The 132,790-nt window shown below is 28.8% G+C and overlaps 9 protein-coding genes and 2 long non-coding RNA genes across 23 annotated transcripts; 4 read left to right on the plus strand and 7 right to left on the minus strand.

Annotated features, from left to right (window-relative positions):
* Positions 1–6,712: 6,712 nt before the first annotated feature.
* Positions 6,713–11,822, plus strand: LOC132941772 (tuftelin-interacting protein 11). The gene is made up of 12 exons (XM_061009930.1): positions 6,713–7,027; positions 7,683–7,902; positions 7,971–8,124; positions 8,185–8,278; positions 8,342–8,534; positions 8,651–8,840; positions 8,922–9,137; positions 9,196–9,446; positions 9,773–9,969; positions 10,049–10,270; positions 10,340–10,632; positions 11,469–11,822. Exons 1-12 carry the CDS (start codon positions 6,919–6,921, stop codon positions 11,718–11,720), a joined length of 2,391 nt encoding a protein of 796 aa, XP_060865913.1. The 5' UTR covers positions 6,713–6,918; the 3' UTR covers positions 11,721–11,822.
* A 5,553-nt stretch (positions 11,823–17,375) lies between these two features.
* On the plus strand, positions 17,376–21,449 carry LOC132940795 (clathrin light chain-like). 5 transcript variants are annotated; one of them, XM_061008540.1, is made up of 9 exons: positions 17,382–17,711; positions 17,937–18,095; positions 18,224–18,286; positions 19,198–19,242; positions 20,360–20,389; positions 20,495–20,593; positions 20,662–20,773; positions 20,858–20,869; positions 20,982–21,449. In XM_061008540.1, the coding sequence occupies exons 2-9, from the start codon at positions 17,948–17,950 to the stop codon at positions 21,169–21,171; spliced, it is 699 nt and encodes a 232-aa protein (XP_060864523.1). In that variant the 5' UTR covers positions 17,382–17,711; positions 17,937–17,947; the 3' UTR covers positions 21,172–21,449. The 5 variants fall into 5 exon arrangements, with proteins under 5 accessions (XP_060864526.1, XP_060864523.1, XP_060864527.1 ...); XM_061008541.1 differs by lacking the exon at positions 20,858–20,869 and having other exon boundaries at positions 17,400–17,711; XM_061008542.1 differs by lacking the exon at positions 20,360–20,389 and having other exon boundaries at positions 17,401–17,711.
* A 1,494-nt stretch (positions 21,450–22,943) lies between these two features.
* LOC132940794 (helicase POLQ-like) lies at positions 22,944–28,161 on the minus strand. Of its 2 annotated transcripts, XM_061008539.1 has the most exons (15): positions 27,970–28,158; positions 27,684–27,844; positions 27,437–27,615; positions 27,087–27,378; positions 26,818–27,020; positions 26,609–26,757; positions 26,399–26,526; positions 26,211–26,323; positions 25,558–25,698; positions 24,884–25,339; positions 24,558–24,653; positions 24,262–24,435; positions 23,732–23,860; positions 23,378–23,512; positions 22,944–23,312 (listed from the first exon to the last, which is right to left on the minus strand). In XM_061008539.1, the coding sequence occupies exons 3-15, from the start codon at positions 27,509–27,511 to the stop codon at positions 23,205–23,207; spliced, it is 2,199 nt and encodes a 732-aa protein (XP_060864522.1). In that variant the 5' UTR covers positions 27,512–27,615; positions 27,684–27,844; positions 27,970–28,158; the 3' UTR covers positions 22,944–23,204. The 2 variants fall into 2 exon arrangements, with proteins under 2 accessions (XP_060864522.1, XP_060864521.1); XM_061008538.1 differs by having other exon boundaries at positions 27,684–28,161.
* Positions 28,162–33,222: 5,061 nt separating this feature from the next.
* Positions 33,223–35,964, minus strand: LOC132941971 (uncharacterized). Of its 2 annotated transcripts, none has more exons than XM_061010240.1 (2): positions 35,854–35,964; positions 33,223–34,120 (listed from the first exon to the last, which is right to left on the minus strand). In XM_061010240.1, exons 1-2 carry the CDS (start codon positions 35,918–35,920, stop codon positions 33,282–33,284), a joined length of 906 nt encoding a protein of 301 aa, XP_060866223.1. In that variant the 5' UTR covers positions 35,921–35,964; the 3' UTR covers positions 33,223–33,281. The 2 variants fall into 2 exon arrangements, with proteins under 2 accessions (XP_060866223.1, XP_060866224.1); XM_061010241.1 differs by having other exon boundaries at positions 35,841–35,930.
* A 4,087-nt stretch (positions 35,965–40,051) lies between these two features.
* Positions 40,052–46,572, minus strand: LOC132940436 (N-acetyltransferase ESCO2-like). The gene is made up of 10 exons (XM_061008049.1): positions 46,437–46,572; positions 45,880–46,345; positions 45,311–45,723; positions 44,988–45,232; positions 44,656–44,809; positions 42,007–42,156; positions 41,740–41,926; positions 41,512–41,679; positions 41,222–41,430; positions 40,052–40,189 (listed from the first exon to the last, which is right to left on the minus strand). The coding sequence occupies exons 2-10, from the start codon at positions 46,339–46,341 to the stop codon at positions 40,060–40,062; spliced, it is 2,118 nt and encodes a 705-aa protein (XP_060864032.1). The 5' UTR covers positions 46,342–46,345; positions 46,437–46,572; the 3' UTR covers positions 40,052–40,059.
* An 808-nt stretch (positions 46,573–47,380) lies between these two features.
* LOC132940440 (uncharacterized) lies at positions 47,381–62,423 on the plus strand. The gene is made up of 2 exons (XR_009664083.1): positions 47,381–48,508; positions 61,624–62,423. It is a non-coding gene; the product is annotated as an uncharacterized LOC132940440 (long non-coding RNA).
* On the minus strand, positions 51,236–53,437 carry LOC132940437 (uncharacterized). Of its 2 annotated transcripts, none has more exons than XM_061008050.1 (3): positions 53,345–53,437; positions 53,157–53,263; positions 51,236–53,080 (listed from the first exon to the last, which is right to left on the minus strand). In XM_061008050.1, the coding sequence occupies exons 2-3, from the start codon at positions 53,248–53,250 to the stop codon at positions 51,246–51,248; spliced, it is 1,929 nt and encodes a 642-aa protein (XP_060864033.1). In that variant the 5' UTR covers positions 53,251–53,263; positions 53,345–53,437; the 3' UTR covers positions 51,236–51,245. The 2 variants fall into 2 exon arrangements, with proteins under 2 accessions (XP_060864033.1, XP_060864034.1); XM_061008051.1 differs by having other exon boundaries at positions 53,386–53,424.
* On the minus strand, positions 56,394–59,497 carry LOC132940439 (THAP domain-containing protein 1-like). 6 transcript variants are annotated; one of them, XR_009664082.1, is made up of 5 exons: positions 58,927–59,067; positions 58,735–58,864; positions 58,402–58,615; positions 56,673–58,313; positions 56,394–56,523 (listed from the first exon to the last, which is right to left on the minus strand). XR_009664082.1 is itself a non-coding variant. In XM_061008057.1 (4 exons), exons 1-4 carry the CDS (start codon positions 59,406–59,408, stop codon positions 58,603–58,605), a joined length of 459 nt encoding a protein of 152 aa, XP_060864040.1. In that variant the 5' UTR covers positions 59,409–59,497; the 3' UTR covers positions 58,467–58,602. The 6 variants fall into 6 exon arrangements, 4 of the variants coding, with proteins under 4 accessions (XP_060864036.1, XP_060864040.1, XP_060864039.1 ...); XR_009664081.1 differs by having other exon boundaries at positions 58,735–59,026; XM_061008057.1 differs by lacking the exons at positions 56,394–56,523; positions 56,673–58,313 and adding an exon at positions 59,359–59,497 and having other exon boundaries at positions 58,467–58,615; positions 58,735–58,852; positions 58,927–59,204.
* A 4,439-nt stretch (positions 62,424–66,862) lies between the features above and the next one.
* On the minus strand, positions 66,863–80,343 carry LOC132940435 (nuclear pore complex protein Nup214-like). Its single transcript, XM_061008048.1, has 19 exons — positions 80,035–80,343; positions 79,846–79,978; positions 78,585–78,793; positions 78,321–78,511; positions 78,045–78,256; positions 77,868–77,991; positions 77,625–77,806; positions 77,373–77,557; positions 74,059–74,117; positions 73,226–73,317; positions 72,920–73,146; positions 72,664–72,851; positions 72,445–72,597; positions 72,194–72,382; positions 69,519–72,116; positions 69,226–69,359; positions 69,060–69,155; positions 67,219–67,411; positions 66,863–67,040 (listed from the first exon to the last, which is right to left on the minus strand). Exons 1-19 carry the CDS (start codon positions 80,071–80,073, stop codon positions 67,013–67,015), a joined length of 5,232 nt encoding a protein of 1,743 aa, XP_060864031.1. The 5' UTR covers positions 80,074–80,343; the 3' UTR covers positions 66,863–67,012.
* Positions 80,344–80,565: 222 nt separating this feature from the next.
* Positions 80,566–84,056, plus strand: LOC132940438 (dnaJ homolog subfamily C member 9-like). Its single transcript, XM_061008052.1, has 5 exons — positions 80,566–80,917; positions 81,191–81,343; positions 83,380–83,505; positions 83,567–83,778; positions 83,841–84,056. Exons 1-5 carry the CDS (start codon positions 80,824–80,826, stop codon positions 84,027–84,029), a joined length of 774 nt encoding a protein of 257 aa, XP_060864035.1. The 5' UTR covers positions 80,566–80,823; the 3' UTR covers positions 84,030–84,056.
* Positions 84,057–86,718: 2,662 nt separating this feature from the next.
* Positions 86,719–88,143, minus strand: LOC132940441 (uncharacterized). Its single transcript, XR_009664084.1, has 3 exons — positions 88,022–88,143; positions 87,863–87,968; positions 86,719–87,777 (listed from the first exon to the last, which is right to left on the minus strand). It is a non-coding gene; the product is annotated as an uncharacterized LOC132940441 (long non-coding RNA).
* Positions 88,144–132,790: the final 44,647 nt, after the last annotated feature.

Consider the following 132,790-nt stretch of genomic DNA (forward strand, 5'->3'; position numbering starts at 1 on the left):
AAACTAATATTAATTTTTATTCATATTGTCTTTATTATTAATTTGAGCCGTCATATCATATTGCCAATGTAAATATTAGGTGAAATTGAGATTCTACTATTAAAAGTATTATACTAGGTATGTGACAATTGCTGGTATTATGACAACATTTTATATTGAAATTGGCATTTATAGCTAATTCTATACATTAATTTTGAAACACACACACACACGTAAGTTGAAGTAAAATAAAGTTTAAATTTATCAAAATTATTAAAAGAAATTTTAAAATAAGTCAATGGAGAATAAATATTAACTTAATATAATAATTATACATTTTTACTTAAAACTAGTAGGGGTTCGACAAAATAGTTTGGTTTTTTTTATGTACCTACCTAACTCAAAACCCGAAATTAAATACCTAACTTTAGATAAGTACTTGAGATTTTCAAAAAAAATGAATTATAATAGGCAATAGCATTTTCTATGCTTAATAACATTGGCAAAAACTAATTTTAGATGTCGTTCTTAATGTGCCAGGAGAATAGATACACTAAGTACCTACCTATGTACTACGTAGTTAGGTTACAAACTTACATTTTAAATCAATTAAAGAAAAATTATTAAATAATACACTAATCACATTATAACAAATTTATTTAAGCTTAAACAGCATAATATTTAACTAGTTAATATAAAACACATATCAATGAATAAATTATTATTGTTCTGAAATAATACATAAAAAATGTGTCTTGACGGAGATGAAGAATTTTTTCTAATTTACTGCCACAGGAGACTAGAAATTAATATTTCATAAAAATTATTATTAATATTATTGAACATAAAATACAATATTTTGATTACTAATAAAATAAAATATAAAAAAATGATCTAATTAATAATTTTAAAAAAATATTACCTTAAAAGTCCAAATGCAGGGCCACCAACCTCTGGTCCTTTTTGGAAACCTTTAAAATGTCATAATAAAAAGTACCTAAGTTATATATTTATTTCCATAACATTAATTTATTTCTATTAATTTATAGATGTGATAGGTAGTAACTAACATAATATTATATTAATGAAAATATATTATAATATTAAGGAAGGTAGGAATCCATTAGCCATTTACCTAAGAATAGTACGCAACTCAAATTTGTTACATGATTTTGAAAAAAAAAATAACTATGTTTTAACCCTAACATCAAATCCAATATTTTTATTTTTATTTTTATTCTCCTTAACATCAAACAATAAGGGGTACCATAAAGCTTAATGAAACATCAAGACAATAGTTGAATGCATATTATAGTTAAAAATGTAATTATTTGTACTATAAAAACAACATACCCATATATATAACAAATGGAATAAAGGCGATATGGTAAGAAGTTTTTACAAACTCGGTGACTGACTCCATTCGAGATTTTATTCCTGGTTTTAATAATCCCATTTTCGTTTATTTTGAAATATTTCGGATTTTACTATTAGTATTCAAAATGTTACTGTAAAAATATAAGCACTGATACCTAGAAGGCTAGAAGCAATGTAGATTGTAGAACGAAGTAACGAAGATTCAATTATTGATTTATGACTTCAGTCTTCAAGACTCGAGTAAGTTGTAAGTGTAACCACGATTAAAATATAACAATATGATGTTCGTTACTATATTATCGTTCCTTACTTCCACTCGTGGTCACAATCTAAAGCCGCGGTTAAAAATGATAAGCATATTATAATAACTGATAATAGATCACGATTTAAGATAGTACCACAGAATATATGAAATCAGAACGATCACGTCATATTCTCAAACATTATTCTTAGCCCCCCATACACTACGATGAAACACGATGGTTTTCATCGTTGCGATAAAAACCGTCGGTCAAAACGGAAGTGTGTGGACGAAATCCGACGATGAAACCCGACGGTTTTTATTTTTGTCGAGTCTTGATTTTAAACACGATGGGAAGCTGATAAGAAGGTCCGCCATATTGAATGCATACGTCAGTGTTGCCCAAAAAAAAATCTTAAATTTACCTCTTACTATACGTTTTATTTTTATTTATTCATATTTGTAATTATGAATACTGTTATTATGTTGTAAGACGGGCTGAATAGAAACACTTTTAACTCAGCAATATCATAAATTTAACGGTTCCATTATGGGTTTTGTTCTAAAAAGCTGATCAATGCATCAAAATACTGATCTTTTTTAGAATGTATAATTCAAATTTCAAGATATTTGTATTTATATTTAACAGATTATTTAATATTCTTCTTTTCTTTTTAAATACCATATTTGGTAATTTGGTAACGTTATTGAGATTTAGATTAACTCATAAATATCCAACAAGATGTTAAAATGTATTACACATAAATATATAATATTCAAAATAAATTCAATAGTTTATGTGGTAAAATACTGGTTTTTTCTGTACTATATTTTATATAGTTATAATATTGGTGTAAACCAAATGTAACTATAAATCAATAATAGATTTTAATAAATTAAAAAAATATACACTTATTTGATAAAATTAAAGAATATAGGTGACACACTTCTAGGATACAAATAAAACATAATTCATCATTGAGTAATTATATATTTTATAAACAAGCAATAAAAAGAGTTACTTAGTAGTAATAATAATAATAATAATAGATTATTTTTTATTTCAAAATTGAATACAATTAATAAAATCAGATATTTTAAAAATGCAATTGTTTGTCATCTTAATATCTTCTTTAACATCTATAAAAATACTTTTACAATTTTTTATCATTCTGAGTATTTTTCTATTTTACAAGTCAACATACATTTTTAATATCATATTGTGAAAAATAATATTTTACATGACTTTTTATATTCCAATAATACCGAGTGATCCATAAATTGTATTAACACTCATTATTTGGAAAAGTTTAAACTTACCTTAAATTAACCTTATATAATTTGATGTAATTTTATAACATTTTAGAACAAAATATTATTTTTATGTACATGCTATTTACATAATAATTTGTAAACTTTTTACATTTTTGATTGTTAATAGCAGGTACATAAAAATAATATTTTGTTCAGAAATGTTATAAAATTACAACAAATTATATAAGGTTAATTTAAGGTAAGATTAAACTTTTTCAAATAATGAGTGTTAACACAATTTATGGATCACTCGGTATTATTGGAATAAAAAAAAAAATCATCTAAAATAATGTGTGTGTGATTACAAATGTTTCAAAATGGTCAATTTTCTATCTTTTAATTTTTTTTCAGAAACTAAAGCTCTATTTAAAAATTTAATTGCTGAAAAAATTCTAAAGCGTGTAAATAAATTAATCAAAAACATTTTATTAAAAGATTCACAAGGATGATTAAAAGGTACATTACTCATTTGTTGCTTTAGTTTTAAACCCACACCGTCTTCATAGGAAATGGAAGGGAAGTTATCAATAAAAATATTTTCTAGTTCGGATACAAAATTATAAAAGTCATCATGAGGCATCATCAGATTTCCAAATGTTGAGTTGTCTCCAGTAGGGTATGCTTTATAGAAACTCAAGAGAAATGACTGGTTCAACTCTTTTTGATAGTACGCATAGTCTGTACAAACCTGACAAATATGATTTTCTAAGCATTTTCTCATTAAATAACCACTAATGTAAGTTAATGCATTCTGTTCTGGAATGTCAAGTTGTCTATAGTCAACTGTACCAATGCTAATACATTTAAATTTAAAAAGATTTTTATCTGATCCTTCAAATTGAAGTATTTTTTCAGGTTGTGGTAGTTCTGCACCTAAAATTTCATCTAAATCTTCAATGCAATTTGCACCTGGAGAATGTTTAAAATAATTAGCACAAAAAATTTTTTTAAATGACCTACAAAAATCGATTGGTGTAGGATTTAAATTGTTTCCATGCTGTTGGCGGAAATAACAAAATAAATTTTCTACACGATCTTGGTTTAGGCATCTAGTATATAGAACATAATTTGGATTCTTATTTGGATTTAAGGAATGCCACAGCATTTTTAATGCAGATATTGAAATTAACCAACCATTTATAAAATTCATCCTATTAGTAATATTTGATCCATTAAATTTATTAACAACTTTCATGTTCCTAAAAACTTCAGCCATTTTGTTTAAAAAATTAATTTGTAATTCAGTATTTTTAAATGGTCTATTGAATTCTTTAAGATTGGGTGCTTTATAAGAATTGAATATGTCAAATAATTTGTCCATATCACTGATGAAATCAATAGTGTATTGAGCGCTAGGTGGCAAAATACCAGACTTTAAAGTCGTAGACATACCAGAAGCAACACTATTACTGAAAATTTGGGCAGCTAAATAAACTCTCATTTTTTCAAATGGTCCTGGATGAATATGTGCATGTTTTAATTTTGGAGCCAAGCGAAGATTATTTTCAGAATCATAATTGTAAAAAGAATCAATATGTGATTTAGTTACTATTGAATCATTAATTATAAAGTTGTGTTTAAACAACATGTTCCGAGTAGATTTCAAAAGATGAGGTGGGTCAAAAATGTAAAAAATTTGTTTTCCATCTACTTCAAAATATGGCTTGTTAGGAGAAACATAAAAGCTTTTAGAAAAACTTACAAAATTTGTGCCTTGATCTGTAATAAAAGCTTTGATATTAAGTTTAATATTTTGTAGGCGACAAATTGTTGACATAATTATGTCTTTCAGATCAGTACCGGTACAACTACTTGACACAAGAAAATAAGCAATTGGTTGTTTCCAATTTTTGTTTATTCCTCCAAGCATAAGGACTAAAGCATATTTGGCAGGTTCATACTTTTTACGATAATTTGATTCATGAAAACCTATAATTTTGTCTTTAGAGACATTATAAAATAAATTTGTTTTTAAAGCCATTTCATCGGCATAAAGTACGCAATCTAGCGCCTCAGGTTTAAAACTACTGATTTTAAATGATAGAAAATTAAAAAGAAAATCATTTAGACCAGGATTTATTTCGTATTTTGAAGTTACTCTTCTAAGTGTTCGACTAACAGGAAGGGATAGATGATTTTGCAATAAATTGTAAACTCTTGGACCTAGAAAATAAATACTTAAGGCAAGTTGCTTAATTTCATTAGAATACCTGAATCCTTGATAATTTCTTTCCTTATTCTTGATTTGCGATTTGACAATCATAAAGAGGGTAGGTGACAAGTATTCTTTACACGTTTCCAAGCAATTCTCCAATTTATTGTTAGGTTTATTTGCTATTTGCCAATTCAAATTTATAATAATTTGTTTCAACTCGGCCTGAACCCGTTCACTTTCTTTTAGTTTTTCCTGAAGAGTAACTTTTCGGGGAGTTTTGGATGATAAATAACTCTGTGTTTGTATACCAATAACACTTGTTTCAATATCCATTGATGTTGATGCATCAGATAAACTTTGTGAGTTTATCGATAAACGAGCAGAAGAACCTGTAAAAATTAAAATATAAAATTCCATACAAGTCAATCATCTCTAACATTTAGGCAAAATATAACAAAATTTTAACAAATAGAAATTAATTAAAATAATAAAGATTTTAAGAAAAACTAGAATACAATATTCTTATCCGCGGAATAGGTTATTGCGGCTACCAACGATAAGTGAGAATTCTATTGTGTTTACAATAATATATTTTATGTTCATACCAGGTGTTGAACATGATAATGGCACAAAATCTGAAGTGCTACATTCAGGGTCATCATTATTCTTTGGTTCATCCACACGATCAACTCCCATGGCATCAAACAAAGTAGGTATAGCTTCTAGCTTTAGTCTATTTTTCTGAAAATTGGAAAACATGTTAGTTTCAAAATGTAAAGAACAAACACGATACTTAGTGTTAGCAGCCAAATTATTGATTGATTTCAGGTGATCACTTTTGCAATTTTCAATCCAAACAGCACATCTAAAATATTATTGTAAATATAATTAATAACAAAAAAATAATAAGACATTTTAAAAAAGAATAACAGTTTAGTCAGTTGCAATACCAAAAAAAATAGGTGTAATATGCATTGTTTGGACTAGAATTAATGCTCACAATACAAGTATTAAGTAGGTACCTGGTATGTGTAATTTATTATTTTAACAACCAGCTTAAAATCAAATTTATGGTAGGTTAGGTTAGATTATGAAAGAAAAGTAAGTATTAATGAACTATTAGGCTATTCAAAACCGGAACAAATAAACAAAGATAACAAAGATTTTTCTTACCTGGCAGGTTCTTTTGGGAAAGTAAAAAAACTTATGGTTTCCTTATTTAAAATATGACTTTTACAATTGATCAAACAACATTTTGAATACTGTTTGGCCCGTTTATTAACAATAAACTCCATTGTGAAAAACTAAAAAAGTTACACAGCAATGCAAGTGAACAATTCAGTAAACTTGAAAATTACAGTCAAAAATTTTCAAAACCATATAATAAGGTACAAAAAACCGGGACATCCAAACAACAACGGCGGTAAAATGTAAAATGTTTGGTTAGGAGATTGGAAACTAAATTGTAAACATCGTTACAACAGTGTCACCGTAAGCAACATAAAATTGAAAAAACATTAATATTGAGTTTGTGGTCAATCTGGTGCTTGCATTCAATATGGCGGACTGTTTTTCAGGCGGCAGAAGTGTCCATTTTGATTTCATATATTCTGTGATAGTACTATCTAATCGTGATACGACCGACGATCAGACTGATTGACGAGTGCTGAGTGCCTGAGTCCGAATGCCGTCTATGCTCATTATGCTGAAACAGCGAAAACTTGAAAAAAAGATATAATTATAATAATATTCAATTTACCTATTGTAAATTATCATTTGAAATAGTAACGTCAATATTTGTTTATTACACTTAAAAGTTAAATCTATAAAGTGAAAACTTGTTCTATTCAAAATGTCTGACGATGAAATGGAAAAATTTGAAATTACTGATTTTGATTTGGACAATGAATTTAATATGAACAGACCCCAAAGACGACTAACTAAAAATCAAGCAATTTACGGTATAATATCCTATTAATTATCTTTAGTTATAACACTTATAACTAATAAGTAACAATAAATATCTAGCGTATACCTAGTTAAATAATTAATTTAATTTAGTAAATGATTAGTGTAAATAAATATTTCTTAAAAATGATTATTTTTGTTAAATATGTATTATAAATTATAATATTATATCCATTAAATTTGCAAATTACCTTCTCTGATATACAATCTAAAACTTTGCTTGCTCAAACCGGAGGAAAAAAACGCACTGGGGTGCTTACACCGTATCATTAAACAGTGTGATTTAATGGTTTATTATCCCTGAACTAACTACAAACTTTCTACAATCTATACCCTCTGAATAGCAGACACCTCCAAATAATAGACATATTTTCAGCAACCAAGAGTATCCGGTATATAGAGCTACCTACTAGAAGACAAATACATAAGTAATTGTTCAATGAAATTATACAATATACTTATATAAAAACTGCATTGTTTCTAATATTATTTAGGTATATTATTCATAATTTTTGTACATAAAATTTTTTCAAACAACGCAACTAAAATTTTAAAAAAATTTGTTGTAAAATTACATCATTTCACAGATAAATACCTATAAACCCCGTAGAAATTATTTTTCTAATAAATTGTATATTTATTTTTTAGGAATTTGGGCCGATGAAGAAGGTAATGATAGTGATGATGAACCTTCAGGTTTTGGGGGCCGTAGAAACAAAGATAAGAAATATAAACAAAACTACACTGCTCCTGTTTCATTTGTTGCTGGAGGAGTTCAACAGGCTGGCAAAGATAAAAAAGAAATTAAAACTGAAGAAAAAAAAGGCAACGAGTTGCACAATTTGGAAGATAATATTTCTGCATCTAGGTTTGATAGATAAACATTAAGTATATATTCCTGTATACTCAATATTTTTTATGAACATATTATTACAGTGATGATGAAAAACCAGCATTTAGTTTTGATATTGATCAAGAAGTGGCAGGATTACGAAAGAAACGATCTCAAGTAAACTCAAGACTAATAGACAAAGGATTAGGAGATTGGGAAAAACATACAAAAGGAATTGGCGCAAAACTGTTGCTCGGAGTAATTTATAAATATTTTATTTATAAATCAAAATGTAACTTATCATTTCATATTTTATAGATGGGTTACCAACCAGGTCAAGGTTTAGGAAAAAAACTTCAAGGTATTCTGGCTCCAATTGAAGCAAATTTAAGAAAAGGAAGAGGAGCAATTGGTAATAAATACTTATAAATTAATATGTGTATTTTAGGCTAACTGTCAAACATCTTATTTTTAGGTGCATATGGTCCAGAATCTAAAACTAAACCAATGAAAATAGAAAAAATAGCAGAGAAATCAAAAGATAACAAAGTTCTTGTCAGTGGTTGGAGAAAAGCACGTAAAGCCGAAAAACTTCAATATAATTATAAAACCGCTGAAGAAGTAATTGAAGAAAGCAAACAACCAGGACAAAGAAAACGAGAATTCAAGTACAATTAATGCATTATTAAGTCAACCTAATTATATATTTATATATATTGATATCAATTATTAACGAATCATAATAGGTACATCATAAGTTATAAAATGTTATTTCATTTTTCAGTGAACTAAGTAGAGTAAAAGTAATTGATATGACTGGCCCAGAACAAAGAATTTTATCTGGATATCATGCTATATCAGGTGTTAAAAAGCCAATAGATCAGTGGGAAATTCGAAAAGATAAAAAATACTCAAATTTTGATCTACCCGAATTATTACATAATCTCAACCTATTAGTTGAAATAGCTGAACAAGTATACACAATTTCATAATTTCATATGATAATTTATTTGATTTTAATATAATAGAAACATTTAATTTTGGTATTATTATAGAATATTGTTACTAATAATCAAGAACTTTGTAATTCGGAGGATCGGCTTATTGTCATTGAACAAGAATCCAAAAAATTAGGTGAAAATATAAATGAAAAAAATAATTCAATTGAATCTCTTGAAAAAATGATAACTATCATGGAATCTATAAATGATGAATTAAAAAAAAAAATGTTGGATAGTAGCCGAGCTATACAACTTTGCACAGAAATGAAAGTATGTTATGCAATTATTATCTTTAAGATGATACTTAGTTGAATCTATTACGGTTTAGGAAAATTACTACCCAGATTATCGGTTGAATGGTGGATCAGTTTTCGCTTTATCAATTTCTCAAATATTGATTAAAGAAATGGTATCTACATGGGACCCATTACAAGATCCAACTATGCCTTTCAAAGAACTCAAAAAATGGAAAGAATTATTAACTTTAAATGAGCCAAGTGCTGTTGGTTTTCAGTCAAGTGATGAATTTCAAACATTAATTTGGCAAGAATGGGTGCCTCAAGTTCAAAAAGCATGCAGGTAATTATAATATTGGCTAAAAAATAAATTATTTTTTTCTCAATATTTTAAACTGATTAATGATTATATCAAAGGTCACCAAATGAGGGCCCGCATTAAATTTTTATTTTAATTTTAAGTTTTATTTTTTAATGCTCCCTTTCCTTCCTTTTTTTATTAACATGTACAATATTATATGTACATTCAACTTGTACAACTCCCAAAAACTTCTTGAATTCCTAAAGTGGCCCTCTAAAAATGTTAATTGGTGAACTCACTATTATATTAAAGTCAAAGTTATCTTCTATGTTTTATGTAATGTGATGGTTTCTGAATTTTTTATTTAGGCAATGGAATTGTCGAGATTGTAACAGTATGTTGAAACTTATTGAACAATCATCTGAAATGATACCATCTGACATAATTAATCATGTTCTTGAAAATATGATTTTACCACAAATACAGTTGGAAGTTGAACAATGGGATCCATTGACTGATCTTGTACCAATCCATTTGTGGATTCACCCTTGGCTGCCGTATTTAAGTGAGTCAAGTTCAATATTAATGATAACCTAGATTAAGAATTTCAAACAAAATTATTATTTAATTATTAACATAAATAGGTAAACATTTTGAAACAATTGTTTATCCTACACTGAGACAAAAATTAAGTGTAGCATTAAATGCTTGGCATCCATCTGACAACTCTGCTAAGTTGATGCTTCAACCATGGTTAAAGGTTTTCCAGCAAGGCTACATGGACGCTTTTCTAATTAAAAATATTGTTCCTAAATTACAAGCTGCTCTGCATACTTTTGTTATCAACCCACATCATCAACAATTGGGTAACTTTTATCATTTTAAAAATAATCATTGAAATATTAAAATTTTAAAAAATATTTTTTTTTATTTAGACAATTGGAATTGGGTCAATGCATGGTCAGATGTATTACCATTACCCACATTAGTAGAATTGTTGGACCAACATTTTTTTCCAAATTGGCTTAAAACTCTTACTATGTGGATAAATATGAATCCCAACCATGAACAAATAAGTAACTGGTATACAGGATGGAAGTCTTTAATGCCTGCTATTATTGTTGAACATCCAACTATTAAAGGGAGGTTTCATTCTGCTTTAGATATAATGAGCCGAGCAGTTGGAGGACCTTCTATGCCACAACCACCTCCACCACCTACAATTCACGTAAATAGTTTATATTATTAGATAGGCAAACATCAAAAAATTATTTAGTTATTACTTATTTTTAGAGCCGGGAATTATATGCATTTGCATATTTGTACTAAGTGTATGCACATCAAAGGGTTCTAAAATGTCCACGTTTCTTCTCACACTGAATTTAAACACCAAATTTTAATGGGTTTTTAATAAATAAATAATTTTAATTTAAGATAAATATATTTTCAATTTTGGTAATTTTAAATGAGAAAAAAATCGTTGACAGGGTCTCCTACAAGAATATTGTTAAAATATTGTCATTTTTGCAACACTTCATGAGATCGGAACACGTTTAGATAATATTATATAAACAAAAATAAATCACATACACCCGCATTTCGGCATACTATGATGTTACTTCAACGAATAAGGCAGTAACTCAATTTTACAAATTTTTTTTTATAACTTATAATATTTATGGATTTTATTTTTTTATTTTGATTCTTTTTTTTAAGTTTTTTGAGTTTTAGACATTGTATTTCAAACAATCTAAAATATGAGAAAAAATAAGATTATAATATATTGCATTTTGGTTTTTAAAGTATTAAATGTTTAACTATTTAAATATTTTTTTGTTTCTGAAAAAATATCTAGTAAGTACCTTCCCTTGGTATAAAAATTTGTTTTTTTTTAAAAAAAATCACATTTTATAATGAATAACTTATGGAATATGTTGCACAATTGCATATTTAGCCACTTTTCCCTTGCATGTTTGCATCATATTTGACACTTTTTAAATGCATATAAATCTAAGCTCTACTAATTATCAATATAAATTTAAGAATTTTGATATTTATTTTTAGGGTGGTCTAGCTGAAGCTGTACGTACTGCATCACAAATGCCGCATGGCTTTAAAGAATTAGTACAAAAGCGTTGCGAGGAACGGGGTATTTTATGGATGCCTATTTCTGGTCGTTTTAGAGAAGCTAAACAAGTATATAGATGTGGAGCAAGACTTCAAGCATTTATTGACCGTGGAGTTTTATTTGTTTGCCAAGACGGAATAAATTTTGCTCCAATGTCTGTACAATCCATGTTAGAACTATGCGAATAAAATATTATTAGTATTATTGTTTATATTAATGATAATTTACTGAAAAAATGATATATTTGTAATTAAGTAAATAAGTATAAAATGTGAAATTATTTAAAGTGATTTATTTTTAAAAAAAATTTTAGATTTAATATTAATTTTTATTAACAAATTCTCATACAACGGTTTTCTTATTTTGCTGTTATTAAAAAACTAATAGCTGTAAATAGTTTAAATTTACACCAAATGTTTATTTTATTATTTCATATACTTGATAAAATTTTCAAAATATTTTGACTCGTTTTGAGATATTTATATACATTTGAAATTTAAGATTCTTGAGGTTTTGACTAACTTTTCAAAGGAGCATTTAGAGGACTTTTAATTATTCATTCGTTAAGAAACTAATTATTGTGATGAATTTTTTAGGTTTAAGAACTATGAGATTATATAGAGTATTAGAGTCTATATAGTATCGACTGTAGTTTTCAATATACTCTCCTAGTACCTATAACTATATCATTTTTTTAACCCATTTTCCCGAGGGTGATCAAATTCCCTTTCCAATTTTTTTTTTTTGTTTTTTTATTATATCATTTTTAAATTTTAAGTTTTAACCAACAATCACACGGTGACCTCTCCAAAATAATAATTTATTATTGAACTTAAAATTGATATTAATACTCTTTTGGTTTATTAAAATATAGACCATTTGGTGTCATCTGAACTAACATTATTTAATGAATTAATAATTATAGGTTAATCATTTGCAGGATTTATATTACTGGTGGTTATAGACAGCAGTCTTCAGTGTTTGTTCCTACTATACCTATATATAGTTTAAGCTGAATTTTTTTTTTTGCTTCTTAAAATGCATTTGCCAGTTTTAGGCATCCATGTTCCACTTTCAATTAATTTTTTGATTATTTAACTATTTAAGTAGGGTTTAGTAGTTGGATACATATACCTATTGTGTTTCATGCTTATACTCATACTTATACTTACACTGAATGTGGTTACTTTGCGTATACAACTGCAGGTATCCAAGAGTGTAGAATTCAGTGGTGGAGGCGGGGTACAACCTGTTTTGGTTTGTATGCAACCACTTTCTGTCGGTGAACAGAGAATAGAACAGAGTGTATTGTATAAGGGCGATAAGCTAAAATGTTACTACGAACAATATTGAATACTTCAATAATGTACCTATTTTGCCTATACAATACGCCGGACAACACATGCGTTTGCAAGAAGTACGTGTAACAATATATATACAGAGTGTCCTGTAAGGATACACCCATTAGCCGTAGAGCGGGAGCTTATACGGATGCTATACAATTCTAATTGTATTTGAAAAACGTTTCTGAATGAAGACCGCGGTCTGTCAGCCCCTAATATTACTAATTATATTTGATAACATGATTGTGATTAAAGTAAATTATTTTACTATTATTTACTAGACATTAGTACAATTGTATGTAAAATTCATTTTTGCTAAAAAAAAATATTATTTTAAAATGTCATTGCGTGTGTATAAGATATAATAATATACTCTAAAAGTTTCATATACCCACGAACTGTATTTATTAATTACAACAAAGATAAGGATTAAGGAGATTCCCCCCCCCCCCACAAGTTTGATATACAATTATTAATTACGTGTCCGTAGATGCACTTGATATTTTCATCAAATATATATATTATCATTATCTAAATATAATAAAATTATCAAAATATTTTGACTCGTTTTGAGTTATTTATAAAAATTTGAAATTTTTTAGTTTTTTTATTTAATAAAAGTCAATAACATTATTCTTTGGGTCAAAAAGCTTGAAAATGTAATATAATTTATAAAGTTCCTCATAATTTTATATAATAGCAGTTAAAAATATTAAAAATACATATGTGTATATATGTCGTAGCCACTTCGTGTAATCGATCTTTTCATGAAAAGATTACCATTTCATGAAATGGTCACTCCAATTTAACATCGTGTAATTTATTTCACAATCTGGTCGTTCACTTTGTGTACTGGAATACAAAATTCATTGCACACGTCAAGTTTGATTACCTATAGGTATCCATTATTATTTATTTAATGTATTTATTAAGTATACTTATTTATGACTTCTACAATACCATAGGTATAGATATTTTAAAGATAAATTTAAGTTATTTTATCTAAATTGAATTTATATTATTATTTATTACCTTACATAGTATATTAATTATAACTATTTATATCATATTAATATATTGTTCATATTATAATCATTTTTTTATTTATTAGAACATTTATTAGAACACAAATTAAATAATTATAGTTCTTGTATAAGGATTAACATAATATGATAGCCGATGGGTACACTAAACACTTGGTATAGAACGAGCGCAATAATAAATTCACGCGATTGTAATGAAAGGTATTAGGTAACATACCTATAGTTATTATAATTTATAAGTATTATTTTCCACGTTCTTAAAATATAAATTACCTATGATTTATGAATGTACAAAAACAAGGGGCTAGGAAATTTACAAAATCAATCAAATTTATTTACGATTCCGAAAGTTTTAGATAATATAATAAATAATAATCAACAATATTATTTAAGATACCAGGAATTAATACTTATACATTTTGTCCATGTATAACATTAAGGCATTAACAATGTACCTATTGTCAGGGCCGGATCTAGGGGGGGGGGGGGAGTCAGGGATTTATCCCCGGGCGTATAATTTTCGTGGGCGTATTTTTAAGGTTTGAAATTTGTAAATTGAAATTTTAAAATTGACTTTAAAACAAAAGTCAAAACTTGGTTCAAATAATATTTTACAGAAAATGTGTAATATTGGGTATGCGAATAAAATAAAATAATTTTATTTTTTATCGAGATAAGTTATATCTAATAACATTGATTTAAAAATTAAAAAGGACAAATATGAAATAGGTATACGTAGTGTCGTGGAAATACCCGTCCGCCACTGTCAGCGCGCGAGAGTGTACACGCCTTAGTCTATCATAGATTACACTTAGTTAAACTCTCCGATTAGTGACATAATAAAGTATGGTAAATTACATCGTTTTCTTGCATATAATATATTATGTAGATACTAGATACCCCCCACCCAAAAAAAAAAAAAAAAATAGTCGTGTTATTGTATAAACCTTAAATAATAAAAGGCTGCAGAGAAAAAACCATGATATTTTAGGAAACTTTTAATGAAACATTTTTCCTATTCTTATTATTAATTATCAGGATTGGGATTTTATAGCACTTAAAATTGCATAAATATGCGCTAAAAATATGCAATAAAAACAACAAAATATGCAAAAAAATGAAATTTATTAATTAATAATTTTAAAATGTATAGAAATACATATTGAATAATAAACATTACTTTGATATGTAATTTATCTTTTATTAAAAATCTTTTAAATCTAACATTTTTTTAATATAAAAAAAATATATATTTTACAAACATTATTTTTGAAATGTTTTAATATTTATTAAACGTGTAAAAAACATTTCATTGTTACTTGGGCCGATTTCAAAAATATTATTTACTCGAATTGCCTCCTAAGTACCTACTCTTGTACTCTAATCGCCTGCAATAGCTATAATTAATCGATTTATAAAAAAATATATCAAACATAATTTAGATGAAATATCATTCTGTTATACAGTCAAAAACTTAAGTTTGTATAAAATAAATGTTGTAATAAATAGACAGACACAGCAGTAATAATTGATAATATTAAAAATAATTTTGCTGGTCGTTCAGAGAACTGTTCTAAAGCTTTTCGTTTCAATTAGTTGCTGAGTATCTGTCTGTTAATGTTTTGCTCTGAGTCTTTCGCACAATCGTGATTATAAGTTTACTATTTTCGAACTGGATTTTATTGCGGTTTTCAAATAGGCTGTACATATTTTTTTCGTACATGTCCACCGTTTAATATCAATAGCTAATTATTTTTTGTATCCAAACTTAATACCATCACATATTATTATAATGGTTAGGTTAGGTATATCAGGCACATATTACAATGGTTTTACCCTTTTCGCTGATCTCGCTTATTACGTTCATTTTTATAAAAATGTATGTATACTATAAAATAACGTGTTATTTATCGTGGTTGCGAAAACGAAACTGATTGTGTTGAACTGGTGATGATAGACTAATCACTAATCGCGGATAAGATTATTGCATTCGAAAAATTAATCTGTCTGGTAAATTATACTGTCTAAAACATTTTATTTTTGACCATTACGGAATAATATAATAATCGATAGTACACGTACAACTATCGATATATTAATTAATATTCCAGGTGTGTCATGTGAGGCAATCCGAGTAGACCATTTGGGTATACTCGAATTGCCTCCTAAAACGCCCGGAGGCAATTCAAGTAAAAAAATGTCACCTACCTAAGTTTGGGAGACAATTCGAGTGTCACAGATACATTTAATCGATGTGTTATAATCCATGATAAAGTAAATTTCATGTTATAATCATTATATTACAATTTACAGTACATCACATTTTTGTTTCATTGTATTTTTCCCGTATTTGGGTACATAATATTAAGTTTTGATTGTAACAAATATTAAAAATGAAAAATGTATAATACTGTTATGTTGCAAATTAAATATTGTTCTTTCACATAAAGTTTTTTATATTAAAAGTAAGCAATGGATACCTAATTTAGATTTGTTAATAAATAATTCATACATGTTATTATTATCAATATTATTTATTCTAAGCCTGAAACTTGGAAATATTGACCACAGACTTTAGCTTTAAATACACCATTAAGAAGTGCTTCTAAACTATTACTTGAATAGTTTAAAATCGTTTAAATTATTTGTGGTAAATAAATTATTGGTCCAGTATATTGCAAAAGGTTTTGTAAGTGTTGGTCCTCACAATACTGTGCGAGTGTGCTTGATTTTCCGTAAAAAAAAAATACTAATTCTGGTAATCTCCCTGAGATTGGCGTATTTTTTTAATTTCCCCGGGTGTTAAAAAGCTAAGATCCGGCCCTGCCCATTGTACATACATACTACTTATTAGTCGTTATGGACTGATTTTGTAATTATTTTTAAAAAAAAGTAACGTTATTTGTAACTCTCAACTTTTTGAATAAATAAATTATTACTTAAAATAATACGATAATACATAGTAATAAAGTAATTGTAAAGTAACTTAGCAACATATTAAAATATATTACTACATTATATTGTTTTTAATATTTTTTAGCAACATTCGAAAAAAAATTTATATCAGTAGAAAAATATCATGGACAAATAAGAATTTGGAAATGGTTAGTATACAGTAACATCATAGAACAATAGTGGTACACTGGTACCGTGGTATTAATACCTACTATGAATACAATTTATATTCATCCGTATCGTTCTGTGGCATGACGTACAATTATATCATGATCGAATAACATGGTATAATGGCAATTTAATGATACGCATGTCCATTACCCCGCCGGCCGTCAGTACCCAGTTTGCCGCTTTTCATTGGTTGTCGTGATTAATTTATGTACGTAGTGTATTATGAGACGAATTTATATACAATGGTACAATAATAATAATACAATAATATGCGCAACACCCGACGATATTTCAGTCCGTAGTCATCATACCTGTCACGTAATTTTATCATGACGTATTATATTGTTCGGCAATATCAGCAATCGCCAATCAGCTACTCGTCTAATCTTGCTAGGTGCTACCTCCTGCCCACTAACCAGTGCTCACTGATCAGTGTCCAGTGCCCTATGCCCGTGCCACTCTCCGTAGTCTGTTGTCACTTGTCTGCCACCCGACACTCACATTTAATTTTGTCATCGAACCATTAGACTCACGACCTCAATTATAGTCGTCTAACCCGCTCTCTGTTATTTTTCCTGCTGTTTGTCAAAAGGCTCTCCATACACGGAACTGCAAACAGTTTCTCAGCTTTAAATCTCTAATTCTAACGAAGGACGAATTTCGGAACGTAAGTCTGCAACTATTTTTACACGTCATCGTTGACTCGACAGGGGAATTCAATATCAAAATACGCCTTTATTCGCGATTTTATTATGATACATTTGTCGTCGTTATCTTATCTCTAAATACTATGACAGTTCTGTCGGTTCAGCCCTTGCATCATTTTTCTAACAACTATTTATTGTTACTAAACGTTACGTACATAACTAATAATACATTTTTTTGAGTACAGCTACAGAAGTGATGGACAACTTTGGTGACAATTTTGATGATGGCGACGTCGATCCAGCTGCAGAATTTTTAGCTCGCGAACAGACTCAATTGGCAGGCTTGGAAGACGATCTCAGCACACCCAACGTACCGATCGGTGTCACCCAAACATTATCAAACGGTAACAGCTAGTAATTTTTACTAGCAGAATACAGTTATTATAGTTATCACTTGCCTGTTTTGTGAAGCTTTTTATTCATACCTTTTTATTTTTTTTTTCTGCATGTCATGAATTGTATGTACAATTAGGTTCAGGAAGCAGCTTTGAAATAATTGATAGCGCAGAAAACCAGTTAACTAACCCCGTGATTGGTGAGTCATCAGATTTAAAGTTCATTCAAATAAAACACCACAGTTTAAGCAAATTTTGTATTTTGAGCTATTTTTTTAAACTATTAATATTTACATTTCTTTGGTTATAACTTGTAACAACTTTTATGAAATTAAAATATGATAGTTTCTTTATAGTATAGATTAAAAAAAATTAAAACCCTTGAAATTAAATCAAAAAATAAAACTTTCAGCACATTATATTAATAGCGATAAAAGGTCATGCATATCTAGTAAAAACTAATTGTCTGTTATAATGTGACTATAATCTCATAAGTTATATGGTTTTAAATTGAATATTAATAAAAAGATTAATAATATTAAAGTATTTAAAAACTATATTTTTAATTAAATATTTGATATCTATTGATCTATTTATATGTATATGTAATAAATCATATTTGTGTATTAGGAAAACATACATTAAACATAATTGGTTAAAATGGTTGAACAATTTTAACTATTAAAATGCTTGACATTTTTTAAATGTATATTTTTAATTTTCTTTTTAATAATCATTGTCGTAGATGTAAAATATAAACTACATATTTGAGCATATTGATTTAAAAAAAAAAATTTTTTGAAGATAATAAAGAATAAAAATGTATATCAAATAATTTATATATATATATATATATATATATATCATTGGTAAAACTATGTAGCTTTTGGTTAATAGAACGCCATAGTTATAAAATATCCTTTAAGATTAATCTAAATTGATATACCTATGCATTTATTATATTTTATTTTTAATTAACAATTTGTATTATTTAATAAAACCCTAAGCACCTTTTTAAGTTGAAGTCTAGTTAGGTCAATTTCTGTAATGCTTTTCTACCAATATTATTTGCAGTGTTGTTTTATTATTGTTTTTTTTTCCTTTGACCTAGAAAATGGATTAACAAATGGTTTTACAGCTACAAATAGTGATGATGGTAAGTAAAATTAATTTTACACATTAACATGTATGGATATAAATTAATATTGGTTTACTGCATTAAATTGAAATTATTGTTTTGAATATTTATAATTTGATTTAAAAGAAGCCTATTATTCTAATGAATATATTTGTATTATTATGTAATTTAAATTAATATGTAATTGAGTAGCTTAATCACATTAAAAATAAATTAATCAAAAACAAATTACAAACATTAAATGGAGAGAATATATTATTACGTTTTAAAAGAACGTTTTATTTTAAAGAACTGTCAATTATAAATTTTCTTTTAGTTAAGAGTTAATCTCTAATATATTTATTTGTTAATCATTCCAATTCAATAATACTCGTGTGATTTTGAATTCAAGATACTTATTGCTTATGATTAGGGGGTTGGATTTGTATGCATTTGTATATTTTTAATAGTTGATCGTATTGTTTGAGAAGTAAGAACAAAATATATTTTATGAATGTGTGATTAAAAATATTAATTTTTCAAAATTTATTTTGAACACATTTTACTATTTTGTAACTAAAATAAAAACTATGTACAATTACAAAAAAAATAAAAATGTAGCAATTCATAATTATATAATAATAAACATGTATCGTATTATACTAACAACAAATCAAATTAATATTTTTTAAAATAATGTATTATATTTGGCCATTTTTGGTACTTAAATGCGTATTTTTTAAAAAAGTGTATATTGCATAATATACTTAAGAGCCCTACTAATGAATTCTGATGATATATTTTACATTCAAAAAGTAGGCAAGGTGTTGATTGTACCTAGTCATTAATTTGGTCACTGTTATTGACGTTTCTGATCGGAGACTATCTAACTTTGTGGTAACTGTAGTTAGCAAACAACTAAAACTTATTTTTTTTCTTAAAAAATACTGAGAAATTTCTATTTTCGACCCATCATGATACCAGCTAGATCAAATTTTCTGCCTACAATATATAGTTAAATTTGATCATATGAGCATTTTTTCTACTATAAAAAGTGTCTTTAGACACTAAAATAAAAAAATACTCATCATTATAAAATAAATGATCAGTAGAATTTAAAAAACAGTTTTTCTATATTTTGTACATGTCTGTGCAGAAAAAAAATTGGTTTCACCTAAAAAAGTTTGTGAGTAAATTATTATTTTTAGGCTATGATAATAAATGTTAAAAATATTATATGTTTTAATAGTTTACGTGACTTTTAACTATCTGTTTTTCTTTTTTTCTTCAGACACATCATCGCCAATAATTGCTCCCAAAATTGAGAGAGAAGAACCTGAAAAGATTAAGAAATGGCGGGAAGAACAGAAGACTCGATTAGAAGAAAAAGGTATTATATTATATTGATTAATAATTATGTGGCTTTTTACTTAATTTATTTTGTGAATATGTGATTAGATGCTGATGAAGAAAAAAAAAAAGAAGAATTACGGCTGGTCGCTAAAAGTGAATTGGAAGAATGGTACAAGATTCACAAGGAACAAATTGCAAAAACTAAAGATGTTAATCGGTAATATAAACTAATATTTTAAAATATACTATTATGTTAAATTATATTATAAATATATTTTCTTTAAATGCTTCATTGGAATAGGGAATCTGCAATGTAAGTAGTACAATTTAGACTTAATAGATTGATGACTATTTCTTCCAATTATAAAATGTATTTAATTTTTATTATCTATAGTAATATTATAATTTGTTTAATTTTTATCTAGAAATGCAGAGAAACAATTTGTTGCTGAATCTGATGAAATTGAGCCAGGCACTGAATGGGACCGCATCTCAAAACTCTGCGATTTTAACCCTAAATCGAGTCGTGCTAGTAAAGATGTAACACGTATGAGATCTATCATTCTTCAACTTAAACAGACTCCACTGAAAAAACCGGTATCACCTGCAAAATAATTTGTAATTATAATTTCCTTTCTGTCATTCCTATACAGTAAAATATTTATTCTATTGAGTTTTTTATTTTATAACATTGCTACATAGTAAATATTATATTAATTTCAGAGATAATAGGTATATAATAATATTTGTTGCATGTTTATGCTCATTATATTGTATTATTAATTTGTTATTTATAAAGTATTATTCATAAAATTCAATTATTTAAAAACTTTTCTGTTACTTGTAATATATATAACATATTGCAATAAAAATCAAATATTTATACTTATAAATGGGTTAGTATGTTTTCATTTATTAGGTTATGTGGTTCTGGTATATTATTATGATTGGTAGGTATGTGCAGTTCTATTTAATTATTTATTTGTGTAAGGAAAAGATTAATGATTTAATTTATTTGCTATTTGCATACAAATATTTACTAAAACTATAAACTTGTTTAAATTAAACAATGCTAGTGTTAAGCGGTCCATAACCTGGCAGCTTTGAAAGCAACAGCATATCTATTTTATAATTTATAGTATGTATATTAGTTATCTTCATTAAGTATTTTAACTGAGTGATACTGATATCAAAAAAAAAAAAAAAAAAAACATAAATAAATAAAACTTGTACAAAAATATTAGCTTTATTATTCTTAGATAATTTTAAGAACAAAATTTATTATAGAACTTGAGACATTTCTATTAAAGTTACTGCTTGATATCTGCAAAAATAAGGAACTGGCAATATGATAATATTAAGGACATCATTGCAAATAGAAGAGGTTACAAATTACAAGTGGCCAAGGGTTAATTATTTAATAAAAAAAAAAATTACAACATTGTAAAACTTTAAAGGGGGCATGGAAAAAATCAGGTTGAAGTGGTTGTACACCATTAAAGTTAATACAATTTTCTTCCATTTAGTTGGAAACAAAATCATGTTTGTAGATTTAACTGACTTGTAATGAACAAGCATATTATGATACACACAATCAGATACAAATATTACTTAAGATATGTCAGCACACTATTTGTTTTCACTTTTCACTCTCTGGCCCATGCGCAACAAAGACTAAACACATTCACGCAAAATCATTTTTTTATGTTTTTAAGTAACCTTAGAGTAAAATTGCTCATTACAAAAACAACAGAGAATAATATTTTTTGAGGGTGACATATTGATTTATTTAATATTGTCTCAAAACAATTTAAACATAATTTAAATGTACAACATTTTATTGTTTATTTTGAAAGTCTAATAACAATTAAATATAAAATCGATACATTATCCTCTATATTTTTTATAATAGTTGATTTTTTTTCTAAGATAACTCAAAAATTATAAAAAAAAATAATACGATTTTAGGTGAAAATTTCTATCTCATTTCTATCTCGTGGGTCTGAGATAGAAAACAAATATTGCGCTGACATCCTCTTAACGTAATAACATTAACCCGAGAATGATAACTTAAGCCTTAAGTTAGTTGTTCATCGTAGGTAGTTATCCACAAATATCTGTTTTTATACATACAAATTGACGGATTAAGGCATTCCCAATGTTACTAATAACCATAGATGCAATTTTTTTTGGGGGGTAGAGGGGGGTGCTTGAATGTGATTAGCACTCATTTTTTATGCTATTTATTATTTATTAATATGTATAGCTTTCATTAAATATGTGTGGGGGTGAATTGCTTAATTTGGAGTCCATAACTCATTTAACTGAAAAAATTGTATTTTCATAAGTTAGTAATAAAGTTACAACTCGTTTGGTAAAAACTAAAAATCATTAATAAAAACTTTAATTAAACAATAAACATAGAAATATTTAAAAGAGAATTTATCTCTTTGAATAAATAAATAATTGTTAAATCTGACAACTAAAATTAAACAAAAATAAACATACAAAAATAAGTTTTCTTTAAAATTCACTGTGACTTAATCAGTATCATTAGTATCATTGTAGATTTTAATATGTGGACTAGAGAAAACTAGTCTACTTGATGGAATACTTGATGGTTTAGCAATTAAAGCAGGATAAACTTTTTAGAACCATAAAGAATTTTCTTTTTTTTTTGACATGGATTGGTTTAGATCTGCACGCAAACTTTCAGCCAACTCTTCTAGTGCTTCTGCTTCCGATAACAACATAAGCTATGTAACAAAAAATAAATATAAAAAAGTAAATAAAATAATAAAATTATAGTTAAAATATTCACTTTAGCAGAAGCTATCATCTCACGAGATACTTTTAATGGTAAATGATTAATAACATTGCATAATTCTTTCTTATTTGCTTTAGCTACATCATTCAATGTTTTATAGCCCGCTTTATACAGTTGAGTTGCTCTACCCTACAATAAATATTAAATTAATTTGATTAAGTGAAAAAAATGTCCATAGTACAGTCGAAAGTGGTTAACTCAAATTGAAGGGACCAGCCTGAAGGTTCAAGTTATCCAACGATAATACAATTATAGGAAATTCTAGGGAAAAAATCGGGAAAAAAGATCGAGGTATAGACAATTTCAAGTTAACCACGTTCGACCGTAATAAAAAGATCATATACTTACAAATCTCACTGATGGCAAACTCATTAATGATTCAAGATCTGATGAACTTCCTAATATTCCTATGTTAAGTTTAGGAATAATATTTTGAAATAACATTGGGAAATGATCCAATTTTTTATCTTTTAGTGCCTAAAATTTATAACTGATTTAATTTCAATCACATTAAATATTTTAGTTGAGCGGCGCCCAACCCTATTTATAGCTATAGTTTGGAAATAACAATACCAGTAGGCATTGGGGGCAGGCATGTCAAACAATCTGCTAATTTTTTTATGGACCGCGGTTACCAATATTTATGGATAGTTAATTGTAAAAATGTATAAAACAAAGATTATACAACCTTCATTTTGTGTCACACAATTATAATTCAAAAGATTCTTATCAAATTTAATTATTGTTGCAATAAAATTAACTGAAAAATAAAAGGCTGAAAGACCTAGATTTTAGGGAGTAGGTGGGTAAAATCATATCTTACTAAACCTGAAAAAAATGTCCTGGGCACCATAGTTATAGTTAAATGTAGTATTTACCTCAGTAAATCTTAATATGGAAGAAGCATGTGATGCAGTCCTTGATAAGAATGAATGTATTGTTCCCCTTGGCAAGTTGTATGTTTTAGACACTGTCCAAATAGATTCTTTATTCCACAAATCGTTCAAAATCAAACTCATGAGAAATTTATTCCAAATATTTTCAGATACATTCTATTAGTTTTAACATAAAATTTAACTTAATAAAAATAGTAATAATAAAAAGTTACAAATATTTATCACTGAACTATTTGGAATGTCGTTTTTTTATTTTTTAATTAAAGAAACCTTCTTACTTTGACTTTTCCATAACTAAAGAATTGTGATATACATAATTCATTTAATCCCAATCGGTTAGCTAATGCTTGTTGGTCTCCTTGTAAATTTGTCATCTATAAGAAAATATAAGTTAAAAATCTTTATTACACTCACTCAACACTTTGCTCCGTTCAAGTCAAAAAGATGAATAGGCGGTCGACATGAGCGCAAGGGCGTTTTAAATCAAGATGATAATACAGATGGTTGTAGACTCATTGAGGGTAATGTAAGGGTGTCGCCTTCAACGAATATAATTCTCAGCTTGAATATAATATAATATAATATGTTCTATTGCTATACTTACTATATCTAAAACATTTTGACGTTCTAGTGTGATGCATTCTGTGTAAGGAACAGCTAAGTATAATAAATGAAGTTTGTTAGTCAATATTAATGCACTTGAGGCTTCCAATAATTCCGTATATAACTTTTGAGCTTCTAATATGTCCAAGTTGGCAGCCACTGCAGCTTTTGCAATTGATGTTAGTTTTAATTTATCTTCGATTGGCTTATCAAATGCATTTATTGATTTTAATTTATCTAAACATGATTCTACTAGATCTGATGCAACTGTACATTCAACATTACGTTTCTCAGCTTGTTGAATAAAAAGTGTACGCTTCATCAGGTCTACCAGTTGTTGTTGACTAGACGTACACCCTGTACTTACAGAGCTTAATATCATTGAATAAACTACATTTTCTTCTGTGCCAAGGCAGCTGTCAATATGTTCAACACCACTTTCTAGTAATATTTTAATCTAAAAAATAAAATATTAATGGTCATATAAAATTAAGAGAATGTATTTATTCAATACTAAAATTTAACTCAATTATAAATGTATACTTATACATTTTATCATCAATTCCATAAAAAATATGCACAGGTGTGCCATTGTATTTGTCAACTAGACCTATTATTATGAAAATTACAAAATAAAAAAACCCATTTGTAAAATTATAATGTATTCATAATAACCTTTTCTTTATCGTTTTCTTGAAACAACAGTACACTGTCACCACTTTCTGTCAGACCAGCTCTACCAGCACGTCCTACCATTTGTCTGTATGTGCTTTGTTTCATAAAGTCTCGTCCAACATATGGTGATGTGATTATGACCTAACAAATTAAAATTTTAATTTCAATAAAGCTGAGCAGTATTACATGTTGGGTGGGCCCAGTATCGTCCTAGCTATGGCCGCTGGACTGCAAACAAGGCCAGGGCCACTCCGTTTTTTTTTTTTTAGGGTATTGTAATTTTTTTTTGTTTGCTTTGTTCTTAGTCCATATAGAGAGTAGGGACTCCGCAAAGTATTCATCGAAATATTTAACCATTTTTAGGCACAATTTTTGGTGGGGCATTATGGGGCCCCTTAAAAAAACTCATCCATGGGCCTTTGGTGTGCCAGGCCCACACTGAGTGGACCAAAGAACTGGAATTTTACACCTCTTTTAACAACTATAATTATTGAATCTCGATGAAAAAAAAATCTATTATGAGTACATTTTTCAAATCATTTTCAGAGGTGCTATGTTAAAGTTAGTGGCATAAATGGGGTTAAGAATAAAATTGTACCCTTTTGTTTTCACTTATGGTCTAAAGTTCTAAAATATAAATTGTTTTATTTTACTCTTTGAGCTGGAAGATTTACACCAGCTGCCAATGTTGATGTACAACAAATACATTTAAGAATACCATCTAGAAAAGCTTCTTCTATCAGTTTTCTTTCAGCATTCGTCAACCCTAAACATTTATTACTTAAAGCATATTTCATATGTAATATTATAGTATAATAAGATAATGTACTTTGGGTCTTACCTGAATTATGATATGCGACTCCAAAGAGAATACTTCTGGATAATAAAGGACACACTTTACCGTCACCTTCTTCTTTCAATGCTTTATACAATTCTTCTTTTTGTTTAAGTTTAACTTTTGTTTCTTCACTATTAGATTTATAAAATATTACTATAGGTACATTTTGTAAGTTTTCAATGATAGCAATATCTTACTATAAATAATGCTTACCGTCCAATAGTCTTATAAATAATTTTGGCAATACTCTGACAACTGCTCTTAGTAGGACAAAAAATCAAACAGCTACCATCCGGTAATATTTCACGAACAAGAAGCCCAAGACCACTGGGGTCTAATAGTTTCATATCAGTTGAATAAGCCTATATAAAGTAATTATTAATTTTAATCAAAAAGGTATTTTCAAAAGTTTATAAACTTACGTCAAAATCTAATTTTCTATCAAGTTTACTTTTTAAAGAACCATCAATATCTTTATTTATCACAAATATTTGGTCGTTTAATTTTATAGTTTCGGTGAGCTTTACAGGTCTAAAATCTCTTGTGTATACGTGAGCATTTAAAAAGTCACCTATTTCTTGCATATTTCCAATTGTAGCTGACATACCAATTATCTGAATATTATCTGTTAATAGCTATGGTAAGTATTTAAAAAACAATAATATAAAGTTATAGTTTAAATATTACTTACGCTTAGACTGCTTGGAGTCTAAAACTTTTGTAAGAGTTGCTTCTAACAAAGCTCCCCTTTTTTGTTCGCCGAGAAGATGCAATTCATCAACAACAATCATTCCAACACTCCGTCCACCTAACTGACCATTATCAGCCAGCATACAATCAACCAGTCCAGCTCCTCTCTCTAGAGTGCATACATATATAGATGATTTACGTTTTCGATGAAGTGGAGGATGTTTCCCTTTGCCACCAACATATTCTTCAACATTGAATTCCAAGTTAAGTCCAAATGGACATAAAGATTGCACCTACTCAAAAATTGTGATAAAAATCAATTTTCAAGATTTATCATAATTTACTTCCTACCTTTTCTTGGACTAGTGCAACATATGGCAAAATAAATAGAACATTACGTTCATAAACTATGAGTTCTTTAAGCATAAGAATTTCTGCTACAAGTGTTTTTCCGCCACTTGTAGGCAATGCATAAATCAAGTTTTTTCTTCTTTTTATCGCTTCTAAATTCAAACATTCAATTTGCCAATCTACGTGTAAAATTTTGTGTTATAAAAAGTTGTATGTCTAAAACGCTCAGATTTCAAAAAATTCTAACCATAAAGCTGTGTAATTCTTTTGTGCTTTTTGAACAAATGTTTTACTTTGTATGGCAAACCAAAAAATTCACTATCATCGTCCACGTGCAGACGTTTTTGAGAGTTTCCATCGAACGTTGTTTCTAAATGTCGTTTCTGGTTCGAAACATCTGAAATTACACTAATATTTTTCATTTTAAAGATGTAATTATATAATACTTATATGGGATGTTATTATATCACGAAAACGAACGATTTTTAACGATCTCATTCTAAATAATAATACGTTGAGAGGGTAATAGTTACATTTAATTTTTAGTATAAAAATGATTGGGCTTGTAAGTTGTAGGTTGTAACCACTAGGCAGTGACAAGTTACAAACTAACAAAGTAAGAAAGTAACAACTGTCAAGTGTCGACTGAACGTAATATTTAAAAATATATTTAAGGAGGAATCATGGTTCATCGGTTCATGATAATCATTAATCACGGACTAAGATATCTGATAATTGATAATAAAAACATAATATTATGTTATGCCACGGACCGTGGTTATGCTCTTATGGGGGTGCCAATAATAAGATCTTTATGGGAATGACATGTCATTTAAATATTTTATCGATGAATTTTCATATAAACGGTCTTCATATGTCTTAGGTTGTAAGTGAATAAAAAGTAGCCATAATTATTTGAATATTAATGATGTAATAACCGGGGCTTGAAACCGTTATCAATTTAAACGAACATTTTTTGGATACCGGTTACCGATTTTATACCGGTCCTGTTGTTAGCGGTAACCAATTACTGGTACTATATTCAAAATTACAGGTTACCGATAAGTATGTTATTACAAAACAATAAATAAATAAACAAAATAAATTATATAATAATATATAATAATTTATATTTAGTTTCATATTCCAAAGCAGCTGAATATGTTTTTGAATAATACAATTATTTGAATGTGAAATAAAAAAGTGATACTTCCTCCTAAGGTTTTTTTTTATTATTATCAATGCTATTCCAATTACAATACATTTAACTATTGTACCTACGACCTAAGTAAAAATATTTTTTTGATATTAATAAATAAAACGATATTAAAAAAATGAATACATTTTAAGTTTAGTTGAGCAGATTAGTGAACCAACATTTTGAAGGGACTACGTATTATATGAAGTAAAAATACTATTATAATAATATGTATGCAAATATTCAGAATTATACTCCGAAATATGCGTAATCGCATAAATAATGTTAAAATATGCACAACAAATTGAAATGAAAAAAGAATGGTTTTGAAATTTGATTATGAATGATGTGTTTATGTGTGGAATTCATTTTATGTAGAAAAAGGCGATTAACCACGGTTTACGACTTAAAACTAATATTATTACTAATTCAATTTTAATTTTTAATACATCGAAATACTCAAAAAATATTTTGTTTGGAATATGACATTCTACATATTATATGCCATTAAACTGCAAAAAATTGAAAAACAATTAAGATATAGGTAAATTATTATATTATACCTATTAATATAATTATATTATACAGATATAATAGTAAAAAATATAATTTTATTTCAAAATATTGTTGTTTTAAAATAACTTGAAATTATGTATGAAATTTATATTAAAAAATCTGTAATAGTTTTTGAAATAATAGATATTCTTCGATTAAAAAATCAGCCATGTAACTTTAGGTTGCAGGTCAAGTGACCTTTCTATTGCATTTCTGTATCGCGTGTACAAAACGGCCTATAGGTTATATCTTTCTACCTAACCATAGCGATTATTTCTCTTTAATATTGCAGGCTAAAATAAAGATAAAAATTAAAACCTTGTATTTTCTTCTATACATATTAATTTTGAATTACTGTAAGAACAGCATAATATGAAAAATCATGTGTTGAGTGCAACAGCATGTTCAATAGTTTTAATAGTTTTATATTGATATAACTTATAATTTATAATTATATTATTATTTATTACTTATATTATTTATAAACTTTTAAGTAATATTATTAAGGTATAATGTATAAACAATGTATTAACAGTACATAATTCAGGACTTCAGGTTTCAGGTGAATAATTATAAGATTGTAAGTTGATTCATCAGATTTTTTTTCCGATGGTACTTTTAATTATGCGCCAAAATATTATATTCAGCTTTATACAATCAATTGTTTACAAAATGGATTTTATACGTATTATTATTTATTACTTATAGGTAGGTAGCGGTTTATCTAGTTAATTAATAAAACTTCATATTGTGATCATTTTCAGATAACACTTCATCCAGTCGATCGGTTCAGATGATATAATATTCAATTACATATCGAGAAATGAATTACCAGCAGAGGTAGGAGGGTCAGGAAAATCACACAGTTTTTTCAACGGTAATGATCCGCTACCACGCACTCGATAGTACCTACAAAAGTTAAGAACTTATGTAATTATTATTTTTATTATTTTCTTCACTAGATGAACTTTACAATGACTTGGTCGATATCCGTGATGATTTTCTTGAGCAGAATGAAATATTGAACAACCAAATGATGTATGTGAATCACCGAATTGAACGAGACGACGAATAAACTATACCAATATAATATTTTAAGAAAAACGTATTTTATGAAACACATTAAGTTTACATTTTAAAACAATTTACAACACTATAGGTATAAAAAAATGCCAATTTATCGTTGTTAAGTGAAATTGTTTTATAATTAATTTATTGTAGGTTGTGATAATTATTTTTAGATTACTGTGTTTTATCTTTTATCGATAGGCAACTTGACATAGTTTAAAGTGAATTGGGTACACAAATTACAATAATTTAATTTAAGAGTTGTATTTGTCATATTATGATTGTATACTTGATTACAAGTTACAAGTTTACTACGTTATTGATTTATGTAATATTTTGAAATTACCATTTTATAGCTCAAGCAATTTTTGAAAACGAGAATCATTTTGTAAATTTTAAATTTTTTTTTACTTAGATAAAGTTGAACTATTTTAAAAATTAATCGTTTTTATCGTTAAACTTTTCCTACGTAGCTCATAGCAGGCGTCTAATCAAACAGCGATTCAAAACAGATTGATTAGTGAGAATTGTTTTCTAAAATTGATACAAGCGGGGCTCCCTCAAAAAAGTTAAAATAAAACTCAAAGGCTGTTCTTATTAGTGGAAATTAAAAAAAAAGTTGAGCGTAAATCCACAATATGTTTTCAGGAGTGAAAAAATTCGTCAAAATTATGAAAATTTGCAATCTGTAGTTAGATATAAATAAAAATTATTTTATTTATATCTAAGATTTTAAAATTTAATACAAGGTTCTCCATAAGTAGTTATTTTAATAATAGAAGAAAAATATTAAAAATATGTTTGTATGATTTTTTTTCATAAGTGTAGGTAGTTAAAATGTTGATAAAATTAGATATTTAAATGAGGAATAATGATTTTAGTTATTTTGTTATAATTAAAACATTTTACTGTAGGTGCCAATTGAAACTATTAATGTATATATGTATTATTTTGATGTATACACACAAGGACATTTTCAAATTCAATTATTTTGGAAAAAATTACTGTAATCTACTTTACGTACTATTGTCTAATAGTAAAATAAATTATCTTAACAGCAGTAATATTATCATAAAATATACCTGGTAATATTGTCATTAAAGTTGCTAAAAATCTACCAAAAAGGGCCATTGTACATCTAACTCATATATACAATTCAATACTCAGACTTTCATACTTTCCACTGCTTTGGAAATTTTCAAATATAATCATGATCCAAAAACCAAATAAACCTCCTGATTCTACCTCTTCCTACAGACCAATAAGCCTTCTACCTTTCTTTGCAAAAATCCTAGAAAGACTACTGCTCAAACGTATCGCTCCAATCATCGCTGAAAAACAAATCCTCCCAGATTATCAATTTGGTTTTCGTACCTCACATTCTACTATACACCAAGTCCACCGATTGGTAGATGCAATTTCCTACTCTCTTGAAAAAAAGTTGTACTGCACATGTGCTTTCTTAGATATCTCGCAGGCATTTGACCGTGTTTGGCATCAAGGTCTGTTATACAAACTGAAATCCTTCCTACCTACATCCTACTTCCTACTTTTCAAATCTTATCTTTCTGATCGCTCTTTTAAAATTTGCTATGGAACTGCCACGTCTGAAATAGCAAGTATAAATGCTGGAGTTCCTCAAGGTGGCATTTTATCCCCATTACTCTACAATATCTTTGTATCTGATCAACCCACGTCTCCAAATACCTTAGTCGCGGACTACGCGGATGATAAAGTGATTATCTCGATTAACGATGACCCATATTTGGCCTCCGCATATTTGCAAACCCATCTAGGTATGATGGAAAGATGGTATACCAAATGGAAATTTAAAGTAAATCAAAATAAATCAATACACACTACTTTTACACTAAGACAAGTACCTTGCCCAAGGGTACTACTTTATGACATCCCCATTCCTTCATCACCTTCAGTAAAATACCTCGGTCCAACCCTCGATCAACGCTTAACCTGGGCTCAACACATACGTGAAAAAAGACTCTCCCTAAACAATCGTCTACGTATGCTTAAGAATTTAATTGGCAACAAAGCCACCCCGATTAATATCAAACTTCTCTTGTATAAAACCTTATTAAAACCCATTTGGACATACGGATTGCAGCTATGTGGAAATGCTAAAAAGTCAAACCTGAATAAGATTCGAGCTTTCCAAAATATGACCTTAAGGAAAGTATTAAACGCACCTCCATATGTATCAAATCATACTCTACATTTAGATTGTAACTTAAATACTATTCATGACGAAGCTAAACGTTTTTATAAAAAATTTCATAACTGTCTATCCTCTCATTCAAATCCACTCATTAAAAACTTATCTTCCCTCACAATCCCAGGTAGCCCTCCAAGGCGACTTAAACGTAAATGGTGCAGAGATTTACTACTTTAAATAATTATACAAGTTATAACTAAATATATAATATATTATATATTATATAAATACTAATATTTAACTAAACTCGCATTTAATTAAATCAAGACGAAAGTGTCATCAGTGGGTGGCTTCTTTCCTCAAACTTAAGTATCACCCTATTGTTTCTCTCCCTATCGCACATATACTTATTATGTCTACGATATAGATTGTATATATTCTTCTAAAAATAAAAAAAAAAAATAAAAAAATATTGTCATTAGGATGGCAAATCGTCTTCGTTTAGAAGTCAGAACCGATTTTCGCATTCAATGTTTTTATAGAATTGAATTAAAATTGAACACACCAGTCACAAAGACTGGGTCACTTGCCCACCTTTTTTTCAATTGTATTTTGGTGTTCATTATTTATATAATACATAAAATTGAAGCTGATATTGAATTATACAACATAAACACATATTATTTGTAATTAATGCAATTTCGTGCAGGTATATTACATAAAAATAATACACAGGTAATCAAATTTTTATACAAATTTACAATTTACATTTTAATTATTAATAATACATGAACATAATACATACAGGTAAATAGGTAATATAATTTTTAATAATTACAATTTACAATAATTATTTAATCTGCAATAGTTGTACTACAGCACAACATACGGCTTAAAAATTTTTTTGTGCGAGACCAAATCGTTCGGCGTTTTTGTTTCATGTTTTTCCCGGTGACCTGCACCGAATCCAGACTCCTCGAACCGGACGGCACATCGTTTTCAAATTCGATTGCGGCAATATTCGGCATAGAATGATATGTCGCGACGCCGTTAAATTCTGCACGGCCCATGCAGCCCTCATCGAAAGAATCCACGGATCGACTGGCCGAAGTCGAAGTCATTGATCGGGGTCCATTTTGTGCCATTTTATCGGTGATTACCGGGTCCACTATTCCGAAAGGCGAATTCTGCAGCGGCAAGTCTTGTGTACAACCGGCCAGCGGCAAGTCCTGCACGCAAGACGCGACCAGCTTCCGCATTATCGACACCGTAAATTGTTTCACCAAATCGGTCGGCACTTTATTTTCCTCCACGATCGCCGCTCTAACGTTGGCATAATACGTTGTCTGTAATCTTTTTGCGGCCATGGCACCGTAATATTTGGCTCGGCTCGAGAATCCCCCGTGGAAATCCATTGGCCGGTTCAACGACATCAAAGGCGGCATTATGTACGCTCGGCGTTTCCGACGAACCGTTTTTCCGACGACCAGCGGCAAGTGCTGCAGACAAGCCGCGACCAGCTTCCGGAATATCGATTCCGTTATTTGGTCTGTTAAATCGGTCGGCGTGTTCTTTTTTGCCTCGATCGCCACTTCAATGTTGGCATAATACGTGGTCTGCAGTCTTTTTGCGGCCATGGCACCATAATATTTAGCACGGCTCGAGAACTGGTTTAGCATATTTGAAGACATTTCTATTTTAAAGAGAAAAAGGCGAGTAACTGTAAGCGCAATCTTTAAGCAATAAATTATGAAGTGAAAGACAAATGTTATTTTAATAGTATAGTTGACCGTTCTCATGGAAACTATATATATTTAAATATTATGGTTACTATTACTATGTATGGAATACATTTTAATTCAAATATTGCAAGTAAATAAAACTGGAAAAAAAATTAAATACAAGGTGATTTACCAAGCATACTCACCCCCATATTTTTTCTTTTTAATGGCAATTTACGTTTATATATTTTATGACATATTGACATTAGCCTTTGGTTTTGGGAGCAAAAAATCAGATTTACAAATTGGCTATTTTGGATATTTTGGAAATTTTTTTTATCAGTTTTTAAGTTTTTTATTTTCAGTATTAAAAAATAAAAAATAAAAAATGTATACTAAAAATGTACCGCAATAGTCTATGAATTATATTTAAAAGAAATTTTTTAAAAATATTAATTAGAACAAAAGTTATTTCATCTGTCAGATCTCAGTGGGACACCCACCTGTATATTAATGTTTAACAACATTTTAAATTAGAGTAAAAAATTAAAAATATACTTGGTTGGTTAAATATTTTAACTGTAGTTGTAAAAAATAAAAATACCATATTAAAATAATGAGAATTTATGTTTCTATCTTTTTAATAAATGTCACACGTCATGTTATAATAATATAGTAAAATTGAAAGAAAGCAACACAATGTTACTATAAATCTAGATATATGTTTTTTGAAATTATTTTATATAGTTATATTTTATTTATTAAATATACTATTTAATGAAATATGTAGGTAGTGAACATTTAAAGCCCATAATTAATTGTATTTTAGTTATATTTTTACTAACTATATATTATTTTTGGTTGACATATATTTCATAACCTTAACTTTTTCTCATCTGCTTATGAGGGCCACAGTTAAAATAAAATGACTTACAATTAATGAAGTACTACTCTTACTAGAAAAAAAAATAGCGAATTAAACTGAAAGTAAGTATGAAAAAAAGGATTATAATTTATAGATTATTATTGAAATTAGCTAATGAGATGTACAAATGTACAATATAGTAAGACGTGGTGGTTTGAGAAAAAGTTACTTCGGTGATTACTAAATTCACCCAGGTTAGGTTAGGTTGCGTAGGAATGAAAGTATTGGTTTTACAATGATGTCGTGAATTGCTATTTTTTTTTAATTTTGTGTGTGTACACGTTTTATAGCAGAGAAATGCGTCGATATTTTACTTCGAGGGTGGTTTCTGGTAAAACTCAGTTACTTCCAAATAATTGGGAAAAACAATGGGAAAACAAGAATTTTAACGCTAAACAATTTTTTGACAAAATCAAAATTCAAAACTGTTTATTTGTATAATAATTCAAAAATAAATAACTGTAGAGACTTCACATTTTTACTAAGGATTCATATTAAGCATTTACTAGACACGTTATAACTTTAAAAACGTTTATGACTTTTTGTGCTATTTTTACATGTTTGAAATTTGCTTTTTTTAGTTTATTTTTGATATATTCTATTAAAATATATAAAAAAAATGTTGTCTGGGTGTAAAAAGCTTGACAATTTAATACAATGGTTCTCGTAAAATATTTATATAGAATTTGAAAAATATCGACAATACTTAGTGATGATTTTATTATAAGCATTTAAAGTTAAATTTTTTATGAAATAAGAAACGTTACATTATGTACAAACCGTCTCTGCTTAGAATTGTTTTTCGTATATAATGATTTATCATTGAATTCAAATTGAACACACCCATCACTGTAATCTAACTATTCAATGACGAGGTACACTCGACAGTCGTAACTAACTATAGTGTCGTAAATAAACATTATCTGTTCTTCATCTATATACTTCTTAAAATAAATTCGATTAGTCATCTCGGTGTGATTCATTATGGCTTTAATTAATGAGAGTTATTTGTTCGGACTTCGAGGTGGCATATTACAACACGATAGTTGATAATGAACTTCAATTGGTCGTTAACCGTGTGCTGGATATGCGATGATGGCCAATATATTATTGTGCTTAATAGATAACTATTATAGGGGACGTACACATTTTGTTGTGACACAAACATTTATAAACGTTGCTGGTCATGAAATACTAAGTACATATAATTATATCATATAGGGTTATGGTCAAATTGTTATATTATACATGTAAGATACAATTTTTACTGTAAAGTATCAAAGTCTGACTTTGCACGGGTATAGTATATATCTCGATGATCGAATTTGAGCCACTGTTTGATTTGAACAATAAATCATCAATTGTTGGTAGTACCTATTAAAAATGTGCATTGATCCAATTACAATTATTATAATTATTATTATTACCTATATTATCATATATTATGATGACGTTATGGCGTTACGCAAATATTTATCAAGATTATTAGTATATGCCTAAAATATTATAATATATACTATGTGTAATGTGTATATATAGTGTATATATATAAATAATATTTATTTAAATAAATTAACTGGATTAATAGTTTTTTTTTTATTTATTTAAAGGAAAAGGCTTCAACAACTAAGGTTATTAGCCTGACATTAGATTATTACATGATATTTTTCTTAAAATTAGTTGTTACATAATATATACATGTTTTATTGTTACAATTTTTTTATAATATTTGTAATGTTTAAATAGGTTAGTATTTTGTCTGTTTGATTTTCGCCAAGTGCTTCTGCTATGGTGCGGATTTGGGAGTATTGAGGGCACTCTTCCATTATATGCTTGATGGTTAATGCGGTGTGACAGAGTTCACATATTGGTTGGAGTTCTTTACTGATTAGGTTAGTATTAGGATTAATAGTTTTTTATTTTTACTCTATGCTGTATGACGTGCTATATTATGTGGATATAGTGCACGGAATACGTATCAATACTTAAAAATTTATCTTATATGTAATAAAATAAGTCACGACATGTACTTGTCCAACAAAATATGCAGGGAATATAATATATTACGGGCATACGTTCTAAATTTGACTTTTAATACACATAAAATGTTATGTCACAAAAGGTAAACTATGTAGAACATAATATATAGGTTGCTAGTAAATTATAAAAAAAAGATTATTATCGGATACCCTTCCCAAAAGCTGTCCGTCATATATCAATTACGATACGACCTAAATATATATACCTTTTTATATTTAACATCTACTGTAGATGTCAACTAATAGATCATAATTTATTTACTGGTAGCTATAAAAAAATTGATTATGATTTATGGGTTTTTTATTTTTTGTACAGTTAGCTATGCATTTACCATTTAATACATAATATTATATTGACTGTTAATTGGCGTTCACAAACGAATTGTATACAAACATACCTTAGATCATATACTTACAAAAAAATTATATGCTTACCTACTCATTAGTTATCTACCCTTGCTACCAGTGGCGTCATTTTGGGGGGGGGGGCAGGGTGGGCTTTTGCCTATGTCGTTGTCTAGATAATAGTCTTAAACATTTAACCTTTAAATTTTATAAGAGCTCAATTCGCTCTACTTTTTAAACTAACGGAGATAAATGTGTTGTGCTGAGCGTAAAAGTTGCTATGTTACGCACTTATAAGGCAGAGACAACAAATGTCACTGTAACGTCCCATTAAGAGAACGTCGCACGCGCATGTGTTGTCTCAGTCTTACACACTACGGGATAGCAAAAACGTTTTGGCGCAAGAAAGAACAGAGCAGAGAAGGCTACAGTCATAACTAATAAACAACCTTTTACCACATATTAAGGACACCTTTGGTTGTGCAATATCGTTTTTATTTTTTTGATATCACTTATACGAAAAAAGTTCTTATTGTTTCAAAATCCATTATTATTTGTGTTTTCAAACTTTAATAACTTTTTTTGAAGTTCTAATAACGAAAAAATAAAAACGATAATATTGCACAGCCGAAGTTCTCCTTTTAATGTGGTGAAAATTTCGTTTCTTAGTTATGCCTGTAGCGTTCTCGGTTCTTTCCTACGGAAAACAGTTTTTGCTATGTTGTAAATTTGTAAGACGGAGAGACACATGCAGGTGCAATGTCTTCTTAAGCCATAGCTGGTTTTTACTCCAATCTATCCTTGTATCGTTTTAACCCGGTCTTATTTTATAATTTGAATGTATTTAATAAAAAATGTATTCATGTTCTAACTATAGTTAGATTAGGTATTTGGTTTGATAAATATAATTATAATCAATTAATTTCTGAAAATAACTCTAATTTTTACTTTCTTGATTTTTAATGGTAATTGAAATGAAAAAAGTCTGAATTTTGAAAACTTCAAGAATTTGTGTTAAATAGGAAAATGTAACTCAGTAATGATGAGTAGGTGAGTAATTTAGCAAGCTTTAATATAAAATATTAATGAGAGAGATTTGATATCACGCCCAAGCAGTATAACCACTTGAATCCATAAAAACGTCGGCGTGAACAGTCAAAATTTCTATTTTTTAACTATCCTCCTAAACTATGATAGCTAGAAAGTTGGTTGATAACTCTTTAAAAAGGGATTATCAAGTAGATACTAAATGTGGAATTAAATTTTTTTTTTTAAATTATTTAAATTTTGACAGATAAAAAAAAAGTTATTTTTTGCTAGATTTTCATATAGCGAGGTAGATTTCTGAAACTGGAGAACGGATTTTGTTGTTTGGGGTCTTGTTAGATTCACATTGGCTAGGAGAAGTGCAGTGAAGATTTTCAAAACTTTATCTCCAATCGTTAATTCACTACAGAGCTGTAAAGCTGAAAATCATCAAAAAAAGCCCAATAAAATTTGTTTTAATTTTTTTAATGTTCTGTAGTGAATTAACTATTAAAGATAAAGTTCTGAAAATCTTCACTGCACTTCTCCTCACCAATGTGAATCCAACAATTTGTGAACACCTTTACTATGAATTAATAAAATTATAATAACTGTTTTATCAATTTGCTATTAAGTGGAAGTATTGTTCCGACTTCCATAACTATTTAAAAAAACAATCTAAATAATATACTATTTGATTTATTTACATACTCATTTAGTTGTATTTTCAATTATTATTTTAAATAATTTATCACTTAAATGTTTGGCATATATTACAAAAAAAAATGCAATGCAGTCCTTGGTTTATCAGTTCATAATGAGTGCAGTTAATCAGTTCTTGGTTAAAAAATATTCGTAAAGGTTTACCAATATCTCAATATTATTTTTTTTAACAAATTTGTTTTAATCGTCTTAATTACACAAATGTATTTAAGTCAGCCTAAGCTTATGAACATAATGTTATTTTTTGTTTTCTAAATTCAAAATAATATCAAATAAATGAAACAACGATTTATTATAAAAAACAATACATATTATTATATTATGACAAAATTAGTAAAAATAAATATTAAGCATAAGACAGAAAATACATAAATATTACTATTCCTAGTTAAGTAAGTATAGTATACAAATTGCTCACATAAGAACTACCTTAGCATATTTACAATTCAAAAATTAATATTAAACTCTTTTATGAATCTGAATGTAGAAACTTAAATATAACTTATTTGATTCAAATAGTTTAATGTAATAATAATTTAATACAATTCTTAAATATTTTGAAATTATCTTGATTATGAGATGCATTAATGAGCATTTTTTATAATATTATAATTAGATAAGTATAAAAATAGAATTTTAATTGTCATTAAGCTATGAAAACATGAAACTTGTGAATTTGATAAGAATCTAATGATCTGGTAATTAAATAAGTTGCAAGTGTCAAAAACTTGGTCAATATTAAATATTAAAATTTCATAAGAACTAGAACTTAATCTAATCATAACAATAAAAAAAAATTATAAATAGTAAAAATTACTTTTTAAATATTATTGTTAGGAATGAAAACTCATAATTACCATCCAGTATAGACAAAATAATCACTTTGGTTAGTGTATTTTTTAATGAATTGTTTTCCGGCACGTGTGGGTACTGTAAATGCTATTTCATGAATTGTCAATATATGACCATACGCATAGTTTTTACTGTAATAATTAATATTACTTATTAGTATTAAATAATTAATCAACACAAAACCACATGTTATATCATTTAAAGACAATTTTGTAATCTAGAGACAAATAATACAAGTATGTCTTTCCTTTACAAAACTTTGCATAATAAAGCTATACATAAGCTATACAAACAAAAAACCAATTCCATGCAACACGCATACGTACCTATTTTTTTTTTCTTATAATATTTCAGAAGTATAATAAAATTTAGATTTATGACCAAAATGAGTACATGACTAATCTCTTCGATTATATAGTATGGTCAATACTTTGGAAAAGTCACATAAATTTATCTTCACATGGTAAATACCAGATTTTTAAGAAAAAATGCACGTTTTAAAGCAGCGGTTATCAAAGTGTGCGTGGGGGTATCTTTACAGGTGTATTGTGCGTTGCCGTAGAATTTTTTACGGTACAAAAATAAATTTTAAAACCCAACGATGGATAGAAGGAAACAATTACAATTATGTAAATAAAAATGTATAAATTATGACTTATCATTTAAATTAAATAAATATTTTCATTATAAATTTTACTGATATTTATTTAATTTTTCTATGGTTTGGGGAAGGGCACCCAGAGAAAACATTGGTTCAAATAGGGCGTAGCGAGCCAAAAAAGTTTGGGAACCCAAGTTTTAGGGAATTGGTTTAATGGCAGTCGTACATCGCTATTATATACTTGATGATTTAAGTTTTGATGGGCAGACCTACGTTTATATTATTTTACCAACAAAATTGTCTTAAAATAATATAACACAGTGTTAACTTGTGGCAGTCACAATAAAATAGTTGAGTTTACTGGAAAATCATGGCATATAGTGCCATATACACTGTTCAAAATAAGATTGTACCTCGGCGACCAATTTTTGCGCACGGGCACGGCTCCGTTCCAAAGCACTGGACTTGATGGGAGAGTGAATGACTATGTGTTTGTCCGACGATAATCTCATTTTGAACAGTGTAGGTAGTCGCAATAAATTATAAGTAATATAAATCTTACCGGAAACAGTCTAGGAGTTTTGAAGCAATTCCATTTTTACGACAGTCCCATTTTGTCCATATACGGTTAACACCGACTTTTACAGGATATGATTCTTCAGAAACAATAACCATGTCTTCTGTTTCAGTTTCTAGATTACGATAAGCTTCAGATATCAGTTCTACTACTAGGCATCCAATTACTTGTTTGTCTTTTATATACAAATAAACCTGAAATATTAAATGTCAACCTTATAAAAATGTCATTTATTAATGCAAACTAATGTATTACAAGAAAAAACTAAGAAATACCTTTTTAGTCGTAGGTAAAATAGAATTTTGTGTGTTAAAGCCAAGTTCTACATCAACAAATGATATAACTTCTAAAGCTTTCGTGCATACTTTTAAAGGATCTGAGCCAGATATAACAACAATACGTTCATTAGTGTCCTGATAAAGTACTTTTTCATTTTTAAAGCTCTAAAATATAAATATTAAGTTAGAATTATAAAAGGAAACAATTTATTTTAATCCACATACATTATACTTAAAGATATCTTTAGCTACATGGTATTTATCATGTTCCGCTTCATCTTCTGGTTCACCTCTTGAATAATAAAGGCCACATTGTTTGCACAAAAAACCACCAAATTTCTTTTGACCTGCATCAATTTGATATTGAGTAGCATCAATAATTCTTTTTATTCTTCGTGCTGTAGGTTTTTCACTAGAGTAAATAATTTTAAAATTTATTTTTAAAGATAATAATTAATAATTAATGTTAAAAAAATGAATAACAATTTTTACCATGTTACATGACTAGGTGAAGGTGTTTGATTGGTAAAAATAGGGAACAACTTTGTTTGCGGTGATTCATTTAAAATTATAGAAGCATCATTTGAAGTATCTATTAATTCATCTAAGACCATATTATTGAATTCAAATGTGCTTGACACCCTAAAAAATAATTTTATATATTTAATTTAATAGTTTACATCAGGCACCAGCAACCCGCGGCCCGCGGAACTTTTTGCTGAGGCCCTCCAAATATAATTCATGGTGTTTAAAATTTTAATTTTGTAGCTTAAATTGTTATAAATATATAAATAATATTTAATCAATGCGAGATAAGCTATGATCGAAAACGTAATCTAATCTTATGTAATGTATATATCGTCGATTATGACAAATACGTATTGGTTATGGCCTTAGTGGCTTAGTGCAGTTCGTTTCGAAACATTCCAACGTGAAGTTTAAATTTCAACTGTTTTATAATAACCTATCAATTCAATGTCAAAAAAACGTAAAATTAGTGATGAACATCGTACATTCAACGAATCATAGACGAATTTATATTTTTTATCGAAAATAAAGGTAAACTATTATGTTTAATTTGCAAAAAAACCATTTTAACTGTAAAAGAGTATAATGTTAAACGTCACTATGAAACAGAGCATAAATTAAAATTTGACACTCTCACTGGTGATCTTAGACAGATTAAAATAAACAATTTTAAAAGTTCATTAACTAATCAACAAAATAGTTTTAAATTACAACATAATCAAAACGAATCAGGAGTACGAGCTAGTTTCGTAGTTGCTGAAATGATAGCCAAGTGTAATCGTCCATTCAACGACTCTGAGTTTATAAAAAAATGTACGTTAGCTGTTGTAAATGAAATATGCCCTGAGAAAAAAAACAATTTGAAGACATCAGTCTCTCAGCTAGGACCTGTGTTAGACGTACCGAAGAGTTAGGAACAAATTTAATATTCAAACTGAAAGAAAAAGTTTCTAAATTTGATTGTTTTTCTATCGCAACTGACGAAAGTACTGATGTTTGTGATACTGCTCAGTTATTAATATTTATTTGAGGAATTGATTTTAATTTCAATATTTCTGAAGAATTAGCTGAATTATGTAGTTTGAAGGGAACTACAACGGGAGAAGACTTATTTATCGAAATTGACAAAACATTTAAAAAACTTGGATTAAGTTGGAACAAACTAGTTAGTGTTACTACAGACGGTGGTAGAAATATGAGTGGAATTAATAAAGGATTAATTGGGAGAATAAATGCGAAAATGGTGGAAGAAAGACATGAAGCACCTATGATATTTCATTGCATCATACATCAAGAGGCATTATGTTGCAAAGTTTTAGCATGGAAAGATGTAATGAATATTGTAGTATCGACGGTTAACTACATACGCAAAAATGCTTTGGCACATCGTCAATTCAAAATATTTTTGGAAGAATGCGATGCTGAATATGGGGATGTAATATATTTTTCCGAAGTAAGGTGGTTGAGTAGAGGTGTGGTTTTGAAACGGTTTTTTATTTTACGAAAAATATTTTTATGTCAGAAAAAGGAAAAATTGTACCAGAATTATCAAATGAAAAGTGGGTTCTTAATCTGGCATTTTTAACTGATATAACAACTTTATTAAATGAGCTGAATACAAAACTGCAAGGTAAAGACAAATTGTTGTCAGATATGTATTCAAATATAAAATCATTTCAAGTGAAATTAAAATTATTACACAAACATATTAATGAACAGCACTCGGATCATTTCGTATGCTGTAAAACTGTATTAGAATCAACCGAATCAACTTTAAATTGGGAAACTACAAAAATTAATTTTTTAAATATAATAGAAAACCTACAAAATGAATTTTCAATACGATTTTCTGATTTTTACGTACAAGAGAATAAAATCAAATTGTTTCAAAACCCTTTTTCTGTCGACATTGACGATGTTGAATCTAATTTACAGATGGAAGTCATAGAATTGCAAAACAACGATATTCTTAAAAATGCTTTTAAAGAAAGTAATGACCTAAAAATATTTTATTCAAGTCTTTCTGAAATAGATTTTAAAGGCATTAAAAGTTTTGCTCAAAAAATGATTACTGCTTTTGGTAGCACATATATTTGTGAGCAGACATTCTCAATACTTAAATTCCGAAAAAATAAATATTGTTCACGGTTAAGCGATGAACACTTGAACGCTGTTTTAAGGATATCAACATCCAATTTAAAAGCGGATATAAATGAATTGGCGGGAAAAATTCAACCTCAAAAATCACACTAGTAACTTAATATTTGTATACTAAATTGCATTCAAGAATTAATTAATAATTATTTTTAAACTTTTAAATTGTCTCTACTAATGTATTTAATTAAAAATTAGTTAATAAGCACAACTGCAATGTTAAATTCATAATATGTTTGTTGCTATCTGTAAATATATTAGTATTATTTGTTAAAATTATATTTTTTAATATTTTAATTTTGTATGCGGCCCTCCATTAAAAACTGAAACAAATTATGGCCCGTGTAGGTAAAAAGGTTGCCGACCCCTGGTTTACATGAATAGATGTGACCTTCCTTATATTATATATTTCATAAAAAAAAAAAATTGTTAATTAATTATAATTAATTTTTGACTTACTCTTTTTGTGATGAATAATCTGAATGATAAGTTTCATCAATAGCATAAGCATCTCTAATCAAATCTGGCATTTGACTTCTTAAAATAATATGGTTGTGGCTTTGTGCATCCGACTTTGAACGTTTTGAATTCAGCCCTATACTTGAATCTTCATCTAAACAATAATTTATAATTATTAAAATTATTTTTGAATGAGATATAAATGTTAAATTTGTATTCTATAAAAAAAATTATCTCAAGTTGCATACACATTTTTTTTAAGTATTTTTATATTCTAATGAATGCATTGAATTACAATTTAAGTTTGATATTTATTATGAATAATTTTATACCATCCCGATCTTCATGATTTCGTTTTGTAGAATTTGTTGCAAGACCAGGATAACGTACAGCTGTTGAATTGTCATCGTCATCTTCATCATCTAACAATTCTATTAGTTCATTAACTTCTTGTCCAATTTGTTCGATTGCACCATCATCAAGTATTTCTGTGTTATTAAAATCAGATTGATCATCAGTGCTCATCCTATTTTCATCACCCCAGTTTACAACTTTAAAGTTAAAACTATTATCTTTTCTGCAAGATAAATTAAAAATATTAAAAATGAAACTATTTTATTTAATAAATAGTTTTATGTAAAAAAAAAGTCCTTACCTGTTTGGTGTATCATTATGAATTACTTTTGATTTGAAAAATTTTCTGTTATCAGAGTCCTCAATTTTTATACGTTCGGGTTTTTCCTGCTTAATATATTCTATCCAGATATTTTTTGAGGAAGATGGTTTGGAAAAATCAAAATTGTTTTTCTTAACTACTTCATTGTTTTCAATTAAATCATCTTTTTCTTCACATATTTCAGTTTTGATTAATGGTTTTTTATTTGTGGTTTTCTTTTTAAATGGCAACGTAATACCAGGAAACAAAATTATCTTGGATTTTTGTTCTTGACTGGTTGATCTTGGTCTTTTCTTACTCGTTGATTTTGAATCTTTAAACAGTTTAGCTTTTACCTTTGGATTATAATTTAAGCGAGTAAATCTTTTAACACGGAGATCTTCTAATGATATCTATCAATAAACAAGTAGAAAAATGATAAAAGATTAGTTTATGAATAATGCAAATAATATCGCATCAAATGTATAGTTATAACATATAGGTATATATAATATATTAAATAATACATGGATCTATTAAATTATTAGCAATTAATTTAAATTTCTTACTTGATTACTTCCATAAAAGGTTAACGTTTTTACTCCTAATACAGCCTTATTATTTAAACTAAAGCTTTTCTTTGAAGGAGTTTTAACTGCTTTGTTAGTCTCTGATTCAAACGGTGTTGTGTTAACATTTTTAATTCGTCTGGAATTTGGAGTTTCCTCGATAACAATTGTTGCTGAGCATTCATGTCCATTCTTTGATCCCGACATAAGTCTTTCAAATTTATCACTCATAGAGGGACTTAATTCAGTGATTGGAGTGCAATTCATGTTAAACGATGAATCTGGAGAATCAAGTCCAGGATCATACACTTCTGGAGATGATTGTAGAGGAATAATGTCATGGCTGTCTTCATCCCAATTATCTACTGGGAATAATTCACGTTTTCGATTTATTAAAAACGGAGACGGTTCATTTTTACGTAACCGAAGAGACTTGCGAGGAGTTGTAAAAGCAGACATCATTATCCTAAAGCAATATGAATGAAAAATATGTATTATACTACCTATTGTATTATATAAAAAAGGATATTATTAATTATGTTTAGAGACAAACTTACACGAGGACAAGACCGGGCGGTTAACTTATACTGATATCTTAATGATTATCATTCGGCATCCGTTTTGGCTGAGTTTGGCTACTGGCTGTCTACTGTCTAGTGTCAAATGTCAATAGAGACCCGGTGGCCGGTGCATCGGCTTCTAAATAATATCCATGTAAAATGTACCCCGTTTGCGCATGCGTCGAGAATATTTTGGCGCGAAATCACTCGAAGGCATAGAGTAATACCACACTCCACAGAATAATTCTGTGGTAATACTCTACGCTCGGTCGCTCGGAGGATCACTTTTATCAGTTAAGTCAGGTTTTATCGTTTTATCAAATCCCGATTCCCGGGTAAATTAAGCTTTGTCCATAGATATTATATAAACTTACATATACATAAACCGTTTATTTCCCAGAACCTCAAAAAACGTGGACAAATTGGAGAATATTAAAATAATACATTTCCGAAAAATTTAAAAAAAAAAACGAATTTTTGAAAATTAAAAAAATGTATTTACGCTTGAAAATTAAAATAATCTATGTAAAAAAAAAAATTAATAAATAAGGAAACCTAGAATTGTCATTTCACATTTCTCAATACGGTTCTCAATGTATTAAAATACATGTTTATATATTATTGTATTAAAATTTAAAATTAAACTGTTAAAAATATTAATACTTTATATATTTTTTCAATGATAACGACAACCAGCGAATGATAAGATTTTTAAATCATTCTTAGCGTTTACAGCATTTTGTTTATTTTGTTAATAACTTGTTTGAATTAATAAAATTAAAATGGTTCTTATGTGCTCTGTGAGAAGCTGTAAAACTAAACACTCCAAGAATTATGATACAAAGTTCCACAAGTAAGTACTACCTGTAATATAAGTAAGAGCTAAAGGAGGCTTCAATAATAATCCGACAGTAACTCAGTTTGAAGCTGCATATAAAGCACTTCTAGTACACGCTGAAATCAAATCAAACACAAGTGCTAATTGTGAGTACTATCTTGTACTATCTTGTGTTACAAGATAGTACAAGTATACTAAAAATATCTAGTTTAAAAAAAAAGTCACCAACCGAAGACCAAGATGTGGTACTTGATTGATTATGTGCAGCTGGGAGTCAACATATTGTAGAAGATGAAGATGAACTATGAACAGTATTCCAAAATTCCGATTGTATTAAAGATGTAGTGGGATATATCGGTGGATTTTTGGTGAGATCCATTTTAAAGCGTATTCGGTGTGAAGTTTGTGCTAAAGAAATAAAATCACATGAAACAAATTCACTATTACTGAATAAAAAAAAATATTGGCGGGCTTACAATGGCCAATGCTGATGTAGTTAGTATATGTCAGGTAGCAAAACGTACTGTAAAGGAATAGCTTTACGTACTATATAATATAATGTATATGTAGGTAACCGGTTCACATATTAGTGTATAAGTGTTATTCTACTCGCAGAGGCAGTTCTCCTCGAGTTGTTATGGTCTCTTAGACGTAACCTCATAGTTAGAACCACATTCTATTTTGGCAAGCTAATCAAGAGGAGCGGGCAACAACAAGTTATCATTACGAGGCGGCGGTTGCGAGAATAACAACTTATTGAACCAGCTACATCCACTTCAAGGACATCCTGTCCACGCGCAGGATCCATCAAAGGAACCGACATCATATATAGGAGGGCTGGGAACACAGTAAAGACAGATGTACCTGGACCAGCAACACAGAAGCGACTTCATGCCACTAGCCATATACAGGACTACTACTACTACTACTATTACCACGACGATATTATACATTTCATTCTGTTATAATAAAAACATTGCATTTATAAATCTAATTTGACTACTATTATTTTCAAATCATCTACATAGTGAATCCCTGAAGGGGCAGCACGTAACACTGGCGCAGTCGGTAGGATATTCATTCAAAGGAGGCAACCGTCAAAGGCTACAGTCAACAAGGAGGAATTGATCACTCTTTCAAGGCGACAACTCTGCAGAAGAACCCACACAAAACAAATAAGTCACATTGCAGCACCATCAAATTCATCAGCATCAAGGAACACCGCTTTATTGTGAGTGAATAACTATTTTAAATTTGTTACATAGACGTATGCAACATTATTAAAACAAAAGTATTGTTAAGTATTCGAGCATAGGTATATTGGTGTAAAACGTAATATTATATTGAATTTATTGAGGGCATATTATTGAAGTTTTATTAAATTAAAGGGTATTATTGAAGTTTTATTGAATCAAAAGGGTATTCAGGAATAAACCAAACTTGACCACACCATTGTTGGAACAATTATACAAAAGTATGAACCATCAGGGGGAATCAACTTTGTCAACGGTATACCTACAGAAATATTTGCACATTGATAACAGGGAGCCAATAATAGTTTTTTGGAATGGAACGACAGATCTAACAATTATAAAAAGATTAAGGTTAAGGGGTATTTTAGCATTTTTAAATATAACAGCATATAGTGATAGGAATAATGACAAATTCAATTTAAAACTAACTAATATAGAAACAAGGAAAACTTTATATTCAGGGTACATAGGAAAACTTAATAAAAACGGCAGAATGTTAAACTTATTGGAAGCACATGGATTGGTGTGCAATGCGAATCATCATATCACGAATTGTCACGATCCAATTGCTGATGTAATTTTAACCAAATGCGTTTTTGACTATGTAGTCGCGAAAATAAGGCCGATATATTTGTATAGACTAGGTAATAGATATAGAAAAAAATAAAAATATATGTATATAGATTTTTTAGGATAATTTCACGGTGAAGGTAATTACGTAAACTTAACACTATTAAATAAAACCCATAAAAGGAACAACAAACACTCTTTTATCTTTCTATTACTATTTATTTACACAACTTAAATCACAACATAGTCTCAATTCATTTCCAAAAGCACAACGGTTACTGACTAGCAAATAACAGTGTATTTAGTGTTGTTGTGTCGGTGCAAATCATAGTCTTCTTTCATCTATGCTTTTGACCTCTCTGAAGCTTCCCTGGCCTCCTTCCACAGCTCATTTGGACACGTCCAAGTGTCTACTGTTTCTGATAGTTCTCTTGTCTTCCCCAGTCTAAACCGAGGTCGGTAGCCATGTAACAGTTCGAAACAGTAGCGCAACCAGAAATATCCCTTAGGGGGGGGGGGGTCCAAAATTATATTACAACAGATATAAACATAAATAATTGTGTTAATAATAAATGTATTTTTTATTTGTGTTACCATATTAATAATAAAATGTATATATAAAAAAAAATATAATGAAAATATATCAAATAAAATTATAAAATAAAGTCTAAACGACGCTTTAAATTCGATAAACGCTGTATTACTTCTTCGGACTTGACGTCAATATCGTAGTGAATATTGAGAGCAGCTAGTTCATTCAATCTCGATTCGGACGTAGAGTTTCTTAAGTAAGTTTTAATGCGTTTGAGTGTAGAAAATGATCTTTCAGCTTCGCAAGATGTGACAGGAAGTGTGACCAGTATTTGCAAAAGCTTAAAAACATTTGGAAATAAATCTGAATTGCAATTATTCAATATGTTGATGGCATTTTTTGTTTTAATGTTACTATCATCTAGATAACAATTCCATAGTAAAATTTCTGATTTCACAAGATCAAAACTATTAATGTCGTTACTGTAAAATTCAACAAGTTCTTTAAGTCTTTCTTCATTGAATGTTGAACTGTTCATTAACATTTGGAATCCACTAATAATGTTTTTATGATTTATAAAACGATCATTCAGTTGTTGAGTACGAATCAAGAAAAGGAATAAATAAAGCTATTTGAAATATTCTTCAGAATCATTTGTTGAAATATTTATGCGGTGTTTTTGGCGCTTAGCTAATCTAGGAATTTCAATTTTAATTTCAAAATCATTTAATCTTTCATTAAGATCATTATATAGTTTGTTAAATTCAAGACTAACATTTTCTCTTATGGACATTAATTGTTTTTTCACTAAACTTATATGTTCAATAGCGTCAACTAAATCAATATTTGTGGTTTGTAAATACTTACATAGCGAATGAGTATACTGAAAAATATAATTAAGAATAGTCAGGGCTACATTAAATTCCGATGCTTGTAGTGCTAATAGAACGGCTGAACAAAACTAAAACACAGTAACTACAGTTTGTGAAATTGTTCAGGAGAGCCAATATTCTAAACATTAACAGGCCGCTGAAAAATTTTAATAACACAATATTGTAACCCTGTATTATAGATAACATATGAACCTCCGAATTTTATGTGTGCTGAATTATAATATCATTTTTTTTATTGGCTCCAAAGTTATAGCAGATACTTGGTTTTAATCTGGGATTTGTGAGTTGAATTAAACGAAATAACTAATATAAAACACAGTATCGTAGTATTTAAAAATTGTAAATTCTTTTAAGTAGTTTATATTTACAAATATAAATTTATAAATAACAATTAATGAAGTGAGGTGTTCCTAACTACTTATAAAACAAATAAAAAAACAATAAAAATAAATTGCAGTCCTTTCTGTTCACATTTGGTAAAATGATAATAAAATATATAAAAGTATTTACTTTTATATTAACAAATATAAATTTATAAATAACAATTAATGAAGTTAGGTGTTCTTACCTACTTATAAAACAAATAAAAATAAAATAAAAATAAATTGCAGTCCTTTCTGTTCACATTTGGTAAAATGATAAAATATAATATAAAAATATAATTAACCAAGTTAAGAATACTTACTAGAGTAATAATTCACAAATAAGTTAAAAAATACATCATTCTGCACATTCAATAATAAAAGTATCTGATAGTCCAATTTCACTAACTAGGTTTTCAGAAGTTAAAGAAACTGGTAAGGTAGTCCAAAATTTTTTTCTATTATTTGGCATTAATGGAAGTAATTTATTTACTATTTCATTTTTTTTTTCAAAGTTTATCCCTCGTTGTTCCATAATTTTGTCTGGTTCATAATCAATGATGGTTTTTAAAATTTTTTTTTGTAAAAAGTCTAATTCTTTTGGTGCCTCATCAAAGTTAGTATAATATACCATTTTGGTAGATCCTTTAAAAAATGTTACCATCACTAGACTCGACAATTTAAAACCTTTTAGTGGGTCATTCTTTATGGTAGTAGATCGTTTCTTGCTTGACCAATTAAAAAAATGTGTTTGATCGATAATGTTTAAATTTGTTCTACTTTCCTTAATTTTATTTTTGAGATCATCATAATCATATATATTCCTTACTTGCTTAAATTTTTTCTCTATGTTTCCATGAACTCCATCTGCTGACATATGTGTATGGCCTTTTGTCAAGTATTTAATAGTGACACTTTCTATACAATTATTGTGCTTAGAGTTCAAAGTGCTGATTAATGCTGTGAATAATACCCAATTTTTGTTTTGACCCGTGCAGTTGTCAGCCCAAAAAATAAAATTTTTAGCATCTCTTTCTTCTCTCATTATGGATAGTATTGAATCTGCAATGTTTTCTGCTTTTCTACCAGCTACAGCTTCATGCCACAGTACACAATAAGATTTGCCTTTTGGTCTTAAGGAAGCAAATGTTTCATTAAACACTATTAAACGACTAGTGAAAAAACAAGTTTTCGAATCTGGTATCATGGATAATAGAAGAATTTTTTGGAGGTCCATGGAAAATATTTTGGTTGTGCTGCTAGTGTTTATATTGGCATCCTTTTTGTACATAGTGTTTGCTTGAAATGCTTTGATTTTATGTTTTTCTAATTTAATTTTAGGTTCCTCAATTTCATCTTCATCAATTGAATTTTCTATTTCATTAGCATAATTGGTACAATCTTCACATTTATCAGAAATAGGACTTTTTAATGAGATATTCAACTCTTTTAGAACCCCTCTGTAAGTTTCTTGTGAAAACAATTTTCCATGTCTCAAACAAAAATCTTCATACATTGATTTTACAGTCAATTCTCTAGGCAAAAACATGATATTGGGACTATTATGTCTACGATAATGACTAGAACGTGGATTATACATTTTTATATGGTTAATTATTGAGGTCTTGTCAATGTTTAAATTACTCACACCAGTTTTGTTACCTCTATTTTCTTTTACAGTTGATAGACATGGACTGTCACAATTTTTGAAATTTTTATAAAGAGCTGTTAATATAGAGTCATTTGAATATCCGAATGTGTTGAGAAACATTGATTTACATACTCTGATTTTATCTTTCTTAGGTCCAGCTGGTAGATAAAAATAACGAGATTCATTCCTTTTAAAATTATTTATTAAATCTGTTGTTGTTCGACGCTCAACTGAAGACACTACAATACTATTTCCTAAGTACCTTCTTCTTGAAGTATAATCCATTGCCCAGAAATCACTCCAAATTTGTTGTCGTTGATCAACCAACATATTAATATTACAATTATTTCTACATATTTTTGGACAGGGAATGTTTCTAAATGGGTGTTTTATTTTAGCATTTTCTATTTTACTTTTCCTCTTTTCCTGCCAAACTGCATGTTGATCTTTCTTACTGAATTTTTTTTTCTTATTACAACCATCATTATGTAAAACAGTTTCATCATGATCAGAATGTGTTGCACTTAATAAAATATTTTCATCTAACATATAAAAAACATAATTCATTAAATTAAGGTAGATTTAAACTAAAATATACTCAGATGTAAGTTGTAGTACCTGGTCTTGGTGTTTCAGTCACACAACTTGAATTTAATTCAGTAGTAATAGTGAAATAATCATGATCATGTAAGACAGTCGGTAAATCCGCCATTGCATCAACTAATCTAACAAGCCATAATGTTAAAACAAATTAATATTAGATTACTTATATTTTACATTCAGACAATAAATAATATGTAACTTACCTATTTACTTATTAGCTATTAAATTATAATTTATAACTTACTTTATAACTTAGAAAATATCGAGGAAAATCATAATTGTTAGTTACTGTGTTTCTGTTTTGTAAAATTCTTATCATATAATAAACTCTTGTAGTTACTTGTTTGTAAATTGATAAATAATCATCCGAATCCAAAGAAAATAATATCGTTTAATTCAGCGTAACAAGATGACAATGAGGATACAAAAAAGTCGATTTTGATAAGAACGTTAGTTACTGTGTTTTAGTTTTGTTCAGCCGAGAAGTTGATTTGCTTTACTTGATGTATCACTGTCATTCCACATAATTATTTCTTCTAAACAATTTAAAATTGCAGGGAAAAATTCATAAAATGTTTCAATTGAGTTGTAACGCTCAATCCACCTAGTTGGACATAATCTTTTTAGTTTTTGTTTTTGAGATGAAGATTCGTTTTGTTTTAGTTTGTCTAAATGTGTTGAAAAAAACTGTTGTCTCTTCGGTGTGTTAAAAAAATTATAACATGTTTCTATTGTGTTCATAGTATTCCGTATTCCTTGAATAGTACATCGCCTGCCGCAGCGAAAAAGGTCGTAACTCTATTTTCTCAACTTTTCAGGAGGAGCAAAACTATGATGGTTATATAAATTCTAATTCTGTTTTAATTTCTAAAATTTTGGTATGCATAATTTTACATCACCAATTAGCTGACTCTAAATACTATATTATTGTTTTTTTTTAAATATCATATGATCGTGTTTTTTAACTAGATACGACCTTTAGAACGAAGTTGTACCTAGTCGTATCTATACTTACGACTTTTTTCCTTGGAAATTTATATGTCTTTATAATCGTATCTATACTTACGACTTTTTTCGTTGGAAATTTATAAGACCTTATAATTGTATCTATACTTACGACTTTTTACTTTGGAACTTAATATAACTTTATAATCGTATCTATACTTACGACTTTTTTCGTTGGAAATTTATATGGATAATTTATGATAGTAATAATATTATAATTTATTATATAATTATTTTATAATAAGTCATAACTTTTACTATTTCCTACATTATTTTAAAATTAAATTCAGGGGGACTATATCGGCCCAGACCCCACCACCCAAAGACTTATGACATGGCATATTACTGTAAACTACCATTGACTATAAATACTGTATTAAAACTGTACCAATTTTATAATCAATATACAATAATATTATCATTTTTTATTGTATTAGTGTTGACAATATTGTTTTATACAAAATAATATAAAACAATGTAGAAAAAACAACAAAATATATAACAATAAAAAGTTATAATAAATATAAACAGAAAACTTAAAAAAACTTTTTTTTAAATATTTTACTATAAACTGAAGTGTAAATATTAAATATTATTAAACAGTTAAGGCTAGCAGTAGGTAGTCTTAATTTTTTATAAAAATAAAATAAAAGTAATAGCAGCATTATAATATTTATAATAACAACAAACATTATAACAATACAAAGTTATAATAAAATTCAGAATAAAATTAAAACAAAAAAACTTAAAAAAACCTTTTTTTCAAAATATAATATAAACAAAAGTATAAAATATTATTAATCGTTTAATATTAACTAGTCTTTTTTGTATACAGAATATTATCTTTATTTTGATGGAAGAGACTTATAAAAATCATGGTATGTGGCTGGGATAAGCCCCATAGAACATAGTGATAGTAAATCTTTGTGTTTGGTTTTTTCAATTGGCAATTTGCCAGCATACACTTTTTCAGGTATACTATGATTTTGAAATCTTCCCCTTTGTTTTTGTTTTATGAAATTTATCTTTATAAAGTCTGGAGAATTGAAATCATATTTAATGTTTAGTTCAAATGGAGTTTCAAATGACACTTTGATTTGTTTTATGTTATTCCACCTTATTAAGTCACCATCACAGGTTGTTTTAAAATTAAATCTATTTTCTTCGACAAGAGGCTTAAAATCCAAGAACTCAGTATTGTCCATCTCAAATACTATATAAGGATTGCCTGTAACTTTAGCACACCTTACTAGAGTAATCCATTGGGCAGGAACATAGATTGATTTCCCTTTTTTTTAACGTTCAATACATGAGTGCATACTGTCACCTTCATTTTGAGTGTGGCCTCTTTCTAAAAATGTATGACTAATTTTTATTTTAAGCGTAAAGGCCGCATACTCCCACATTGCATAGATATAACGATTGCGATTCTGGCCACCACAGTTGTCTGAGTAAAAACTAAACTCTTTGAAACCCTTCTCCTTCATCATTTTTAAAAATTTTAACAAGCAAGTTCCAATTTCATTGGAACCTCTTTTTGCATCAGATTCATCCCACATATAACAGTAACCAACTTTGTTAACAATATCATACACCGTAAAATTGTAAACGGCAAACTTTCTTTTGTAATAAAAATTACTGGCCTTACCTTGTGGTGTGGTCAATACTTTTTCTAAGTCAAATACCTCAACACACAATTCTGGATCATTAGCTGCTCGCTTTTTATCTACAGTTTTATTATCTCTGGCTATATTTTTGTTTGTCAAATGTTCGTTGTGGCTTGGTTGTAGTTTCAATTTTTCTTCCTCAGTAGCAAGTTTAAATTCTTCACATTTGTCACATAAGTCTTTTTTTGGTCTAAAAAAACTTAAGTTAAAAGTATTAAATATGTCTGTATATTGCCTGACTGTAGCATTTTGAGCCTTGACACAAAGAGTTTTGTCTTTAACCCAATCCAAATAAAGGCGATGCATTCCCTACTACAATAATGATTACATCTTGGAGATGCAAATGTCTTTCCCATATTATGCTGATTATTATTACTGTTTGTTAGAAAGACCTTTTTTGATCGAGGTTTATTAGTAACGTTGGTTTTATTTGCGTCGTCAGAACAGGATATCATTGCTATGTCACCAGCTTCATATGCTGTTATCCGATTAGACAAAAAGAGTTCTAAGTCTTTATATTTTGGTAGCTCTTTGGTGTCCTGTTTGAGCTGCCACTCCGCAACGGTTACACTATCTAAGTGAGTGCACATAAGGGTTACTAGCCAAGCATCCCATTGGTCTACTGGCTGCTGAAGGGCTGTTAGCGCATTGATGTTTGACGATATGTGATAATGCAGTCGTTGCAACTCACTAGCAGAGGCTGACATCACCTTTGGCGTATTGAGTAGTGAACGCATATGAGATTGTATTATTGCACTTTTATTTTCGTATCTCAATTTTAAGACATCATAAGCTACCTGATAATTTTCTTCAGTTGTCTTAAAATTTTGAATAACTTCTCTTGCTGGGCCTTCAACACAGGTTTTCAAATAGTGAAATTTTAAGATAATGGGTACATCTTCATTATTGTGAAACATTGTATTGAACTCATCAATGAAGGCTGTCCATTGTTGCCAATCACCATTGAAGGAGGGTGTTTTTAGTGTTGGAAGCCTCAACATGTTGAACTTTTTACTTCTAGAAATTTCACTATACGATGGAGTGGTCACAGAATTACTAGTTGCTTCATATTTTTCTATAAGCTCCAATAATGACACCTTTACTCCACGTAGGAGTTTTCGAAAAAAACTTCTTTCTTCAATCCATTCCTCTTGAGATTTTGTTTGATCATCTTCTTCTACTATTGCTTGACAATCCAATTGACAATTGATTTTGATAAGAACGTTAGTTACCGTGTTTTAGTTTTGTTCAGCCGAATATTTAACATACGAATTATACAATATTATGCCAACCGAAAACATGGAGCGGTGAAGCCCAGCAGCTGTTGAGCGCTTATCACACATCCGCTATTTTGTTGGTTGGCAAAAAAGTCATATTCACTATAATATTATTATAACACAAAATACTAATAAATAATAAATAAAATGTTTTAATTTTACTAATCTACACAAGTTGGTAACTTTTTTCAACTTGGTAATCGTACTTGAATAAAGTAACATTAGTTTTATTTTATTTTAGAAGTTTTAAAGTAAAAAGTAGGTATTATTCACGTAGGTTTGATTTATCAATAAAATCGATTTTATGATTTTCAAGAAGATTCATACAATTTTGATATTGTGTTAAATTATAATATATAGCGATAAAATAAGATAATAAAATAATACAAGTTTACAAGCAATATAAGTGTTTAATAAGTAACTACTGGTGATTAAAAATAATTAATTTAGTAAGTAAACGTCGTTTACTGACATTACAAATTGTTTTTAAATTAGACAAGTGATGTAATCTAATTTTTAAATATTGTTTAGAAATTAAGGTTACCAAATTTAATCTATGGTTTTCTAAAAAACCATCATTGTCACAATTTAGATCTTTAAAAATATTACTACTAATTAACCTAAAGTTAATTGAATTAAGGTATTTTCAATAACTCTAACTATTTTAATTACATTAATTGAACTTTTAATCAACCCTCCTCTATTTTTGACATTAACTAATATATAGTGAGAATATTTATGGTTATAATTGTGTTCAGATAATGTTTCTAACATACTATTAGCACATGTTTGACAATCAACTTTTTTCAACAAACATCTAACAATAAACCCAGAAATATAATACAAAATGTTGTCTTTAACAATATCAAATGTATTGTTCATACTGGGGAATAAATCTGGTATTTCTTCCTCTTCTTCCAAACTTTCAACTTTTTTCTTTGCCCAACGTATTTCAAACACGCTTTCTGTGCCTGTGTTGTCCAAAGCTATACAATTAGCAGCATATGATGATGTTATGGAGTTCTTCAGCAGGATTTGTTTCATAGCAGTTTTTAATTCAAGGGCATTTGGATTGTTATTATTTCCAAAACGTTGTCTGATTTTTGAAAAAAACATTTCCAGATGGTCTTGTGAAAATTTGTAAGTTAAAATGTATTTATACTGGGTAATTTGAAAAATTTCATCTGCTAAGCTGAACATTGCTTTAACTGCTATTGCAAACCCTAAAAATGTAAATTATAGTATCATATTTTGGAGATTTCCGGAGCATTATGGAATTTAAAATACATACATTTTTAATATATTACTTACCAATAATAAAGGTTTTGCGTGGAGTCAGATAAATTGGTACTCCCTTGATATCTGTGAGGTTGAGTAAATACTCCACTAAAGGTATCATTATACACTGCATTCTTTTCACATCATCTTTATATAATGGTTTTTTAAAACCTTTTCCATAAGGATTACGAGAATTTAAAAAATCAAATATTTGATCAATGACTTATAAAATGTTCAGTTTCTTCGCCTTAAAATATAAATGAGAAATAAATATTTGAGAAATGTGGCACTTATATAAAAAATATAAATGTATCATTGAAAATCATCTTATATTATTAATTAATAACTTTAACTTAACAGTTTTACATTTTGCTTTTTAAGAAAAGTTCATCTGCATAATTTTCTAATGTTTGAACTGCTTTATCAGCAACAGAATTTATTTTTAGGATATCATCACTTTTTTCAACCAATATTTTAGTGTCATCTACTTCAAGATCTAAAGCTTAATAATTTTAAATATTTATTAATTAAAGATATAGATCAAATTTAAATACAAACCGGTATCAATTATTGGAACTTCCATTGGTGTATAGTTTCTTTTTGCAGGTTCTTTTCGAGGACATTTGGCAGGTTTTTGAAGGTAGGAAGGAAAAGATGGGAAATTTGATGGTACAGCATCAATTTTTAAACATGGTTTAGTGGTACCAGGTCTTATTTCATAATCACTGTCAATAAAATGAATACTGCATATACGACTCCATTGGGATGGTATAAAAATTTTTCGTCTCAATGCAATAATCCACTTTTGGTTTACATTTTCATTATTCAAAGGAAATCTGTAAAATAATGAAATACAGAAGAATTTTATAAAATTAGTATAATATAACAGATATCAATGATTCATAGAAACTATAGCATTTATGTATTACAAATTATGATTATAGGTACCAAATCGTTTATTTAATTTTAAATACATATAATTGAACTTACCGAAAAAAAATGAATATTTTGACCGGATTTATACCTATTGGTACATCCATATGCCACACAAGATACTGGCATAATTACTATAATTAATGTAACATAAAAATCAGCTTAAATGTAATGCATTTACATTTACAAAATACTTAAATAATGAACCATCAGATACACTTTACTGTGCATAATACGAAAATTATTATAATGTTTTGCCAACCAACAAAATGGCGACCATGCGTTGATAATGCTTCAACCGATAACGCGAGTACCTTATCTATAGTATAGAAGTCTGTGAGTATAATATAGACATATTATTCTGTGACTACGATCCATTGATATCACTGACTAAGATAAGAGAAAATGACAATATGTCATAACTGATAAGGTTTGTTATCAAAATTATTTAGTTGGTTAACAAAATTTATTATACTTACAATATATTATTATATTCCCAAATTAATTAAAAAATGTTCCATTTTATAAATACTCAAGGGGGGGGGGGGGTCTGGACCCGGGGACCTCCCCTTTGGTTGCGCCACTGGTTCGAAAGGTGTTCTCTGAGTTACCTTACTCTCACTGTTATTGATCTGCATCTGTACTACAGGTAGCCACGTCTGGTCCCATTCGTCTTCTTTTGTAACTTGTGCAACCAATATTGATAGCACAATACTATTTGCATGTTCCACTTGCCCTTTTGCTTGTGCTCTTCGTGTTGAGGTTAACGTGTGTTGTACCCCTTTCTCTTCGCAAAACTCTTCAAACTTTCTGGCCGTAAAGTATGTCCCTCTGTCGGTAACCAAACGGTTGGGCAGTCCAAACATTTGCACTAATGTTGTCAAATTGTCGAACGCACCATTAGCACTTGTATCTTTTGCTGCAAACAAACATGTAAACTTTGTGAGATTGTCAACAATGACTAGAATGTACTTATTCCCTGTTGGAGTAGTCACAAATGGTCCTATTTGATCCATGTGAACAGTATCGAATGGACGTCGTCCTACCGGAATAGGATGTAGTGGTCCTGGTTGTTTTCCTCTTGGTTTCTTCGACATTAAACATTCAATGCACATCTTCACATGTCTCCTCACATAACGTCTCAACTTTGCGAACCAATAATCTTGCATGATTTGACTCACTGTCTTCTCTACTGATAAATGACCACACAGATCATGTGCCCCAACCGTTATGCTCTTCTGAATACTCTTTGGCATAACTAATAGTTTCTTCCCGTTGTGTAATCGGTACAGTAGTTGCCCTTGTAGTTCAAATCCGTTTGCCTGAGCTTTTTCCGACCTAGTTCTTTCTCCTTCTGGTTTCTTCAGTATCATAATTATCTCCTTGATGTCTTCATCTGCAGTCTGTGCCATCAGCACTCTTTCCTCCTGACTAATGGTCACATAAACGTCAAGTCTCTCCGCGAGTACATCATTCAGAGTTGTGCCGTCGCTCTCCGTCACTGGCGCTCTTGACAATGCATCCACGTGTGCCATCTTAGTACCCGGCCGATGTTGGATATCATATTCATACTCTTGCAGCAGATCATGCCATCTAGCGATTTGAGGTCTCAGAGCTCGGTGAGCCCTCAGATAAACCAAAGCTTGACAATCTGTAATTATGGTAAATTTAATGCCTAGTAAGAAATTACGCCACTTATTCACCGCCCATATCACAGCCATTAATTCCAATTTTCCTGAGTGGTATTTTGACTCTGCTTCTGTTAACTTTTTACTGATACAGTACAACAACTTTGGTGCTTCACCGTCTTTGTCCCGTTGCAACAACATTGCTCCTATTCCCACCGAACTGGCATCTGTGTGTACTTCTGTTGAAAGAGCATTTTGATTAAACATTGCCATCACAAAAATATTAAGCACCGAAGTACATATTTATAAATTTAAGAAAAATAAGATGGAACATTATGCTTTAACTGGCACATATTAAAAGCAAACAAAAGATTAAACGAACGTTATGATTTCAAAAAATTAAATAAGATAACCAAAAATATTGAACTTTTTATGAATGACCATTGTAACAGAGAATGTAATGAATTACTTAAATTAATAGAAAAAACAAGAGACCCAAGCTATATACTCGATTATCCTAAGTAAATAAAATTATGTTGACATATGTGTGTAACAGTTTATTATATTATTCACATAACTTATCAATTGGTGGAAGATTTATTATCACTAAAAAATATTGTATTCAAAAGGGGAAATATAAACTTAAATTATATAATTAACTAACATTTTAACATTTCTAATATTATAATTTCAGGTAATCAAAATTGTATATTGTTATGTATTCTAAAAAAAAACAAATGCAACAAAATGTAATTAAATAAGTATTGTAAATTACATTATAATTGTAAAATGTCATAAAATATGTATAAAAAATTGTAACCTATTATAACAGAATTGTAAATGTAAAACATATATATATCAATTATTGTAACTTGTTATAAACAAGATTGTAATGAAATGTAAATATTATAACAAATTGTAAATGTAAATGTATATCAAAATTGTAAAATCGACTACTGTTGACTTAAATATCATTGTTAAAGATTCTTAGCCTTACAGGCTAATAATCTTTTTTTTGGCAGGGAGGTGTAAAGGAATAGCTTTACGTACTAATATAATGTATATGTAGGTAACCGGTTCACGTATTAGTGTATAAGTGTTATTCTACTCGCAGAGGCAGTTCTCCTTGAGTTGTTATGGTCTCTTAGACGTAACCTCATAGTTAGAAACCACATTCTATTTTGGCAAGCTAATCAAGAGGAGCGGGCAACAAAAAGTTATCATTACGAGGCGGCGGTTGCGAGAATAACAACTTATTGAACCAGCTACATCCACTTCAAGGACACCCTGTCCACGTGCAGGATCCATCAAAGGAACCGACATCATATATAGGAGGGCTGGGAACACAGTAAAGACAGATGTACCTGGACCAGCAACGCAGAAGTGACTTCATGCCACTAGCCATATACAGGACTACTACTATTACTACTATTACCTCGACGATATTATACATTTCATTCTGTTATAATAAAAACATTGCATTTATAAATCTAATTTGACTACTATTATTTTCAAATCATCTACATAGTGAATCCCTGAAGGGGCAGCACGTAACAGTACAGTCAGAGAGTATTCCAAAAAATCTAACCACATAAGTATTGACTATTTGGTATTGAAATCAATATCAATGTTAAGTATAGATAAATATTTTTTAAATTTAACAAAGCACTTTATGGATCAAGAACCGCTCAATAACCATTTGATACAGATGATTAGGTTAATACTTAAAACATTTATAACTAGGGAACGGATTTTAATTTAGTATAAAATTAAAAATATTTAAATATATTTGTTTATTACTTAATAAATATTTATTTATAAATGTATAATATTTAAATATTTAAATTGAAAATAACATAGAATTATTAAATAATTAATTATAAAAAATTAAAAATCTATTCTGAATCATCATAGTATTCATCTGGGAAACAGTTAGAAACAACATATAGCTTGAAATTTTCAAATGTAAATTGGCGGCGGTTTGGTCTTAACATTGCTTTGTAACGGCTGAATGACCTCTCCACATCAACGGACGTGACAGGTGCATATTTCATACACATTATTTCTTTTGGAGTGTATTCAATTTCTGAATAATTGTTATTTGGAGTTTTGTTTAATAGTATGTCTCTTATTGACATTACAGTATTAAAACCTGTGTTTTTTTCCAATACATTTTTTAATTTTTAATTGGTCAAAACTCCAATTTCTCCAGGGACCTGTTCTAATTGCTTTGTGGCATTATCAACTATTTCTAAGCTCTCCGTTAGTGGCATTTTAGAAGTTTCTAATTTTGAAATAGTATCAACCAAAAATCCAAAATTAGTCGAAATAAATGCTAAATTGTTTTGCAAATTTTTACTGTCTATGAGCTCAACAGTTTTAGATTCTGAGCGAAGCGATGAATGTATTGATTCTACAATGATGTGTGTTTTTTTTTTTATTTTTTTTTTTATTTTTTTTTATTTTTGTGTCTGTCATCACCTTTTAGGACAGTAAAAGTGCTTAGATTTTCTTCAATAGTAACTTTTCTGATAGGAAAGTGAATCTAGTTGGTACTTTGGGGGGTCAAAAGTAAAAATTTCCCAGTAGTTTTCAAAAGCGACGTGAAAAACAAAAGAAAAATCAAGGAAAAACGTGAATTTTTACGCAAAATCTGTTTTCGAGAAAATCGATTTTGGTGTTTGGTGTAAGTCTAAAAAAAATGACCGTAGGGACATGACATTTTGACTGAATGTTTATATTAGTATTTTCTATACACCATACAATTTCGAAAATATTTTGACTCTTTTTGAGCTGTTTACGGACATTGTCAGTTTTCAATTTTTTTAGTTTTTTTTTTCTATAAATATCAATAAAATTTTATCTGTTGAGTAAAAAAGCTTGAATATTTAATAGAAGGCTCCTAGGTTATTGTTTCAAAGGCAGACGAAAAATCCTCAGTCACAGTTTTTATTTATGAGCATTTTAAGTTCAAATTTTGACAAAATACGGAAAAATCTCGAAAATTAGCAAATTATTTTGAGTTGAGAATTCATAAATATTTTTCTTTTTAAATCTAAGATTTGAAAATGTAATATAAGATTATTCATAAGTTTTTCTACCTTTATCAAAAAAAAAAAATGTCTACAAGAAACTTAAATTAAATTTTTATGAGCGTCTGAAATTTATATTTTTACAACATTTGATATTCACTCGATTTCTCATGTAACAATAAACTTATTTTATTGTAATTAAAAAACGAATGACTGTAGATACTTGAAAATTTCACTGAATGTTTATATTAGCATTTTCTATACACCATAATGTTTTCAAAATATTTTGACTCTTTTTGAGCTGTTTACAGACATTAGGGACCTTCTGATATATCGTTCTAATAGCAGTTGAAAAATATTACAAATACATAGGCAACATTTTTTTTTATAAGCATTTAAAGTTCAAATTTTGAAAACATTTATTAAATTTATAATTTATAAATTATTTTGTAGTTAAAAATGTATAAAATGTTTAACTTTTATGGCTAAGGATTGAAAATTTAAAACAAGGCTCCACGTAAATAGGTTATATATAAATTACTTTATTCACAATAATATCATCAAATTTACTTGGTAATATCATAGGCTGACTGACCGTTTTCGCTCAGAATCGTTTTTCTTATACAATGATTTTAAATCATTGAATTCAAATTTAACACCATCCATTACAGTGACCCACTTGTAACCTACTGTACAGCAGAGTGACATCCACTTATCCACTTTTTTTTTTATTGCCATTGCAGCTTCGGGATCTAAATTTAAGACGTTTCTAATCTTTTCAAAGTTATTTGAATAATTTAATACAGCTGATAACCACGTGGCACGTACCCCATCGAGTTATAATAGGCTCGGGAGGTAGAGTTAAATCCGGGTACATATCTTTAAATGTTTGTACACGACTTGGCGCTTTTAAAAATATTTTTTTTTACGTTGGAAATTAACGAATCAACTTCTGAAAATTGAAATCTAATTGTTTCAGCTATACGATGAAAACCATGTACTATAGACAAGTTAAATGTATTATTCTTGGATAAAATGTGTCCAACATTTTTCCCGCCTTACACATATACGGCGCGGCGTCCGTTAAAAGTAAAAGTACATTATTGTGTATTATACCATTCGGCCACATAACACTCATTGCATTATTAAATAATTGACGTATAGTTTTGTGGTTGCATTTATCTAATTCTTCACAGCACAATGAAAATAGTTTAGATGGTTCAGTGCTCAATTTTCCTACAATAACATTTGCGGTATATCGACCTTCGGCGTCTGTTGTTTCATCTACTCAAACCCAAATAGGGCCATCTCCAATGATATTTTGAATTTTCGAAATAGTTTCTTCATACACCCCACTAACATATTTTTTTTTAAGTGTACTCTCGTCGGGAATTTTATGACCAGTATATTTTTCCATAAAATTTTTAAATGCAACATTTTTCAATTTATAAAGAGGAATGTCTGAACGTATTAGTGCATGACACAAATCATCATTAAAAACTGACTTACTATTGGTAGATGCGGATGATATAGAAATAAAATTTTGTTGAAATAGGTATAAGCTTTCTGTCTTTATTGCCTCTATGTTTACTGGTATTGATGTGCTGAATAACTTGACCACGTTGGTCGATAGATACTGATTTATCACAAGACTGACAGTATAAAACTTGTTCATCACTCCTAAAAGTTTCATTCGGAAATTCTTCCAAATAAATACTAACTTTTGATCTTTTTGTGCGAGCTACTTTGGGCATATTTAAACAGTTAACCATATTATATTATACAAACTACACACACGGACACAATACGAAAATAACGTGATCGAATAATTTGTAAAATAATTAAAATATACACGGAAATTCTACAATATTACATAATTTATGTATTTATTTGTAAAAAAATTTAATTATTCTAAAATATTTAAAATAAAATTAGCATCAGATAACTTGAAATTAAATGAAACGTATACATGTATCGTAAACTTTCCGATGCTATTATTACGTAAAAATATTTATTTAAATTAAAATCCGTTCCCTATTTATAACCATAAGAATCCATCATATTAACAACTTCAAACGAAATAGACAAAAGAGTAAGAAGGTTATTTACAAAACTAATCCACTTTCAACACCAGTGAAAAAATCCGCTGTAAAGGAATACTTAGTTTTAAAATATTATTGTAATTAGTTTTATTTTTAAACATTTGTCACCATTGTAAAATAAATTAGTTGTTACACTTAGTTATTTGTTATGAAACTAAAAAATATATTGATTAGTCAATAAAATGTTAATTTTTAAATAAACTATTATTAATAACTAAATTTAATAATAGAGCACTATTTTTACTTACTTTTGTGATAATATACATTAAAATAATATAATATTATAGTATATAATATTAGTAATATTTAGTATAGAGCATCAAGAGTAGGCTTTGGAAAAACATGCAGTTCATTGAAATACCAGCCCTACAATAACATTAACTATCGAGCTACAGTAATTCTTTATTAGAAGCTAAGAAAAAAAGAGTAATATATCAAACCCCTATATTATAGTAAAAGTTTTTTTTTTATTAGCTCTTAGAATTACTAATTAATAATCAATATTTTTATTATCTTATAGAACATAGGGTCACCAAAGCTCATACTATACCACTGATATATTTATATGCAGAAATGGTAAATAACCAAAAGTTGAAAATACAGACTCCGGTCACAATCTAAAAAGCATCCTAAATAGTAAGTACCTTTATTAAATTTTAACTACTTTTATTAATTAAGTATTCAATATTTCAATATTAATGAAATTAATTAAATATCTATATACAAAATAATTACAAAACAATACTGCAAGTTATGAAAAATAATATTAATAATACAATAATTTAGTAATGTATTATATAAATAAACATTAATTTTATTTTTCAACAAATGTGTACAGAATAATTACAACTTTGGATATAATAAATTTAACATATACGTGTTATTAGAATATATATATAATAATTGAAAAGTCAGGATATCGTTCATTGTAGGTGTTAGATTTTTATCCTTAGCGCCAAGAACTAAATGAAGTTCCCCTAAAACAAATTAAACATTAATATAATATTTATTATTTATGTATATTTGTTTATATTTTGTAACAGATGAACCAGTTTATAAATTTATTTTTACAATATCATTAAAAAAATTAATATTTATTTTATTAACTTCGTTGGTATTTTTAAATGGTAAGATGGTAAGAAAATATTTATTTACCCAAATGTAGCTCCTTGGGGTTTAAATGGGCTTGTTTGTTGTGGTTGACCAAATCCTGGAGTGGTTGGAGACACAAAACCAGTGTTTTGATTTTGCGCTATATTACCAAAGCTTGGAGAAGTGTTTTGAGTCGCAAGAGAAGCAAATGCAGTCGATGGCTGTTGAGAAGCTGAACCAAATCCAAAATTCCCAGCTATTATAACAATTTATTACAAAGGTAATGAAAATGAAAAATTCTCAATAAACTAAAATAAATTCTGGATCTGTAGTTAGTTGTTTAACAATAATAATAACAACAATAACAAGAACAATTTTACAATCCATCATAATCAAATTCAATAGTTATCTATTGCCTTGAAAATAAAATCCAAATAAAATCATTAATTGATTCTGATTAAACCAAATGGCCTAATACTAAATTAATTATTATACTTTATATATATATATATATATATATACATAAAATGAATTACTTTATTAGTATATTGTACAATGTATATCAAATAAATCTAAATTACAGCTATTAGCACTATAAAATATTGACATGGTATCAACAAAACTCAACCGTTGTGACCAAAATAACAAATACTAATAACTTTTATTTTTTTTATTTTACATAGAAAGCCTCCATTACAAAGGAATAACTAATAAGTGATAATACCTATAATAAACTAATCTCTGTATAGCATTATTTGCCAACCAACTTCTCAAGCGATATTATTATAGTTTAGTACCGAATATAATAATTTGTGGCTATATTACCAGTTTTGTGGAAAACGCAAAATCATAATTTATATTTTAATTTATTCAGAATTTATTTACAGAATTCAACAAAACATCCATTAGGAAAGTAAATGCATTAAATCCTTTGGTAAAATCTGTATTTTACAACAACCTATGAACAATTTTTAATACATAATTGGAAAAAACAAGGTTGCAAGTCTTTGTTGACTATCCAGGGGGGGAGGGGGTGGAACGATACTGTTCATTAATTAACATTGAATTGACCGTTGGCTTGATTGAATTTAAGAATAATGAATTAAATAATTTATCTATATGACATAATATTAAAATTGGTCGATAGTTGAGAACATTAAAACTATTCACAGATTTAAAGAAAGGTTTAACTATGCTAACCTAATATTTCAGGATATACACCTTCATGCAACGATTTACAAAATAAAAGCCATAATGTGTAGGATTATGCTGAATATATAATAATAATAATAATAATAGCATTCACCAGATAGTCCATCGATACCAATTGACTTATCACCACACAATTTATATAGATCAGAATCAATTACTTATATAAAAAAAAAAACAATTACTAGACAGATCATACAACACAAGTGGGTCACGCAGTTGACTACAACTCATACAGTCATCGGTTCAATTCATAGCAAAGTGCAAACAATTTGTGTGGTTCTACACAATCACCAAGTTCCCGTGCTGTCGTCTGATTACATCATCCGGTTTCCAACTAGGTCCCACTCCACCGCACATGTCTCCTCTTGGAGAAGGGGGGGGGGGGGGGGGTAGTATCATGCATATAATGATATATTTATAGATAAATAAATCACATGATCTCCCTACTACTCACTTGTGATAAGCATTGACAAAGACATTGAAGTAGTTTCAATTAACAAATACAGAAAATAAAAATAAAATGCTATAAATAATATTCAATAAATTATGCCACATGGGGAGGATAAAGACGCAAAAAGTTTGCCACTATGCTGCGATACCACGTAAAACATTACCATGTATATAATATTATGTTCACCAAAGATATTGATTAGTACACTATAATGTAAGTTATAAGTTTGAATATATAGTACCGTTTTGTCCAAATGTTGGAGCTGTTGATCCAAAGGTTGCAGCTCCTCCAAACACAGGTGTTTGATTAAAACCCGATGATTTTTCATAAGTAGTTCCTAAAAATTAAATTGATATAATAATTGAATAGCAGAATAAAATATTAAAAAATCAATATTATATACATACCCATACTACCAAACATGGGTGGAGATCCAAAACCTAAATTATTTGATTGACCAACCATAGCGGGACTACCAAATCCGGTACTGGCAGTAGCACCAAATCCAGAATTTGGTACTCCGAAACCTGTATTGGGTGTACTAGAACAAATAAAATTATTAAGTTGGCTAACAGGTAAATGTTAACATTTAAAGCTATGTAACTGCATCATAAATTATAAAATATATTGGTCTGGATTCAAGTTTAAAAAAAAGTAAATAACATTTAATAAATGTATAAGTCCTGTAACTTGTATTTACCTTGCAGCTGGTTGGCCAAATACTGATTTTTGGTTAGAAAACAACGATGGTGTACTTGAAGGAGTTTTATTAACAGCAAAAGGATTGGCAGCTGGGGCAAAGCTATTTGCTGGTTGAGATGGATTACATGCTGGTTGGCCAAAAAGAGACATATTGCCAAATGCTGATCCAGGAGAACTAAATCCTAATGAAGGTTGACCAAATGATGATTGGTTAGCAGCAGCAGCTACTGATCCGAATAATCCACTAGATGCAGCTGTTGTTGAAGGAGACCCAAAAAGAGACGATGTTGTACTAGTTGTAACTGGCGCTCCAAAAACAGATGACGTGTTTGTGGATGCTGAACCGAATATTGAACCGGATGATGCAGGAGCAGTTGGATTACCAAATATTGAAGAACTTGTTGTAGCAGGATTGGCGGAACTACCAAATATTGAAGAACTTGTTGTTGCAGGAGCAGCTGGATTACCAAATATTGAAGAACTTGTTGTTGCAGGAGCAGCTGGATTACCAAATATTGAAGAAGTTGTTGTAACAGGATTGGCGGGATTACCAAATATTGAAGAACTTGTTGTAGCAGGATTGGCGGGATTACCAAATATTGAAGAGCTTGTTGTTGCAGGAGCAGCTGGATTACCAAATATTGAAGAAGTTGTTGTAACAGGAGCACCAAACGCTGTCGTCTGAGCTGGAGATCCAAAACCACTAGTAGTATTTGTTGTTGTAACCGATCCAAACATAGAAGACACGGTAGTTGTAGATGGTGTGCCAAATATAGACGGAGTACTTTTAATCGGGTTTCCAAAGATTGATGATGAGGTTGTAGTAGATGAGGCACCAAAAATTGAAGGTGCCATACTTGTATTGCTTGGTGATCCAAATATTGAAGAAACATTGGTTGTACTTGTAGTAGCACCAAAAATGGAAGGGGCAATAGTTGTACTCGTAGGTGTACTGAAAATCGAAGGGGCACTAGTTTTGTTAGTAGGAGTGCTAAAAATTGATGCTTGGCTTGTTGTGATAGTTGAATTTCCAAAAATACTTGTAGTACTTGTTGAGTTGATAGGCGTACCAAACATTGAAATATTTGTTGTTGGGATTTCAAAAATTTGTGAACTGCTCGCAGTAACCGGAAATTTTGGAGACTCTTCATTTTCTGGAGTAATTGGTTCAGATATAATTGGAGTTGGACTTTCAGAAACTTGGGAAGTGGTTTCAGTAACACTGTTTTCTACAGTTGTTGATATAGTACTAAAATCAAGGGCAGTTTTAACAGTTCCAAAGCTGGACGATACTGTGGAGGAATCTACTGGCTCACTAACTATAGGAACTGTTTTTTGTGGATGTGAAAAATTAAACGACGCTGTCACTGTGGTAGTTGGTATGGAAGTAAAAGAGGATTTGGTTTCTGATTCTGTAGTTTTTAAAACACTATCTTTGGATGCGTTAAAACTGAATGTTGAAAATGAAGTTGTATCTGGGTTTGTTGGTTTTGAACTAAACTTGAATGTAGTTAATGTTGCATCTTTTTCTGAAACTGTTTCTTGTTTATTCTTTGATTTATTTTCAGTACCAAATCCAGAAAATATACTTGAAGATTCTGAGGGTTTTGGTGTTTCAAAACTTAATGGTATATCATTTGGATTGTCCATTTTATTTTTAATAGAACCAGCAAAATCAAAGTTCACTGTACCGGTAGATTTTTGTACAGTTGTTTCTGATTTTGCTGTAGATACTTGGGAAAAATTAAATGGCATTTTTTCTTTTGCTTCTGTTGTTCCTGAAATAATATCTAAAGTAGAATTATTGGACACCATATTACTAGAACTACTGAAATTTATAGGTGTAGCCGTTAATGATTTTAAACTAAAATCTACAGGATCTCTAGTAGAAACTGCAGTACTAGTCACATTATTAGCAAACAATGGATTAACAGAACTAAAAACAATTGGGTCTTTAGTGAAAGCCTTATAATCAAATTTATTTGAGAAATCATTTGGTGCAACTGGCTTAGGAGTTGATGAATTATCCATTGGATTCCAGACAGTATTTGTAAGCAAAGGTTTAGACCCCAATGCAAATCCTGGAGTAAAAGTAGCTACAGATATTGGGGTTACTCCATTTATTTGTTGTGTGGTTGGTATTATTAAAGGCTTTTGGAATTGTGTCAAATCAAGCTGCGATGTTGATTGTAAATTATTATCTGTGACATTCTGTTCATTAGCATTATAGTTTTTGCTCAATAATGTAGACGGTTGTGGTAAAGTAGACACAAAACTATCTTTTGTCACAAAAGGCATGTAATCAATTTTTTTTTCATGCATTTTTGGTTTTGATACCGGTTTTAAAGGTGTGCTACACACAGGTCTGCTGAGATCTATATTTGCATATTGGGATCTGGTTATTTTTGTGCGCCTTGTTTTAAAATCTTTCAACCATTCTTGAAGTTTATTAACTTTGGAATCTGAAAGTGCTCTTTGATTGGCCGATAATACAGAGTACTTTTTTGCAACATTATATGAATTAATAGCAGACACTCCGTCTTTGTCTAAAGTAATTTTTAATAACTGTTCTGAAAGTTTTGATAAGCCAACATCACTATGGAATAAATGTATAAAATAAAAATATCATATTATATTAGATTATGAAAATTAAAAAAATAAACATTTACTAACCGAGACTCATTTAATTTAGAAGTATTTTGCACAACATCAGGTGCTAACGACAATTTTTTAAATGTTCTATATTTCATTTCTTCTACAGTATTATATAGAAAATTAATCTTCTCCTTTAGTTTGTTCACTATATTTGTATTTACGACCAATGATTTATATATAGTTTCCAAACAAGGTATTTTCAACTCCCTAAAATTATAAAATAATAAAGGATGTTTAAATAATCCAAGTTAATAAAAGCTACAACTTACTTATTATTTGGATTATAACTATCATATCTAGCTTTCAATTGATCGTCAACATGTGTCAATTGAGTTTCGATGTAGTATAATGTACGTTCTATATTGTCAAAAAGTGTTTTACTAAATGGTTCATCACTATCATTTCTCAATAGACATTTAAATCTTAACAGAAAATTAATAATATTAATTTAACTTAAAAAGCGCAATTTTTTTTTTTAAATTCATTACTTTGGATTTTTTAAAAAGAATATACGAGATTTTGAGTCCTCGACCCAAGCAATAGAATCTAATACCGCTTTTTGAAGAGCTTTACTTTCCACCCACTGTGAGCGATTGGTTTCATTCAATTCTTTAAAAAACGAGTCCAATGATGTCCATTTTTTCATAAGTATTTCTTTATCTTTTTCATTGCCAATCTATTAATATTAATGAAAAATGGACACTTCAATAAATATAATATTACATTAGATGAGATTTTTCTTACCTTAAGCTTACTAGTATTTAATGATAATTTCAAGATATCCTCTAATTGTAATTGGAATATTTGTACATCTTCCAACACTTCTTTTAACATAACTTGACTTACAGTTTCATCTGTTGATGTATTTTTATCAGGATTTGTTTGATTTAGAGTATTTTGTACAGGTGTAACAGTTTCAGTATACACTTCGGGAATGTTTGGTTTGACTACTGAAATTGTTGGTGTATCCACTAATATTAAATTATAAAATTAATGATTATCATTAATCACATATACAGGTATAGAATAATCATGATAAAAAAAGATTACATATTTGTGGTTGTTCAACTTGAGAAGTAGTTGATGTTTCTAAATAGCTGGCAAGCACCGATTCATTATGATCTCCTCTGGCTTTTTCATCACTGCATAAAAAACATTATCGATTAATGTGAAATTATAGGAGACCAATACAAATAATAGTAAAAGCTGAAGTAAAACAAATAAAAAACCAGAGAAGGCACAATGCCATATGGTAGGTTTCAAATGTATTTCATAATAAAACAAAAAAATGAATCTACTTTGTTTTTAGTTTAGAAAAATTGTCATTACATGATAATATCGACGTCCCAGATCAAAACTGCAACAACTCGAGATATAACAAATCCGAGTTTTGTACACCATCTTATAAACTGATGATATCTTATAGATTTCAGTTCAAGAACGCAATAAAATATAGTTAAATTATTGATTGTGAGAGAGCATTTTCAATATTATAATTTACAATATGTTACATAGAGAAACAATATAGAAAACACATTATACCAATATTTTGAGTTGTTACAATTTTGAACTGGGGCGTCGATATATCATATTTTTCTTTGAATTCATTTCATATTTTAGACTGAAGTTTCAACTTTTGTCATAAGTCTGTGCATATTTTATTATTATCTCAAATTTCCTTTAAAGGTCCCTCCGTTTCACTCATACATCATCATATTATTTTGAAGTTCAGATTAATTATGAAATTTCAAACTTTGAAGTGTGTTAGACAAAAACAGAAAATCACAGTATCGAATCCCCTTAACAGTATAAACTAAACTATTTTATTAAAATAAATCTTAACAAAATTAAAATATTATAATTATAGTTAGCTATTTACTTACACAACATCTATTATTTCTACTATTTCAGCCACATTTTGTTCAATTTCTTCAATATTATTCTACAAAAAAAAATTAATAATTTATTTCATAACATTTTGAAACCATTTATAAGTAAACAACTAAAACAAATTTCATGCAATTAACATGTAATATTCTTAACACAAATTCAAGTTTGTTTCAAATTGTATACATTTGAATTAGCATACAGTTTACAAAAGTTTAAATAATAATAAAAAAAAATCTATCAATTGAATAATATATCTTAAATATAAATTATAATATAATATGTTAAGAGGACGCTACCCGTGCATTTGTTGTTTCCGTTTTATACACGTACGACAGCAAGTTTTCATTCACTAGTTTGATTGTGTGCTGTTATTAGTTTTGATGTTAGAGTGAATTGAACGATTATCAAACTTTTAGGTAAGAACATTATCTATGCTTAAGCTTAAGTTCAATATTTCAATTTTCAAGCAAGATATGTGAATTTATAATTTGTAATATTTCACATACCCATTTTTCGATTGAAAATTAAAAATTGAAAAATCTCCGAATCTTAAGCACAAATAATGTTTTTACCTAAAACTTTGATAATAGGTAAAATTCACTCTAATATCAAAACTAAAAGCACACAATTGAAACTAGTGAATGAAAATGTGCTATGTCGTACGTGTGTAAGACGGAGACAACAAATACATGGGAAGCTTATACACAATTTTTTTTTTTTAAATAGGCACTTTACTAATATTTTAACATATTATACTGCAACCAATACACCAAACAGTTTTTATAAAATAAATTACAAAGTATATAATGATAATACTTAATTGCAGAACATAATATTATATATTATGTAGGTATGTTAATGTATACTTTGATTACTATTTAATAATTTAAATTCACACAAGTCTGATATTATATAATTAAAAAATAATTAAACAAGTAGGAATCAATATTCACAGTTATTACTAATTGATATTATAATTAATTTGGAAATTTGTTCTTTTATGTCAATAGCAAAAAATTTGGAAATCAAATGTTAATCAATAGTTTTCTCTCCTCATGAAAAGTAAAACTAGTAAAATAAACATTATTTGAACAAAGAGATGATGTCAGCACAATATTTTTTTTCTATGTCAGACCTTACACTAATAGACTGGCCTTGCCTAAAATAGAGTAGCTGTAGTAGCCGGTCTGACACAGCAGTGATATGCAGTATAATCACATCAGTGTTGTCATTCTCCGTCGAGTACATATATAATAATTATTATGGTGCAGTCACAAGCCACACATGAAGAGCGCGCTCTATCGATGACCGTTCTACGTGTATAAATGGCCAGTCTATTAGTATAAGGTCTATGATCTCAGACCTACAGACCACATAAATGAAACACGTTCACGAAAAAAACATTAGTTATGATTTTTGAATTGTCTTTGAGTAAGAACACATATTAAACAATTATAGAAAATAATATTTTTGAAGTTTTGATGTATAAGCTTAATATTTTAGATTCTGAGCGAAGCGATGAATGTATTGATTTTACAATGATGTTTTTTTTTTTATTATTTTATTATTACTTTTTGTCTGTCATCACCTTTTAGGACAGTAAAAGTGCTTGGATTTTCTTCAACAGTAACTTTTCTGATAGGAAAGTGAATCTAGTTAGTACTTAGGGGGGTCACAAGTAAAAATTTCCCAGTAGTTTTCAAAAGCAACATGAAAAACAAAACAAAAATTAAGGAAAAACGGGAATTATTATGCAAAATCTGTTTTAGAAAATCGATTTTGGTTTTTGATGCAACTCTAAAACAAATAACCATAGGTATATGAAATTTTGACTGAATGTTTATATTAGCATTTTCTATACACCATAACATTTTCCAAATATTTTGAACTGTTTACGGACATTTTTCAGTTTCCATTTTTTTTAGTTTTTTTTTCTATAAATATCAATACAATTTTATTTGTTGTGTAAAAAAGCTTGAAAATTTAATAGAAGGCTCCTAGATTATCATTTAAAAGGCAGATGACAAAACTTAAAAATGATTAGTCCCAGTTTTTAATTATAAGCATTTGAAGTTCAAATATTGATAAAATATAGAAAAATCACCAAATTATTTTGAGTTGAGAATTCATAAAAAATTTTCTTTTTAAATCTAAGATTTGAAAATGTAATACAAGATTATCCATAAGTTTGTCTACCTTTATCAAAAAAAAAAAAAATGTCTACAAGAAAATCAAATTAAATTTTTATGGGCATTTGAAATTTATATTTTTACATTTGATATTCTCTCGATTTCTCATGTAACAATTTTGCTATTTTGTTGTTATTCAAAAATAAATAACTGTAGATACATGAACATTTCACTGAATGTTTATATTTTCATTTTCTATACACGATATAATTTTGAAAATATTTTGACTCTTTTTGAGCTGTTTACAGACATTGTCAGTTTTCAATTTTTTTAATTTTTCTTTCTATAAACATCAATAATTATTATAGGTTCCTGATATATTGTTACAATAGCAATTAAGAAATATTAAAAATACATAGGGACAATTTTTTTTTATAAGCATTTAAAGTTCAATTTTTAACAAAATTGATCAAATTTAAAATTTAATAATTATTTTGTTGTTAAAAATTTATAAAATGTTCAACTTTTATAAGTAAGGATTGAAAATTGAAAACAAGGCTCCATGTAAATAGCTTATTTATAAATTACTTTATTCACAATAATATCATCAAATATACTTGGTAATATCATAGGCTGACTGACCGTTTTCGCTCAGAATCGTTTATCTTATACAATGATATTATATCTTTGAATTCAAATTTAACACCATTCATTACAGTGACCCACTTGTAACCTACTGAATAGCAGAGCGACATCCACTTATCCACCTTTTTATTATTTTACTTAAAATTTTTTTTTGTAAAATTAATAAAATTATAAATTGGTTGTAGACAATATTTAGACAAATCAATATGTCAAACACTCACCAATATATATCTCAATATTTTTTTTAATGGGTAATTTTACTCAAGATTATTTAAAAATATGAATGATTTTGTGTGAACGCAGTCTGTTTGTATTAGACATGACCCAGAGAGAAAAAATAGTAATATCCCCTTAATGATTAACTTGATGTTAAAATGCTTATACCTAAATTCTAAAGGCAAAATATTTAAATTATGGATTGTGTGAGGGACAATTAAGACGTCACTCGATTTCAAAATTAAAGTAGTTATAACTAAGTAATTTAAAAAAATTATAAAATATTAAAATATTTAATTAACATAATTTATGCTTACTATTTTAGAATTGGTAGTAAATAACTGAGAGACTATATTATCTGATATTTCTGTTGGTGGTTTACATATATTTTTGTAGTCAGTTAACTGATTTTCAATATGATACATAAATAATATACCATCACTTGATAATACACATAATACTGGCATTGGTTCAAGAAATATTTCTTCATTTGATTTAGATACTGTAACAATTTTCATTTTAATAAGATTATTTAAAAATAAAATAGAAAAAATATAAAATATATTTACATTGTTTTATTTGCATTTGAGAAGAAAGATCTAATGACATTCCTAAAGGATACATCTGTTTATCAAGTCTGTATGGTAACTCTGGTCTTGTTTCTAACACCCAACATTGCCATTGGTTTTCATTATTTATTCCCATAACACCAATTTCTGTACAATTTGAAGAAGCGACAAATAGAAGATTCCTAAAAAGCAAATTAATAAATTATGTCAAGATATAGAACTACATTATCAAGTCTAATTTACCAATTTTGTTGAAATATTGTATAATATTGATTTAATCTATACTGTTCAGAATTCATCACAACATATTGTTCAAAGTTAATAAATTCCACTGGTGCATTTTTTGGTGTGTTGAGAATATAAAGATCTATAGAATATAAATAAGGATTAAAACATTTTAAACAAGATATAATAACTTACTTAATTGATTATCTGTGTTATCCACAAAATCATAAACAACTGCAAATTGAAAATTTGATATCCATTTTATTTTAATAGGTTTTACATTTCCCGTTACATCGGTTGGTGGTAAATACTGCTTCATAGCTTTGAGTTCAGGTTTATACTGTGTTAAAGACCCATTAGAACTACCAATTATTATTTGTTTTCCTTTAGGGCTCCAACTCAAACATCTAAAAAATATATTTTAATAATGAAATAAATAAAATAAGCCTAATACCGTGTCAATTTACATACAGTGTACTTGATTGTGGTGGTAAACTGACAACATTATACATTCCACCATCTTTCAACTCTATAATATGCAAGGATCCATCAGACAAACAGCATGCCAAAGAATTTTGAACACCTGGATTCCATGACATGTCTATTACATGTGATTCCTGGATAGCTGTAAGCTCAACAAATGCTAACGGAGAAACGCAATTCTGAAATGAAGTGTTGGGTTATGATTATGATTATAATAGTAATAATAATATAATAACTATTATTATATTTTACTTTTGAAATTAAATCCTCAACATTGTAAATAGTTATTGAGGTTTTTGAATTTGAAATTCCCGCAACTGCTATATATGCTTCATCACAATTAAGGTCTAAAAAGTTTGGGGTATAATCTAATTCTATTTCACGTCTTAAAAAATCTGTCAATGTATTTTTTTCAACGCCAAAATCGCCAACTAGATGACGAACATGTTTCATTGAAATAACTAAACAAAATTTAAATATTCATTAAAGTAATACAACTCTTATGCCGAGTTTCTTAAACAAACACTAAACAATTAATGAAACAATAGTTAGTCCTTTGAAAATGATTGATCCATTAAATTTTAGTAAACCAATAAATAAATTAACTTAAACTTTAACTTGGTGTTAATATTAAATTTAATTTAAGTATTTTGACAGTTGAAAAATTCAGTTTAACTCCTACAGGCAATTATAAAAATAAAACAAAATAATTACATGGTTAGGTAAATTAAAAAAGTAATAATGGTTTGTCAATAGTTTAGATCACATATTAATGCTTTTATAAATGACTATATAAAATATCATTAGTAGAATTTGAATTTAAATGCAAACGTAGGCAATGCTATAAAAAAATTATAATTTCCATTTCATAAAAAATACTAAGATAATTGGGAAATTTTAATTTAGATTACTGATTCAATATAGCCTTTAAATACTAATATATTTATGGTAAGTTGTTAGACTTAATTAAAAAAGTTGTGATACCTAAGATCATGACTAAATAAACAGGCATGTCAGCTAAAATTTCATTTTCGCTATCGTTGCACATGTTCCTCAGAAATGGAATAAATAATATAAAATGTATAATGTAGATTATTATTATAATGTACAATTTTAGCGTTTATTCCAAGTCTGGGGAACATTTTATCACAATTTTATGCGCAGTGTTTTTAAGCTGACATGCCGGTTTATTTAGTCATGCCTAAGATATAGGTTATTTAAAAACTAGAATTTTAAAATGTTATTATACATGAAAAGTTATATAATTTTTATATTGATCTAACTACTTACATTCAGATATTATTTGTAAGTATTACTAAAATAACAACAATACTATATATTGAAAATCAAACTTCTAATAATAAATAAATCACAAAAATTAAAGATGATAAGGTAGGTACTATGAATATTATGTATTTTACAATAAAAAAAATAAATTGTAAAACCAATTGCATCTAAAATTCAATAAATTTTTTAAATTTAATTCTTTATAAAAGAAAATTATATATCGTACTGCAAAGCTGATTGGGAGAAGCAACAATAGTTATTCCATATCGGTTAGAACTGATGATCATGGCAGTAGATGTGTCAAATTGGTGTCCTTCATTGAAAACACGAAGATTGCAGAATGCCGAACACTTAAAATCCTATAAAAAAAACAATATAAAAACTATATTTTTACACTAAATTAAACTGATTGTACCAAAACATCAACACAGGATCCTTTAACGTGTGTACTCATTTTGATGTTGCTCTTAGAATTAAGTTAAACTAAAGAACAAACTGAAAATCAAGCAAGTGTCATATTGTAAAGATATTCAAATAATGGAAATAGTTCAAAACATAAGTTGAAACCACAGACAATTAATTTAAACTAACTTTTACCACAGACAATTTAAATTCAAAAATCAAAGTGCATGCTGAATGCTATAATAAAAATTAAATTGTAACGACACCAAGTCACCAACCATCATCGGCATCATCATCACGGCAACACGACCGGTTATTACTTATTATCAAAATATTTCTGAATATTGTACACTGTATAGTCTGAAAATATACTTGGTACATGGTATACCCATAGACAAGTATACCATACACATATTATTTTGTCAATTCGTCGTCATGGAAGAGATCATGAAACGCTTGTAACTGAACTAAACACAGACAATAAACATATGTTACTTTTACCCGCCATTTCAATCCTTTTTATCATTCACCTATAAAAAAAAAAAGAGTATAATTTGACTAATAAATATTAAATAATAGTCATTCATGTTTTATACTATACTCATCTGGCTTCGACGCTTTGTGCTTCGTAGTTCGTTATTTACTTTTGAATTAACGTTAAGTTGAAATTTCCAATTATTTGATCCATATCTTTACGTTTGTCAATTCGCTCATTTTATTATTGTCTTAGTAGGTATACACGCGTTCGATACAAGTTATCAATATCGCTTGATAGTTTTTAAATTGTATTCACGATTTCAACATGACCACGTTATTAGAACTTTGCCGTAAATATTTCAACACCGACAATCTATACGAGGTGTTGAATACGAGAAAGGATGCTACAGATAAAGAAGGTTAGATATTGTGCTCAGGCCCCTCGTTAGATATTTTCCGCCCTATTGCCCTAAAGTGAACATTTTAATGCCATTCTGCTGATATTTATTTAATTTTACCGCCTTCGATTCCTTTAAAACTACGCCGTCCTAAAGCGACGCATGTATGTCTCGCTTGTGCCCTAGCTACGGGCCTGATTGTGCTCCTGTGTTAAGTGTTATTACAAACTTACAGCTAAACGTAGATGGATTTAAAATTTACCTATATTTATCAATTGTTGTGGTTTGTTGTAGTTCGTAAAGCGTATTATGTATTGTCAATGAAATACCATCCTGACAAAGTAACAGAAAACGAAAAAACTGAAGCTACTGAAAAATTTAAAGTTATCAGTCGAATTCATGCACTGCTAAATGATGCTGACAAGAGAAAGCTTTATGATGACACTGGTAAGTTATGGATTGTAGTGTTTACATTTTACATTACATTTAGCTTTATTTGTTTAATAAATTATTAATTTATAATCGTTAGTGATAATCATACATATTTACATTTTTTATTCTTTTGTTATTGTTATAAATTATAATTAACCAATTACCTACTTAATAACTATTTAAATTCTTCGTAGTTTAAATATATCAGTATATTTCTACTTAACCTGGCACCCTTTTTTTGCAATTTTTTTTTTGAAACTTATGTAGTTAATTACGCTGAAAACGATGGTGAAGTCAGAATTTGGCGCACGGACTTAGTTTTGAAGTTATGATCTAATGAAGTTCACTGTATAGCGATTTTTACGCATCGCACTAACTTACTACGACTTTTAGAATATTGATATATTTTTTTATCGATGAGTGACGCAAAACTCACCCTGTGACCTAATTGAGGTGATGTTGCATAGGTAGTCGAGGGATATTTTAGATTAGCGGAGCGAAACGACGAGTGCCGCAAAACATGTAATCACTGCCCATACTATGACAACCACGCTGGCAATTAACGTATTCTATAAACAATATTTTTGAAAACCCAAGTTCACCCGAGGAGAATGCGTAAAAATCATTAAGCCATAACTTCAAAACTAAGTCCGTGTGCCAAATTCTGGCTTCACCATCGTTGTCAGCATACATATGTTTCAAAAAAAAAAATTGCATAAAAAAGGATGCCCGGTAAAGTAGAAAAGTTCCAATATATCTACTCTTTCAACAAATAATATTTTTCCCACTTAAATTGTAAGTGTTCTCCCCCTCTTCCAACTAAAATCTATTTTGTAATATGAACAAAATTCTTATGTTGATATCTTGATATTGTGCTATTATATATTTCGAACATAATGGAATCATTAATTAGTCAGTACTAAGGAATGAATTTATATGTAATTAAAATACAAATATATGTAAGTATATTTTATAATTTTTGGTAATTTCTAACTCAAATTATGTGTTGCATTGAATAAATATAATTTCTTTAAATTATTTATTGTTCAATGTCGCCTATTAGGTCTCAAAATATTTTTAAAACTGCTTAACATTAACTGTACCCAATTGGGACATATTTGAAACATGTTATAATATCTAGAGCCAATAATTCCAATTTTCTAGAAGGGTGTCAATCTTTATGTTGTTAAATTGTCTGAAAATGAATAAAACTTTTTCTATAACGATATACATTTCCTTGGACCTTTTCCGTTTATTCACTACCACTACTTTATTTTGTTTTTCTTATTTATTATAACTGTTCAACATTGGTTGGTAGGTACCCCACTGTTGTTTATTCCGTGGTTTTATTTTGCCCCAAGAACTCTCAATGGTATTAGTGTGAGCCTAAGTGTTAGTACATATACCATGTCAGTGATGCCCGCGTTGCCACTTGCTCGCTGCGCTTGAACAAAAAATCAAAAATATCCCTCGATTTGCTATGCAACACCACCTTAAGTTGGTTACAGGGTAACCGTCATACATCCACTCTTAATATGATGTGTTACACGTACAACGATAGTGAATTAACAGAAAAACCAAAAATAGTAATGGTAGTCAATAAATGGAAAAGGTCCATTTTATTTTATGAGATACCTCCCTATTTGTTTATTAATGAATTTTAATTTGTTCTATTGATTCAAGTTTTTGCATTATACTTAGTATTTCCCAATTAAATTTGTGTACAATTAAAGCCAAACACTTACTTAAACCCAATTGCTATCGCCATAAGTTGAGAACCTATTGTCAGTCATAAATAAATATTATTTAATACAAGACTAAAAATATACTGATGTTATTGGATGATTGTGTTTATTGTATAATATATTGCTGATTTGTTCACTATGACAAAATATTAAAATGTATGAATGATGATACTCCAAAATATGTTACAAAATATTTACAAATTTGTGAAATATGTAAAAATATGCATTTGTATATAAATCCGCACCCTTGTTAGTGCTACTACCTATATCTAAAATTAATTTAATGGTAACAATTTGTTTTTGTAGGATGTGTTGGTGATGATATTGATCCCAACTCTGCTACAGAAGATTTCCCTTGGGAAACCTATTGGAGTTCAATTTTTAGAAAAATTACTGACAACGAAATCAGGGATTATGAATTAAAGTATAAAGGTATATACTATTTAAAAGGTATCGTTTTATGTTATTTTAAATGTCATTCAATCTGTTTTAGGTTCAGATGATGAAAAAAGAGATCTTAAAAAAGGATATTTAGCAGGGAAAGGAGATATGGAATTTATTATAAACATGGTTCCATTTAGTTCTGTGTATGAGGAAGATCGTCTTCGTGAGGTTTTAGGAAAAATCATTGAAGAAGAAGATTTACCAAGATTTAAAGCATTTAGCAATGAACCTCCTTCGAAAAAAAGAAAAAGATTAGCAAAAGTGAGTCAACTATAATTTTAGAAATTATTATTCCTAGTTTGATGTATTTTTTTTAATTTTAGGCTAAAAGAGAAGAAGCCCAGTGCACAATAGATGTACAAAATGAGAAAAAAAATAATTCTAATGATTTAATGTTGGCTATTAAAAAGCGATCTGCTGAACGTGAACAACAAATGGATAATTTTTTTGCTAGAATGGAGGCTAAATATTGTACACCCAAAAAAACAAAAAAAAATTCTAAAAAGACTTAACATTATTAAAAATTATCTTTTTGATTATTTTCTGTATAATAATGTGTATATATTTTAACATAAAATATCTCATGAACAGTGTTCTTTTCTATATAAGACCTATAAAAGAATTATATTTAAATAATTTAATAATAATCGTGTAAATTCTAAAAAACAGATTTCAAAAAATTGTAAATTCATAGTTACATATTTTGTGATACTAATATATTTTTTAAATTATTATATATCTATTTAAAAATAAGCAATGAGCCAAAAAATGTATACATTTTCTTTTTTTACAGATGTTAAAATTTAAACCTAGTTGTTTTCTGTTTTAAGCATTAAAACTTGTCTTTTATTAAGATAATGTTTTAAATGGGCCAGGCCGAGACAGTAGTAAAAAATTTATATGATATACAATATAACAACTCTCTATTTACCATTGCTAATAATAATAATACATGCTAATTGATAATAATAAATAATAAGGTACATTATGATGAATTATAATATTTTTTTTCGCTTAATACAGTTAACAATTATGGACTCGTCTTAATATTTCTTGTTGGCTGTTTTTGTTCAAGTATATTATTAGGATAGACTACTAAATTTCCTGGATCATGATTATCATTATCTTCTGATATGTTCCCCTGGTTATTTTAAACGAAATAATATCTAAGAGTTGCAGCTTATGCAATTATTTTACCCGGGAACCACATTTTAATTTTTAGGTACTTGGTTTGAATTCAGGTTCTTTAGTTACAACTGTCTTGCAATATTTGCTTTATACTTATATCGTTGTTGTTTTACTTAATAATGGACATGGTTTTAAAGTTTAGACAATGCTAATGGTGTTCACAAAACTACTATAGTGTAATTATTCTGAAGGAGATGCTTGTATACTAACTGTAGGTATACATATTTTAGTCTCCAAGAGCGGTGATTGAATATTTTATCTTCTTTTTTGCTAGATTGTAGTCACTGGAACCTAGAATCTTATATTGGGAGATTGCTAAAAACAATTTAATAAATTTACTATTTAAATGTCATATGCATAATATACAATGTTGAACTTTTTATTATAAACCATAAATAAATAATCATACACCTGATAGCTACAGTTAAATATCAGGTGTATGATTATTTACCATGCTAATTCATGCTTGCTAAATAAAACAATGTCATAACATTTTATACATAATATTAAAAACCATAATATTTAAATATATATAGTTTCCATGAGAACGGTCAACTATACTATTAAAATAACATTTGTCTTTCACTTCATAATTTATTGCTTAAAGATTGCGCTTACAGTTACTCGCCTTTTTCTCTTTAAAATAGAAATGTCTTCAAATATGCTAATCCAGTTCTCGAGCCGTGCTAAATATTACGGTGCCATGGCCGCAAAAAGACTGCAGACCACGTATTATGCCAACATTGAAGTGGCGATCGAGGCAAAAAAGAACACGCCGACCGATTTAATAGACCAAATAACGGAATCGATATTCCGGAAGCTGGTCGCGGCTTGTCTGCAGCACTTGCCGCTGGTCGTCGGAAAAACGGTTCGTCGGAAACGCCGAGCGTACATAATGCCGCCTTTGATGTCGTTGAGCCGGCCAATGGATTTCCACGGGGGATTCTCGAGCCGAGCCAAATATTACGGTGCCATGGCCGCAAAAAGATTACAGACAACGTATTATGCCAACGTTAGAGCGGCGATCGTGGAGGAAAATAAAGTGCTGACCGATTTGGTGAAACAATTTACGGTGTCGATAATGCGGAAGCTGGTCGCGTCTTGCGTGCAGGACTTGCCGCTGGCCGGTTGTACACAAGACTTGCCGCTGCAGAATTCGCCTTTCGGAATAGTGGACCCGGTAATCACCGATAAAATGGCACAAAATGGACGCCGATCAATGACTTCGACTTCGGCCAGTCGATCCGTGGATTCTTTCGATGAGGGCTGCACGGGCCGTGCAGAATTTAACGGCGTCGCGACATATCATTCTATGCCGAATATTGCGGCAATCGAATTTGAAAGCGATGTGCCGTCCGGTTCGAGGAGTCTGGATTCGGTGCAGGTCACCGGGAAAAACATGAAACAAAAACGCCGAACGATTTGGTCTCGCACAAAAAAATTTTTAAGCCGTATGTTGTGCTGTAGTACAACTATTGCAGATTAAATAATTATTGTAAATTGTAATTATTAAAAATTATATTACCTATTTACCTGTATGTATTATGTTCATGTATTATTAATAATTAAAATGTAAATTGTAAATTTGTATAAAAATTAGATTACCTATGTATTATTTTTATGTATTATACCTGCACGAAATTGCATTAATTACAAATAATATGTGTTTATGTTGTATAATTCAATATCAGCTTCAATTTTATGTATTATATAAATAATGAACACCAAAATACAATTGAAAAAAAGGTGGGCAAGTGACCCAGTCTTTGTGATTGGTGTGTTCAATTTTAATTCAATTCTATAAAAACATTGAATGCGAAAATCGGTTCTGACTTCTAAACGAAGACGATTTGCCATCCTAATGACAATATTACCAGGTATATTTTATGATAATGTTACTGCTGTTAAGATAATTTATTTTACTATTAGACAATAGTACGTAAAGTAGATTACAGTAATTTTTTCCAAAATAATTGCATTTGAAAATGTCCTTGTGTGTATACATCAAAATAATATATACATTAATAGTTTCAAATGGGCACCCACAGTAAAATGTTTTAATTATAACAAAATAACTAAAATCATTATTCCTCATTTAAATATCTAATTTTATCAACATTTTAACTACTTACACTTATGAAAAAAAATCATACAAACATATTTTTAATATTTTTCTTCTATTATTAAAATAACTTCTTATGGAGAACCTTGTATTAAATTTTAAAATCTTAGATATAAATAAAAATTATTTTATTTTTATCTAACTACAGATTGCAAGTTTTCATAATTTTGACGAATTTTTTCACTCATAAAAACATATTGTGGATTTACGCTCAACTTTTTTTTTAATTTCCACTAATAACAACAGCCTTTGAGTTTTATTTTAACTTTTTTGGGGGAGCCCCACTTGTATACTTTTTAGAAAACAATTCTCACTAATCAATCTCTTTTGAATCGCTGCACGCTGTTGGATAAGACGCCTGCTATGAGCTACGTAGGAAAAGTTTAACGATAAAAACGATTAATTTTTAAAATAGTTCAACTTTATCTAAGTAAAAAAAAATTAAAAAATTTACAAAATGATTCTCGTTTTCAAAAATTGCTTGAGCTATAAAATGGTAATTTCAAAATATTACATAAATCATTAATCAATAACGTAGTAAACTTGTAACTTGTAATCAAGTATACAATCATAATATGACAAACACAACTCTTAAATTAAATTATTGTAATTTGTGTACCCAATTCACTTTAAACTATGTTAAGTTGCCTATCGATAAAACACAGTAATCTAAAAATAATTATAACAACCTACAATAAATTAATTATAAAACAATTTCACTTAACAATGATAAATTGGCATTTTTTTATACCTAGTGTTGTAAATTGTTTTAAAATATAAACTTTATGTGCTTCATAAAATACGTTTTTCTTAAAATATTACATTGGTATAATAGTTTATTCGTCGTCTTGTTCAAGTCGGTGATTCACATACATCATTTTGGTTGTTCAATATTTCATTCTGCTCAAGAAAATCATCACGAATATCGACCAAGTCATTGTAAAGTTCATCTAGTGAAGAAAATAATAAAAATAATAATTACATAAGTTCTTAACTTTTGTAGGTACTATCGAGTGCGTGGTAGCGGATCATTACCGTTGAAAAAACTGTGTGATTTTCCTGACCCTCCTACCTCTGCTGGTAATTCATTTCTCGATGTGTAATTGAATATATCATCTGAACCGACTGGATGAAGTGTTATCTGAAAATTATCACATGAAGTTTTATTAATTAACTAGATAAACCGCTACCTACCTATAAGTAATAAATAATAATACGTATAAAATCCATTTTGTAAACAATTGATTGTATAAAGCTGAATATAATATTTTGGCGCATAATTAAAAGTACCATCAGAAAAAAAATCTGATGAATCAACTTACAATCTTATAATTATTCACCTGAAACCTGAAGTCCTGAATTATGTACTGTTAATACATTGTTTATACATTATACCTTAATATAATATTAATATTAAGACATATTAATATAATTAACATTTAATAGTGTACCTATAAATTTGTATCTATCATTATATAATGTAACTCTCTACCTCCATCACAAGCATATGCTTAAGGGAGGTAGATAATTTATTGTAAACTTTAATATTAATGTTTTAATTTACTTGTATTTAAATGTTTTCTTTACAATAAAATAAAAAAAAAAAAAAAAATATAATATATTCATAATATATATAGGTAATATTTATACTAAAAGCGCAGCACCACTGTCGGCAATCAACGTACTTATTTGGCATAGGACGGGCTGGTCTATAACAGTAAGAGGTCTATGACTTAACAATGTAATATTATGTATTTCATTTCATTTTGTTGAAGTACCTAGCTATTAATGAAAAACTATTTTTAACACATGTATTTACTTATTATTTTTGTCTTTTAGTTTATCTAATTTTATTTGATTAAAATAATTCTTGTCACGCCTGCACCGAAAGTTTGGTTTTCGATAGCGGTTGGAGTGTTGGAGGGCGGGCGGTAAAGTGGGAATCCCTAATAGTGCCGAGTGGTTAAGTGGAAATCCCAAAAAATGCCGGGCGGTACAAATCTCCAAAAGTGCTGCGCGCACATTTCACGCGCGACGCTCGTATACCCTGCACAGTCACTGAAATAGGGAAATCTATACCACGGCCGTCGGTTCATTACAAATTATAAACTTTTGGTTACATCTCATTATCATATTATAATCTCCATGCGTGAAGCTTTAAATAAATAAAACCAAATCGTTTCTTTCATGAAATATATTGTTGTCGTATAATAAATAGTCTAGTTGTTGCATAGATCCCTGCATTACCTTTGACGTTATCGATGAAACGCAGAGGTGTGTAGTCCAGGTTCACCAGGAATGATTGTAAGTTATATGTTACTATCAAAAAATTAATATAACTATTTATTTACTGATTATAAAATTAAAATGTAGGGTCAACAAGGCCTACCTGGTCCAACTGGAAACCCAGGTGAACAAGGTTTACGCGGTGAAAATGGTCCACAAGGTGTAGACGGACCTCCTGTGAGCAGGCGCGGATCCAAATCAATTATTAGAGGGGGGCCATTTTTTATTTGGACATAATATAATACATACAATTTAATAATTCTATTATATTATAATTATTAGGTACCATATTTGCCATATAAATATTTCTTAACACTGTAAAGAAATAAACTTTTAACTACAAATATAAAAAACGTAGGTAGGTACATTGAAAAGAAAACGCTTTATTTAAGAACAATCAAAAAATATTAAATATGAAATAAAAATAAAAATTATAGAGCAAAATCTAATTTTCTGTTGGTTTTTGAAAACATGTCAATGACTTTATTCACGTCTACATCAATATCACGGTGGATATTTAAAAGAGCAAGTCCAGTTAATCTGGTCCCTGACATTGTTGATCTCAGCCATGTTTTGAGTCTTGGTAGTGTTGAAAACGTTCTCTCAGCACTTGCATTGCTTATAGGAAGAGTTATCAAAATGATCAAAAGGCGATTGATGAACGGAAATATTTCTTCGTCACATTTCGCAAGTATTTCTGTAACACACATGGAATTTACTAAAATGTTTTCAAGTTTTTCACGGTTCCATTTTTGTTTCCATAATCTAAACTCTGAACGTAATAAAGTAAATACCATGTCTTTATCATTTGAAAGAAGTGCTTGAAAATCATCTGCTAATGCTTTTAAGATAATTTCTGATTTATTTAATGAATATGAAGTTGTATTTTCATTTATAAACTTGTTAGGAAGTATATATGAAAGATTGAAGCACTCTAGTGTTTTTTGTGAAAAACGTGCTTTTAAATCATTAATGACATTATCTAATAATGGAATAAATATGCTTAATTTATAATATTCTTCTGTACTATTTGTTTGATAATTTGCACGATTTGTTTGTCTTGAACAATTCCTTGGAATTTTCAAATCAACTTTTTGAGTTTTAGCTATACTCTCGGACGATTTATAAACTTCTTTAAACCGAGTAGAAACATTTTCTCGGCATTCTGACAGAATATTTAGTGTATCTTTTATTATATTGGCTGCTTCATGTAAATCAATAGACTTTTTTTGAAAACATTTACTTAGTTGAAGAGTGTAGCTAAGCATATGAGAGAGACTACAAAGTGAAACAATAATTTCACTGTCACATAATACTGTTGCTAGGGATTTAGCTTTTCCAGAAGTATTCAAGTATTTCCATGATGTAATTTCATGTCGTCAATCGGCGCGATTAGGAATTACCGAATTATAAATAGAACGATTCAACGATCCACAAAACAATATAGTAATATATTATTATTTAATATTTATGATGAACATAAAAACTATGAAATAACAGCCTAAACAGTTTTTTTTCATAGTCGCTATAAAAAAATATAATTTTTAAATATGATGATTTTTTTTTTCGTTTCGTGATATTTGGGGGGGCCATCGCTCCCATGGCCCCCCCTTGGATCCGCGCCTGCCTGTGAGTTTAAGGAGAAAAAGGAGATAAAGGAGACATAGGCCCTGAAGGAATGAAAGGTAATAAATTATAGGCTAAAATGCTGTTACACCTCAACCTTAATAAAAACAAAGAATGATTAAAAAATGGCAACGGAATTGGCCTACAAATCTGCCAATGAGTTCATGAACAGATACATTCTCAACGTAATATTATGACCGATCCAATAATAACTTTCCGTAGGTACGTCAGACCGATGTGCGACGGCTGCTCACCAACGTATCGACATCCACCAGATAACTTTGGTAAGTTTTCAAACTACCGCTCATTCTTGCGGAATGCCAAAGAAAATTAATTTATTAGATAAATATTATACTCTAACATTTTTTAAATATAGGCGTTTTCAACTCACAGCTATGCAGATAGATGTCCACCAGTTTGGGAGCGACGTCTAATACGGCATTGTTCTAATGAATTCAAACATAAATAATACATTATTATAATATTGTTGTATGTATAGGTACGGTTAGGTATATTAAATAAATTAAGTAGGTACTATATTAATATAGTCTATTAATTATTTTTTTACTATGCTTTTATTGTATTAAAAACACAATGACTTTTAACTTACATTATTGGACCAGACATACAGCAACGTCGAGTTAAACAGTTTTTAAATACGCACATTTTCGATACCATCCATTTTGTTGTATTCTGGACCGCCCCGTCGTAACGATGTGACTATAACGTTACCCTTTATCTGATTTGCCAGTTTGAAAAAATTTCAAAAACAAACTCAATCTTCTCAAGTACGCCATAAATCGCGGCATTTTGCTTAGCCATCACTATCTTGTCTACGTCAATATTGGCTGATAGCTCCACGACGCTGCAGATCGGCATTTAAATAAATTATATTCTGGAAATAGTCACATTCAAACTTCAAACTAAAATCTCCAAAATCTTAAACAGAAAAAACTAGTGTAAAGATTTAGTACATTAAAGAAGGATTATTCAAAGGGTACCAGATTGTCCATGTTAAAAAAATTTGGATAGAGTTAAAATCATAAAAAAAAAATTGAAGAGAGGTGTTGGCGCCCGCCGGCAAATGCATTTTAGAAAACCAAAAAAAATGTGGAAAAATATTTGCTTTAGGATTACAAACTACAAAATTAAATTCCCAGAATCTTATACAAAAAAACTATTGATAATGATAAGCTCACTAAAGAATGATAATACAGAGGGTATCAAATTTTCAATGTTTAAAAAGTCTCTACAAAAAATTCAAGAACAGTAAAAAAAATTTCGAAACAAATTGAAGCGATGTGTCGGCGGCGCCCGCAGGGAAATGCATTTTAGAAAACAAAAAAAAATTTAAATAAATTGTAGTGTGGGAATACACATTCAAACTTCAAACTAATATCCTCAAAATCTTAAACAGAAATAACTATCTAAAATATTTAGTTCATTAAAGAAGGATGATTCAAAAAGGAATAGATTGACCATGTTTAAAAAATTTGACTAGAGTTAAAATTATAAAAAAAAAATTGAAGGGAGGTGTTGGCGCCCGCGGGCAAATGCATTTTAGAAACAAAATAAAAATTTAAATAAATTATATCGTGGTAATACACATTCAAACATTAAACTAAAATCTCCAAAATCTTAAACAGTAAAAACTATTTAAAATATTTAGTTCATTAAAGAAGGATTATTCAAGGGGTACCAGATTGTCAATGTTTAAAAATTTGGCTAGAGTTAAAATCATAAAAAAAAAATTGAAGGGAGGTGTTGGCGCCCGCAGGCAAATGCATTTTAGAAAACGAAAAAAAATTTAAATAAATTGTAGTGTGGGAATACACATTCAAACTTCAAACTAATATCCTCAAAATCTTAAACAGAAATAACTATCTAAAATATTTAGTTCATTAAAGAAGGATGATTCAAAAAGGAATAGATTGACCATGTTTAAAAAATTTGACTAGAGTTAAAATTATAAAAAAAAAATTGAAGGGAGGTGTTGGCGCCCGCGGGCAAATGCATTTTAGAAACAAAATAAAAATTTCAATAAATTATATCGTAGTAATACACATTCAAACATTAAACTAAAATCTCCAAAATCTTAAACAGTAAAAACTATTTAAAAAATTTAGTTCATTAAAGAAGGATTATTCAAGGGGTACCAGATTGTCAATGTTTAAAAAATTTGGCTAGAGTTAAAATCATAAAAAAAAAAATTGAAGGGAGGTGTTGGCGCCTGCTGGCAAATGCTTTCTAGAAAACGCAAAAAAAATTAGAAAAAATTTTAGTGTAGGAATACACATAACGAAGTTCAAAGTTATTGTTCAGAATCTTAAACAGAAAAAACTTTCAAACTAATTATAGGTAGTTCATTAAAGAAGGATTATTCAACCGGTACCAGATTGTCAATGTTTAAAAAATTTGGCTAGAGTTAAAATCATAAAAAAAAAAATTGAAGGGAGGTGTTGGCGCCCGCAGGCAAATGCATTTTAGAAAACAAAAGAAAATTTAAATAAATTATATCGTGGTAATACACATTCAAACATTAAACTAAAATCTCCAAAATCTTAAACAGTAAAAACTATTTAAAATATTTAGTTCATTAAAGAAGGATTATTCAAGGGGTACCAGATTGTCAATGTTTAAAAAATTTGGCTAGAGTTAAAATCATAAAAAAAAAAATTGAAGGGAGGTGTTGGCGCCTGCTGGCAAATGCTTTCTAGAAAACGCAAAAAAAATTAGAAAAAATTTTAGTGTAGGAATACACATAACGAAGTTCAAAGTTATTGTTCAGAATCTTAAACAGAAAAAACTTTCAAACTAATTATAGGTAGTTCATTAAAGAAGGATTATTCAACCGGTACCAGATTGTCAATGTTTAAAAAATTTGGCTAGAGTTAAAATCATAAAAAAAAAAATTGAAGGGAGGTGTTGGCGCCCGCAGGCAAATGCATTTTAGAAAACAAAAGAAAATTTAAATAAATTATATCGTGGTAATACACATTCAAACATTAAACTAAAATCTCCAAAATCTTAAACAGTAAAAACTATTTAAAATATTTAGTTCATTAAAGAAGGATTATTCAAGGGGTACCAGATTGTCAATGTTTAAAAAATTTGGCTAGAGTTAAAATCATAAAAAAAAAAATTGAAGGGAGGTGTTGGCGCCCGCAGGCAAATGCATTTTAGAAAACGAAAAAAAATTTAAATAAATTGTAGTGTGGGAATACACATTCAAACTTCAAACTAATATCCTCAAAATCTTAAACAGAAATAACTATCTAAAATATTTAGTTCATTAAAGAAGGATTATTCAAAGGGGTACCAGATTGTCAATGTTTAAAAAATTTGGCTAGAGTTAAAATCATAAAAAAAAAAATTGAAGGGAGGTGTTGGCGCCTGCTGGCAAACGCTTTCTAGAAAACGCAAAAAAATTAGAAAAAATTTTAGTGTAGGAATACACATAACGAAGTTCAAAGTAATTGTTCAGAATCTTAAACAGAAAAAACTTTCAAACTAATTATAGGTAGTTCATTAAAGAAGGATTATTCAACCGGTACCAGATTGTCAATGTTTAAAAAATTTGGCTAGAGTTAAAATCATAAAAAAAAAATTGAAGGGAGGTGTTGGCGCCCGCAGGCAAATGCATTTTAGAAAACAAAAGAAAATTTAAATAAATTATATCGTGGTAATACACATTCAAACATTAAACTAAAATCTCCAAAATCTTAAACAGTAAAAACTATTTAAAATATTTAGTTCATTAAAGAAGGATTATTCAAGGGGTACCAGATTGTCAATGTTTAAAAAATTTGGCTAGAGTTAAAATCATAAAAAAAAAAATTGAAGGGAGGTGTTGGCGCCCGCAGGCAAATGCATTTTAGAAAACGAAAAAAAATTTAAATAAATTGTAGTGTGGGAATACACATTCAAACTTCAAACTAATATCCTCAAAATCTTAAACAGAAATAACTATCTAAAATATTTAGTTCATTAAAGAAGGATTATTCAAAGGGGTACCAGATTGTCAATGTTTAAAAAATTTGGCTAGAGTTAAAATCATAAAAAAAAAAATTGAAGGGAGGTGTTGGCGCCTGCTGGCAAATGCTTTCTAGAAAACGCAAAAAAATTAGAAAAAATTTTAGTGTAGGAATACACATAACGAAGTTCAAAGTAATTGTTCAGAATCTTAAACAGAAAAAACTTTCAAACTAATTATAGGTAGTTCATTAAAGAAGGATTATTCAACCGGTACCAGATTGTCAATGTTTAAAAAATTTGACTAGAGTTAAAATCATAAAAAAAAAAAATGAAGGGAGGTGTTGGCGCCCGCAGGCAAATGCATTTTAGAAAACAAAAGAAAATTTAAATAAATTATATCGTGGTAATACACATTCAAACATTAAACTAAAATCTCCAAAATCTTAAACAGTAAAAACTATTTAAAATATTTAGTTCATTAAAGAAGGATTATTCAAGGGGTACCAGATTGTCAATGTTTAAAAAATTTGGCTAGAGTTAAAATCATAAAAAAAAAAATTGAAGGGAGGTGTTGGCGCCCGCAGGCAAATGCATTTTAGAAAACGAAAAAAAATTTAAATAAATTGTAGTGTGGGAATACACATTCAAACTTCAAACTAATATCCTCAAAATCTTAAACAGAAATAACTATCTAAAATATTTAGTTCATTAAAGAAGGATTATTCAAAGGGGTACCAGATTGTCAATGTTTAAAAAATTTGGCTAGAGTTAAAATCATAAAAAAAAAAATTGAAGGGAGGTGTTGGCGCCTGCTGGCAAATGCTTTCTAGAAAACGCAAAAAAAATTAGAAAAAATTTTAGTGTAGGAATACACATAACGAAGTTCAAAGTTATTGTTCAGAATCTTAAACAGAAAAATCTTTCAAATTAATTATAGGTAGTTCATTAAAGAAGGATTATTCAACCGGTACCAGATTGTCAATGTTTAAAAAATTTGGCTAGAGTTAAAATCATAAAAAAAAAATTGAAGGGAGGTGTTGGCGCCCGCAGGCAAATGCATTTTAGAAAACAAAAGAAAATTTAAATAAATTATATCGTGGTAATACACATTCAAACATTAAACTAAAATCTCCAAAATCTTAAACAGTAAAAACTATTTAAAATATTTAGTTCATTAAAGAAGGATTATTCAAGGGGTACCAGATTGTCAATGTTTAAAAAATTTGGCTAGAGTTAAAATCATAAAAAAAAAAATTGAAGGGAGGTGTTGGCGCCCGCAGGCAAATGCATTTTAGAAAACGAAAAAAAATTTAAATAAATTGTAGTGTGGGAATACACATTCAAACTTCAAACTAATATCCTCAAAATCTTAAACAGAAATAACTATCTAAAATATTTAGTTCATTAAAGAAGGATTATTCAAAGGGGTACCAGATTGTCAATGTTTAAAAAATTTGGCTAGAGTTAAAATCATAAAAAAAAAAATTGAAGGGAGGTGTTGGCGCCCGCAGACAAATGCATTTTAGAAAACAAAAGAAAATTTAAATAAATTATATCGTGGTAATACACATTCAAACATTAAACTAAAATCTCCAAAATCTTAAACAGTAAAAACTATTTAAAATATTTAGTTCATTAAAGAAGGATTATTCAAGGGGTACCAGATTGTCAATGTTTAAAAAATTTGGCTAGAGTTAAAATCATAAAAAAAAAAATTGAAGGGAGGTGTTGGCGCCCGCAGGCAAATGCATTTTAGAAAACGAAAAAAAATTTAAATAAATTGTAGTGTGGGAATACACATTCAAACTTCAAACTAATATCCTCAAAATCTTAAACAGAAATAACTATCTAAAATATTTAGTTCATTAAAGAAGGATTATTCAAAGGGGTACCAGATTGTCAATGTTTAAAAAATTTGGCTAGAGTTAAAATCATAAAAAAAAAAATTGAAGGGAGGTGTTGGCGCCTGCTGGCAAATGCTTTCTAGAAAACGCAAAAAAATTAGAAAAAATTTTAGTGTAGGAATACACATAACGAAGTTCAAAGTAATTGTTCAGAATCTTAAACAGAAAAAACTTTCAAACTAATTATAGGTAGTTCATTAAAGAAGGATTATTCAACCGGTACCAGATTGTCAATGTTTAAAAAATTTGACTAGAGTTAAAATCATAAAAAAAAAAAATGAAGGGAGGTGTTGGCGCCCGCAGGCAAATGCATTTTAGAAAACAAAAGAAAATTTAAATAAATTATATCGTGGTAATACACATTCAAACATTAAACTAAAATCTCCAAAATCTTAAACAGTAAAAACTATTTAAAATATTTAGTTCATTAAAGAAGGATTATTCAAGGGGTACCAGATTGTCAATGTTTAAAAAATTTGGCTAGAGTTAAAATCATAAAAAAAAAAATTGAAGGGAGGTGTTGGCGCCCGCAGGCAAATGCATTTTAGAAAACGAAAAAAAATTTAAATAAATTGTAGTGTGGGAATACACATTCAAACTTCAAACTAATATCCTCAAAATCTTAAACAGAAATAACTATCTAAAATATTTAGTTCATTAAAGAAGGATTATTCAAAGGGGTACCAGATTGTCAATGTTTAAAAAATTTGGCTAGAGTTAAAATCATAAAAAAAAAAATTGAAGGGAGGTGTTGGCGCCTGCTGGCAAATGCTTTCTAGAAAACGCAAAAAAATTAGAAAAAATTTTAGTGTAGGAATACACATAACGAAGTTCAAAGTAATTGTTCAGAATCTTAAACAGAAAAAACTTTCAAACTAATTATAGGTAGTTCATTAAAGAAGGATTATTCAACCGGTACCAGATTGTCAATGTTTAAAAAATTTGACTAGAGTTAAAATCATAAAAAAAAAAAATGAAGGGAGGTGTTGGCGCCCGCAGGCAAATGCATTTTAGAAAACAAAAGAAAATTTAAATAAATTATATCGTGGTAATACACATTCAAACATTAAACTAAAATCTCCAAAATCTTAAACAGTAAAAACTATTTAAAATATTTAGTTCATTAAAGAAGGATTATTCAAGGGGTACCAGATTGTCAATGTTTAAAAAATTTGGCTAGAGTTAAAATCATAAAAAAAAAAATTGAAGGGAGGTGTTGGCGCCCGCAGGCAAATGCATTTTAGAAAACGAAAAAAAATTTAAATAAATTGTAGTGTGGGAATACACATTCAAACTTCAAACTAATATCCTCAAAATCTTAAACAGAAATAACTATCTAAAATATTTAGTTCATTAAAGAAGGATGATTCAAAAAGGAATAGATTGACCATGTTTAAAAAATTTGACTAGAGTTAAAATTATAAAAAAAAAATTGAAGGGAGGTGTTGGCGCCCGCGGGCAAATGCATTTTAGAAACAAAATAAAAATTTAAATAAATTATATCGTAGTTATACACATTCAAACTTTAAACTAAAATCTCCAAAATCTTAAACAGTAAAAACTATTTAAAATATTTAGTTCATTAAAGAAGGATTATTCAAAGGGGTACCAGATTGTCAATGTTTAAAAAATTTGGCTAGAGTTAAAATCATAAAAAAAAAAATTGAAGGGAGGTGTTGGCGCCCGCAGGCAAATGCATTTTAGAAAACGAAAAAAAATTTAGAAAAAACTTTACTTTAGGAATACACATAACGAAGTTCAAAGTAATTGTTCAGAATCTTAAACAGAAAAAACTTTCAAACTAATTATAGGTAGTTCATTAAAGAAGGATTATTCAAAGGGGTACCAGATTGTCAATGTTTAAAAAATTTGGCTAGAGTTAATATCATAAAAAAAAAATTGAAGGGAGGTGTTGGCGCCCGCAGGCAAATGCATTTTAGAAAACGAAAAAAAATTTAAATAAATTGTAGTGTGGGAATACACATTCAAACTTCAAACTAATATCCTCAAAATCTTAAACAGAAATAACTATCTAAAATATTTAGTTCATTAAAGAAGGATGATTCAAAAAGGAATAGATTGACCATGTTTAAAAAATTTGGCTAGAGTTAAAATCATAAAAAAAAAAATTGAAGGGAGGTGTTGGCGCCCGCAGGCAAATGCATTTTAGAAAACAAAAGAAAATTTAAATAAATTATATCGTGGTAATACACATTCAAACATTAAACTAAAATCTCCAAAATCTTAAACAGTAAAAACTATTTAAAATATTTAGTTCATTAAAGAAGGATTATTCAAGGGGTACCAGATTGTCAATGTTTAAAAAATTTGGCTAGAGTTAAAATCATAAAAAAAAAAATTGAAGGGAGGTGTTGGCGCCCGCAGGCAAATGCATTTTAGAAAACGAAAAAAAATTTAGAAAAAACTTTACTTTAGGAATACACATAACGAAGTTCAAAGTAATTGTTCAGAATCTTAAACAGAAAAAACTTTCAAACTAATTATAGGTAGTTCATTAAAGAAGGATTATTCAACCGGTACCAGATTGTCAATGTTTAAAAAATTTGACTAGAGTTAAAATCATAAAAAAAAAAATGAAGGGAGGTGTTGGCGCCCGCGGGCAAATGCATTTTAGAAACAAAATAAAAATTTAAATAAATTATATCGTGGTAATACACATTCAAACTTCAAACTAATATCCCCAAAATCTTAAACAGAAATAACTATCTAAAATATTTAGTTCATTAAAGAAGGATGATTCAAAAAGGAATAGATTGACCATGTTTAAAAAATTTGACTAGAGTTAAAATCATAAAAAAAAAATTGAAGGGAGGTGTTGGCGCCTGCGGGCAAATGCATTTTAGAAACAAAATAAAAATTTAAATAAATTATATTGTGGTAATACACATTCAAACTTTAAACTAAAATCTCCAAAATCTTAAACAGTAAAAACTATTTAAAATATTTAGTTCATTGAAGAAAGAGTATTCAAAGGGTACCAAATTGTCCATGTTTAAAAAATTTTAGAAATTTAGAAAAAATTTTACCGTAGGAATACAGATTAATGAGTTCAAACTAAAATGTCCAGAATCTTAAACAGAAAACATTTGTGTGTATTGTTTACATTATTATAAACTATTGTTTGAGAAATCTGGGTGAAACAACACTAAACAAAAGAATACGCTGGAAGCTAAATACTTCAATACATATTAACTACAATCCAAAACCTAGGTATTGTTTACATTATAATAATACGAACAGTTATTATGATTAGAGGTGTATCACCGTAATATATGTATTAGAAAATGTTTAAAAATGAATGTAATTTATAAAGGATGCAAAAAAAATAAATGAGAAAAAGGTCCTGCACGGACTCTAATATGTGATTGTAATTTATGAAGGACATAAAATAATGTTTAATTTAAAATAATATTGTGTTTGGCTGGGTCTACAGTCAATATTAAATAAAATAATATTTTGTTATATTTTAAAATACAGTTTATAATTTGTTGTGGTAAAAAAATCATTATTTAATGTTGGCTGTATTTAAGTTTTTAATAACTATACTGGTACAACTCTAGCTGATCGTCTTTAATATCGTGTTAAAAACTATGATAATTAGTTAACGTCTAATTTCCTGTCCAATCCTAACTTAACCTAACCTAACCGAATTAATAATATTTAAATATTTTCTTTCATTGTTATGTTTACAATATCGAATACCTTTATAGTTAGTAGGAAAAGATCATCGCAAAGCTCACGACCAGTAATTGTAGTCGTCTATCATTACCATAGCTTGAACTAACCTTAGGTTTACCAAACTAGCCTTCTTATGACTAATTACATTAGGACACTTTGAATAAAAAGATCCTGAGTTGCAGGTTGCCGAACTTATAAGTGATTGATTATCAAGTTGATCCTTTGATTGTTGACACCTTAGTTCCCTTCGAAGACCGCTGGTAAGACTATTATGTCCTATCCATTATGTTATATCTATATTATCTATGATGGAGCCATACCCAGCTCACTCGTGTAAACAATTTGAAGCACATAAAAGCGATCAACGAGTCTCTATCAACTTTATTGGTGGACGGCACTTTAACTACAGCCACTCAACTTACTGAGGCAACCTTGAGGCATTTCCTTTTAGAAATTAATTAAATCCTCAAACATAACTCTTAATTCAAGAGTTTGTAACTAATACAATCATAATATAATATGAGTATAGTACATTTCGTAATATTTTTTTATAATATTTACTGTTAGTGAAATATTAAGTTTGTATATCTAATATAATATATGTTATGATATTTATGAACGACTCTTGCACCATGCGGGGTTAATTTTTTATAATATACTATTGTTCGGTGCGTATGCCAGTTTGGACTTTACCTTAACGTAATCGTCGCGGATAATGTTCAACGCACGACCGATCCGTTATCTGTGTACAGCCGGCGGTCTCTTCCCCGCCGCATGCTAGTCCGACGCAGTACCTTTTAGTCGCAGTCGCTGTCGCGAGTCGAAAAGTCGCCGGTCCTCAGCCGTCTCGACAAAATATAGCGTTCGTTTTGTCGTCTGTGTGTCCGGTATATGTGCGAACCGGTGCGCCGTCGCCGTCAATATCCGTTCTGTGATTCCGTGCCCGTCCGAGCCGTTTTTGCTCACCAGTTTAGTGCTCGCGTTCGTTGTCAATCGTTACGACAGCGTTGAGCACCTCGCTAAACCAATATTCGTTAAGCATTACTCAGCCGCCCGTAGCCCCTCGCGCTACGCGGTTGGTCCTTCCGATTGGTACGTGTACCTACTAAGTCGTCCGAGCACCTCGCACTTTCCCGCGTCACGCCCTCGCCGTGACCGCGTATCATTTTGGGTATAGGATATTGTCAAACCACGTCGTATCCATTTCGTCCTCGCTTCAGTTTGTTTAAAGTCAAAATATTCGCACGCGTTGTGTCGTAACCGCCGTTGTTACCCGCACGCGCAGTCATTATTGGTCGTCGTCCGACGACAGCCTACGCACGCTCGCGTCGACCACCGAACGCGGATCAGAAGTTCACCACCGACGCAGATTGTCCAGCTACTCCGTATCAGGTCGTACCGTCTACGCTATCAAATTTTATTATCATCCACCTTTTTTTATTATTATTATTGTTTACGCTCGTACTATTTTGTCACTCGACCATTGAATTATTATTTTTTATAAGTTTATTATTTGTCATTTTTGTCCCGTTGTATTGGCGATCGCTTGTGGTCGGCCCCCACCTACTACTAACATAGTATTTAAGCGTTTTTTCCCTGTAGCAACGGTTAATATACGTTATATTTATTTGATAATTTTTATATAGAAATTCAACGACATTGTTATTTCTCACTTTCATTTTCCGTCACCCATTTTCAATTTTCCTATTACAGTCCACTACTATCGCACTACAATTACCATACGCTAACATAATTCGTGAGCGGGCAATACCTGACAATCACACATACGCCGTCGAACTGCACGGCTGCTTTAATTCAGGTTGCCTCCACGCAACGATAGTAAACATTTGAACATTTATTACAATATACGTATATTATACATAGATTTCAAGTATGATTTTTTTTAGTTTTTTTTTTTGAAAGTTACCCACCTACTACAATACAAGACACTTTATTTTTATATTTTGAAGCAATATATGTTTTGGATTATTTACATCTATATAAACTAAATTTCAGACCCATAGCTTAGTATTTAAAGTTTGTATGATCAAAGTCGTGGAACCAAATTTTATCAGACTCTACTAGAATGTTGTAGTTAAATTAAACTATAATAAGTATGTGGAATAACAGTACCTAACCTTCTATGATAATTTGTTATGAATATAATATTTTAAGTATAATAGCTCAAATTTAGCACTTTTACGGTACTTAATACATTTTCCTAATATTTTAACAGAAATTATGGAAAATGGAAATTTAAATTTTTTCATCTCTTATTTAAGTCCTATTTAGTAATATTAAAAAAAAAAAATTTAATTTTAATGAATTTCAGTCATTGGGCCTGAAAGGGTTAATATACTTTTTTATAAATTAATATTTATTACAGTTGGCTTTTATGATATGTTTAAACTATAAGTACGTATTTTTTTATTATTATATATATTATATTATGTATTATATTTATTATTATTATTTTTTTTTTTTTTTTTTTCCTATTATTACAACACCGTTACCAATATGCGTTTTTTTTTGGTTAGTTAATATAATTGCATGTCTTCGTATTTATGCTTATTTTCTTAAAATGTTTTTATATTTTCGGTTCATCCGTTACCTACCCACATACCTACCTACCTAGTGTGTAAATAAAGAATTTTTTTTGTAAACCAATTTGAATTATTATTTATTAATTTAAAAAAGTTTTAATAAAAACGTTTTCATTCAGTATTTTTTTGAATTTTAAGTGCATATTTTTGAATATTTCAGTGCATATATTTGCCTGTTTTTAGTGCATTCATGCAGGCAAATATTTAACACTTTTTCATTGCATTAAATTCACAGCCCTGCTAATTACTTTTACTTCCAATAATAATACCTACCACAGTTAATATTAAATGTCAAATTGTCAACAATCAACTGCTTCTTCAAATTGATAACACTTAAAAGGATGTCAGATTTTAAGCGCACCATTTATTTCTCTCTCTGACCCACGCACAATCATTTTAGTGTTTTCTTAATCGTACATTTGGTATGCTACGCGTGGGTCAAAGATGGAAAACAAATAGTGCGCTGACATCCAAACCAGCAACAAGTTTACACGAGTGAGCTGGGTATGGCTCCATCATAGATAATAAAGATATAGATAGGACATAATGGTCTTATCAGCGGTCTTCGAGGGGAACAATTGAGGCCAAATAAAGTATACCTATATCGAGTATCGACTATCAATATAAAGGAGCCTCAATTGCCTTCCCCTCCGGGAACGCGGCCTCAAATGTATTTAACATAGGCGTGGACTATCCATATCTTTATTATCTATGGGCTTCATCCATAGCATAGATTAAGGTGCCAACAAGGATCAACTTGATAATCAAACACTTAAGTTCGGCAACCTGCAACTCAGGATTTTTTTATTCAAAGTGTCCTAATGAGTCATAAGAAGGTTAGTTAGGTAAACCTATGGTTAGTTGAAGCTAGTGGCCTTTGCAATTCAAGATCTTTTCCTACGTATTCGGCATTGTTAACATAACTATTCTACCTTTACACTTTTTCTTCCCCCGTCTCTCACAGCTATATACAGGTTCAGCCACTGTCAATCCACACCTCCATATGATCGGTATTCTGTCTATCCATCTCTTTTTCAGTCTTCATTTCGCCCCTCATTTCCCACCTAAATTAACTAACTTCTATAGCCACTCTCACTATCTCTTATCATACAGTGACCGAACCACCTAAACCTATTCTCTCTTGTTTTCACTACAATATGTACACTAACCTACACTACCCTTAATTAATTAATTTCTTATTCTATCCTTTTTTGTACCTTAACACCTAACTTATTATTCCCATATCTGCTACTCTCACTCCACTTACCTAACCTAACCTTACATTTTTTTTCATCTTTCCCTTTCCTACACCAAACATTCTGAAATCTTGTTGACCCATTTCCTTATCTTCGCCATATCACACACTTCCTAATTCCTATTCACTCAGTCTCTAGTTACCTACAAGTCATCGTACTTGATTATCGGTGAAAATATTTAAATATCATTGAGCAAATTCCCTACTCGAAAGAATTACTTAAAAAAATATCATACCTCACTAATTTTCTAATTTTGAACACGACTATTGATAGCCGGAATAGTGTTATACCAGTATAATTACAATACAAATATTGAACATTTTCAGGCAATACATCCCCTGATCAATTAACAATATTAAAAAAAAAACCTACTGAGAAATAAGAAAATACAAAAATTCCATTTATTCACAAGTCAGTTATCAACTAGAACTCGACTACGAATAAGACAGCGTTTGGATTGTTCGGACTGGCGTATAATGTATTATTATTATACATTGCGCCTTTGGTAGGTAGTAGTAAACGTATATGCTTCTACGTTACTGAGTTAACAGATTTTCCGTGATAATAAATATTAAATTCAAGTCTAAAAAGTAAATGTAAGCCTCAAAATAATATGGAAACAAACTTACGCATAAACATCGACTCTTAGTAAAACCTAGCTGTACTGCAGCACACGCTGTCGTCGAAGAAACGGCTATCTTCATCCGTCTACATCTTGCTCCATCTCCATCTCTCTCACATCTCGCTAATTGAAACTTATCTAGTATACAATGCTAGTACCTTTATGATCTGTAATATATTCTGGTGTTCGATGAAAAAGATTGAAATAAGATAAAAATACATATTTTTTGTGTGTTGAATGAAATAAATTAAAAAATTGATTAACACAACAATCGCTTAAAAATTAATTTAATTCAAATAATGAGATGAACCTTATTAAATCATTTAAATTTTCCAGAACAAGCCCCCAGTTGTTGGTCACATACCAATTTTAACCATATACTAGACCACAAGTTTATAGACATTTTATAATGCATTCTCCTGCCGGTGGCCCTAGACACTGTTGGGGAAATTATATTTCTTTAGTAATTGAATTACGATACGTATTATAAGTTACGTAGGTACTTGTCCAATACTCGACTACCAGAATTTAAATTAAAGATTGTGATACACCTAGGTAACCTATCGATCGATTCTAAAACAGAAACTTAACCTAGGTACAAATAATAATATCACAATATCAAATAGTGAAATGTGAAAATTTGAAGAAAATTTCCTATAGGTATATCCCGTAAAACCCCCAAAATAAAACGTATGTTTGAGGTGTTCTCTTAAAACCCAAATGTTTAATGCTGTATGTTTTACATTTAACGAAAACTAAAACTATCGTGACGGAACTGAATTACGAAGAACGTATAAAACAAAAATAATCGTCACCAAGTGATAGGTATAATCTGCTATGTACTTACAAATCATATTAAATAACATTAATCATTATGTATTTTCTTATTTTATTAGGTAGGTATAAAAAACCTACCTTCCTACTTATAAAAGCATTGCCTAATCATTGATTTCAAATTTTAAAAATTATTCTACTATAACAATAAATTGACAGTTGTAGGCAAAGTATTATAATTTAAAGTATTTTTCATAATATCCTAATTTTAGTACACCTATAACAACTGGATTTTAAAAACTACTCTACGTCTAGCGGGTATATAAGTTTGTCTGACAATAAATATTTACATTAGGTCTACCGCGTCAACAGAGTAGAAGGACAAAACTTACGTAATTATTTATTATTCCGACGAAACGCGTTCCTTTCGAGTGTATAATATTGTCTAGTGTCAGAGCTGTGCGTCTCCGTCAAGGAAAATGCAGCGCGCGTCTTCATATCTCCGATCCAAAAGTTCATTCTGGAAGTATTGAGATTAATGACATTTATAAAAATAGGCACCTAGTTTATTAACCAGAATGGAACGAAATATGTGAGTACGTATTGGAATCGCTGTTCGTCTCAGACGATTGTCATTTGCCATAGATTATTTATAATTATAACCTCACCGTCCTAATCATAGAAAATATATATATGGTCCTAACCGATGGATGATGGATATTTTTACATTATCTTCAAAAAAACATTTATTTGTTTCTGCTAGACGCAAATGCGGTAAATTGAATTCAAATTTATAATATAGATAACGGTTTTTATACTTGGTAACCATAATATTAATATCTTGTATTATAGATTATATATCCAATTTATCTACTGAAGTCAAAGAAGTAACCTTAATATCTGATGGCTGTAACTATCAAAATCGAAATAAAACTTTGGCTTCAGCTCTTAGTATGGTTGCTAAAAAAAAAAATATAATGATAGAGCAATTATATTTAACTAAAGGGCATACAATGATGGAGGCGGATAGTGTTCACTCAACATTAGAGAAGATTTTTAAACCTCCAATTTATTCTCCTTCAGATTATGTTGCTAGAATGAGACTTGCCAGACCAAAACAACCATATAATATTAAAGTACTAAATTTTGATTTTTTTTTTAACTATGATGAAATATGCACACTGAATTCCTTACGTCAAAGATCACTATCCATTTTATGACAACTTACCACATACAAATGACCAGAAGAAGAAAAAAGCAATTTAGTTTAACAAAAACCACAGATATATTAAATATTTATAATTTAGAAAACCATAATACTATAAACTGCTTTGCTTTTACAAATTTGTTTTATGATTCATATTTTTATAATCTAAAATTAAATTTGAGTTTTTAAATATTTTAATACTGATTTACATGCATATTAAATTAAGGAAACACAAAGACTGTGTAATGTGCAATGTAGGTACTGTGTTATTATTTAGGTATATTTTTATTATATTATGTTTTGTAAGAATTGTTATTAATATTTTGTTGAAATGTTTAAACTAGTTAAAGAAACATGAATACTGTGTAATATGAATTATACTGAGATACTATTAAGGTTTATTTTTATTAAATATTTTGTTAAAATGTTTAAATTAAACACTTGTCTTCTTACTATGTACTATATTTTATTAAATACAATCATCCTGACATCTTAAATATAGAAAACAAAAAAACTTTTATGTAATGTACTGTGATAATTTTTTATTTTATAATGAAATTTAAGTTAATCATTTTTTATCTATTAAGTTTTTATTTTATAAATTCTATTTATTTGTTGAATGCATAAAACCAAAAAGTATTTAATCATATTATTCTGTAATACTATAAAGGTATAGTTTTGTTTATATTTTGTTTTTTTTTTTGATGAATAATAAAGTTCAATGGAAAATAATTATCCTATGTGTGCTATTTAAAAAAAATATTTTATTCCCAAACCTCCTATGTGCAAAAGTTATGTTTAATATTAAAGTATTAAATAATTTGTTAGATTCAGTTAAAAAACAAAAACAAATAAATATTCACTATATAAATTACTAGTTGAAATAAATTATTCCTATATTCTATTTTATAAAGTTATTTTTTAAAATAGTTTTTATTGTTTCCTGAAAAATGCACTTTTTTTACATAGGAGGTTTGTTCCCGTCAACGACGATATATTTATTACTTGGTTTATAAACAAATTCTAATTGATATAAAATAGTAATTAAATAAAAATAGTTTTAATAAAAAAAATTTAAGAAATACCTATTAATTTATATGTATTACCTAAATAACAAAATAACTAAATAAATTCGTGTTTTTTAAAACATTTTCACGCCCTCCCCCCCCCCCCCCCCCCCTTACGAAATTGTGTCACTCCTCCTTAGAGTGGTGCGCCCCTCAGATTAAAAGCCCTTGAAATAGTGCATGTTAAAAAATCAGCCATATCCTCCCCCCCCTCTCATTTGACTCATTTAGCTACTTTTTGAATTAAGAACGTGACATTGAACGTACAAAACTGTACAAAACCTACATACATAATAGTTATCAACCTATTAACCCATCAATAATATTAAATTTTTTATTGTGTACACTAATCGATTGGTATATACAAAATAACGTTAAGTTATAAATAGGACGTGGATTAAAAATGAGAAAAATACCTTAAAAATACGATTTAATGCACTTATATTACAAAGCTTAATAAAATGACCAGAAAAATTAAGTTTAAACGAATATAAAAGAGAATTTAGATAAGTGTATAGGTAGTGTATTCGTTATATTTTGAGTTTCATTATAGCACATCAGTCAATCAGATGCTATTTAATATTTTAAAATAAAAAATTTTGACAGTAATTCCATATTGGTAAGTGTTGTTTTCTATAACTGAAGTTATAGTATCGAACATAATGGGTACGTAAAAAAATAGAAATATAAGAAAAAAAATTACCTTTATTTAATTGTATTTAATTTTTGTCTAATAAGTTTTTATAAAATTGACTTTATCCCATATAAATGTTCTAATTTCATTTTTCAATTCGTTGATAATATATGAAACGAATTCTTTGCTTGGAAAGCAATGTTTTAGAAAATTCAGAAAATGAAGTTTTTATAAATAATAATTTCTGATGCATTGATGCTGAAGAGTGAGGGGGGTGGACAATCAGCCGAACCGAAATCTAACATCTTAAACACTTAATATAAACAATTTTTCACACACGCGTCATGGTATGAAAATAAAAAATATTTATAATTCATATTTATACCGATTTTCTACCGATTTCTACCGATCATCTATATTAATAATAATTATAAATATATATCAATAACAAATCATTTTTGAGCAGCGGCCCACCGGGAAAGTTCCCAGTATCCCGCCGACCCAGTCCGCTCCTGCTTCATATTGTAACCAAAAAATCTAAAAAATCTATTATAAACACAGTTACTTTTCAAAGATATTATAAGTTAAAATTTGGACGAAATTACTTATTAAAACCAAGAATAACGATTTTAGTTATTTTATTGAAATTTAAAAAAAATAGGTATTCGCGGATTTATGAAACTTTTAGAGTATATTATTATAATTTATATACACGATGATACTTTCAAATGTAATTTTTTAGAAAAAAAATTACCAGTTATTAATTAAAATTGTATCTTATGACTATTATCAGTTATAAGTCATAACATATATTTCTATAAATTAAACCAAAACATATATATATTTATATTAAGTATCCTATATAGGTATGTACCTATTAATTATAATTTATTATTCTACGAACAGGGACTGGAAAAACGACGACGACGTTTATATCTCGCGTATTTTATACATTTCTAGTTCGGAACTAAAATATGCGCCTTCAACACTTTGATAGCACATTTTTCGTGACATTAAATATTTGTTTTAAGTCTTAAAAGTAAATTTAAGCCCCAAAAGAATATAAAAACAAACTTACTTTAATTATCGACTCTTTCGGCGGAATCCGTGACGTGTGTGAACTGCGACACCCACGAGGAAACGCTCCAGAATACAGCCAGAACTTAGAATATTGTGATTTATGAAAAATAAAATTATACGAAACGCAGTAAGTTTTTTGCTCATATCTTCTTTGCTTATTGAAATTTTAGAATTATTAACCGACTGTGTCTTCTGCAACGACTTTGAGATTTGCCATAGATTAAATAAATAAATGATAGATATTATACTAGGTCCGTCAATATGATGAATCCACGGATATAATATAATGCAACTTTTTATATCAAAGAGTTCCGTGATAAGGAACAATTTGTTCATTGACATTTGATATGACAATAAACCAAAATAGTTTATAATTTTGAATTTGAATTATAATAATATGATATAGGTATTATTTAAATTATTATTTTCGTTTATCAATTTAATTATTGATTAAGGTGGTGAATAGATATCAGAAGCACAAGAATATTTTTATAAGAGTATATTGTATTTTATGAATTATTAAATAAAAATGTGATATGATCTAAAACTCCAAGTCTATAATTTTAGATTCTGAGCGGATCGATGACTCTATTAATTTTACAATGATGTGTTCTTTATTTTTTTAATATTTTTAATTATTTTTTCTTGGGGTCTGTGTAAACGATAATAGTATTCGTAATAAAGATTCAATTTTCATATATAATATTATATTATAGGCACTCAGTATATAATCATATATTTATTTTTAGTTTAGTTTAATTTTAGGTATTTAGTAAATAATAATAGGTATACGAAATTGTGTTTTCGAATAGCAATTTATTGTTTGTATTAATACCCACACCATAATAGGGAACTACAATTTTGTAAATGATGTACAAATGTATTTTTGATGTTTTAAGGCTGCTGTAAGATCAATTTATGAGAATCTTTGCATTAAATTGTTAGGATTATTTGATATGAATAATTATTTTATAGACGGTACTTACATATAGGTAAGTCGATCAGAAAATATATTTACACTGAGTGTTAATAGTAAAAAGCTATTAAAATATCTATTATTTGTATTTATTTGTTAATAATAATTAAGACTTAAATATTAGCAGTAATATTGTTCCTTTCACAAAATGTTTTTAATTATTTTAATTTAATTTACATTTATCCCAAAGTGATCTCTGAATAATCATTCAATGATGAATTTAATAGTTACATTCTCGGTTACATTAATTGGATTATGAATTAGAATAAACTACAGTTTCCAGCTTCTACTGCAACATTATTTTATATTTTATTATATGTTTTTAATTTTTTAAATGCAGTCTGCACCTTGTATCGGTGATTACACGTAATATAATAAAATTGATACTAGTGATGAGTAGGTAAGTACCGTATTGTTTAATCAAATTATTTACACGATTATTAACTAAAAAAATATCTATGAAGTATAAACATCCGCATTTCTATTAACTATAAATTCATAATTGTATGAGCTATACATGTTACATATATTTTTCGAAAAAACAAGAATAATTCCTATTTGATGTCACACGGGTTGAACTAGCAACTGACTGCTATGACAACTGTGCAATTTTTTTTAGCATAATACGTTTTGAAAACGTCCAGAAAAGAGTTTGTTTTAAGACTGTCTGTCTTGATAACAACTAATTTAATTTAAAGTGTATTGTTATATTATATTATAATGAAATTAATAATTATAGTAAAATATATAATTGTAAGACATCTAATACCTATATCTATAGCCATCTAGGTTATAAACTACACTAAAAAAGGTGTAAGTATGCTAATAAAATATATGAGGTGTATAATGTATTTATGTATGTAAAAATATAAAATATAAAGATTAATAATATTATATTGTTTTAAATACTTCGCGCAAACCTATAAGGTGATACCCGGCGTATAGTATAACATGCAAAAAGGTGCGTATTAAACTTGGCGTAGTGAAACGAAGACGGTCTCGCGTATTTTATACATTGCGCTATTGAGATTAAACTTATAAATGCTTCTACGTCACCTAGTTAACAGATTGTCCGTGGCAATAAATATTTAATTTAAGTCTAAAAAGTAAATGCAAAATAGTAGGTAATAATATGAAAACAAACTTACTCGTAAACATCTACTCTTCCGGTGAAACGTAACTAGAGTGCCGCCATCGCCGAAGAAACTGCTATCTTCATCCATCTTCATCTAATCATCTCACTCCGATGAGCTGAAATTTGAAAGTATCGAAATATTTTATGAAAATAACCTGATCATAACGAAATTTGCGAGTTTGTGTTAAAACTTACATTATAATATATACGGTTTAACAAACTGCCCGTCTATATTTATGGCCTATTATTTTTTTGTTCACTAAATCAAAATATACAATAGTATTTGCTGAAATTATTAGAATTGTTAACCGTCGCCGACGAATTTCGACAATTGACGATTGACATAGATATTATAAAATATATTATTTACTATGATAAATCCAAAGAATTTATATATTATAGTATTATACTCAGTATACCTATAGGTATATTTATAAATCGTATGTTCTTTTACAGACATCTTTGTGATCTGCAATGCACCTATTCTGGTTTTCTAGTTCAATTATAGTTCGCATGCCAAATTTAACTATACAAACTGGTCCGCAAGTTTATAGACATTCTAATACATTCTCCCGCCAGTGCTAATAGACACAGTGTTTGAGAAGTTAAATTTGTTTGTATTATTATAGTATTATACTCAGTATAACTATAGATATATTTATAAATTGTATGTTCTTTTACAGACATCTTTGTGATCTCCAATGCACCTATTCTGGTTTTCTATTTCAATTATAGTTCGCATGCCAAATCTAGATAACTGTAAAAAAGTAAATATTTTTGTAATTTATTTTAAAATACTAATACTATTGCTAATACTTTATGCATAAGATACTATTTAAAAAAAAACAAAAAAATATTTGTAATATATTAATTTAATTTATTTTAATTTTTTAAGCTTTTTATGTTTAATTTAATGTTATTTTTGCATTTTTTTAGATGTTTTAGTTTAAATTCAAATCCCAGCCCTACTTATAAGTAAAGTACGAATTTGAAGGATATTTAAAAATAAAAATAACACACCTTAATGTGAAAGGGGCAAAAAAACATAAAATACACCTACCTATACCTAAAATGAAGTAAACATTAAAAAAATTATAATGATATACGTGATACCATTTAAAGTTTAGCATCTTGGTGTTTTAAAATATTTAAATGTTAAGAGTAAATTTTGTTGAACATACCTATTGGTATTTTAATTAATTAATGATACTCCAAATTTGACTATAAAGTACCTACCTATAAATTATAATATATTAAGAACATAATAATTATTTTCAGCTTACCAATTCTTTCTAATTTTCTTCTCTTAGTGAAAAATTCTTATATTGAAGTATTATTTAAATTTCTTTTAGGTTTATGTGGTATAGGCGTTTTTAATCTACAGCTTTTCACATGTCTGTTCCGATTTGTAGGGTTCATGTCTCCTCTTTCGAGTCCACAAATTTCGCAATTTTTCATTGTTCACAAATCAACTTTAAAATATATGAAATTATGAAACAAACCATTAATATTAAATATTTGACAATTTGATTAATTTATTAATGAATAATATTTAATAACTTTTACTTACCGGTCGGCATATACATATTATAAACGTGTCTATACTAAACTGTTATATCGAGATTTTGTCGTATGCGACAAACCACAAGCGCAGGTATTAGTACAGCTTATTGTGAATCAGGGTGATCCAACCTTTGTAGTTGGCGGGCCAATTTACACTTTCACTTTTGTTTCACAAAATACACTGGTGGCCGCTAAAAGAAAAAAATTATATTATTATTCATATTTTATTTTATTACTAACATATTATATTATTATAATGCACAAATTTTTAAATTACAGATTAATATTAACAAATAATTATGACGATTATGTTACTTGTATTTAGACTTTAGATACCTAATTAATGTGATAATCGGCATTGATTTTCAGAAGCCAATTTTTCTGTATCAATCGAACATCCTGATGCACGATTTTAAAGAAGAGTTGTGAATACGGTTTGTTGATTTAGACTTTATTAAGGGTGTCATCGGTGCCGGTCATTTATTAAGGAGTAAAATTAGGCAATTTAATTCACATGTTGTATCGACTTCGCACGGAATGTGCATGTGTGTGAATTTTGTAAATTTTGTAAATCAATATTAGTGTGAGTGAGCTATAATTTACACGCGCAGATAAAAATATTTACGCACGTACATGCACATGTCAGTGGTTGACTTCGATGAACAAAAATGCTTTTACAGGAAAAATTCTCACGCCTCGTTGATATGTCGGATTTTGGTCATTTTTTTTTTTATCTGAAAGTATTTGAGAAGTTTTTGCATGTCGGCTCAAATCTGGAATTTTTATTTTACTTTAAATAGTGACATGTTTTTGTACCAAAAACGCACCGGCTCCAACCCCCTTAAATTCATATGGTAGTAAATGCCGATTCACAAATATACCTACGTACTTCCAAATAATGAAAAAATATCAAGAGAAAGATTCCTAGATACAAATATGGAATTTTATTGAATGATGTCTTAATTTTTTTAAATTTTATTGTGTATTTCATTATGTGTATCACTATATAGTTGTTATTTAAATTGATTCAAAAATGATTCTAAACAATATAGGTACTGTCGGTACTGGAATATAATTAATGACGCCTCAGACCATTCTAAACGAATAACATTTTATTGACATTTATAGAAAAAAAAACCAAAAAAATAATTTGTAAATTTACGTGATTTTTACGTATTTTGTCAAAATTCAAACTTTAAATGTTTAAAAAAATTATGACTGAATTTTTATATTTTGTAACTACTATTGAAACAATATATTAGGAGCATTATATTAAATTTTCAAGCTTTGTTATCGACATTAATTTAAAAAAAACTAATAATATTCGAAATTTTGTTAGGAATTTAGGATATACATTACAATAATTATTATTAATAGTTGTAAATTACCACATTGTTAGAGAATCCAGGAATCCATCACTTTTAGTCTTCAGAATAATCATTATTACACTTTCATTCTGCTCCTCAAACCAAATTATGGTATTTTCTATTTAGCTATAGAAAGCAGTTAAATCTACCAGCAGTTTGCCATCACTAGTAAAATCCAAATATACCAATGCATGGAGAATGCATTAACCAAACCACCGTTATATGTCTCAAATTCAAAATAACACTTAGATGGATACTCTTAATCAATTTTATTATAAATTTATAACAATTAGGTATAGGTCAACGACCAAAAACCATTCGACAAAACGCCAATCTTATCAGGTGGTCTTCGAGGGGAACAATTGAGGCCAAATAAAGTATACCTAATACAAGTATCGACTATCAATCACGACTATAGATAAAGGAGCCTCAATGCCTTACCCTCCAGGAACGCGGCCTCAAATATATTTAACATAGCCGTGGCCTATCCATATCTTTATTATCTACGTATTTAATCCACCTACTAAACCGAGGGCGCTCCCTATGTCGATTTTAAGGTATTGAATGTTGAACTTTTCATTAGCATTTGGAATCCACTAATAATGTTTTTATGATTTATAAAACGATCATTCAGTTGTTGAATATACGAATCAAGAAAAGGAATAAATAAAGCTGTTTTGAAATATTCTTCAGGATCTTTTGCTGGAATATTTATGCGGTGTTTTTGGCGCTTAACTAGTCGAAGAATTTCAATTGAAACCCCCTTGGTTGCGCCACTGTATCTTATAGGTATTCTTTTTTTTTTTTTTTTTCCTTTTTGAACCGACGACGCCGCGGGAATTGCTTTCGCATTACTTCCGCGGCGCATCTTATAGGTATTCTATATAATCCTATCCCACTTGGTTACTTTTAACGAGATTCGAATGAAGTGTTTAAAAATGGTGCAGAATCATTTAAAGTTTAAACTAAACATATACGATTGAATGATTGTATATACAGGCGGCGTAAGATGTCTGTAATGTGTGTTAACTCATGTGAGAACGATCGACAAAAGGAAATAAAATTCGCACAATCTTTTAAAATAACTTTTACGGAATTCCATATAGATGGTCATGATATTATATTATACAATATAAGAGTCCATAAAATCTTACAATAATTTCTGCAGAATAGATCGAGCGAACAATGCGCCAAATCAAGCCTACCGTTAATTCGGGTCGGCGTCAATAGAATTACTATAATACACGATGTTATTATATAGGTACATTCGATCAATTTAAAAGAAAAAAGTTAAATCTTCTACACAAACACGGGAGATCAATTTATAAATCTTCCGCCGCGCGCGCGTATTTTTCGCGTTACTTCATTGTGTTCCAGATATCGGCGGTATTTAGCCCAAGGCGGTCGGTCGGGTCCACGGTTTGTCCCGGGTCATCGATTGGTGGCGTTTTCCTATATTATATACCCGCCATATATACCTCAATATTATATGTGTACATTCATATATTGATCTATACGTTATGCATACGTCACATAACCTAACGTATAATAATATAGAAAGATAGGATATTAATAATAATAATAATAATAATAATAATAATAATATGTGTACGAACCCTGCGGTTTCTTCTCGGCCTCTGAAGCCTACTGTAATAACAACAACAACAATCAACAATGTGCAGAGCGCATATAACAATCACAATAGCCCTGTGACTCGTGTTATTATATTATTCATCGTACCTTTACAGGTTATAGTGCCCAACGCCCATATATATATTAATATTATATATGTATTATAATATATATATATATGTTATTATGTGCGTGTGTCGTGTGTATACATGCATAGATGAGTTATTATTGAATATAGTGCGTAAAAGGGACACGACAGCACCGCTACGTGGAGGGTCTGACAGGTCGTCGCCGAGTGTTTTGCAAAAACGAGAGAAAAATCGTACAAAAAATGTCAAAACGGGCGTAAACGTGTGTATTTTTATACAAGTTACATTGTTGCTTACAGCCAGAATTCCAAAAACGCATTGTGCACCCATACAAACGGACTTGTCGGCTCGGCGGCGGCGGCGGCGGCGGCGCAGAAGCTGCAACAGTTCTCGCGGTGAGAATCGACATCCGTCGCGGATATCTGAATATTTCACACCTATTATTATATTTATTTATCATATAAATTAGAATTTAGGGATCGTTACGACCTGTCGACATCTTATACGACCTATTCTCAGTCAAATCTCTAGAAAAGGGGTCTTTAACCTCTTTAGGTAGAGGGCCACCTATTATTTGTATTAAAATGTCTTAACTTTTGGGAACGTTGACACTTTTTTTATATGAAAACCCATTAATACGGATCACTGAATAATGGACACTTATAACAGAAAACTTTTGATTTTGATTTTGAGGACGTGATGTGTTGTACAGTTTGTCCGCCTTTTTTTTTTTGTCTTCTATTACCTTTACTGGAGCAGAATAAGTTCTTTAATCTTCAACTCAGAGAGCGATAAATTGGACATAGTTGGTACTTTGACATAATTTTCCAGTACTTTTCAAAATAACCGGGAAAAAAATAAAAAAACTAAGTTTTTTGAAAAGATCATTTTGGTTATCTATTTACATTGATTATTTATCAAAATCACAAAAATTAGTTTTAAACTTTTAAATTAAAACAATTTTTAATTGTTAACACTTAAACAAACCTAACACAAGATTCCTCATACATTTTTTTACTATAAATTTAAAAAAAAAATTTATCATAAAGTTATTTTAACATTTTTTATGAGAGTTTGAATTTTTTAAGGCATTGCCGCATCGGATACTTATTTGCCAGTAAATTTACGTTTTTTATTGAACGATATTCTTATTTTACTATAATTAAAAATGAATAAATCTCAGATATGCTTGAAGTTTTGTTTGTATAAATGTTTACATTATAAGTTACCTTTAACATTTTCAAATATATTTACTCTTTTTGAGCTATTTATAGACATATTACATTTGACATTTTTTTTTAGTATTTTTGCGTTTTAAGTACATATTTTGAAAAGTTTGGATAATCCAAAACTATAAAGCAAAGACCCGTGTGGCGCTCCCGTGTTGATTTTTTAAAATAATGATTTTTGTTACCCAGAGAGGATTGTAAGCGGTGATTCTCTGTATTTGTCTACAACACGAACATAGTAATTTAGACGCGTGTTTTCATTCCAACATACTGATTCAACTAATGAACTGATAAGAATACTAAAAACCGATTTGAATTTGTCATCAAGTCTACTTGAGATCGACTTTCCCAGATTTTTAATTTATTGATTTTAACACCTACAAATATTTAATTATTTAATTTCCATTTTTAGTAAGAATTTTCTTGGGGGGGTAAAACCAACATGTGGGGAATTTGATCTTATGTAGACATAATTATAAATTCAAATCTTTGTTTAGAATTTATTCTTATCACTTCACTAGATTAATCGGTACGTTGGAATGAAAACACGTCTAAATTACTATGTTCGTGTGTTAGACAAAGATGAACAATCACTGCTTCCAATCCCCTAAGTAATAAGTCAATAATTATTAATGGTAGAAACTTGAAACATATTTAACATTCTACTATTACTTAAATTATAATTTTCTTTACATAATATGAATTTTTCAAAATGTTTAGATTTGAAACATTTAAAATTCAAATGACAACGAAATAAGATATTTCAACGATAAAAAATAATTATGTAATAATGATTTTAGTTATTTTTTCATCATTAAAAAATATTATTCTTAAGGAATTGTAACTTTTTGCCACTTTGTTTATTATTATTTGCTATACAGTATACAGTATAGTACTATAATATACTTATATTGCTTATATAATATAAATTAATATCATTAATTATTATTATATGTGTAACTGAATTTCTTGATTTTAAATATATAGTTATATCCGAAGTATATAGTTAAGTACCTACTACCTACCTATTTATATTTATTGTTCAAAACCAAAAGTTTCTAACTACATAAGTCATAAGTATCTAAACATTCTGAACTAAACCTTTATTGAATAATGATACAAAATGTACCTACAACATTTATTATATTGTAATATGACAATATAATATTTTATAACAATATCATTTTACATTTTTATTTGTGGACATTAAGTCATTAACATTATAGTCATTATATAGTAGGTTGGGAACTTCTACTAAACATCAATTCAGTTGAGTACATAATATGGGCTACGGCATTTGTTGTGATAAATAACTAATCGCTGTTATATCATCAGTTATTTATGAGTGTGGCAGATTTGAACATTCATTATTATACAGGTGTTTGTCCTGTTGAGCTATTTTGTTCAACCGAATCGCCTACATAAATTTTGCAACTGCAGACAATATAAAAGCGAACACGACCCAGAGACAATATTATGACTCCACATAATAAATCATAGTAATAGTAATAAAAGTAATAATAATAAAAAGGGAAAACGACTCATCTGTATGTCTGAGGCCTGTGCGCGCGCGCGTACCCACACACACACACACACACACACACACACACACACACACACACACACACACACACACAGCGTAATGGGGAATCTGGTAATGTGATTTGTGAATGTTGTCAAACATACTCCGACGATCACCAAGTGGAAGGAAAAAAAATCATTTACAGACTCTGCGAGCGGTCCATTTATTATTGACCCTTTAAAATTATTATTTGCCATGTTGAACCTGCGGGTTTTTGAAATTGGGTTTGTTGTGTAAAGAAAGACGGTGTGGACTGTGGGATGGAGAAACAGATAAGTATCGCGGCATCCCCTTGTACACGCCGCGTGTTTCACAAAAAATAATAATAATAAAAAGAAATACAAGAATAATATTGTTTAAACGGTTTTCATCTCTTTCTTCGTTTTTATTTTTTCTTACCGAAACCACACACACGATGCCGCGCCGCCTTTTTGGCTTCTTCTTTCACAAAAACTCACCATATCCGCGTATCACCCCTCTATCGTTACACAGCCAATGGGAAATTAAATTCAATACACACAACGTCTTCCAAGGTAGCTCTGCTAACGCCATTAATTGTTGCATATAAACTGCGTGGTAAGAAAGGGCGAGTGATCCAGAGGAAGCCGCGTTCAATGAGATCAATGGGAGTCGGCGGCGGAATGTTATACCGCGGTATAACAATATGTGAGGACTGGGGGGAAGGGCCTATCATTTTCACCACATCCGTAACGTATACGCATATTTTAGAGTTCAAATATTTAGGGTTTACGTATCATTTTATTTTTACCATAGTCAAATATAATATAACAAATTAGGATTTTAAAATTGATTTGTGGTTTTTCAAAAGTACCTATATTTCCAATAAAGCTTATTCTGATATAAATACACTTATAATACATATGCGATACATGCATATTATATTAAATTAAACAAGAAATGTTTGTATATTGATTAGTAATATTACCATAATACTACAATTACTATTGGCATTGTAAAAATCGTTTTAAAAAAATCATTTCAAGTACAATGTCCAAGTCACCATTACTTATTTCACGAAAATTCTCACGGTAAACATAACTCATAAGAGACAACGGTCCAAGTAAAGGAAATGTTAAGAAAAATATTTCGATTAGAATATAGGTGGGGAAACGTGTGAAATAAAAATGAAAGATTTTTGCTGGTAGAACGTGAGTGCCAAGTATGGCCCAACGTTTTGGACATTGAACGCAATAATTAGTAATTTCATACTAATTAATTATTTATAATTCATACTATTCGTATTGCGTACTAATGAATATTTTTTATCAAAAAGAACTATAGGCCTTTAGGTATAGTATAAAAGTATAATTCTATTATATAGTATAGCCGTATACTGTATAGGTTTATATTCAAGTATAATTATAAAACTGACCTGTCATTTATATGCGACTATATTGATCAAATTTTCATTATAAAATTTAATCTCTATGTTATACATTTGTTAATAAAACATGTTAATAAAACAAAAAAAAAGTACTTACTTCTTTAAATAAAGTATAGGTAGCATAATATAGAATTACTATACCTACCTAAGTAAATTATATTAGAATCGTATTATAAAAACAAAATAAAGACATATGTTGTCATAAAATAAATATTAGTTCGATACTATTATATTTCTTTAAAATTTTTTAAAATTTGAATAAACTATATTGAATATTCACACGGTTTCATTTTTTAAAATTTAATAACTCAACGTTTTGGCGTACTGAGGGCTAAATCGTGTCAAAAGGGAAAAAACGTTATCGTTCTTTTTATTTAATTATACTGTTTTAACTTTTAAGTAAATAACATACAATACTTGACTAACAAATTACATTATCTCAATTGCTACAATTTCACAGCCCACTGGTTCATGGTTTATCATTTTCCCTTTTTTTGCCTAGTATATACGTTCCACGATATCTAAATCGGATGTAATTGCAAGCGCTGGGATCGCGTATAGACCAAACAATTAACAAAGTATAGGTATATTATGGTCCAGTAACCAGTTAGGTATAACATCTGTTATAAACTGTTCCGCTGTGGTAACAGCTTATCGGACAACTGAACATAAAATAGTACTTATGCCACACGTTGTATTATAATGATTATACCATAAACATTAAACATACCTAATATTATATTTATTATAATGATAACAGTTTTACATATCAGTAAACTTACCTACACTTCATAACATGCACAAACAAAGCAAATAAATAAATGAGTTATATAAAAACTTTTTGTTGTAGATGGTAAAAATGTAATTTGGATAGGTATAACCTTACAAATATGAACTTACTTCCGGGCAAGAGCAATACAGTATATTATTATGTTATAATAATTATAAATTTTATGAAATAGTAAATTATACCATTTAAAGAACTATGTGTCTATGTTTAAACTGCATGAACAGTTTTAAAGTCGTCTGACTCAGACTTAATTTAACTTTTTAAGGAAAGTCAAAACAATGTTTCCCTAGCCTTTTTACGTTTTTTTTAATTTATTAAGAACCTATTTTATTTTAAAATCCTGTCCTTATATTTTTTTTCCTGAAAAAAGGATGTGAATATAATAATAACAGCAGACAGCGAATGTGAAAGACAGGCATGACAGTGGTCCCTGATTTTACTTAATTATCTAACACAGAAACACTTGGCACTGTAGTAAAGGAAAAGTAACACCTAGCTATATCGACTTATAATGTTGTGTAACATGGAAGCGAGGTATTGAATGGATATACGCTATATGTTATGTACTTAAAAATGTATAGATGACTTGACTTTCAAGTTTCAAGTAATTAGTTTTAGATTTCATTAGCCATTGGAATGATTTCAATTATTACTATAACACCATTCATTATATACAGGTACCTTGCATTATATTTCATTCATTTGGCTTATGAACATCCTATTTTCAAGTGGTGTACGACTATATATAGGTACGTTTACCTTAGACTTCTCGTGTCTCCCTCAGGTTGTAAATATATTGTGTAAAAAGAAAAATAACTAAAACTACATACAAATGAAATACTTAGTCAACAAAGGACGATCAGAGCAAAATCAATAACACTTGTCAGAAAACTGAAAATATGAGAGATACTCTTCACCAGTTCAACACTGTTTGCTTGTACCTATTTACAGGGCCGCGTCCGGTTCGATTAAACAACGATGAAAAACACGGTAGGTACCTTGATCCCAAGAATGTTAAAGGCTACTTATAAAACCTCCAGTGCCCAGGGGCTGGAACTGAAAGGCTCTTTACATAACAGTTCTTCTAGATAAAATATAACATTGTTATTAATTACAATTCAATGCACGCACTATGCATAAATAAATGTGTATAAAGTACTATGAACACCATGAACTACAAAGCACCTAATCAAACAATTATTTTGCAGTATTTTCATTTATGTTTTTAATATAAAAGTATTCTTTGCTCACAAATAAATTTGTTTTATATGAGAAATGGGATTGCACATACTCGTTTAATATGAGTGGGTGGATGTATTATCACTTATATTAAATAATAACTGGTTTTTATCATGCTTTATAAACTATGTTTTTTTTTTAACAAAATACACAAAATGTATGTATACTGTATATTGTATAATACAAATATATAAATAGGATTAGGTACTACCTACACTAAACTAAATTAAATATTTTTTTTAAGTAATTTTTTTGTATAACAATGAAATTTAACTTATTACAAAAACACATTATATTTTATTATATCCAACATAAAAGTCGACAACCAAATGCCATAGGTAGGTAGTTAAATTGTTTCCCGATAGAAAAGTATTGAGTACGATTAGTAATTTTAATTTTGTTTTCTTTAAATTATACCTGGAAGTCTGGACTCAATATTTAAATTGTAGTAGTGCAAATACTGAGATCCACAACCTCTACTTACTTACTTCAAACTAAGTCTATAACCACCAAATTTGAATTGTTCATGGTTTTTAGTAGGTATAAAAACTACTTAAGATTCAATCAAATATTTTTTTTTTAATTAACCTGTATAGTAGAAGTATATGTACCATTAGGTTTTTGTTGTCATTGTTTGTGAATTATTGATCCATCTACCAATAAGAATAATATTTAATAGCTTAATAGTTAATACTTCTTGGGTATCTATATTATATTACTTTAAAATGTCATCATTATTAATTTATAAAATAGTAATGTAATGTAGGTATAGGAACATTTCTAACGAGACAGTTATGAAAAATGAAGATTCTTAGATAAACAATTTAACAATATAGATAACAAGGTATTATTAATTTACATACAAAATATAAGTAAATAAGATTTTTCCATTTTCCTTTTTATAAAACTACTTAATTTCACATTTCACGCATAACACAAGAGCCTGAAATCAGATAGAAAAATGATTTTTTTTTTTTATATATCAATATTCATTATACGATATGTAAATATATATTTTTACAATAAGTGTAAGTGATGTTGGTATATTATAATGAGTTGTACTCTTGAGTAGAAGAAGAATCCATGAATCCATCCATTGATGGAACTTAACTTACTCTAAAAACTAACAACAAAAAAGAGGTTAAGTGGGCGAAAAATGAAAATGTCCGTGAACAGCTCGAAAACAGTCAAAATATTTTTAAAATGCTATCAAGTATAGGAATTGATAAAATAAACATATGGTGTAAATTTAAAGTACCTCAATTATTCGTTTTTGAATTACAACAAACTAAAAAAATCGCTCCATGAGAAATCAAGTGAATATCCAATGTTGTAAACATTTTAACTTCAGACACTTATAAAAATTTAATTTGACTTTCCAGTGGACATTTAAAAATGTTGATAAAAGTAGAAAAACTTTTGAGGAATCTTTTATTACATTTTCAAATTGTATATATCAAAAGAAATATTTTTAACTGAAAATAATTTTCAAATGCTCGTGGTATTTACGAATTTTGTCGAAATTCGAACTTCAGACGCTCATAAAAAATTATTGTGGATTTTCAACATACTTAAGTTTTTTGACCGATCGAATATTTTTTCATTGACATTAATTTTAAAAAAACTAATAATAATCGAAAATTTCATATACCTATAAATATTTCAACTCGAGTCAAAATATTTTGAAAATTGTATGTCGTATAGAAATTATACGATATAAACATTTAGTAAAAATTTCATGTATTTACGGTAATACATGAAAAACGAAACAAAAAATACACCAAAAATCAAAATCAATTTTGTCGAAAACCAATTATGCGTTAAATTTCCCGTTTTTCCTAATTTTTTTTTTTTTGTTTTTTCTGGCGCGCTTTTAAAAATTACTTGGAATTTTAAATTTTGGCCTCTCGAATGTACTTATGTACCAACTAGATTTTATTTCCCATTGGAAAAGATATTGAAGGTGAAAACCGAAGAATGATCCACAACTTCCACAACTTATCGTATACATGGTACATAAACACGTTTTTTAAAAATAAAAATAAAAAAACACATAAGTTTAAAACCAATAGGTTATAGGTACCAGTTTTCAGGTATCTTTATGTCCACGTATTTAGTGTAATATACTGTAATACAACTGTTAATACAGTATTTAGTACACACTATATTTCAGAATTATGTATTTATCCAAACAGTTTATACTTGATAAAAGACGTATACTCTGGTCTGCACTGGTGAAGGACGTGCAAGTTATTTTAAGTATGATCATATTGGTTTTTACTTTCTTATAAATACACACTCTAATAGTATACTCTAGGATTAGACTTATATGTATATACAATACACATTTTATTGAAGTACCTATACAAGCATCTTAAACCTATCAGCCGGTGCCTTTTGTTGTTATAAATTACATGAGAAAATTTTGCAATAACTTACATTTTGACTGTAGTATGTAAACATTTCGGAACTCCACCATAAACATAGGGATGTAGTTATGGTTTATTTTTTTCTTCTTCTTTTTTTATCTTTTTCTTTTGAAATGTATTTCTATATACGATTCCTGCCCGAAATTAGTTACGCAGTATGGAAGCCAAACATACACAAATTGTATTTTGTCCCACATTACACCTGCTGCATTCCTCAATGGTCCATTATATACGTATTATTATGCAGGCCGACTATCACAGTGATAATTGAATCTCAACATTATTGTGTAACAGTGTGTGTGTGTATATATAATATATACACATACGTATTATACAGTATACAATCATATTAAGGCAGTATAGAATCAAACTGTACAACTGGTCCAGACGAAAGCAGCACAAGTCCTTTATGATTTTGACATTATGGAAACTATATTAGATATTATGTTGATATATAGAATTTAATTTTTGAAGAAATTTTTGAGTTCCTTGATCAAATTTAAGTTTTAACAGATTATACCGAATTTGATTTCTTTGTTAAATCGTCATATTATAAGCATAAATTAATTTTAATAATGTGCAAGCGCAATACGCCTTTATTGTCATACTTATATAGTTATATGCACTATGCACTTTTATACTATTATGTTATTTAATATTATATTCTACATAGAAACTTATAAAATATTATTTAGTGTAAAAAAACTATTACACAATACGCTGAAATATTATATTATACGCAGATGCAGAGTGATTTTTTTAATGCAAGACTCAATTTATAATACTATTTATTTAGTATTTTTTTATTGTTTTAAGTCCTTATCTGTATTATATTATAAACGTATTATTATTCATTAATCATTAGTTACCTACTGAATGTATTAAAAAATAAATACCATTTTCATATTTTATATCATTGGGATTTTTAGAATTCTTACTTTTTTAATTGTCATCCTTAGTTTTTAACTCTATACCTAGTTTATGTCTAAATATTATTTAAATGATGAATGTTAAAACAATATAATAATAAATATACAAAATACTATATTTTAATATTTTATCCAAAATGGTTGGTATAAACATTTAAAGTTTAGGAAAGAGGAATTGTTTGTTATGCAAGAAAATTTACTCCATAGCATTCAATAAATATTGTAATCTCATATTATTAAAAATAAACTGACAAAAGGTTAGAGGCACTACCTAACTTTGTTTTTGCAAAGTAGTCAAAAAGAGTGAAATATGTGGAAAGTATATTATTTATTTATTTTTTTTTTTTTATTGATCGTGAAGCCCGGCAACTATGGCCATTAGCTGTTTGTTTTTTTTGTCTGTATGGAGAGGAACTGTAGTTTAGTAAACACGTGTGTTTTGGTTTGGCAGATTTTTTAGTGGGCACCTTTGGGTATCTGCCATGCCCGGGTGGGGGATGGCGGCACTTCTCTCCGGACACGGTGACTTGCCCGAAGAAAAATGCCGTCCGTGAACCGAGGTTTGAATCAGAGCCGGCATGCGTTACAACCGATGCCTTAGTCCGCTCGGCCAAGTTTGGCATTTTCCTGTAACATTATTCGATGTATAAATTATACTGTTTACATGTTTAAATGACAGCGGATATGACTGATTTCTTTACTTCATCATCTAATTGTATAAGTGCTTGTAAAAATGTCTTATATATGTATGTAAACTTAAATATATTCCAGATACCTAACTATTATTGTATACCTAATATTATTCTGATATGTTTTTAACGAATTAGGATTTTTAAATGTTTGATTATTAAAATTATTTAGTGTTTGAAAAATGGATATATTATCAACTAATTCCGTTATGACAATCATCCTATACTCTATAGTTATCCTTTAAACATCTAATTTTTTTTACAGTTTGAACCATCGACTTTAGAGGAACTAGTTTTCGAGTTAACTTGCAGGTTAAGCACATAATAGGTAGCCAGGTAGGTATCTATATGTGTAACCTATCTGTGCGTAGACGCCTGCAGACGCGTATAGTGCGTATTATACTTATATACTAACGAAAGTTCTCGTGAATTTCGAGTAAAAACAGTGCACCGACCACGATCTAAATCCCTTAAATTATCGGTGTGGATAAAAATGTTATTCGTTTTCTAAGTCATTCGTTAAAAAAAATATTTATATTATATTAGTGTAATTTTCTTTTGAACGATTGTAAAAATTGTATAATAGATTTGTAGAAGAGACCCTCTGCAGGTCGTTTACGCAGCGGTGGCGGCAGAGTTGACGATGACGGTGACGAAGATGATTATATGATAATGATGATGATGCCGATTATGATTATGATGATGATGGTTATGATGATGATGATGATGATGATGATGATGATGATGATGATGAGCAACTTTTGGACCACGCCCAGCTTCCAATGGGCAAATGGTATGATACCGGGCGGCACACCTGTACCGCCCGGAGGAGGAAGGAGAGCGCGAGAGCGCGCTGTAAAAAAGGCGACGGCTGTGTAGTTATATATATTATATTATACCTATACGGTTACGATTATGACGACGACAACGACGAAGACTATACCCCGCTGCCGTCGTCGAGTAATACAATATAACATCAGTGAGAAACCGACGTTTCTTGTGCATGTTCGTACCTACCGTAGTATTATGTGCGTGTACTATACAGTATATAGGTACACTAAATTTATAATGTATATAAGTACATAATAATATTAGGTAGGTAAAGGTAAAAAGTGGAGGGGGTGTAGAAACCATAGACCTCATACTTAGTTATATTAATAGGTAGTATGCATGTAAGGTCTATCGTCTACGGTAGAAACATCTTAGCGGGCACCTGTACGTGTACATCGGCCGTCACAGTATCCCACGGGTACCATCTCTGTTCTCACAGACACATGGCGTGTTGTATAATATGCTTCTTGTATAGGTATGTAATGTGTGTGTACAGCTTACCAGTACGGATATACCACTGCATGTGTGCAAGTGCGTATACTATAGGCTATACTATACTGACTGCGTATACCGGGCGCCTAGTTTCATCAGCTGTAGTAGGTATATTATTATAATTAAAATATTTCGGAGACATTGTCAGTCATCGAGGTTTTGTTGATATATTCTTAATAATATACAGCTCATCAAACATTTTTTTTTTACATTTTTTAAACAACTAAATTTTTCATAACTAATACTTCAAAAAAGGCCGATGGGGTGACCCCTAAATATTGTTATCTATACATTTCATACAAATAATTTTAACTCTATAAAACCACTTTTTAATGCTGCTTAGTATTTTGTCTGTCTTGCGTGGACATGTTTTTACCGTTAAAAATTATCGGTATAACGTCCTCTTAACCTGTACCTATTATACGTAGGCTCTGGGGAGTGGAAAATATAAAAGTTATATAATGTACCTTAGTACCTATATGCGAGTTTTGATCGTACCTAATATTTGTATAGTTGTGTGACGATCGGATGAAACAATAATACATAGCAATGTTATACGTTTATGACAAAAAACTATTAAAAAGGTGGGCAAATTGGTATCACTCTGCTGTACAGTATATACTATATATGTTATATAATATATTAATATCATTGTATACCAAAAACGATTCTGAGCAAAGACGTTCAGTCAGCCTATGATAATATTTCTAAGTATATTTGATGATATTATTGTGAATAAAGTAATTTATGTAGAACCTTGTTAACATTTTCATTGTATACCAAAAACGATTCTGAGCAAAGACGTTCAGTCAGCCTATGATAATATTTCTAAGTATATTTGATGATATTATTGTGAATAAAGTAATTTATGTAGAACCTTGTTAACATTTTCAATCATTAGCTATATTATATACTTGTAATTTGAACATTTTATACATTTTTAACTACAAAATCATTTTTTAATTTTGTCATAAGTCGAACTTTAAATGCTTGTAAAAAAAAATCGTGACCATGTATTTTTAATATTTTTAAAATCCCATTTTAATAGTATAATAGGAGTTTTATATTAAATTTTCAAGCCTTTTGACCCAAAAAATACAATTTTATTGACAAAAAAATTGGAAACTGAAAATGTCCGTAAACACCTCAAAACAAGTCAAAATATTTTGAGAACTTTATGGTGTATTGGTGTATAGCAAATTCTAATATATAAACATTGAGTCAAAATTGCATGCATCTATACGGTCCATTTGTTTTAGAATTACACCAACAACCAAAATCAATTTTTCGTAAAAATTCCTGTTTTTCCTTAACTTTTATTTGTTTTTCCCGGCGCTTTTGAAAACTACTGGGAATTTTTTACTTTTGACCTCCTCAATGCACCAACTATATAAATTCACTTTCCCATCGAACAAGGTACTGAAGTTGAAAATTAAAACATTATTTCGAATACTCATCATGTACACGCAGACACAAATAATAAAAAATAAGTTCAGCGGGGTCAGCGGTGGTCCATCGTCACTTCGATTCTCGGACATGATATTGTATTATTATTTATTACAGTATTCAATTTGAATGCAATATGATTGCATTCGATAAAAAATGATTCTGAGCGGACAAAAGAAAATGTATGAATTATAAATATATGTATGAATAAGTAACCATTATAATTGTATATAATATATATACCTAGTGGGAATTATAGGTAATTTTTAAATTTATTCGTTTGTATGGTGAAACAAAGCGTTAGAAAAAAATAGCTTAGCAATAGGGTATTTTGGTGATTTTTTCCCGTGGTGTTTAAAAACTATTGAGAAAATCGAAAAATTAAATAAATTTAAAGTACTATAATCTTGATCCAATTTTCTAAAAATTAAGATACTATATTATGTTGAAATCGAAGCACTCATTCTGGTAGAAATTTTGTTTACAAGATAAAAAAAATAAATAAATGAATATCATTGTAAAACCACTAGCTTCCTCGCTCCGCTCAGAATCTAAAATTAATAACAATTTATAAAAAATTAATAAAGAAACACACATTTCTAAATCAATACATTAATCGCTCCGCTCAGAATCTAAAATTGGGCATTGATAAATTATACATATTATAATTATTTGACTTATGGGATATGTTATTCATTTACTGGTTTTATAAAATGTCCATGATTGAACAAAAATACGGTACGAGTGATTAATGATATAAATTAAATGATAATAGGTATATAGGGGACAGGGGTATTATAACTTTTTAAAATTGAATTTAAAGAACCTTATAATATAATAATATTTTATACAGGTATTATTTTTGACGAAATGTATCTCTAATTTAATCTTGCTGCCTATATTTTAATGACTTGCAATCTAAGGATCATAATATGGTGTGCCTAAATATGACTTTAGGACTTCTGCGGGTAATATAGTATTTTAAACTATATTACTGGTTCATTATTATATTACTCATTTAGCATCACACAAGGTGATGAGAAAATAATATAAATAATATTGTTTAACTGGACAAATCTTGAAACAGCAATAAATTTAATATTGCGGAAGTTACCTGTCATCATAAATAACATACAACTTGTTTTGAATGGAATACAGTAAGATCGACATTTTGCATTTTTTATTACTATATTTTTTTATTTTCATATATAAAAAATACACCCTTTGTATGCACATGTTTTCAAAATCCAGTATGGCTTCCAATATGTTATATACGCCTTCTTATTTGTTTCCATTAATTTTGCCTTTTATATCCATTCGCCATCGGTCATCTTTGTTTGAAATGTTTAATACAAATTGAAATTATGCCTTATATTTTATAATACAATAGCTATTATTAAAATATAATATAGCTTATAGGTACACCATACATCACATTGTTTTAGATATGTATTGGTTTTAATTAATATTTTTTGGTGTCTGCGTATCATCACCCTTTTTCGTTGTTCAAATTTGCTTCTACAATTAAAGGTGGTATCTGATAGAACATTTTTGATTGTTAGTCGTAAAGCTAGATGATATAATACGAGGTCCCCCATAATTGTTCTTCAAGTAATTTAAAAATGTTAAAAATATAGTCACAATTTTTTTTTTTAAGTGTTTGATATGTTTAATTTGACAAAACTGGATAATACGATTTTTAATCAGTTATTAGTTATTTTGTTGTAATTCATAGCATATTATTCATAGATATTTGATATATTTTACTGTTACTTACGTATATGTAATTATTTTCTGTGTATATAAGGTAGGTACCCAATGAAATTTTAAAAATATTTCGATTTTAAACTAATTTTACTAATATTATTACACCATGATATATTCACAGACCACTGTTCACACCATTCCTAGGAACCTATAGCTATACCAATATTAACTAATAATAGTTATTCTTTTTCTTCAGGTAAACAGCTATACTATAGGACCATCCCGTAAAATAATAGATTAGTTATACTTATATGAAATGTTTTTGGCAAAAATTAGTTAAACCTAATGAACTAAGAAAAATTAATATAACATAGGTACTATATATATAGTATATACCTAATAATATGTAACATATTAAGTAATAAGTATACACTTTCATTAGATGATAGATTATAGATATAATGAAAGCTGATCCTCCCGTCTCAATTCTATATTACTGGACAGAAATATTTCGTGTTCACATATTGTATACGTCTAATAATCAATAAATGTTTGCCTTTTGGAGTACCTATAGTATCGTTCAGGTCACCCTGTCTTTGTTTCTTATTATTAAATGTTTCTATCATAATTACTGTGTTAACTTTATATCCATTGTAAATATTCATTTTTAATAATAAAAAAAAATAGCTGTGCAGTATATAATATATAGGTTATAACCATAGTTAGTAACTTGTATGCTGAAACGAAAAGTGTTTGTCGATCGAGTGTTAGAAGTGGGAGTATAGAAGGTTAAACGGCTTAAAAAATCTGGACAGTCTACATTACCATTCAAAAGCTTATACAGGAAACATAAGTCAAGACTTCTACGTCTGTGTTCCAACGTCTGGAGGTTTAATAAATATAGGAGTGGATTCTAAAGATGTGTGAGGTTCTCTAGGTATGGAGCATTTAAATGAGATGTAGAGTAAAAATTTGTGCTGTACTTTTTCCTGTCTGGTAGGGAGATCATACAATAGAACCGTATTCACAGATGGGTCGTATTAACGAACAGTAAATCGATTTTATAGTAAGTTTATCAGTTAAGTCCGTACAACTACAATTAATAAAACCTAATAATTTATGCGATTTATTAATAATCATGTGAATACATAATATATATATATATATAATATAATGTTACCAATACAATACGAATTAACAATTGTATAACTTTAATCTATATAAATACACCCTTAACTATAATAAAATACACATAATAATTTAATTAATATTAAAAATAATAATAATAGCCAATAGGTATCTGTGACGAATAATTACCACTTAAAATGTCTATCTATACCTAGTACCTTTTTAGTATTTTTACTTAATTTATTTTTCGTTTTCCACATATCATTTTGATCTAATATTAATTCTTACTGTATCTATACCTATGGTTAAATTTACCCCATTGATCCTCAAAACATATTTTAGCAGGTAAGTACCTGTAAATATACCTGTAGTTGGTACTATATAGATAGGTTCATAATCCATATATTGTGTCAGTATTGTAGGTAAGGATTATGGGTATACCGAGTAGCGAGTACTAACAATAAGTATAATAGTTTTGCAAAGACGCCATAAGAGCAGGAAACGTCAGAAATCAATTTCACATGACAAGAATAAAAATAAGATAAAAGGGACAAACCCAGTTTTCTACATGA

Source organism: Metopolophium dirhodum, chromosome 3 (genome assembly GCF_019925205.1).
Source record: "Metopolophium dirhodum isolate CAU chromosome 3, ASM1992520v1, whole genome shotgun sequence".
In the NCBI taxonomy this organism is placed as follows: Eukaryota; Metazoa; Arthropoda; class Insecta; order Hemiptera; family Aphididae; genus Metopolophium; species Metopolophium dirhodum.

What these genes read in the sequence shown, in the direction of transcription:
- LOC132941772 (XM_061009930.1), top strand. Translation starts at nt 6,919, where the DNA reads ATGTCTGACGATGAAATGGAAAAATTTGAAATTACTGATTTTGATTTG. An exon ending in AAAAGGAAGAGGAGCAATTG is followed by an intron (nt 8,279 to 8,341) that starts GTAATAAATACT and finishes TCTTATTTTTAG; the next exon opens with GTGCATATGGTCCAGAATCT. An exon ending in CCCACATCATCAACAATTGG is followed by an intron (nt 10,271 to 10,339) that starts GTAACTTTTATC and finishes TTTTTTATTTAG; the next exon opens with ACAATTGGAATTGGGTCAAT.
- LOC132940795 (XM_061008540.1), top strand. Translation starts at nt 17,948, where the DNA reads ATGGACAACTTTGGTGACAATTTTGATGATGGCGACGTCGATCCAGCT. An exon ending in CACCCAAACATTATCAAACG is followed by an intron (nt 18,096 to 18,223) that starts GTAACAGCTAGT and finishes ATGTACAATTAG; the next exon opens with GTTCAGGAAGCAGCTTTGAA. An exon ending in AGCTACAAATAGTGATGATG is followed by an intron (nt 19,243 to 20,359) that starts GTAAGTAAAATT and finishes ATGTCTGTGCAG; the next exon opens with AAAAAAAATTGGTTTCACCT.
- LOC132940794 (XM_061008538.1), bottom strand. Translation starts at nt 27,858, where the DNA reads ATGAAAAATATTAGTGTAATTTCAGATGTTTCGAACCAGAAACGACAT. An exon ending in ATTTATAAGACTATTGGACG is followed by an intron (nt 26,527 to 26,608) that starts GTAAGCATTATT and finishes TAAATCTAATAG; the next exon opens with TGAAGAAACAAAAGTTAAAC. An exon ending in AGATGATAGCTTCTGCTAAA is followed by an intron (nt 23,313 to 23,377) that starts GTGAATATTTTA and finishes TTTGTTACATAG; the next exon opens with CTTATGTTGTTATCGGAAGC.
- LOC132941971 (XM_061010240.1), bottom strand. Translation starts at nt 35,920, where the DNA reads ATGGGTGTGTTCAATTTGAATTCAATGATAAATCATTATATACGAAAA. An exon ending in AACAATTCTAAGCAGAGACG is followed by an intron (nt 34,121 to 35,853) that starts GTTTGTACATAA and finishes TCTTTAAAATAG; the next exon opens with AAATGTCTTCAAATATGCTA.
- LOC132940436 (XM_061008049.1), bottom strand. Translation starts at nt 46,341, where the DNA reads ATGATGTCTGCTTTTACAACTCCTCGCAAGTCTCTTCGGTTACGTAAA. An exon ending in AAGATATCTTTAAGTATAAT is followed by an intron (nt 41,680 to 41,739) that starts GTATGTGGATTA and finishes TTTATATTTTAG; the next exon opens with AGCTTTAAAAATGAAAAAGT. An exon ending in AAACTCCTAGACTGTTTCCG is followed by an intron (nt 40,190 to 41,221) that starts GTAAGATTTATA and finishes TAATTATTACAG; the next exon opens with TAAAAACTATGCGTATGGTC.
- LOC132940437 (XM_061008050.1), bottom strand. Translation starts at nt 53,250, where the DNA reads ATGGCGGATTTACCGACTGTCTTACATGATCATGATTATTTCACTATT. An exon ending in GACTGAAACACCAAGACCAG is followed by an intron (nt 53,081 to 53,156) that starts GTACTACAACTT and finishes TTTATATGTTAG; the next exon opens with ATGAAAATATTTTATTAAGT.
- LOC132940439 (XM_061008053.1), bottom strand. Translation starts at nt 58,501, where the DNA reads ATGCAGTGTATAATGATACCTTTAGTGGAGTATTTACTCAACCTCACA. An exon ending in ACGCAAAACCTTTATTATTG is followed by an intron (nt 58,314 to 58,401) that starts GTAAGTAATATA and finishes TTACATTTTTAG; the next exon opens with GGTTTGCAATAGCAGTTAAA.
- LOC132940435 (XM_061008048.1), bottom strand. Translation starts at nt 80,073, where the DNA reads ATGAGTACACACGTTAAAGGATCCTGTGTTGATGTTTTG. An exon ending in CCACCACAATCAAGTACACT is followed by an intron (nt 78,257 to 78,320) that starts GTATGTAAATTG and finishes TATATTTTTTAG; the next exon opens with ATGTTTGAGTTGGAGCCCTA. An exon ending in AGTTATAATCCAAATAATAA is followed by an intron (nt 72,383 to 72,444) that starts GTAAGTTGTAGC and finishes TTATAATTTTAG; the next exon opens with GGAGTTGAAAATACCTTGTT.
- LOC132940438 (XM_061008052.1), top strand. Translation starts at nt 80,824, where the DNA reads ATGACCACGTTATTAGAACTTTGCCGTAAATATTTCAACACCGACAAT. An exon ending in GGATGCTACAGATAAAGAAG is followed by an intron (nt 80,918 to 81,190) that starts GTTAGATATTGT and finishes GGTTTGTTGTAG; the next exon opens with TTCGTAAAGCGTATTATGTA. An exon ending in TTATGAATTAAAGTATAAAG is followed by an intron (nt 83,506 to 83,566) that starts GTATATACTATT and finishes AATCTGTTTTAG; the next exon opens with GTTCAGATGATGAAAAAAGA.